Below are 118,778 nucleotides of genomic sequence, written 5' to 3'. Positions count from 1 at the left end.
ATATGTTACAAGAAATATTCTTTAAGATGGCACGCTGTTGGGGCTGGGGATTTAGCTCAGTGGCATAAGCACCTGCCTTTCAAGCAGGCAGTTGTGAGTTCTATCGCTGGTACCGATAAAAACGAAAAAAGACAAAAAAAAAAAGATGGCAAGGTGTTAAATTCATATTTTAGCTCAGGTGTGAATGTGTTAGTGTGTAGTACTGATTTTTCCCGTGCATAGTTGTATGGCTCTTCCCATGTACCCTTGTTCACTAATCCTTCGTTAACATGAATCATGTATCTATATGTCTAGTGTTTGCTTTATATACATTTTATATATAAATCAGTGGGGAAGGGACAGATGCTGTCTGGCTGCCCCGCTGTTGTAGTAAATGATGGGACTTTATAGCCAGGGAGGACACTGCAGCAAATTGTCCCAGTCCATTGGGGGGCAAGGAAGAGAAAAGGGGAGTAGGCAGGAGGTCAGTTTCCTTTTGGTCGGACTACACAGCCCCTCTAGCTGGAGAAGTGAGTCAGGTTCTTCTACTATCGCCAGTTCACTGAGGCAGTGTGTCATTTTCAGTGATAAGTAATATTCCAATTCAGGCTGACACAGTCCTGCAGCAAAACATAAACAGTTTTACCATGACGGTTGAAATCCACCTTTACCCAGTTATCATCAATTGTGACCTGTGCATTTCTTAGGAGAGTGTATTTTCCTAAGATGTTTTTCTTTGAAAACAAGAATGCATACGTATGCCCACTGCAACAGAAATCTATCAGTTAAGCATACCAAATATCATAATAAAATTTCTTTTTAAGCAAGGTAATGTCTGCAAAAGTCATGATAAACACTAGGCATCAGGGGCACTTCAAAACAAGAAAGTGAAGCTATGACAGGTGCCCAGCCAAGCTTTTCACCACTCACCACCACGCAGGGTACCAGACCTGGGACCAGAGACAGGAGAGAAACAAGAAAGACTTTGAGGCAAAGAACTCGAACTGCTCATATCCACTGCAAAGCACCAAACAGGACAGCATTTTTAGCTTTTAGAACAACCATTGAAGTAACCACTCCCAGAAAATTGGGCGAACACATATAGTAAAATGAAACTTCGCTCTTTGTTAGTAACTTTATCAAGCAAAACGACTGCTTAATCAGCCTTGTACGTTGGGCGAAGAGGAAGAGGATCTATCAAACCCTCGCACTGCCGGGAGAGTTCCAGTAGCACGGTAATAGGGCCGGGTTTGTGATCGGAGACCGGATCATAGCTTCTCAAGATCAAGGCAGCTCTAGGATTTCGTTGCCAGAACATCAATCTTAGCCAGGAAAACAGCGCGCAGCGCAGTAGCGCAGCGCAAATAACGCCACGCCCCCCTCTTAACCAGAGAACCAGCGACCCAGCTTGTTCCAAGTGCGCAGGCGCGGGCATGGGGGCGTGGCATCGTGGTCTGTGCTGCTGTGATTTGCGGCTGAGGGGGCGCGCGATTCCAATTCAGTCTGGTGTCCCAGGATCTCGCTCTCTCCACTGGACCCAGCCCAGCGGTCCTGCCCTGAGGGAGGACAGTAAGCACGGTGGCGGAGCTGAAGACTGGAGAACCGGTTGAGGAAGGTCAGACGCCGGCATACGTGGTCAGTAGGGGCTGAGGGAGGCAGCGGGACTGGCGGAGCCGAGGGGCGGGTGTGTGGTGCGCGGGGCGGGGCCTCGTGATGGACGGGCAATAGGCCAATGGGCGAAGGGCGGGCCCGGGAGGACGGGCCTTCAGAGAACTAGCGCGCTGTTTGGTATCCTGAGGACCGCTATCGGGCCTCTGGCCTTAAATTGGGGAATCTGTGCCAAGTGCTTTCCCAAGGCATTTAGTGATCGCGACTCTGGAGCATGTGCGCCACAGCCATGGCGCGGAGTTCCACGGAACACGTTTGTAGGAGATCTTGCTCCTGCCCACCGAGCCCCTGAGTAGGTCTGAGGAGGAGACAGATGACCTCCTCAGCAGTGCTGAGCGAATCTGTGGCGGTGGCACTTGATCTCCCCGTTATTTAACCTTGGTTGACCTGTGCTGCTTCTGGGGTAATAAGATCCCTACTTACACTCATGGGGAAAGGAAATGATGATTATTTATGTTCTGCATTGTTGTTAGAAAACTTAGTCTTTTCTTTTGCCTTCCTTATTGTGGAGAGAGTATGGATCAGGTGCTGTAACCTAATCAAAGCGCTGCCATCCTGTTCTGTAAGCATCCTTACCCCCTTCCTTTGTTCCAACTTCTTTTTCCCATAAACTACTCTCTCCCAAGAACAGCAATGTGTTCCTGGAACTAGCTGACCACAAGTTACACAAGTTAATATCCTGTAGAGTTAAGAAATGTGTCTCCAGGCCAAATCAGGAGACAAAAGACCTTCTTCCCCCTCAGTCCCCTCCCTTTGCTTTGCGGTTTTTCCCTTTATAAACCTCCCAGGAACCTAACCTGGTTGCACAGCTCTGCAGTTTCCAATGAGACTGTGTCCCTGGGTACCAGCTTAAATAAAGTGCTTTTTCTTTTTGGATAGCCTCTTGCCTCATTTTTGAGGTATATCATTGGGGTGCAACATCAGGAAATATGATACTTGAGGGTGTGGGGAGCAGCAGAGACCCCTCCTAGGCTCAGCCACCTGCTGCGTGAACTTGATCAAGTCACTGTTCCGAGTCTCTTCTTCACCTATGAAAAAGCTGATGGAAATACAAAGCACACGAGGTTTCTGCCATTAAGGATGGCTCTTGGACTGGATACTGAAGTCAGGACATCTCTCTACCCACACCAGTGAAGAGCAGAAACCTCTGGCTACGCCCCCTTATGTCTAGCTGGCTACTTACTTATTTATCAGAATTTTATTAAACGCCCCTGTTATGCTAAAGCTCCTCCCCTGAGACCTGGAAGCCAAGAAGAGCAAGACAGAAGATTTCTCGTTTTCCATAGTTGATAGAAAAATAGTGAGTGAAATAGGTTCAGTTAGTGCTAAGAGCTACAAAGAAATTAAGTACAAGGTGATACGATAAAGGTGCAACCTAAAGCAGCATGTGTGCATAGTTTGTGTGTGCATAGTTTGTGTGCGCATGCATGTGGTACATGTGTGTGTATTGCAGTGTTTTGGACTCTTGTCAAGTGGCAAAATTGGGGCGTGAGCTGAATTCTGAGTATTGAGTCATCATTTCCACGGCAGGGGAGCTAGTGATTAGTAGGCACAGATTGATTAGATAAGGCACAGTGTCTCACCAAAGATACGTAGATTGACCTGCGAGCCTCCTTTAGAGAGAGGGAGTAGGTGGTGCTCATCAGTCTTTGTCTGGGGATTGAGAACTAAAACCGGAAAAAAACTTTCAACCTTGGCAGAGGTGATTGAAGAGGCTGTGTGCAGACTAAAAGATCTGGATGGTCAGAAAACAGGAGTAGGCCTAGGAAGTCAGATTGGGGCTCCATCTGGCATCTGACTGGATGGCAGAATTATTTACTATCTCCCATCTCCTCCCTCCCCAGTGCTTTAGAGTGAACCCAAGTGTTTATGCAGACAAATGGTCTACCTCTGAGCCACCGGTCCTGCCAGGAATTATTCTATTTATTTTTTTAATTAATGAATTTTATTGGTACATTTTAGATATACATAATGCTGACATTCACGGTATGGAATTTGTGTCTGTATGTGATATAACTTGATTCTTTTTTCCTCTTTCTCTCTCTTCCCTTCAACTGCTCATCTTTTCCTTATTTACAAAAGCTTTGTTTTCATTTTTCCTTCTATTCTCCCTTTTTCTGTTCCCAATCCTCTCCCTAGTTCCCCTTCTCATTTGAATATTTTCTTCCTATTTCACAATATCTAATACACATTTCAATCCAAGTATAAATATACACTTTCAGTTTCTCACAACGTATAAACGGTGCAATATTTGAGCGCATGTGTCTGACTAATTTCACTTAAGGCTATAGTCTCAGCGTTCATCCATTACGTAGAAATTTCTCAAGCTTAACCTTTTTATGGCTGAGTAGCGCTCCTTTATATTAAAAAAAGCCCATGCCTTCTGTATCCACTCATCAGCTGATGGGCATTTGACTTGTTTCCAAGATTTAACTGTTACCAATTGCTACTCTAGACATGAGCATGCATATATTGCTGTGGTGATTCTTTTTAATTCTTTTGGGAAGATACCAAGAAGGGTGAAAACTGGGATAAGTGGAACCTGTAGACCTAGGTTTTGAGGAATTTTCACACTGATTTCCATAGTAGTTATACCAGTCTACATTCCCAATAGGACATAAGGGCAGCTTTTTCCCCACAGGCCTTCCAGCATTTGTTATTTGTTGATTTCTTGACAATAGCTACATTTTCTTGACAGTAAGGAGATGGAATCTCAGTGTTTTTTTAATTTGCATCTTTCAAGTGACTAGTGATCTTGAACCTTTTTTACATGTATTTATTTGCCATTTGTATTTCTTGATCTGAGAAGTGTATATTCATTTCAGATGGGCATTTTTAGATTGGGGCTTTAAATTTGAAGGGTCGGATTTTATTTGAGTTCTTTATATATTCTCTCTATCTTTTTTTTTTTTTTTTTTTTTTGGTCTTTTTCGTTTTTATCGGTACCAAGGATCGAACTCACAATTGCCTGCTTGCAAGGCAGGCGCTTATGCTGCTGAGCTAAATCTCCAGCCCGAGTTCTTTATATATTCTCAACATTAGTTGTTTGTCTGAAGAATAGATGATAAAAATTTTTCCACCTCTGTGTATTGTCTGTTTACTCTGTTGATGATTTCTTTTGCTATGCAAAACTATTTAGTATGACGGGATCCCAGTTGTTGATTGTTTTGTGAATTTTACTGTGAGATTAGAGTTTTGTTCATTAAGTGTTTGCCTACACCTTTGTCTTCAGGAGTTCTACTTATTATCTCTTACAGCAAGTTTAGTGTTTCTTTTAATATTTAGATCTTTGATCCATGTGATTTTAATTTAGTGCATGGTGAGAGAGATATGGATCTAGTTTTAGTCTTTGGCATGTGGAAAAGCCAGCTTTCCCCCCACTATTTATTAAAGAGGCTTTCTTTCAATGATTATGTTTGAACATTTTGTGAAACATTATGGTTTCGTTTGTTCAGAATTGTTTCTGTATCCTCTGTGTTGTTCCATTGATCCTGGGTTCTGCTTTTCTTTTGTTGTTGTTATTTTTTATTTATGTATGTATTTATCTTTGCTTATTTTTCCTTCTCTTCTCAGTATTGTGCTGTTTTTGTCACAATAGCTCTGAAGTATAACTTCAAGCCAGAGATTGTAATGCCACCTGCCTTGCTTTTGTTGTCCAGGATTCTTTTTGCTATTCTATGTCTCTTCTGGTTCCAAATCAATTTTAGAAATGTTTCCTCTAACTTGGTGAGGTATGCTATAGGTATTTTCACCAGGATTGCATTAAGTCCTTATAGCAGTTTTGGGAGTATGTACAGTTCCACTATATTGGTTCTTCTTACCCCTAGAATAAGGAATAGGCTTCCATGTTCTGACATCCTCTTCAATCTCCCTTTTCCAACTACTGCAATTTTGGGTGGTAAGTTCTTTTACTTCTTTCATTTGGTTAATTCCTAATTATTCCTTTTTGGGGTTTTTTGGATGCTATTGCAAAAGATATTGTTTCTCTAATTTCTCTCTCTGATTTCATTATTTGGATATAGGAATGCAATGAATTTTTAACCAAGATGTGGTACAAAATTTGGTTTTTAAATCTAGGTGTATTTTGGTGGACATTTTGGTGTTGTCTATGTAGAGTATCATGTCATGCATAAATAATTATTTATTCCTTTTCCATCTTTATTCCTTTTTAAGTCTTTCCCATCTCTGTTTTCTCTGGCCATTATTTCCAGAATAATATTGAACAGGAGTAGTGATAGTGGACATCCTTGTTTTGTTCTTGATTTTAGAGTGACAGCTTTCAGTTTTTGTCCATTTAGTATGATGCTGGCTGTTGGTTTGTCATAGCTGGCTTTTAACTAATTGAGATAAAGGTGATGTATTCCAATGTTCTATAGGGTTTTTATCATGAATGGGTATGGGAATTTGGACCCTATGGTCTGAGAGTATGCATGGAATAATTTCAGTTCCTTTGCATGTACTTAAGCGTATTCTGTGGGTTAATATGCGTTCTGTTTTGGATACCATAACATCCCATGCATAGCTGAGAAAAATGTGTATTATGATGTTGTAGGATGGAACACTCTATACATATCTACGAATCCATTTGTTCACAGGTTTGGTTCACTTCTGATACTTCTTTGTTGATTTCTTATCTAGTTGATGTGCCTATTTTTGTCTGTGGGGTATTATGATCCCCTGTTACTATGATTATTCATGTCTGTTAATATGTTTTAATATAGTTGGATGCACTGGCATTTGGTACATGCATATTTATGATCTTTCCCTCTTGCAGTTTTCTCTTAGCAAGTATGTAGTGCCTTCTTTGTCTCATTTAATCAGTCTTAGCTTGAAGTTCACTGTCTACAAATAAACTAGTTACTTGTGCCTTTTTCTGGGTTCGTTTTTCATCCTTTGAATTTCAGTCTCTCTTTTTTAATTGGTACTAGGGATGGAACTCATGACCGCCTGCTTGCAAGGCAGGTGCTTATGCCGCTGAGCTAAATCTCCAGCCCCTTAGTCTCTTTTTTTTTGTCTTTTTCGTTTTTATCGGTACCGGGGATCGAACTCAACAACTGCCTGCTTGCAAGGCAGGCACTTATGCTGCTGAGCTAAATCCCCAGCCCCCTTGAATTTCAGTCCCTTGATTGCTTTTTGAGTTTAAATGTGTTTCTTGTATGCAACGTATTGTTGGATCTTTTTGTTCATCCATTTTGCCCCACTCTGCTTCTTTTGAATGGTGAATTGAGGCCATTTACATTGATAGTTATAAGTGATATGTATTGATTTATCCTGTTGTATTTTCCTGTTCTTGGTTCCTTACCATTCCCTTCTGTTTAATTGATTGCCTTTCCTGGTGGTTTCTTATCGTTAGTGCTTTTGGAATTGTACTCTTGTCTCTTTCTAAAATATTTTTCAGAATATTTTGTAGAGCTAGTTTAGTGACCATGAATTTCTTCAGTTCTTTGTTGTGGAAGTATCTTATTTCTTTATCAACTTTGAAAGATAGCTTTGCGGGATATATCAGTCTGGGTTGGAGGTTGTTTTCTTTTGGGTCCTGAAATACTTCACTCCAAGCTTTCCTTGACTTAAGGGTTTGTATTGAAGTCTTCTGTGATTCTGACGCTCTTCCTTTATAGTTGATTTGTTTTTCTCTTAACAGCTTCTAGTATTGTATATTGTGCTGAATTTCTGGAATCTTGACTATTACATGCCTTAGGTTACATTTTGTTTACTTGTTTTTGCTTGTTTGGTTTTCATTTTTGGTACAGGGTCTTGCTTCTAGTGTAGATTGACTTTGAACTCACTATGTAGCCCAGGCTGGCCTTGAAGTCATGGTGATTTTCCTACCTCCTGATCGCTGGGACTCTGGGTGTGTGTTACCATGTCTGACTTGGCTAGATTTTTAAAATCATGGCTAATTGGAATTGTATATGCCTTATTATTTGTGTTTCAAATTGTTTTTTCATGTTTGGGAAGTTTTCTGCCATTACTTTGGTAAATAGGTTTTTTATGTTGTTTGCAGTATCTCCTGAGTTGTCATTGACTCTGTTCAATCTTACTTTATTCTTATTTGAAGCACCTAGCAGTTGGTGGTGGATTGATTTTTCATGGTCCCTTTCTATTTTTAATAAATCTTTCTTTTCATGGTCACAAACCAAAATTCTGTTTTCTCGATCTGATATTCTGTCCTCACATTGTCTCATGCCCCTGTGTATCTTTTAAATGGAATTTTTAATCGCATAGGCATCTATTTGAATCTGTTTCGTGGTTTTCATTTTTTTTCTTATATGAGGAATTTATGGTTTCCATCATTTTCCTGAGCTCCTCTATGTTTTTAATTTATATCTTCTCTAGAATCACTAATCATGCCCTTCATTATGCCCATCATCTCTGAAGTCATCTGAGAAATTATTTCTGATTTGATTTTTTTCTAGAGTCTCATTCATCTGCTTTGTTCCTTTTACTGATACCACTTTAGAGAGTCCAGAAGGGTTGCTTTCGAATTGTTCTGCCTCATCGTCCCTTGGATTTGCCTTTGGGGAACTGCTGAGCAGGAGTTGCATCTGGCTTCTGTGTCTTCTCATTTTCTGTTTTTTATTTCAGTATAATTCATGCATTGATGCTTGTAAATTGCTTGTGGTAAGCATCTTTATTTCTATTCTCAAGAACTCTTAAGAAATGACTGCTTCTTAGAGATGTCTTCAAATTATAGCTGACTTTTGGGTGTTGATTCTGTTGTAAAATTCTACTACTCAAATTATTGGGGATGAGAAGCTGCTGCCTACTTGGCCTACTAGTTGGTGGTTCTTTGGCACTGGCCTGTAGTATTGTTTATGATCCTCAGGTTGTCTCATTCTTGGCATATATGGAAGAACAAATGATTAGACCAGTTTTGTCACGTTGGGTAAAGTAGTACAATGAGTAATAATTGTATCCTATACCCCCTAAAAAAATGACAGCCTTTGGGCCAAGGATATAGCTCTGTGGTACAAGTGCCTGCCTAGAAAATGACAACCTTCATAACTATTGATTTGCCACCTTTATACATATGAACAGAACTTGTAGTTACCTAAGCAAATCTAAAAGAAACCAGAAAATTCTGTACAGTACATAGTCCCTTAAAAGGCAATTTTATTCTCAGGAAAGAAAATTAAAAACGAGTTAAGGGGGAAAAATAGAGCAGGAAAAGAAGAGAAAGGGATTAGAAGCAAGGCTGGAGGACAAAGAAAGATTTAGAAAACTGGTGAAGAGGACAGGAGAGAACGGAAGAAAGACAGGTACAGTGGAAAAGAAACAAAAACCAAGTAGTATAAAAACAGGAACAATCAATCAAGAAAAAGAGCAAAAATAAAAGATAAAAATATAAAAATTTTTAAAAATTAAAAAGCAAAGGAAGGAAAGTAGACATAAGAAATTAGGGTGTGTCTCTGCTGTCACTGGTTGACAGAGGGGCCAGACAGAGCCCAGATCCATGCTGACTGATCCCAGCAAACCAGCAGTAGGATTACGGTGGTGGTGGATAATCCCAGCAGGCCTGGGCCTTTAATTCCCCTGAAGTTCAGACTACTGCATTCTGGCTATGGCCTTGGGCCTGTTTTTCAGCCCACTTCACCCCAAATGACTGCTGCTGGCACTTGCTCCCTGGACCATCTTGAGCATGGCTGCGCTTCACTCTGAGGCTTGTGGCCACTAGATGGCGCCAGGCCTCCAGGTGTTCTGAGTTGTGACTTCTGTTGCCCCTTTCCTGGGAAATACCTGAACTTGAATAACTCTCAGCCCCTGCAGTCCACAGCATGCACTGCTCTGTTCTCTCAGTGTGTTTCTCCATGGAAGCCCTTGGGGTCACCGGTAGTCACTGTGCCTCTGGGGATCCAAACTGCCCCTCGCTTTCCCAGAACAAAGTGGCCTCAGGGAGAAAACAGTGCTTGCCACCTCCCCTGCTCTGCATTGTGCTCCCCTCTTCATTCTCCTCGTAGTATGTAATTCTCACCTCAGATCCTTTCAGGGTCCCAGGAACCCACTTCCTTCCTCCTCCTCCTCTTCTTCACATTGCTGTATTCTGGTGTGCAGATTTCAAATATTGTAGAGGCCGTTTCTCTGCTGCTCACCAGTCTGCCATCCTCCTGGACGTGCAGCAGTTACTTACTTTCTATATATATTGCCATCAAACAGCTGCATTGTATTGTCAGCCTCCAGCACATGATACAGATCTGCCACGAAGTCCTTCTGGATGGAGTAGGGTGGGAGGGGATCCCCAAGGGCTTCCATGGAGAAACACACTGAGAGAACAGAAACTAGAAAATTATTAGAAAGGTATCCAGGATACCTTTCCACTGCTGGTTTGGGGGTGGGGGGTTGGGGGTTGGGGTCTTTCTTGGGCGCCTGCTGCTTAGCCACTGCTGATGAAGGCTCTAGATGAGATGCATGAGTCTGTTGCAGGCTCCTGCAGGTGCACAATAGAATAAAGATGTATTAATAGAATGGGTTTTAGACTTTTAAATACATATACTGAGAAGAGATGCACCTCTCATCTATGTTAGAGAAATTACTTCCTAAGAGTGAGCAGTAGGAAGCAAAATAGAAGAACCGGTCCCCAGAATGGCAATTAGAGGAGAAAGAATTTGCAAGGCTCGCAGGGAAAACTTCAGAAGAGGAGAAAAAAGATGAAATGAAGCCTTGAGCCCTTGCTTGGATGGGGAGGACAAACACTGAGAGGTAGGACTGTGAGTGTCACTTGCCTCTTCTGGACAAGCCTTGTTGGTGACTCTGCTGGTGCCAGGGTTTCATGGGCCTTCCCTCCAGGAGAAGGTGAGGCAGCTTGGGTCTGCAGGGGCCATGTGGCTGAGCCTGTGAGGAGATGCTGCAGAGGACTCACCAGCGCCAGCCTTGATCCCATGGCACCGTCTTTCTGTGGAAAATTATTAGAAAGGTATCCAGGATACCTTTCCACTGCTGGTTTGGAGGTGGGGGGTTGGGGGTTGGGGTCTTTCTTGGGCGCCTGCTGCTTAGCCACTGCTGATGAAGGCTCTGGATGAGATGCATGAGTCTGTTGCAGGCTCCTGCAGGTGCACAGCACATGCAGAGAACACGGTCCCTGCATGCTGTAGTCTACAACCCAGTGTACATCTGTGACCACTGTGGAGCCCATTGTGTACCATCTCACTGCTCCACAGAGAGGTAACACTTCTCTTTGTGTTTTTTCCCTAGAACCATGGCTGATAAAATCCAGGAATCCAGTGGCATTGATTTCCCCTTTCCCCTCCCACCCTACTCCATCCAGAAGGACTTCGTGGCAGATCTGTATCATGTGCTGGAGGCTGGCAAGATCAGGATATTTGAGAGTCCCACTGGCACGGTGAGTGTGTGACATGGGACAATGACTGAGAACATGAAGGCTTCCACTTCTCGCCTCTGCAGAGATTCTTGGGGCTGGAAGTTGGGCAACATGGTCATTCAGATTGCCTCTGAGCTCCTGTGTCTCAGTTGGTAACCTCGGAGGCCCTTAGGCTTTGGGATCCTTGCTCTGCTGACTCAGGTCCAAGTCTCTGTCTCTCTGTCTATTCTTGAGCTGGTTATTTGCTCTTCTGCTTTTTTGTTTTTGTGAGTATGAATCGCTTGACTTTTGTCCAGTAGTAAGAGATTTGGCTGGAAACATGGAAGAGCAGCGTTGATCTTGCCTCACTTACCCTGTTGGCCTTGTGCCTCCCTTTGTGGATTTCCATCCTTGTCCTCTGTTTCCCTCACATATCCCCTCACTCTCCCCAGCCCTTATGTGTTTATCCTCGGTTCTGTGGCTTCTCTTCTCGTGTGTCCATTCCTGTGGAAATCTGCCCCCATGACACAGTTCCCCTTTATGTTCTGGTGCCTTCCAAATCACACCTCCAAGGAAATCCATATCCTCTCATAACCTGAGTGGATTTTCTTTACCCTTCTGCTTCTAATGCACAGCCCAAGATGCCCGGTTAACCTCTGAGTCACTAGGGAAATCTTCTGTGATTCCAGCACCTGGTGGTGGCCTCTTCACTTGGTGCCTGCACTGCCCTGCATGGCACTACAGCTCTGTCACTATCTAGATTTCACCACAGTGTGTGCCGTCCCTTCAAGTGCACGTTACTCTTTCCCCTGGGCACTTTCTAGGTGCCCATGCCCAGTCCAAAACGTGATTCCCCTGCACCCAGAGATGTCAGGAAAATGAATGAATTTCCTTTCCTGGTTGTGAGCATTACAGCGAGGTGTGTGGGTCTGTGCTGCATGAGATGCCATCAGTCATCGGTGCTCTGGGAGTGTTCAGTGAAGTCTGTTCTGTGTAATTTTGGAATTTTGTGCAGAGTTTTGTTTTATTTTCGGTTTGTTTCCTTTTGGTTTTGGTACTGGGGATGAAACCTGGGCCTTCTCCCTGCCAGGCAAGCACCATACTGTGGAGTGACACCCTCAGATCACTGCAATGCATTTATTTATACACTCGGCAGGTTGGTGTCACATGGCACTCTGCCTACACGTTTCACCTGTTTGCTTGGGTTAACTTGGGCTCTCCATGTCCCCAGAGCTGGAGCAGCTTGTTCACATGGCTCACCTTGGGTGATTTTCATTCTCAGGACCAGCTTTACTCCAGCCCCACAGGTGGTACTGACCTCCAGCTTCAGCTGCTCCCCACACTTGCCCACCTGGCCCAGCTGCTGGCTGCTGATATCCCAGGTCACCCAGAGCAGCAGCCCAGGTTCTGTTGATTGTGCTGCCCAGGACATTGCCATCCAGTGTCTCTCAGAAGCTGAGTGAAATGGTTCACTCAGCAGCATGTACTCTGGCACAGGGTCTTTCAAGTTCTAAAGCATGCCCATAGCTTCCACATCTCTGGATGATGATAATTTTATTAGTACTGTACACATCTCCAGCTGCTTACTTATTGTGTACCAGGTATTCTTTGGATCCTGCTACAGCCATTTGCCTTTCTGTCTTAACTAATTTCAGTGCCTACACCTCTGAGAGGAAGGGATGCTCCTCACCCCCTTTTTGCATACATGTGTGGCAGCACGCATTATGAGGTGACCGCAGAGCCCCAGAACTGGGAAGCAGAGGAGCCAGGATGTATCCCCGACAGCCTGGCGGTGGCATCTGAAGCCTCAGCTTGCAGTCTGCACTCCCTCCTCCCTGGGCACAGGGCTCTGTCTCCCACTGCACATTCAGCTTGGATCAGGGTCGGAACCTGTGCCGATGCTCTGAGATGTCAGCATCCTCGTTCCTGGGCAGAAAGGCTGGGCACCTGAACCAACCCAGAGGAGCGGCCTGTGGACTCGGTCTGTGTCAGAGACCCGGAACCTCACCCCACACCTGAGGGGCTCGCACAGCTGGGCCTGCTGTCTTACACTTCTGCAAGGTGGACTGCAAGGTGGCAACAGGGCTGGCTTTTCCTAAGGCTGCAGTGAAAAAGGGTCTGTCCAGGTCCCTGACTGTCCTTCCAAGGACACAGTCTTCACCTCTGTGGCTGCATCTGGCCCCCACCCCAACACACAGGTCCTTGGGAAACACTAGTGCACATCTCTAGTGATCCTGTGCTCCAATAAGGTCACTCTCTGGGACAGGACAAGGACTTCCTCATCCCAGCTTTGGGGGGATTCATTTCAGCCTGCAGCGAGGGCCACAGGGAAAATTCTGATATTTAAATCACATCTCCAGAGCAGTTGACTGACTTTGGGGGGAAAAACGAACAAAACCTTAAGCACTAGGACAGATCGTGTTGCGTCTGCACATTGATTGTTTTAAAGCTGAGGCTAACATGGCTTGGCAACTCTGTGGATTTGCTCTGCTGAAAAGCTCTGAATTCCTTTCTATCCAATTTAGTTTTTATTAGTTCTTATTTGCAGCACATAATGATTCCCCTCCCTTGGGGAGCTGGCACATGGACACAGCACATCTTAATTCCCTTTTCAGCCCGCATTTTCCTTCCCTCCTCTCTCCTCCCTCCATCTCTTGGTCTTCTTCCCATTTGCAAAAGAGCTGTCATACTATTTCCTATTTTCTGTGTTTGATTTGCTCTTTATTTATATTTTGGGTTTTGTATAACAAACCACATGATAGATAAGCTTTTGTGTCTGATTTATTTTACTTAAGCTTATGAGCTAAGTATGTCCATTTTCTACAAATGACTCAAGTTTACCCTTCTTTGTGGCAGAGTAGTACTCCCATGTCTGTAAATACCACATTCTCTTTATCCAGTCATCTGTGGACGGACATAAAGGTTGTTTCCAAGATTTAGCTCCTATGAATATGCTGCTGTGAAGTGCACATGCATCACTGAAATGAGTAGACACTTCTCTGAAGAAGTAAAAGCGGCCAATAAACACATAAAAAATGTTCAGCATTACTGACCATTAGAGGAATACCAAATAGAACAATGCTGAGATTTCATCTTTTTCCAGAAAAATTGGCTGTCAGGAAGAAGTCAAATAGTAGCAAATCCTGGTGAGGCTGGAGGGGAAAGGAATCCCTCTCCACTGGTGGTGGGAATGGAAACTGGTACAGCCACTGAGGAAGTCAGTGTGGAGATCCCTCAAAGCCCTAAAAGTAGAAATTCCATTTGACCCAGCTATTCCCCTTCTGGGTTCTTCCCCAGAGAGTTACGGATGTCGTATTACAGGGACACATACCTTAATTCTTTTGGCAGAGGTGCTAGTGCTAGTCTAGTTTCTTGTCACAGGTTGTTACCATGAAGAATTTGTATGCACCCCACAAAGCCACCGTAAGTTCCTTTCGGAGTGTTGAGCATCATGATTAAAGCAGTTCTTTCCTGCTGCTGGGCCCCATGTCTGTTTCTTTCCTTTTGCTTGTTTGTCCTGGCTGTTGTATTGGCTGCTCCTCCCCTCCCCTCCCCTCCCCCTCCCCCTCCCCCCTCCCTTCCCTTCCCTTCCTTGGTTGACTCAGGGAGCCCTTTCATTTGTAAAGCCAGAGCTTTGAAGCCTTTACGAAAATGACAAAAGTCCTCTACATTTTAGCAACTTCGAAGGCTGGGCTGGCTGGGTGGAAGGGGCCAGTCCAGCCTGGCAAAATTTCAAGACTCTGTTTCAAAATTAAAAGCAGAAAAATGAAGAGGTCCACTTTGCCACTCAGTGGTGTAGCGCTCACCTGAAGGAAGAAGGCGAGTTCACGTAGGGAGCACCACCATCCAAGAGGAGGGAAGCTTGGAGAAACGCTCAGCAACCTGCCCTCTGTTCCCGCAGGGAAAGTTCCTGACTCTCATCTGCAGGGCTCTGAACTGGCTCCGTGACTTTGAACAGAAGAAACAGCAGGAAAAGGTGTGCTGCCTCCTGGCTCCTGGAACCCAGCCCCTGCCTGAGGGCCAGGACTTGCTTCCTGCAGCCCCATCTTCCTGCCCGGCGCCCCCCACTGCCCTGAGGCCTGGAGGAGAGCTGGACTGGGTCACCCAGTTTGTGCAGAGGAAGGAGGACAGGGAGCTGGCAGAGCAAGTGAAGGCGAGTCTGGGTGGGATCCTGGGGTTGGTGCAGTGGCCTCTGTCCTCCCCCACTCACCTTGCACCCTGCACTTGGCATTGGCCCGAGGCAGCAGAAGGAGGGGCTGCTGCGGCCCCCATGCTCTGGAGGCCAGTAGGGGTCCCCACAGGAGTCTCCTCAAGGCTGTGTTCCCCAGGAAGAGCAGAGCAGAAGGAGGAAGCGAGAGGAGCGGCTGCAGCAGACCCGCCACAGTGCACAGTTCAAGCGTACAGCCCAACGCCAGGTGGGTGCCCTCCTGTCCTGCCCCTGCCGCACTGCTGGAGACCCCGTCGGGCTGTCAGGCCTCAGGCTGCTCTCTGCATCCCCACCAACTATGTCCTTCTCATGCAGAGCTGGGCAACTTAGTGGCAAAGAATGGAGTCCAGGACTGGGTTCCTCCCAGAGGGGCAGCAAGGCTGTGTCCATGGTCCATGGGGGGATGTCCTTGGTGACAGCCAGGCTGAGGCTGAGGCCATCAGATCCCCGGGTTCCCTGCCAGGCCTCTCCCTACTCCCCTGCTCCCACACCCCCCTCCTCCTGCAGCTCCATGACCAGGGGCAGTTTGCCCCAGCCCTGTTCACCTCTGGTCCCACTGTAACTCCTCTAGTACTAGGCCTGTCATCTGTCCTGTGACTTTTGAGTATGGGCCCCTGGGTTGTGACTCTAGCTTAGGGACCTGAGCCCCCTCCCCTTCCTTCCCACACTCCTGGGCCACACAGACCTGAGCTGCAGGCAGGCAGGGCTGGAGCTTGCAGGGGTAGGCAGCATCCCCATGGTTGTAGGGTGCCTCGCTGCAGGGTGAAGTCTGCTGGCTCTCAGTCCCGATCCCCCAGCAGCTCAGTAAGTGCCCAGGAGCATAGCTGCCCCTCGCCTTGCTGAGTTGCTGAGGGGAGACTGTGGCGTATCCTGTCCCTTAGGGTGGATGAGGATGAGAACGAGGAGGACCTGGAAGAAGACCATGTCACAAAGGGGGATGTGTGGCCCAGGGCCTTCTATGTGGGGCTGACCCTGGCATGCACCGCTTTTCTCTCTTGCTGTCCTCAATCTGAAGTCCCAGAGGAGAGGGAGCATCTGCCTTGGCCTCTGCCTCACACTTAGGGTGATGCACAGGAGTTCCCTCCCACACTATCCCCAGGAGGTGAGGGTAGGGACACGATCATCCCAAGACCCCGAGCCCTATGCTCCAGCAGGGTCAGAGGCAGGACCTGGGTGTTGTCACCTGACTGGCATTCCTTGGTGCCATCTGATGTGGGTGACACTACCTCCATAAGAACCTACATTTGCAATCACTGTACCTGTTCCCGCAGGCTCCAGGTCTCGATGCTCCGAGAGCACCTGGGGCTGTTCTGTCCCCTCTTTGACCTCCCCTTTGCTCTGGGCAGATTTAATACTGCAGCCGGACACACTCCTAGCTGGCCCAGTTTGTGTAGGAAGTTCAGTAGAGCCCCTTTGGCAAGGATACGAGGCTGGTGACCTTGGGCTCCTGGCAGGTGAGCAGCATCAGGCGTCCTGGCCCTGGTGCCCTCTTGCTCTGCCCCACACCTATGTCTCCCGGTCCAGGGTCCCAGATTGGACAGCCAGTGGGGCCGAGGTGGCTAAGCTATGGGCACAGCCCACACCCTGCCTGCTACTCCTAGGCAGGAGGAGGAGTGGTGGCCTTCAGCTGGTGGTGCTGCCCTACCCGATGCTGTTGCATGCGGCCACTCGACAGGCTGCGGGCATCCAGCTGCAGAGCCAGGTCGTCATCATCGACAAGGCACACAACTTGATCGACACCATCGCAGACATACACAGCACGGAGGTCAGTGGGTCCCAGGTGGGTTGACAAGCATGGGGCTGCGGGCTGTGGCCCTTTCCCTGAGGCCCCAGTCCTTAATTTTTCCTGGGACTGCGCTTGGTAGAGCTGCACAGTCCCACTGTCCGGCTAGGACAGGCCAGAGAGCAGTAGGAGTCTCGGGTCGCTGGGTCTTGTTATTCTTCATGTTGCTTAGGGGGATTTAATTGGGGTGTACTCAGGATCCCTAGGAGTTTCTTTCTGTAATATGTCACATCTGTGTGCTGCCTCTACCCTCCATACTGATCCCCTCCTGGGTGGAGGGGCCAGATCCTGGCTGACTGGGAGCCTGGAGACTCGGGCAAGGCCAGCACCTGAGGTCACACAGTGCAGGGATGGTGAGCTGGGAGGGGACCACTGTCGGTGTCGCTCCCGGCCGACAGGAAGAACACACAACAGAATCTGGCAGTGGTTAAGCTTCCTTTTATTTTCTCTCCGTGCAGTCTGCCCCGGGATCCCTCCCGGCCGAAGCCTCTACCGGTCCGCTGCCCGCGGCTCCTTCCGTGCTTCCTCCTCCAAACGGGAGAGGCAGCAGCTTATAGGTAATTACAGCATCCAATCAAATCAAGGCGGGCACTGCAAGCTGATTGGCTAGCATCAGTTGTTGCTAGGTAGACTGTTCTGCTGAGCGGGCTGTTTATGTAGCCGGAACAACCAGAAAGCAGGAAGTAGGCGCAATCTTGGCTCACTCGATGGGAGGGGTAATTTAGCTCAGGCTTCGCTCTTTCCTACAGGCCACATGACCGCCGCGCATGGTGATCTAGCGCTGCTGCGGCTCCCAACATCTCCCCCTACTTTATTTTGAATGAATGTGTGCATCGCAGCCCGCCCTGGATTGAGTGCAGAGGCTTATGCCCTGTGTTGAGGCCCACCGGGTCCGCCAAGGCCCTGAGACCCTCGTCCTTTTTCCAGGGCCAGGAGTGAACCGGACGGAACCTGGATGCACATAGGCATGCACTCATGCCACTCCGTGTGATCCCCTCGGAGAGACATCTAGATCTGGGCAGATTCTAGTAATCCAGCGGCTTTCGTGCAGTATGGGGTAGGGCCTGGCTTAGGTCGAGTTGTGCTGGGGAGGCACGCTCTTACCTGTCATTGACTCACCTACCCTGCTGTTTGGTGTCATCAGGGAAGGAATGCGGGAGACCCGCCACATCTAGACCCGGTCATAGGCCAGTCGAGCGAGCCATGCGTAAGCCTGGGGGTCATTGTGCCCATCACGGGCTGCTGCCAGGGCCGCATGGGCAACCAGGCGTACTTGACGTCGGGCCGCCGCAAGGCGCCCATTAATAAATGATGTAACCCATCGGAGCAAGAATGGCCCTACAAGCAAAAGCAGCAGCAAGGAGCACAGGGGACCTAACAATGGTAAAACATAGGGGAGCAAGCCATTCCAGGCTCCCCAAAAGGGATTGTCTTGTAGTTCTTTTCTTCTCTTTTCTAGGTCTTCTTGCAGTTTCTTTAATCGGTCTCGAACGATTCCGGACTTGTTGGCATAAAAGCAGCATCTTTCCTGTAAGGCAATACAGATACCTCCCCTTTCTACAGTGAGTAGATCTAGGCCCCTTCTGTTCTGCAGAACGACCTCCGCAAGAGAATCAATTTGGTCTTGTATCTCCTGGAGGGTCCTCTCAACGATAGACATATCTTCTATCAATTGCTTGGATAACTGAGTATATTTGGTTAATGAAACTCCTAGGCCCGCGGTCCCGGCGGCCAGGGCTCCAGTTATCCCCAGACCAGCCAAGAGAGGTAAAATCACTACATCTCTCTTGGCTCTTCTTATAAAGGTGTCCACAGCTGGGATGGGCATGGGTTGGTCTCCAGGGACAATACCTATGTCAGGCAACAAATAAGCTAAGCCACATAGGCCGGTCCAATTACTGGGCAGGTAGGTATAAGCATGACCATTGCCGCAAGCAAATACTTTGCCAAAGGGGGCACATAGCGGCGAGCTATTACTTACATTGGTTATGGACTCACACGAGGCGGCTGCCAGCGCTCCAACAACAATATCATAACTATTATTTTGTGGGTATTTTTGGAAACAGGATGCATTAAACTGTCCCATAAATTGGACCCGAAATGGAGGCCCATGTGAGCAGTTATAGGGTGCGCTATAATCGTAAGGTTCACTTTCATTGTGTCTAAACGGCATGGCCAGTGGCCATGATTCTCCCATCATCATACACAGCCAACAATCAGAAGCCAGGGTTGGGTCTGTAAAATTGAGTGCTCTATGGGTGGCTTCCAAGACGGATTCAGTAGCGGGATCAAGGTTAATGCCTCGGGATTTAGGGCGTAGGAGTGGATGGTAATTGACTTCAGGGAACGGATTTAATTGCTCAGTGGCATAAGTGCCTGCCGGTATTGGTCTTGGACCCCTCCACCGTCAGAGATGTGAACGGGGGCGGCCATAGACCAACAGACCGTTTTTCCAACTTCTCCGTTACAACCTGACTGCATGAATGGGGAAGCGCCTACAGCAGCGGGAATATGGTCAGGGGCAACAGGGCTTCTGGTTGCAGTTAGTGTTGCCATCCAATAGGTTGTATTGTTGATTTTGCATTGCTCTGTCTTTGTATAGCACGTGGCATGCATGGATTCTTCGAACTTAGTGCAAGGACATGTGGCGAGATTGCCGGGCCCTAAGGGAGTCACCCTAGGCTTGAGTATGCACTGATAGGATGATTGACCAAATCCTCCTGCAGTAGAGATGTATGCAACTGAGTAAGCTGTTTTATCCCCACAATCGATCCCTGCTCTTTTATAGATGCCACCAGATGGTATACTGCTTACCACGCCACCTCTGCAGTCGCACGGATTGCCAAGAAGGCTTGTGCGTAGGTCTGTTCCAGAAGCGGGGCCCCCCAGCCCCGCATGTACCATACTTATCCTGAGGAGGGCTATGATAGCGCCCCCAACGAAAAGGGCAGCTCCTTTTGGGCTCATCTGGTTATCAGGTCTACTGCTGGTCTCCGGCAGGGCAGGATTGGTCTTCAGTCGAAGAGCTTGTCGCACGCGTCAGTCTTTCCGGGACCCACAATGGTTCCCGTCCCGGTCCCTGTAGAAAAACACAAACCGCACCTCGGTTCCAGCTGACTGCTGGATCCGGGCCCACCCATTGTCCCGTCAGGACATCTTTCCATTTTACCCATCCCTTATTGCTAGGAGATGGATTACAATGCTCCATAGCTGGGGAGTGATTGTTATTGTTCAAATTTAAAAAATTGTATGTAAACAGTGCCATGGATAGCCGTGCCTTTGGGGGCAGTCCTTGGCCTACTCCCCCTTTTTGTTTACATAAAATTTCTTTGAGGCTTTTGTGAGCTCTTTCAATAATTCCTTGGCCTTGAGGATTATATGGGATACCATGTTTTAATTGTACTTCCATAGTCGTACAGAACTCATTGAAGGCTTTTCCTGTATAAGCTGGTCCGTTGTCTGTTTTTAATATTTTGGGCTTGCCCCACGCGGCCCAAGCCGCTAGGCAATGATTAATCACATTAGATACCTTTTCACCTGTCTCTGCAATTGCGAATATGATATGAGAACAGGTGTCCGTGGAGACATGGACATACTTAAGAGATCCAAATTCTGTCATGTGTGTGACATCCATTTGCCACATATCGCCAGGGATCAACCCTCTGGGGTTAACCCCCATTGATGTGACAGGCGTGTGTGTGGCGCATGAGCCGCACAGTCGCACGATGTCCCGCGCGTCAGCCCTGAAGATGCGGTACTGGTTGGCTAACGTCCTGGCATTGACATGGAACTTGTCATGAAACTGATGGGCTCGTTCTATTGGAGATAACATATTGAAAATCCATAACGGGCGAGTGGCCGCATCAGCAGCCGCATTGCCCTGTGCCATGGGCCCTGGTAAGTGTGTATGTGCTCTTATGTGGGTGGTGTATATTTTGTTGTGTCTGTTTAGGAGCAATATCTGAATAGACAGGAGCAAGCCAGTCACTTTAGAGGTTGGTTTAATTGGGCCTGCAGTCTCAAGGACCTGCATGGCATTGACCACATATTTCGAATCAGAAACAATATTAATGGCTCCTGGGAACTTTTCGAGGACGGTTTGTACAATCTGTAATTCTACCACTTGTGGTTGGTCTGGCTCAAACTGTATACTAACTGGAGACATGCCTGAGACCACATAGGCTCCTATCCCAGTTTTGGACCCATCAGTGTAAACTGTTGTTGCTGGAGCGATGGGTTCGGAGGCGGTGATTTTTGGGAATACCACCGGATGCTGAGTAACAAACTGTAACACAGGGTCCTTAGGAAACTGATTGTCTATCTCTCCATGAAATATGCATCTTAGAATGGCCCAAGTATCTATACAAGCAATCAGAGTTTTGATTTGATTAGCGGTATAAGGCACCCGAATGGCTTGAGGCACGGAGCCAAAATGCTGGATGGCTCGACTACGCGCCTCCAGGGCCAGAGAAGCAACTGCTTCCGGGTAATGTTCAATAATCTTGGCAGGTGAAACCTTGGGATGTACCCACAGAAGTGGTCCCTTCTGCCAAATCACCGCTGTGGGCTGGGAGCTGGTCCGCAACAGGCAGATGTCAAAAGGCTGTTCCGGGTCAATTCTCCGCAATGTAGCTCTGCCCAAGGCCTCTTCTACCTTTCTCAAAGCAACTCTGGCCTCTGGGGTGAGCTTTCTATGAGAAGTGATATCTGGATCCCCTCTTAGAAGATCAAACAAGGGCTTTAAATCTGAATTAGGGACATGTAAGTAAGGTCTAATCCAATTTATATCCCCCAATAACTTCTGCATGTCATTTAAGGTTGTAATACCATCTGTTCTAATGGTCACCTTTTGTGGTGAGATCAATGTAGGGGAAATCCTGGCACCTAGATAAGTCACCATGTCCCCTCCCTGAATCTTGTCGGGGGCAATATGTAAATTGGCTTTCCTCAGGGCCTCGACCAATTGGCCGAGCATATCATTCAGCATTTTTGTGTCTTTACCACTAATCAAGAGATAAAGTAGTTATTAACTGAACATAGTTCTTCCCTTACAAGAGAAGGCAAAGAAGTTTTTGTTCCTCAAGATACACAAAAATATTGTTTGAGGTGTTCTTCCTTAAACCACAGAAAATGACAAATGGCAGACTTCAAGAATATAAACTTAAGAATAATTTCCATAGAATAGTATAAAATTAAAAGTAACACAAATCCATGAGGCAGCACATAAAACAACTTTTTAAACAACAAATTCAAAATCTGCTACAGCTGATTCAAATAGGCAGAAGACGGACATATGAAGTAAAATGAAATTGTACAAAAACAGATCAATAAAACATTGCACGAAAGCTCAAAAAAGTTCAAGGTGAAATAATCTGAAAATATAGGAACTTTCTCAAGTGGAAGAAAATACTAAGTTATAAAGGGAATTCCCAAGAGGAAATCATGTCTGTTTTCTCATACAAGGCATATTTTACTCTCTGATAATAATGGTGACATTATTGCTATGAGATAATAAAAAATTACTCTTAGAGGGAGATAATTCTTTTCATTCCTCCCTAAAAGTCAGGAAAAAAATCCTTGATATTCACTATAGCAAAAGAAAATCTTTATACAAAAGCTATTATATTTTTATGTTATTTTCTAAAAGCAGTCTATTATGCTTAAGAACACATTATAATCACTATACACTGCTCAAAATGATGCAATACTAGAGTTATCAGTGGCTTTGATTTTTAAAAAGGCAATAGTGTAAATGTGACATGATGACACTAAACAGAAAGAAATGTATTTCAAAAAATATAAAAGCCCAATATAAAGATTCCCCTCATAAACAGACATTTTGCTCTAGAAACTAATTGCACATTAAAGAGTTGTTTTAGCCACATGTGGCACTCCACAGAAATTAAATGTGCTCTCAGGCATTCAAGTGGTTCGAAGGTCGTAACAGCACTTTTAAGTTCTCTAATCTGTTTTATTTCAAAGGGTTCCCACACATTACGTCCCTGGCCTAGGGCCATTTGTACAGGATATATCCCATAGGGGCCGCTATCTATCCCTGGGAACGGGTGGTCTTCATTAGACACACGACCCCCACGCCACAGCTGTCTGTGGAAATAACGTCCCGCCGGCGGCGGAGCATCATGCGGCGGCCTGTGCGTTACTTCCTGTACTGACGGAAGAGGGGGGAGTTCCCATGCGGCGGCCTCGCGGCGAGGGACCGCTTCCGGGAACGAGTTCCAGGGCGGAGCAGAAGGTTCTGTCTCCCTCCCCTGCCAGGGGGCGCTCAGAAGCTCTCTTCTTTTTCGTAAGCCTAGCTGAGCGGAGCGCAATTCGCTGCGCAACGCAGCGAAAGAGCCTTGCGTCTCCCCATCAAGCGACTTAGCCTCCTGACAGCTGGTCTCTTTGGCCTCCTTGCCATTCAACCTTCCCTCGTCCTCGGAGTCAGACGACTCCGAGGCTAGAGCCCCGTCCTCCTCCTTAGCATCCTTGTTCCCCTTGACGGACCCCTCTCGGGAGCTCCCTGACTGGGCCTGCTCAAATACCCTGCGTACTTCTGTAAGCTCTTGAGAGCTCCCCCCATGACTATCCTCACTCTTTAGGCATGCATATATCATTTCCCACAATGGACGAGCGGAGACCGAAGCTCTGTCTTCCCTTTCTGCTAGGGAAAGGTCTCTGCCTAACTTTTCCCAGGAGGGCAAGCTCAAGTGCCCCGTAGGCAAAAACCAGGGAGCAAAGCTATCAATCTCCTCAAAGAAGTTTTCTAGAGTTTTGCGCCCTACCTTGAGGTCCTTGGACTTTAAAAGTCTCCGAAGGGCCAGCACCAAGGACTGAGCATCTTTACCTGGCGTGTTTCCCATTTTTAATATATTTTATTATGTTTTACCCACCGCGTGAGGCTTAGAGAACCCGCCACTTACGCATGAGCCTGAGAGGAGTCTAAAAACCCTGTAGGTGCGCGCCACCCAGGGCCCAGGCTTATCCTCTACTCACCTGTCCTGCAGCACTGTATCGGAGAACGTCGTCCACTGCCGCGTCCCGGGGTTGATCAGTTCCCCGTACGGGCCACCAGATGTCGGTGTCGCTCCCGGCCGGCAGGAAGAACACACAACAGAATCTGGCAGTGGTTAAGCTTCCTTTTATTTTCTCTCCGTGCAGTCTGCCCCGGGATCCCTCCCGGCCGAAGCCTCTACCGGTCCGCTGCCCGCGGCTCCTTCAGTGCTTCCTCCTCCAAATGGGAGAGGCAGCAGCTTATAGGTAATTACAGCATCCAATCAAATCAAGGTGGGCACTGCAAGCTGATTGGCTAGCATCAGTTGTTGCTAGGTAGACTGTTCTGCTGAGCGGGCTGTTTATGTAGCGGCAACAACCAGAAAGCAGGAAGTAGGCGCAATCTTGGCTCACTCGATGGGAGGGGTAATTTAGCTCAGGCTTCGCTCTTTCCTACAGGCTGCATGACCGCTGCGCATGGTGATCTAGCGCTGCTGCGGCTCCCAACAGACCACTGGCTTCACACCAGCGGAGCAGGGTCCCAGGTACTTTAGGCTGGGGCATTATAGTTACCATGGGAAACACCAGGTCTTTCCCTGTCCAGGGAAAACCAGCAGGGAGCTTCCTTCCCTGAGGGTTTCAGCCTCTCACGTTGTCCAGCCTGGAAGCAGCTGCACACAAAGCAGAGCTTCCTATGCTCTCAGCTCCGTCAGTCCCAGGGCCACAGACCACACGCCATGGGTTCCTGGCTCCCGCTCCCCATGCCCATGACTGCTCCTGTGAGGCCCGAGCTAACGTTTTCTGCGTGTAATGCCAGTTCCTGGCCCAGCTCTCAGCCGCTTGTCCAGAGCCTGGTCTGACCTCAGCCTGTGCTCTGTGCTCCATCCCCAGCTCTGCCAGGCACTCTCCCAGTTGCTGCAGTACATGGAGCGGTACAGGTGGGACGTGGCCTCAGGGTGGGCGGGAAGGTCCTGGTCCTGTTGGCCTGCAGAGGGTGTGCGCGGTCAACTTCCCATCCTGGTCCTGTGTCCACAGTGGGTGCCCCACTGGGCCCTGCCTGCTTGAGACAGGACTTCTGGCTCTTGGGGGCCAGCCTGCCTTCTTCCTGGGGTGGTGATAATTTGTGACCTGGCCAGGTAGCAGGGAGCTGTAGGGAGCCCCCACTCGAGGCCTGCGGGTTTCTCCACAGGAAGCGTCTGAAAGCCAAGAATCTGATGTACATCAAGCAGATCCTGTATTTGCTGGAGCAGTTTGTGACCATGCTGGGAGGTAGGCAGGCACTGCCGCAGTCCCCACCTTTTCCTTGACTGCCAGCAAGGACCCCAAAATCTCCCACAGGTGTTAGCTGTGTCTCGATCATTGATCTTCCAGATTCTCATTCTTTCTGCTGAGTCCAGCAGTCACACCTCACAGCCTAGTGCATTTGCCCACATTCTGTGCTCTTTCATTTTTTTCTTTTTGATACCAGGAATCAAACTCAGGACCTTGCACTTGCCAGGCAGGTGCTGGGCCCTGGTGCCTCTGTGCCCTTCCCCCCACCACACTCCGCCACACTTGATACAATGCGTGGCATTCTGTGAAGGGGTTGTAGTCTGGCAGCATATGCGGTGCCCTGCATGGCCTCAGTTTCATTTGTCCCTGATGGGAGCAGCCTGTCTGTTTGAACCCAGGTTCACAGATGAGTCACTGAGTGCAGACTGGGTGCTTCTCATGTGACTGTGGTATGGACCCCTGGCCTATCTGTGTCTGTGCCCACGAAGGTGGGGAGCTGCTGGGGATCTTCAGAAGGATCTTAACCCAATTGGGCTCCCTGCTTCCTCTACCTTGACCACTGCAGCCCATCACCCCGGCAGCCATCTGCTCCTGTGCTACGCATGGTGGGAGCCATCTGCCCTGCTCAGGAGGAGGCCCGAAAAGAAAGAATCAGGTTCCATGTGCATCGGGCCCGTGAGGCAGCCGGAACCTCTGCCCTCTCAGCCGGTTCTCTGCCTGCCATAAAGGACCAAAAGCAAAGCAGCCGCTGGAGCCTGCTGCGATGGGAAGGCTTAGTCCTGTGAGCAGTGTGGAGATGAGAAGGCAGAAGTAGGGGGTGGGCAGCTCCACTCTGACCTGTTTATGTCTCTCTCTCAGGGAATATCAAGCAGAACCCCAACACACAGAGCCTCTCACAGACAGGTGAGGAGTTGCTCAGCAACCTGGGTGATCTGAGCTTCTCTGTCCCTGTGACACCGGAAGCCAGGCTCCAGTGCAGGCCCCCAATCCCTTCTCCTGTCTGCTCTCAGAGACTGAGCTGAAGACCATCAGCGACTTACTCTTTCAGAGCCAGGTGGACAACATCAACCTGTTCAAGGTAGAGCTGTTGCCTTTCTTTTTTTTTTTTTATTTTTATTTATTTATTTATTTTTTTGAGCTGTTGCCTTTCAATCTGGGCCCATCATGCGTCCTTCTTGGTGCCAGCTGTGGGCGCTGCTGCTTTCAGATCACAGAAGGAATAAAAAGCAGAGACCCTGTCACGAGGCAGTCGGAGGATCTGAAACACAAATGCGGGAAATTATTGGCCCCTTAAAAGCACTGTATACCTAGGAATTAAGTGACCTTCACTCTGGGGCCGGGCTTTCTTGGACCTTAGGGGCACAGTGGAGACTGCAGGTCCCCCCAACTCCTCTTCCATCTCACCCCAGAGCCTCAGCTTCAGTCACAGCCTCTGACATTTGCTTGCCCTCACCCTGCACATCCGGGTCCTGTACATGGTGGACAGCCACTGTCACTGGAATCACCAGCCAGTGCCTCTACAGCTTTAGTCACCCCTGTGTACGGAGCACATATTGTGTCCTGGGCAGTGACAAGTGGAGGCCATACAACAGCACCCTGAGATAGGAGCAGAACAGTCCCCACAGCCAGTGGCCGGGCCGCACAGCGTCCATACCAACTAACCTTTGCTCCCATAATAGCAGGGCTGCACCTGCCTTTTGCCTTTGCTTATAGTGTTTTTTGTTGTTGTTTTTGTTTTTTTAATCTGATTCTGAGCTCCTCAGAGTCTAGCTCAGCTGCCATCACTGGGAAGGAAAGCAGGGGACACACCATCTAGGGAGCAATCAGAGCCATGGGACAGTTCTTTTTTTTTTTTTTTTTTTTTTGTCTTTCTCATTTTTATCGGTACCAGGGATCAAACTCACGACTGCCTGCTTGCAAGGCAGGTGCTTATGCCGATGAGCTAAATCCCCAGCCTCCATGGGACAGTTCTGAGGAGGCCCCTGGGGTGGTGCTGTGCTGGTGGGCAGAGATGGAGGCAGAAAGGAGAGGGGCAGGGTGGGCGTGGAGCTGAGCTCCAAGCTTGTTTTTTCTTTTCTTTTCTTTTCTTTTTTTTTTTTTTTTGTCTTTTTCGTTTTTACCGGTACCAGGGATGGAACTCACGACTGCCTGCTTGCAAGGCAGGTGCTTATGCCGCTGAGCTAAATCCCCAGCCCCCCCAAGCTTGTTTTGTTTTGCTTTGCTTTGCTTTGTTTTGAGACAGAGTCTTGCTGTGCAGCTCAGGCTGGCCTTGAGCTCACTTTGTAGACCAGGCTGGTCTCGAGCTTGCAGCAGTCCTTCTACCTCAGCCTCTGGAGTGCTGGGATTACAGGTGTGCACCACCACACCTGGCAGGCTGCTTTCTAAAGTGCACGTTGCAGCCACCGCCTACTCACGGCCTCTGTCTCACGTTTGCAAGTTTGCAGGTACAGCGATACTTGGAGAAGAGCAAGGTCAGCAGGAAGGCCAGGCCCTGCCCTGGCCCTCACTGCCTGGTGTCCTGCCTCCAGGGTCTCTGGTGGTCTCTGTCCCTGCTCCTCAGGCTGGGGGAGGGGTATGGGCTGCAGCCCTGTGGAGTCCCTGTGTTACACCACCACCCTCTCTCCTCCTCCAGCTCTGTGGCTTCATGGAACCCTATGGTACCATCCTCCCACTGTCCTGGGAGCAGTCCAGACTGGCAGGGCTCCAGCAATTCCTATAGAGCCTGCAGCCAGGGGTGACCAAAAATGAGTCTCAGGGCAGGAAGACGAGCTGGGCTGCAGGCCTGGATAGCACTGGACCTGACCTCACTCGGGTCCCGTCCTCTGTCCTCCCTCCGCCCATGCAGCTCCCACCGCCGCCAGAGGAGGCTGAGGTTAAGGTCATGTGCGCTGCTTCCCCACTGATGCACATGAAGGCTTCCTTGCAGCCTTCACCACTGCCAACCAGGATGGCAGAGTCATCCTGAGCCGCCAAGGTACCGAGCAGCCTGGCTGGGCTGCTTCCTGAGAGAGGGCCGGGCTGCAGCAGGGAGCTGTGCCGGGGGCTCTGGGCACATCCCAGCCTTACCCGGCTTAGCAGTGGTCGGGGCAGGCAGCGGTCCTAAGGGCAAGAAGTCATCTTCCGGCTGTGTAAGCTGGATTGACTTCTCCCTTTGCACTTGGCTATGCTTTGCCTCAGTGTGTGTGCGCGTGTGTGACGGCTGTGCTGTCTGCCTTGGCACTTGTCCTGGAGGGAAAGCAAGGCTGGACTCCCTGTTCCGTGCAGGCCCATGTGTGACCTGCAGGGCACCCGGGAGCCCTGTGCTCAGGCTGGGCCCGCCCCTCTGTCTGTCCCCCTTTCAGGCAGCCTCAGCCAGAACAGCCTCAAATTCTTGCTCCTAAATCCAGCCATGCAGTTTGCCCAGGTGATGGAAGAATGCCGGGCAGTGGTCATTGCAGGGGGCACCATGCAGCCGGTAAGGACCCCAGCCCCCATCTCCTGTGTCCCTGGTGCTGGGATGGTCCAGGGGAAGGAAGCAGCCTCAGTCAGGTGTCCTCCCTGTCCAGCTGGTCCCCAACCCAAAAGTGATGTGCAGGCCCAGCAGTATCCCCTGGGTGGCACTACTGAGACCTCACAAAGCCTTTGTGTGTCTCAGATCCTTGGTGCCGCCCTGAGGTCCCTTCCTGCCCCACCAGGGAGGTGCCCACCTTCTGAGGCTGGTGTAATGTAGGTGTTTTGGGTTTCACCATAGAAAGCAGAGAGGAGCAGTGGGGGAGAAGCAGGTCCTCATTTCACACTCAGAGATGGACCATGGCGTGCGGCACGGCAGTGGCCTTTCTGGGGTTAAGGTTCACAGGTGTGTATGCATCTTAAAAACAACAGAATCACCTGTATGTGCTGTTATGGTTCACTTTTGCACTCAGAATCCAGTAGCACGCATATCTTTCCTGGTCAGCAGGGATACATTTACTCCCCTGTCTCAGTTACTTTTTGCTTATAGCTGAGACACAATTCCCAGAGTTAAAAAGCAGAGAGGTTTCCTTGGCTCCCAGTTTGTAGAGGTTTCAGCCCAAGGCACAGTTTGTAGAGGCTGGGTCCAAGGCAGAGTAGCAAGCCAGAAGAGAAGCCGTTCACAGCAAGCAAAAGACAGCAGAAACAAGCGGAGCAGGGAGAAGACAGCCTCTTTCTGTGCCTTGTGCTGTATCCTGGCTGCTGGGATTAGGATGTTGCTGAGCCAATCAGTGGACTGACTTTATGATCACCCACCCTCAGTTCAAGGATTGCACTGTGGATCATTCACACACTCTAGACCCAACCACCTTTGGAGGAACATCCAGACACAAGTATGGGCTCCCCGCTTGCTGTCTTCCAATCCCATGGATTCGGTGCATTTCTTGGACCACTCTGGCATTTCTCTGCTCTGAACAGTACTTCTGTGGGAAGTGCAGCCAGGTCTCTGCCCAGGAGTTCTGTCCACAGCCACATATCTGGCAGACACATGCTGTCCCGGGCTGCTGGAGTCCTGAGCCCTCCCCAGCCTCTGTGCCTGCTGCAGCCACTGTCATGCTCTATTTATTTTTTATTGCCCAGATTTCTAGATTTTTATTCATTCTTTGCCTTAGAGTTCTCTTTGATGATCACATGGTCTCTGAATCAGCATAGGGAGCCCTTGCCCACCCACTCTTGTCCTGTGGACCAGACCCCGGGCCTGGCTGCCTCATTTTCACACAGAGAAGAGAGATGCATCAGTGGAGGGCAGCACCTGGCACTTGGTGCCAGGGTGACCCAGCTGCTCCCAGTTGTCACAGTGCCTAGGCTGTGTCTCAGGGACACCGAGGAGATGCATTTTGAAAAGCAACAGTGTATATCGATATTTTCGAATCAAAACAAAAACTTAACTTCCTGGATCTTACATTTAGATCCCTTGGGGCAGGCAGAGCACGGGGGAGTAGATGAATGTGTGTTCAGTGAAGATGACAGCCATAAACATAGCTGGTATTTGGTTGCTGAATGAATGTGTAGTTTCTTGGTAGCGTAACGTAACTATTTAATCTCTCAGTATCCTTAAACAGCCTGAGAATCGCATCCCTGCCCCAACAGGAAACCTGCCCAGGGAAGGGGCGCTGCTGTGCCTGCCAGCTCTGCCCTGGCAGGGTGCATTGCTGTCTGAAATCAGATGTTTCTCCCAGTGCTTCTCTGGGTAGTGGAACCAGTCAGCGGGAACTTTTTGGTTTCAGTGTGGTTAGAGCTTGCTTTTTTCCCTTTTGACCTAATTTTTGTTTTTAAAACATGTAACACTCATGCAGTTCAAAAGTTAAAACTCTATTAATAAAAATACAGCTGACGACTCTCACCCTGTCCCCCAGCCTACTCGTCCCGCCCCGTGGGGAATCCTTTTCCTCAGCTGAGGCTGCAGCTTTCTGCTGGTTTTGCTGGGTGGAGCTGCCTAGTATTTGGTTTGAGAGATTTTTTTTTTTTTTTTTTTTTTTTGCTAAAATAAATGCCTGCCTGCTTTGTCCTATGTCCCGTAGAGGTGGTAGCATCTTGGTTTCTGGAGTGTGCAGGTGGCAGCTGGCCAGTGGCACGGTGAGGGCGAGGTCTGTAGGCTGTAGGGGCCCCGGGTGCTGTGCCGGGTAGAGGTGGTGCTGCTCAGGCAGCAGGCAGCTTCCCTCCCTCCCCGGGTCCATCTCACTGTGCAGACGGCACCCTGAGGAAGAAAAGCTGCCTGGCTAAGCTGCATCTGTCAGCTGTGCGAAGCTTAGACTCCTAGGTAACTGCTAGGTCTAGAAAAGTGAAACTGCTTGTCACTTGCTAACAGTGACATTTCCCTCCCTGGGGTCATGACCACTGTGTATCCCCCTCACCCAGGCAATGTCTGCGAGCTCAGTTCCTCATCAGTGGTTCAGCTTTAGGGACAGGTGGGAACTGTATGATCTAAAGACTTTCCTGTGATGATTTCGACCCTAAGCCAGGCTTGAGACCCCCTGTGCCAAATCAGCCAACTTTCTTTTGTGTTCCCTCGGTCCTCTGAGGAGGCTGCCAGCAGGTCATTAATGGTTGTTTTCTTTTGGATAATTCTGCATCAGTCTTTCTGGGCTTATTTCCTATGCAGTGTCCCATTGGCCACCCAGTCCAGACTTCTCCCTCTGTTTTCTCTGCCGATCCTCTCTGCCCTCCATTACCAAGGTCCCTTTACCTAGCCCTCAGGATATCACACACCTCAAACCCTGCCTGCAGGTGTCTGACTTCCGGGAGCAGCTGCTGGCCTGGGCTGGGACGCAATCAGAGCACGTTGTAGAGTTTTGCTGTGGTGAGCAGACCCTATGCCATGACCTCTGCTCACTGGGTTTTGCCACTGGCCAGGCCCTGGGTGGGGACACCACAGGGCAGCTTGTCACCTGCTCCCTTCCTGCTTTCATGCTCTGTGACCTGCGATCTGCATCGCCCAGGGACCCTCAGTGAGGTCTAAAGACCCCTTCCTGTGTAGAGATGGGTGGGGACCACTCTCCCTGGACCCCGCCTGCCTGCGGAGCAGTTTCCAACCCCTCCCTTTCTCACTAGGTCACGTTATCCCACCAGACAACATCCTGCCCCTGGTCCTCTGCAGTGGGCCCACCGGCCAGCAGCTGGAGTTCACCTTCCAGCAGAGAGAGCTGCCTGCAATGGTGGGTGCCATGCTCAGTGCCCCTAGCCCTCATGCTGCACATAGCTCTGGGTCACCTGGCTGGTCCTGGCATTTGGAAAATCAGTATCAGGGCTCCCTTTCCAGCTGGCCTACCAAAGAGTGGAGTCTCTGGATACTTGTCAGGAAGGTGTGAGCTACCCCCGCCCCTGGACCTTTAAGTGAGTTTCCTTCAGCCCTCCAGGTGCCCCTTGAGGACCAGAGGGTGAGGGGCTGCTCACTGCTCTGGTTCCCTTGGTAATGTCAGCACCACCTCAGGTGGGCACAGGGCTAGGGACACATCTCCACTGCTGCCCGGAGACAGGAACCTCTTTTGTCCTCAATGCTGGCGGTCAGGATGCTGGGATCCTGGGGGACTCGGTGGCTGTCATCTCTTAGGTGTTGGCACTGGGACCTGGGTCACAAAGACAGGTGTGTTTGGCAAGAGGCTGGCACATGTGCCTTCCCGTGCCACTCAGAGGCTAGGTGGCTGTCATGCTCCTGGGCCCGCTCATGCTCTGGGTTGAGCTCCGACCTTGGCCTGGAGCCCAGCTGTGGTGTCCTGGGTGCTGCTCCTCAGGGCCTCTCTGCCTCCTAGATGGTGGAGACAGGACGCATTCTCTGCAACCTGTGCAACGTGGTCCCTGGGCGGCTGGTCTACTTCTTCCCTTCCTATGAGTACCAGCGCCAGGTCCTTGCCCACTGGGACAAGAGTGGTCTGCTGGCCCGCCTGACTGTCAGGAAAAAGGTGAGAGACCCGTTACCCAGCAGTGTTTCCAGGGTGGCAGAACCTGGGGATCCCTGAACCCAATGGTGCTGCTTGTCCTGGTCCCTCGCCTGTACCCCTTCCAGGGTCTCTGCATCCTGGCCCAAGGGATCCCCAAAGCTGAGTGCTTTGAAGGTGGCCTGTCCCTAGAGTGCAGACCAAACCCTTGAGTCAGTGTGAGCTCCTACATTCCTCAGCCTTTCCCTGGGAGTCTGTCTCTCCCTGCAGCTCTTCCAGGAGCCAAAGAGAGCCAGCCAAGTGGAGCAGGTCCTGGCTGAGTATTCCAAATGCATTAAGGTGAGGGGGGCAGGCCAGGCACGGGGGCCACGCAGGCCTGGTGTCTTTCTGGCCCCAGCCCAGTGCTCTGCATGGGGTCTTTCCACAGAGGTGTGGACAGGCAGGAGGCCCAGTGACTGGGGCCCTGCGCCTCTCTGTGGTGGGAGGGAAGATGAGTGAAGGGATCAACTTCACAGACGGCCTGGGCCAGTAGGTGCACCCCTCTTCCCTCCTGGGTCCCTGCACCTGCCTCGATCTCACACTTCAGGGTCTGTACGCAGGCAGGATGCTCAGGATGTTGAGGGGGTGGCAGGGAGTGGCGGGCTGACTATGGAACAGGAAGCCAGGCTGAGGCCTTGGAGACCTCATTCATTGGTCCAGGCTGGATCCAACGGGCAGAGGGTAGGCCAAGACACACCTCCATGTCCCCCAGGTGTATGGTAATGGTGGGCATGCTCTACCCCAACATCCGGTCTCCCAAGCTGCAGGAGAAGATGGCCTACTTGGATCAGCACCTTGTGAGTCTGCCGGGTTCCAGAGGGTCGGAGGGCTGGGGATGGAGAGTGGGGTGACCCCTCGGGCTGGGATGCCAGGCTCTGCACTGTGATCCCTGTGTGAATGCTGCCTGTCTACATCAGCGGTGCATGGATGCGCCCTTGCCTTCTTGGCGTCTGCAGCAGTTCCGTCACACCTTCTGGGTCAGGAGGGTCATCAGGCAGGTGACAGACACTTATGTCTCCTTTACCATTGCAGCCCAGGAGCCCAGGGCAGGTGCCCGTGGAGAAGGCACTGCTGGAGAACCTGTGCATGAAGGCTGTCAACCAGTCCATCAGTGAGCTGCGGCTGCCCTGGCCCTGGGACGAACAGCCAGGGCTAGATGGGTATTGGGGAGGGGTGACAAGAGGAGAGACCTTCCTTATAGGAGGGGACCTGGGATGTGTGCTGTAGGGAGGGCAGATGTCACTCAGAGCCCTGCCTCTGGCCCCAGGCAAGGCTATCCGACACCAGAGGGACTTCACCAACATCATGCTCCTGGACCAGCGCTACACGGGGCCCCCAGTGCTGGAAAAGCTGCCAACCTGGATCCGAGACCGTGTGGAGGTCAAAGCCACCTTTGGTGCTGCGTTCCCTGCACTGCGGAAGGTCAGGCCGGCCCTCTCCTTCCTCGGCTCCCAGTACCCCAGTCTGAGAGTTGGCTGCTCTTTCCCTGTGCCTGCAGTTTCACTGGAGAAGGCGGGGCCCTCCTGATGGCAGCCTCATCCCTGCCTGCCCTGGTCCCTGCTGTGTGCAGCCTTTGGTGTCCCCACCAGCCCTCACCCTGAGCCAGAAGCTGCCAGGATCAGGGTTGCACAGTGAAGCCAGCAGGAGTGGATGGAACAGTGGGCCCTGCCACACTGGGGCCCGGCCCAGGGCAGCTCACTCTCTGCCTGGGACAAGAGCAGTCCCCACTGCCCTAAGCACCCACTTTCCTATGTTGAGGTCCACCCTGCCCAGACATGCCATGGAAAGGTGCCTTCCCCTCCCCCGCAATCATTCCTGCTCTTGGCTTCCCTCCTTTCACCCCAATCCAGAGAAAGGGGCCTTGGTCCTGAGCCTCTGAACCCACTGGGAGGGGGCAGGCCAGGCTCCAGGAGACTTCTGCATCCCGCCCAGCCGCCCTTCCCAATACATCACGCACTCCTGGCTTGTGCAGCTTCTCCTGCCCCGCTTTATTGGTTCCTGGCACGTTTCCTCCTCTTAGAGAGGACAACGCTGTGCCATGGGGAAGCCACAGGGCCCTGGACCCACCATACTGGGATGCTTGCAAGAACGGGCGAAGTTGGGCTGCAGGAGATCAAGGGGTCCGAGCCCTAGGACTCCCAGTCCCAGGGGCTGCTGTGGGGGCGGCAGCAGCGGGATGGAGTACCACATGCTGGCAAAGGCTCCTTTGCGCCTTCATTGGCCCTTGGCCTGGGGCCTTTCCCAGTGATGCCTAGGAGGGAAGGTCTCGTGAGGGAGGGAGGCCAGGCCAGGCCAGGGCTCAGGTGCACCCCGCTCCTGGATAAGGGGACAGGCAAAGCACCCCAGGCACTTGCCTACCTTTGCGCCTCAGGACCAGTTTGTTAAAGAGATCTGACATCAGGTCCCTGCCCTGTTCCGTGGCTCTCACTGTGGGGGAAGCATGGGTACAGAAGTGCAGGACAGAGGAGGGGACCCCTTCAGGGCCACAGGCTCTGGGCTCACTCCCCTGTCCATGACAGTAGTAGTCCCCGCGAGGCTTAGAGACTTAGGCCTGGGCTCGCCTGAGTCCCATAAGAGCACTGAGACTCCTTGGAAGCCCAGGAGGTGGGAGGACCCTCTGGTGCGGCCTGAGCTGGCAGGTTCAAGCACACAGCCCCAAGCCGAAGCTCAGGACAAGGGTGTCGGGGCCAGCCAGGCCTCCAAGAGCACCCCGCCTGCAGAGGGACAGCCTTGGGGCCCTGACAGGCCTCCACCGGGTGTCCTGGCTGCAGGGGGAGTGGGGCCTCTCCTTGCTCCTGCTCCTTCTGCTGCTTCTTCTCCAACTTGCGCTCCTTGACGCTGCGCAGCTTGGCCTTGCCGATGCCCCCAGCTTGGCGGATGGACTCCAGCAAGGTGGCCCGGCCACTGGAGGGGTCCACCACCTCCTTGGGAGCCACCTGGACAGGTGCTGACAGGGCGGAGGTGTGAGGAGTGGCCTTCCAGGCCCATGCCGAGTTAGTGCCTGGTGTCAGACACCTGCGTCCCCCCATTTCCCACCCTGATTGGGTGCTGCCCTGCAGCAGTAGACCTGGGACTCACTGATGCACCCACAGAACCTCCAGGGACCTGTGGGCCAGCGGAGACTTCTGTGCCCCTTCTGGAAGCTGCACAGGGGCTCGGAGGTGCAATATTTTTTTTTCTTTTTTCTTTTTCGTTTTTATCGGTACCAGGGATCAAACTCACGACTGCCTGCTTGCAAGGCAGGTGCTTATGCCGCTGAGCTATATCCCCAGCCCCAGGAGGTGCAATATTAAAACCCAAGTTCTCAAGTCTCCCCTTGCAGTCGACCTTGTTTCCACTGATTCAGCTGGGAGTGAGGCCATGGCCCCAACTTTGGGCTCCCCTCCCCCTCCCCTGGGATCCAAGTCCCCGAGCTCTGCAGTCCTGAGAGCAGGGTGGGCCCAAAAGGCTAGGCCATGTGAGGAGGAAACTGTACTATGAACCTCAGACGTGCAGCTGCTTCCCCTTGGGATGCCCAGCACTGGCCCCTACCTGAAGCAGGGGCGCTGCTGCTACCCCTGCAGTCTGCAGGGGTAGGCCTGGAGGTGCTCTAGCCAGCACTGCAGGAGCTGGTGGAGGTGGAAGTGGGGGGGGGGGTTGCTATGAGCACCCGGCCCTCTAGGTCTGGAACACAGGCTCAAGGCTGAACACCCAGGAAGCAGGCTGAGTCAAGGGAGCTCCCAGCCCGGTCTACTGCCTAGAACCCAGCTCACAGGCCTTGAAAGGTGTGTCCACCTCTGTCTAGAAGGCAGGCAGCTCTGGGATGGCAGAGGGGGCAATGGCTGGGCCCAGGTCGGCACTGTACATGAGGTCATTGGCAACACCAGGCAGGTCAGGCAGGTAGGATGGCATGTCGATCACGGGCACCTGGCCCAGGTCTGGCACGTAGAAGTAGTTCTCAGGGACCTGTGGGGGAGCGCATGCACTGTGGCTACAACATAAGTACATGGTCTGCAGGGTCACTGTGGGCCCCACAGAGCCCTCTATACCCCGGGACAACTCAGACCTCCCAGGACCCTGGCCTCTAGCACCCCCCACCTGCCGCTTGAGCTGCTCTCTCTTGCTGATGCAGAGGGGCATCTAACAGCTTCTCCTTCTCCAGCATCACATGGGTCTTAGTGACCGCCTCCAACAGTGGGTCCAGGAAAACGTACTTGTACCTGCAGGGTGAGTGGGTTTAGTCAGGCTTCCTGCTTTAGGGTACAGCCCACTCTTTGGTGCCTAGGACTCCCCAGCTCTCACACCCACCTTGCACCCAACTTAGTGCACTTCTCTGCCCCCAACCCCCTCAGGTCCCCCCCCCCCACGTGCCCTTACAGGTTCTCCCTGGTGTTGAACAGCAGCAGGGAGCTGATGGAGCTGATGTTGCTGGGGAGCCCACCGAGCCCTTCCTCCGTCTCATCCTTGGGCTCTGGCTTTGTGTTCACACAGAGGGAAGAACTTCAGCTTTTCCTAGGGATGACAGGGATGTGGGGGGCTCAGCACCCCGTTCTGTCCCAGCCTGAACCCTTGGGTATCAGTAGCCCATGTGGACCCGGTGCCTGCACCCTGGCCTGGCTGTGGCCTCAGACCTGCAGGGCCTGCTTGTCCAGTGGCCGGTGCTTGTTCTGGATGCAGTGGCTCGGCCATGGCTGGAGGCCCGGGTCCTATGCGCCTGAGAAGACAGAGCTATAGTCCTGCAGGCGCTCGGGGCCCCGGGAACTTGGCGCTGGGCAGGGACCGAGGGCTGGGGAGTTGAGGGGCATGGCGGGGGTGGGGGTGGGGGGCAGGGCCGATGGGCGTGTGGTCCCCACCTTGATAGCCTTCTTGCTCAGCTTGAGCTTCTCAATCTTGGCCTGGCTCGTGGAGATACGCTCCCCAAGCACCCGCAGCTGCCTGTGGCTCAGCTCCACACGCTGGGAGATCCTGCCATGCAAAGGTCGCAGCAGGGGCTGCACCAAGCCATTCCAGCCCGGCAGCCTGCAGAGGAGCAGGCGCCCTCTATGGGCTCTGGGTCCGGCTCCCTCAGCCCCCAGGGCTCCCTGTCGCTGTTCCAGGGACCCCCTGTGACAGTCCTATAGGAGAGGTCCTCACTTCACAGGGCTGTTTCTTGGGGCCCACCGTGATCATCTGTGGCTATGGCGGAGCCATCCGCACCCGCCCCATGGGCCCGCGTAGGGTGGGTGGGAACCTGGGCTCTGTCGGAGGAGGAAACCCGTGGGGAGCAGGGCTGCACCCACTGCCAGCACCTGACCGACTTGGCGAGAGTGGGGCGCGGGTCTGGGGGGCCCTGCGCCTCTCGCTTTACACCCTACAGCACGGGACCCTGCCGTCCCCCCAGGCCAGACTCACACGGACGGACTCGGGACCCAGCCTCTGCAGACACCCGTGTGACGGTCCTGGCAGCCTCCTCGGACAGCCGCCTGGGGGCTCCCTCTGCTGGTTGCAGGCGGAACTGCAAGAATAGCCTTTCCTTCCCTTGGGAAAGAGCAGAGCCAGGACTGGGGTGATGGGAGTCACAGGACTGGGGTTATGGAATCCCTGGGCTATGCTAGGCAGTTGGAAATGACCTCGGGCACTTGTGAGGGAAGCTTGCAGACCCGGAGCTGCTCCCACACAGGAGCCATCTGGGGCCCCAGGTCTGGGAGTCATTAAAGGGGCTGGGCTTGGAGAGGAATCCCAGGACAGGGTGGCCCTCCCTCCGCTGGGAAGGGCAGCACCCACCTGCTGAAGATGTCTCCTGAGACCTCATTCAGGTACTGCAGGGCATCGGTGACCTGCTGGATGGCGTCCTCCCAGCGCAGGTCTGGCTGGATGAGAGGGATGGTGTAGGTCTGGCCAGCTGAGGGGCCCGGGGTCCTCACTGATGTCATGGTGCTGTGGGTGGGGCCGGAGTGTCAGGACCATGGGAGGGGTGTTCGTATGACAGTGGGCAGCAGCCAGGGACCCTCGGTACAACAGAGTCCAGGACGGTGAGAAGAGGGCCTGAGGAAGGAGGGTGCAGTAATGGAGGACCAGGAGGAAACACGATGAACCAACTGCAAGGCATGATGTGCTGCCCCTTGGAACCTCTGTTCGTTCCGTCTCCCATTCTGCAGATTGGAGTACGCCTTCACTCTTTTTGGGGGGGAGGGTGGTACTGGGAAACAAACTCAGGACCTTGTGCTTGCCAGGCAGGCCTGCCTCTGCTCTTTAAGAAGTCTTAAGTTCCAAGGATAAAACATACACAACACATTGTGCCAACATCTTCCCCAAACTGCAGCCACTCCTGGAGCCCCTGCAGTCTCCTGAGCGCTCCCTTCTCCCTGAAACGACTCCACACTCTGTGGCCGGTGCTTTCCTGAGATGATCTGTCTGCTCTTCCACTTCCCCAGCAGCCAGCTCCCCTCCACACTTACTCTTCCAGGAAGGCCAGGCCCAGGTTCCCAGACTGAGACCACCGTGACTCCGAAGGGCCTGGAGGTTACTCTACCCTCCCTCCTGCCTTCCTATGGAGCAACCCAAAGGGCCACCGGATCCCCCAACCTGGGAAAGGCCCTTGTGCCTTCTCAGAGACCACCATAGCCTTTCAAGAACCCCTGCCCTGTACTAATTCTGATGTATCTGTCACCCTCTTAGTTCAGTCCTTTGCTTCTCCCATCAAGGAGAGGGGGAAAAGAGAAAGTGCTTTCTGTGCTTGTCCTGGGATGAACCCTCACACATCTGGGTGTGTGAGGGAGAAATCCAGGCCCAGGTCTCAACAAGGACCTTCGGGAGTGAATGCGGCCACCCTGAGGCTTCCTCCTGCTGTCTGCAGACAGCTAGTGCTGAGCTGTTAAGGGGAGACCAGGACCACCACAACAAAGATGCAAAAGGCACTGCGAGGCAGGGACACAGCCTCAGAGACAGCAAAACCCTCAGGATAAGCACCCAGTCCAGCCTCCTATAAAGTGCTAAGGAAGAAACTGCTGCCAAGTCAGGAGCCCAGAAAAGCCTCTTAGCAGACTGCACTGCTGTCCAGTGCTAGGGAGCAGGAACAGGACAAGGAATGAGGCCAGGAAGCTTCAGGACAGCTGCCACCCATGACGCTGCCCAGTCTGGGGGCCACCAGCTCTGCTGCAGACAGGAAGCACTGGAAGTGTGGCTTGCTGGACATGAGGGGCACTCAGTAGGAAGAGCACCCCAAATCCCAAGGCTTAGAGAAAAACTAATGGAAAATAGGTTTCTGTGGGTTCCATGCTACAATGACCACATTTAAACCTGCTGGGTGAAACAACATATATTACTGATTTCATCAGTTTCTTCTTACTTTTAAAAGCAGGTGAGAGGGATGAGGATTTAGCTCAGTGGCACAGCGCTGCCTGGCAAGTACAAGGTCCTAGGTTCAATACCTGGTACCAAAAAAAAAAAAAAAGTTTATGTGAGTTAAAAGCACCAAGTGACTGGATTCTGACCTAAGGACCAAATTAATCATAATGGTCTCCTATTATCATCCCCTCTGCTAATATCTGATAGCCCTTAAATAATTATCATGAAGATAATCATTTGAACCATCTTTCAGTATATTTTCATATGCTACAACATCATCGCCACTATTAACAATGCTCATAAGTAGTAATTATTACTTCAGTTACCTAATACCTATACACCTTAGAGCCATTCCACTCCTTCTCGAAGAATTATTTCATTCTTAGTGAATTTCTTTTTATCCCCAGTTTTTGATGAGGAAATAAAGGTGGACCAACCAAGTAGCACTGTGTCAGTCATCAAAATGCTACTTGGAGGGGCTGGGAATTTAGCTCAGTGGCATAAGTACCTGCCTTGCAAGCAGGCACCGTGAGTTCGATCCCTGGTACCAATAAAAATGAAAAAGACAAAAATAAAAATAACAAAATGCTACTTGGGGTCAAGCCAGACTTAAGTTGTACTGTGTGAATTCAGAACTTTGTGACTTATCAGTACTTTTTTGGTTTTTGTTTTAATGCATTAAAATGCAAATCTTAGGAAGTCAAAAGCTTCAGTCCCATGTGTGAGGCACTGTCTGGACTCCGCTGTAGGGTGGTATTTGTCTAAGGGGTGGTGCTGGGGCCCTGCACCAGGCCCATCAGGTCCCCCACACTTTCTGGACCGGGACCTGGCTCTGTCATCTCCTCACTGCACTGACAGTGAGAAAGCCCAGTACAGAGAACAGTCACCTTCTGAGAGGCCCACAGCCTCCTTGAAAACGATTCACAATCCCCTCGGAGGGCACAATCGGTACCCTAGAAAGCTGGGGATGCAGTTGAAAATAAAAGCTGGCATTTCACCCAAAGCAGCCCACCTTGGGGAGTTTTGTTACTGTAAGTCCTGGCTCCACAACTGCTGCCTGCAATCACTCTAGGCCTCTGCCACCTCCTGCTGGCTCAGCTTCACTTGTACTGCTTTGCCCGCCCGACCCCCCGCCTCCCCCCCCCTCCCCCCGGCAACCCACTGAGCTCCATCTTCAGCTCACTTTTTATGTTTTATTTTGAGACAGGGTCTCCCTAGGTCTCTCAGTTGCCCAGGTGGGCTGCAACTTGCGACCCTCTAACCTCGACCTCCCAGAGTGGCAGAGTCACACGCGTGCATCACCCTGCCTGACTTGCGGATCCTTTCCAAATCCGGAATGAAGATCTTCCGCGAACGCTGGTGCTGCTGCTGCTGCCTGGACTTGGGGCCAGTGGTCTCAGAGCGACAGCAAGATAGCGCGACCCACGCGCAGTCATAGCCCACCTCCCTCAACCTCAGCCCCGCCCCCTGTCTACACAGCCATCCACCCCACCCCCACCCCCGCCCCAGGCCCAGCCGGGCTCTCGCTCCAGCCTGGCTCCGCAGCCCCAAGGCCTGGAAGCCCGCTGCCGCCTGCCTTCCTTCCATCGACACCGCTGGGTCCTAGCACCGCCCCCACCCCGCAGCGCTGAGCCGCCAGCCTCGCCCCTTGGGCCCTGCGCCCCTCCTGCGATCAGAGGCTTTCAGCCTCCTAGAGTTGAGACTCGATTTACCCTGTGGGGAAAGACGCTTCCTTGCCGGCGCCCTCGCTCAGGGCATAGCATTCAAGGAGGTCCTGGATCTGATTCCCCGGCCCAAATAAATGAGGAATGTGGAAGCCAGGCTCAGAGACGCGGTGCACAAACCGGGCTGCTGGCGGACACCGGGGCGCAGTCCCATCCGGGGCGCAGCGGGAGCTGCCGGGCTCGCTGGCCGACTCCAGAGAAGCTGCGGTGAGTGCGAGGCCTGAGCTTCTCGCCGTGGAAGGAGGTGCGCCGAGTCCCAGACAGCGCTCCCTGCCCGGACCTGGACATCACCCGCACCCCGGAGGCAGAGGCATCGGACACGCGGGGTCACCAGTGTTTCCTACGCACTGCCTAGGCGAGGGCTTTGTACTTTTTTCTTATTATTTCCAAAAGGCAATCTCCTAAACTCCTCCTTCTGTCCTCAGATTTAATCTTTGGTGTGGGGAGTGAAAGCACTCAGGTTAGGACCAATGTGACTGCATGGATGCCTGGAATTCTCAGTCAGGCTCACAGAGGCACTGGGCTGTGAAGCAGGGCAGGGAGAGGCGTTGGTTTTGAATGCGCCGGGTTTTAACATTAATTCAGGAAGATCCAGCGCTTCCTGAGAAGGGCGGGGTGACTGCAGACCCTGTGAACGCTGTGGGCCACTGACCTGTTCCTAGAGCACGACGGCCAGGCCCTGGTGCACACCACACACGTAGAGCTCAAAGTATTTCTAAGATACTATAAAAGGACTCTATTTATATTTTTAGAAAGAACTGTCAAAATTCAACAGCAAACAATCCAGTAAGAAAATAAGAGAAAGAGATGCATAAACATTTACTGAAGAGGATGACAAATCCTCATTTACAGATGGCAAATAATCACACAGAAAGGGACTCAATCAATGACAGTACTATGACTGTGAAGTTGGGCTATAATTTGGCAAAATGTTGTCATTGAGGAAATGAGAGAAATGTAGAGAAAATGAATTTTTATTGTTTATTAAAACTACATGTGAATATATATTTATTTCAAAGAAAGTTTAATAAAATGTATGTAAATAAATTTGGATAGAGTAACACTAAGGGTTTTGGCCTGCTTAACCTTGGGACCACTCCAAAAGTTTTTTTCTTTTTCAGATTTGGAACAAAATATGATTGTTAGAAAATTTTTACATGCTTGTACAGGGGCTGGCTGTCTTATATCATTTACAGCTAGAACAGGTAAGATTCCTATCACACCAAGAGTTTGTAACCTTGCACCCACAACTTGAAGGCTAGATAAATTTTTGAGAAAAATTATGCCATATGGAGTAATTACCTTCTCATCCAGGTAGTGCTATAAATAACAGCTTGCTGATTACTCTGCTCATAGAATTTCCGCTACTGGAACAACTCAAGAACAAATTGTATGAGCCTCAGCTTTTGGCCTGGTCCACTCATGGCCTCCTAGAATTTGAGGAAAATTCATGAATGTAAAATTAGAGAAGACATTACATAGCTCTGTCCCCAAACTTCATTCAAAGTTACCTGCATATGCATTCATTCCAGGAATGATCACTGCTCTGCAGTGCATTCAGGAACCCTTCCCAAGGAAGTTCCTCCAGCACAGCATGGGATCTCCTTCTCAAGGGGACAGCTTTTTATCGGTACCGGGGATCAAACTCACTACTGCCTGCTTGCAAGGCAGGCGCTTATGCCGCTGAGCTAAATCTCCAGCCCTCCTGCCTGCATTTCTTGCAGATGGGTTAGTGTGATGGGCTAATAGTGTATACTGTGCTGATGCAGATACTTTATCTCTGCACTTCACATGGTCACAGTGGGGATTGTGACAGCTCAGCACATCCTTTCTCATTCATGGGCCATGCAAATTCTTTGTCACCAAATCGTCCAAAGTCCTATCTGAAGAAATGTCTGATTTCCGTTTAATGAAATATTTCTCTTGCATGACTACATAACTCTACCCAAATCTTTTGGGTGAACACCTAAGCTGAATTCATGCCACCACTTATGATAAAGAGATTAGTATGTTAGAGACACAGGACATGGCTTAAGCCTTGCTGATACTCATTGAGCAAATGGAATGAGACAAATAAGAGGAAACAAGGACTCTGGCAAAGTGTGTGTCATAGAACTGACATTTGAGAAGGTGACTCACATAGAAGACTGGGAATCAGAGTCCACAAATCAAAGAGGATGCTAACTCCTACATGCTCCCTGGAAAGATGCAAAGATAGGAAAAACCATCTGCTTCTCAGCCCTTGCTTTGTCTCCAGGATGGTACCTATTTGGAGGGTGTGGGGGCCTGGTCTATGGGGAGGGTCAAGTAAAATGAGCTGGAGGAAACCACAAAATAGAGAACAGCTTTTGTGGCACCTTGCTGGGTGTGAGCCTTGTGCTGTTCTTCTGGACCCTAGGGGGAGCCCTCCCAGTCTTACGCAGGGGAGACTGTTTGCTTCAAGATCAGGCACAATGCATGCACTTTAGTGAGGCAACATGAAACCATCTGAGTTTCATTAGCAGTGACACTGAGGGAGATGTGGGGATGAGAATAAATGAAGAATTCACCCTGCTCTAAGAAAACAGGAAGAAGTTAAATGTGATCCAATCTTATACTCCACAACTCCCCTGGGTTGAAGTGATGACCCTGAATATGGAGGACATTTGAACGTGGACCTACACTGAGCAAGGCTCTCTTTCTTCTCTCCAGCAATGACCGGACAGCACAGCCTGAGGACTCATCTTCAGCTCTCTGGAGAGTGAGGACGTTTTGCACCCAGGACAGCTGCAGAAGACTCTGTTGCCCTTCTTGAAAGGGCGACCCCAGACTCTGTGGGTGAAGAGGCCAAGGTGTTAGCATAGGCTTGGGGCACAGGACTAGGCTGACCAGTATACTGGGGTCTCCAGGTCACCAGTTTTTTCAATTCTGTTCCGAATTAAACTTACAACATCAGTAAATGGATGAGTGGAATGGAGCTATCAACAATCAGCAGAAGCTGCATTGCCTTTATTTAGCAGAGCATAGAAGAACACATGCTTTAAAAACTAGAAACAGACTTATGCTTTAGGTTAAGAGAATTTTGATAAGGGAACATTTTGATGTGTAGAGTTATTCTTGGAATCTTCCCTATTTGAAGTTTTCAAAGTGTGTTAAAATGCATTATGATGTTGGGAAATTTGTTTCCTCAGAGAAGCAATAACTACTCACAGGAAGTTCTTATCTTCCGGGTGGCCCTGATTCTCATTGGATTGACAGTGCTGTGACTTGGGATGGTGATAGCCCCTTTTATTTCCATTACAGTGAGGTTTCCCCCTGTGATTGGTATTGATTGCTAGCTATGGGTACCTTTCCATTTATCAATAATGAGTCCCCTATCTCAAATGTCAGGTGCAAATTCTTTGTCACCAAATCGTGCAAAGTCCTATCTGTTATCAAATACCTTTATCCCTCTCTCTGGGATACCTGTGTGGAGGAAGCAGCTGAAGCTTGAGACCGACCATTTGTGTGGGGCAGTAAGAGGTCAATGTGTGCCCCTGAAAAACAAGCTGCCCCAGCTCAGAGTACACCAAAGTGCAAGGCTATCCAAACAATGCACTTCTAGGCAAGGATGTGCCATGTGACTTTATCTTATAAATGTATCATTAAATGCCACTATGGTGGTTGAGCAGTTCCTTTCCTCCCATTAGGAGAGAGGGCTCCACTTGACCTCTGCTTTCATCTCTTTTCTTTATTTTCCCACCCTCTAGCCATCCTTAGTCTGGGAACATCTGGATCTGCACCCAGAGCTGACACCTACTCAGTCCTCTTCTAGCCCTGAGTGTGGACTGACTATTTAGTTGACAAGACAGGGAAGGGACTTGCAAATTGTATAAGGACTAGAGGCAAAAGCCAGCTCTAAGTGGATACTTTCTTTGATCAGTTCTTCATCTCTGGAGCACGGTCTATTTATTGGGGCTGGAACGATAACCACCAATGGTAAGTGTCTCACTGTGGATACTTCAAGGACTGTAGTGAAAGAGGGCTTGTATGGTCACTTGGGTAAAATATAGGAACCTTCTCTGGTAACTCAGGGCAAGACTTTAGTGCTATGTTGACAATTAAGAAGGAATACCTGTCTTTTTAAGTGCTCTGTGATATTCCATGTGAAATGTGATCCTGCCTGGGAGGGTCAAACGTATTTTCTACCACCTCCTGTGTTCTCCCTCATCTTCAGAGCAGGGAGTCTTCCCTTGGAAATTTCCAGATTCAGCTCAGCTGAGATGAATGTATTTTTTTGTTCATTCAAAGACAGGAAAAGAGTGAGTTTTTTAAATATTTTTTTTCTGATCTGTTTTTCAGACTCTAGGAAGACTGGGAACAAAGGCATTCAATTCATTTTTACTGTATCAGGATTTGGAGTTTGTGAACTACTTTTTGGCAGCATATTAATGACTCCATATAAGTCTACATCATGTACTGATCACTGCTCTGGATGCATTATTTGTACTGTGAGTATTTCTTCTTCCAGTATAGCAATTTGCAAATCATTTTAGTATCTCTGGTGGTGATTGTGAATTTGCACCTAGAACTTGATTAGGAGCCCTTGGTCCGTGCATGCTGAAGGATCTTTAGAGATTACAGGTCAGGGTACTTTGTACCTTACTATGAGCACAGAGCCGAGGGTTAAATTTTCCAAACCGCTTCCATGCTGACTGCCCGGTTGTGATTTTTTTTTTTTAAGTAGGAAATTCTGCAAGAATTTATGCTCTCCCAGCAGCACTCACTTCATGATGTTAATGTCACACTGAAGGGGAACAGGCAAAGCAGTAGATTCAGGAACTTCATGGTCTGCAAGGATCCTCAGCATACAGCAGGGCTGACTGAAAAGGGAACATTCTTCCTGGTGCTAAATGGTCTAGGGTATGAGGGAGGCTCATAGCGATAATGCCAGGCCTTGTTGTGTTAGAGACACCAGGTGACTGAAAGACAAGGGAGATTTGCATTTCTGGTTGCTCCTGTCTCCTAGAAAAGGCTGATCACTGTGACATATGTGGTAAGAACCAATCAAAGACAGCCAAGTACCCTGCTCTGTGCTCCCTCTTTGAAATCCCATAAAAACTTCCCTCCCTGAGCCTTGCTCAACATTTTAGCGCACAAAAAGCCTATAATCATTTCACCTAACCTGCCTTCTCCCCTTCATGTGAAATCTGACCGTGCGTCACAGTCTGGTGGCTATGCCCATCTCTCCTGATTCTCTTCTCACTTTCACAAAGTATCCACAATCAATTATATGTACTTTTGCTCACATCTTAGCATCAGCTTTTTGGAGGATATGAATCTGAGCAAACACAGAGCTCCAAGGCAGAAGCAGGGGTATCAGGGAGAGAGGGAAAATACTACAACCCAGAGGACAGGTAACAGTAGCATGGGGCAGACTGGGGACAATAGAGGTGGAGACAAATCATATTTTGCCTTTCTTTTTCTTTTTCTTTTTCTTTTTTTTTTTTTTTTTTTTTTGTCTTTTTCCTTTTTACCGGTACTGGGGATTGAAGTCACGACTGCCTGCTTGCAAGGCAGGCGCTTATGCCGCTCAGCTAAATCCCCAGCCCCATATTTTGCCTTTCTGTCAAAGGTAGAATGTCAAGAAACAAGATACAGACCCACAGAAAGAAAGAATCCAGGCACTTGGCAGCTCAGTGCAAAGGCCCCATGTTCAATCCTCAACATCATGATAAAGAAAGAGAAAGGTTACTAGACTGGCTGCTAGGATATGTGCTAAGAGAGGAAATGGTCATCCAAGATGACTCCATGGTTTTAGGGCTAAGAACTGGAAAGGTGGAGTCTCCTTCACCTGAGGTGCCAGAGCCTGTGAGGAGAACATGTTCTAGGACTGACACTAAAGGCTTAATTCAGGATCTAGAAGGCTGGCGATAATATTAGCTATGCAAAAGGAAATGTCACAGTACTATTGCTTTCCTGAGCTCGATTTTGCAATAGGCTGTTGGTTGAAGACACAACTTTCGGACTTGCTGTGTAGCTGGCATTTGATGCCACAGAACTGAAGGTGATAACTAAGAGGTAAGAGATCATCATAGGGAAAAATCTAGGATCCAAGTCCTAGCACATTCTAGATTTGGCAGGTGAGAAGAATCCGTCAAGTGACAAAGGTCAGACAAATGCAGATTTATCCTAAGTGATGAAGTTCACGTTTTAACCAAGGGTGGCCCCTTTTCAGAGTAAATATGGTTTGCCTCAAAGTCTGTTTTGTGTGACTATTTTAATTTTTGCAATAGGGTCTTGATAGGCAGTTCGGCTCTTGAATCTGCTATGGATTCCAGGCTGCCCTCACCACCCGGGTGTGGTGACATTGAGGCTAGAGAATCCGTGTTTGAGGCCACCTGGGTACAAAATGAGCTAAAGGCTAGTCTGAACTAGATAGCAAAACCCAGTCTCAAGAAGACAAAAAAAAAAAAAAAAAAAAAAAGAAAGAAAGAAAGAAAGAAAAAGTAGTGGAAATGTGTTCTAGCATTGTTAGTTGATTTTGTGTACTAATCGTACTATTTTTAATTTTGCGAGCAGCAAGGAGTTTTTTACTATTACTTTGCTTTCATTTTACACTAAATTCAATTGGGGCTGCTAATATAGTCTACACCAACGGTGTGGGTCTTTAGAGCTGAACAAAAATCAGAGAAAACTGTTTTCATATGTTTATGTAACGAAATGTTTTTGCGTGATTCACTTAAAAATAAGGTTGTGTGCAAAGGGTGGGTACTTACGTTACAACTCATCAAAAGCTCTGACAATAGGCTGTGTAGATCTGCCTACAAGAATAGGTGATTCCTTTTTGTAGATAAGATATGAAACAACGACTTCTTATCATATTTTGGGAAGACATAACAAAAAGCAGGCATTTAAAGCAGACTGTTAGATTTTATAGCTATAGAGAATGCTTTGGGAAATGTTAACTTTGCAGGTTTGACCAATTTGAACTAATTTTGTCATCAGGATCCTCAGTGGAAAACCTTTGAAAAGTACCTCATCTCTGCTTTCCAGATCTTCACTTTGCATAGGTTTCTGTTTTGTCCTTTACTTAAAGAATGCCTCTGTACTACATTGCGTCTGCAAGCCGTCTTTGAGATATTATATAGATGTTTTCTCGTGCAATAGATAACACGGAATAAGGGCAGGGAGGATTGTTCCGTGCCTTTCCTGCTCTTTCCTCGGGAAAAAAATATTCAGATTTTTTTTTTCTTTTTGTCTTTTTCGGTACCAGGGATCGAACTCACGACTGCCTGCTTGCAAGGCAGGCGCTTATGCCGCTGAGCTAAATCCCCAGCCCCAAATATTCAGATCTTTACAAATACGCAAGTCCCAGTTTCATTTTTATAAAGGACAGCAAAGCTAGGGATTTAGCTCCGCAGCTTAAGCGCCTGCATGGCAAGTGCAAGGTTGTGAATTCGATCTCCGGTACCATAAAGGAAAGCAAGTGGCTGCCGGTAACTAACAACTCCCAGCGGGGGTTTACAGAAAAATAAAACCGCGCAACCGGAAGGGGGATCCGAACAGCAGGTGGCGCACCGGGTGCACCAGAAGTGCGCGGTATCACCACTAGTAACGTGCGCCGGAAGTAGCTGCCACCCGGTTCCACTATGGCTGCTTCCTCTGCGAGCCGTAACCAAGTGTGGGTCGGCACCGAGACCGGAATCCTAAAAGGTGAGTTCAGGGCTGGACGTCTGAAGTTTGGGCCGCGCTCTCCTGACCCCAGGGCCGCTGACACTTTGTCCCGCAGGGGTAGACCTCCAGCGGAAGCAGGCGACCAACTTCACGGCGACAGGGCAGCCGCAGCGCGAGGCGGCAGTGAGCGCCCTGTGCTGGGGCGCAGGCGGCGAGACCCAGGTAGGTGCCCAAGGGCATCCTTGTCCCCGCCGCCAGTCCCTGCCGTCCTGTCTCCGACATTGCACCTTCTTTGCCTGCAGATTCTGGTAGGCTGCACGGACCTGACGGTGAAGCGGTTCTGCACCGAGAAAGGCGCGTTCCAGGGCCAGAGGTGCTGCGCGGGCGGGGAGGGCGCATTCCGGGGCCTCGCCCAGGCCGATGGGTAAGGCAGACCCCGCAGCAAACCCTTTGATGAAACAGGCTGGGATGAGGCACAAGGACCTGAGCTCTTACGTTTGCAGGTTGCCTACTGAGTTCCAACACTGCAAAATACAAGGGCTGCAAGTGAAGCTTCTGCTTTACTAAAACTTGCAGGATAGGGCTGGGGATTTAGCTCAGTGGCATAAGCGCCTGTCTTGCAAGCAGGGAGTCGTGAGTTCGATCCCCGGTACCGATAAAAAGGAAAAATACAAAAAAAAAAAAAAAAAAAAGTTAAAAAAAAAATAAAACTTGCAGGATCTTAGGGATTGATTGATTGATTTTTCTGCTGAGAATTTATCTCGCCCTTTCCAGCCAGGCCCAGTGCTGCTGAGCTATATCCCTGGCGCGCTCTTTTCTTCACACCATTATAATGTGTTGAATAACTGTGACAAACTCAACAGTTTAGAACTTGCTTCCAAACAGCGACTAACAGCCACCACCAGGGTAAGAAAGCTTCCAGAGTAACAGATAGGAAGGTCTGGTAGTTAGGTTACAAGGGTAGCATTTTTTCAAATATACTGTTAATGCTATGTGCTGGTTTGGAGAGGTGAGCTTTGGAAAGAGTCTGTAGGGGACAGGAGTTTTGAACTGGGTTTCTAAGTATGAGAAGAATTGGGACAGATGAAGTAAAAGACAGGGACATTTTAGAAAGTAGGCACTGTCCAGGCAAAGGACAACAATGGGTAAAGGCAATTGGTACAGAGGCTAGGCTACAGGGTACATAATTAGGATAAATAATATTTAGAGGCTGAAGCCAAGGAAGCATTCTAATGTGGTGGTCTTTTATTCAGTTGAGGTTAAATGCGAAGGGCTTTGATATAGGTTAGGGGATTTGCACTTTATTTTTTCTTTTGAGACAGAGTCTTGCTCTATAATTTACGCTGGCCTTAAACTTACTGTGTAGCCCAGAGTAGCCTTGAGCTCATGGCAGTCTTATTGCTTCAGCCTCCCAGGTGCTAGGATTACATACATAAACTGCTGTGCCCAACTGAGCGGTTTGTACCTCTGTAGATGGTAGGGATTTAGTGGTCTTGAGCAGGAAGTGCTGTGTATAAACCTGTAAGCCTGTAGGAATATGGACAATTGGGGAAAACGATGGTGATGGTGGTGAGGTTGTTGCCACAGCCCCAACAAGCAGTCTAGAGAGCCTGAACACAGGTAGTAAAGTGGACAGAAATGGCTGCACAGGTCTTAGACATACTGTGGACTTTTCAGGATGGGTATTTATGTGGAGACTTTTGACATCAGTGCCTAAAACGCAGAACAGGGAACTTAGGAGTAGAAGCTGGGGACTGGAGATGGAGCTCAGAGTAGAGCTGCCTGTCTAGCATAAGTCAGACCTGGAGTTCAATCCCTGGCACTGAGAAGAAAAACAAAAAAAAAATGACTGAGTGTGGTGGTGCATACCTGTAATCCCAGCACTCAGCAAGCAGTGAAGCCAGCCTGGGGTGTGCGGCAAGACTGTCCTAAAATTACCACTATGGGGAAAAAAAAAAAAAAAGAATAGAAACAAGATTCACTCTGGCCAAACAATCAGTCCAGCCAATCAGTCCAGCTCATCTCATTTTAGTTTTCTCAGAGGTAATGATGTACTCCTTAACAATAGGAATCAACTCAAAATTCAGGAAGACAGTGGCCAGATGCTCTAATTTAGCTGTGAAATAAGAAAAGTACTCTGCTTTGGAGTATCACAAACTTTATTTGTAGCTCTGGATCTCACATTTATAATTAATCTGAATTTCTCAGTATCCATTTCCTCACTTACAAAACCGGTAACCCCTCCCACTGTTGAGTAAACTTAGCTAACTGGTAAATAGCAAGCTACCTCACTCCAGATAGCCAGAAATTTCCTTGTAAACGGATCTTAGAAGGGAACCTACCAACCCTGAAGTCCCTGACCCCAGGAACCAACTCAGAAAAGGCCAGTAAGGCCTTACTAAGAACTTTGAGGTTTCAGCTGGGGCTTTTATTTTTAGTTTGTCTTTTTGAGACATGGTCTCACTATGCAGTTCAGGCTGGCCTTGGGCTCACTTTGTAGCCTAGGCTGGTCTTACACTTGCAACAATCCTGCCTCAGCCTCCCGAGTGCTGGGATTACAGTTGTGCACCACAAGACCCAGCTGGGCTGGGGCTTTTTAAATCTTAACAGCACCCTTCTCTGCCTGCAGCAAGCTCATCACGTGTGTGGATTCTGGGGTTCTTAGAGTTTGGCATGGCGATGAGAAGGAGACGCTCTCAGACCCAGTGAGGTTCCCTTACCCTGTGGGCAGGGAGGGCTGAAGCCAGGGCAGGGGCAGGCTTTGGGAAAGGGAAGACAAAGACTCTAAAACTGACTCATCTCTGCTTCTTTTCAGCTCTTGGAACTGAGGGTGGGTCCTGGGGTATGCAGGATGCGCCAAGACCCAGCACGCCCTCATGTGGTTGCCACTGGGGGGAAGGAGAATGTCCTGAAGGTGTGGGATCTGCAGGGGTCAGAGGAGCCCCTGTTCAGGGCCAAGAATGTGAGTGGTAGTATGGAGAGAAGCTATGATCAAAACCACCAACGGCAAGCAACCAGACCAGGGTGGTGAGGGGCTAAATGAAATACCCCAGCCAGCCTCCAGTGCCCTTCTCCACAGGTGCGGAATGACTGGCTCGACCTTCGGGTACCAATCTGGGACCAGGACATACACTTCATTCCTGGGTCACAGAAGCTGGTCACATGCACAGGGTACCATCAGGTAAGGCACCATCTCACCCTGGCCTAGGCTTAAAGTGGTGACATAGCCGCCTTCTTATACCCTTCCTTCCCTCCTGAGCTCTCAGAGGGACCTGCCCTCTGCCTACCTCCTAGCACTGAGCCTGTAACTTTCCTTTTCTTATTTATTTATTTATTCTTTTTTGAGACAGGGTCTCACTATGCAGTTCAGGCTGGCCTTGAGCTCACTTTGTAGCTCAGGCTAGTCTCAAACTCACAAGGATCCTCCTGCCTCAGCCTCCCAAGTGCCACCGTACCTGGGTTTTTTTCCCTAATACTGGAGATCAAACCTTGTACTTGCTAGGCAGGCGCTTATGCCATGCAGCCTAACCCCTGGCTCTTTTGCCTGGTTTTTTGAGACAAGTTTTCACTACCCTTGAGATAGCAGTGATCTTCCTGCCTCAGCCTCCCAAGTGCTGGTTTTCCCAAAAAAGGTTTTTCCTTTCTTGATGGGATTTCCTGTACTATGGTTTTGTTCCTTCCACCTGGACGAGTCCACTGCATAGAGGTGTCATATATAGACTGTTCCAATCCTTATGCAACAATCCTGCTTTGCTCTTGCCAGGGTTAACCCTCCCATGTGGCCTCTGCCACTCTGCTCTGCATGAAGGGCCCAACTAGGGACTCCTGGCTTACCCCAGGTAAAGTCTTGAGGCCCAGGCAGGATTGGGCCATTGTCTATCCTCCCCTTGGCACTTGCTGTGCCTCCACTCCAAACACATCAGAGGGCTACTTCTGCCCTCCCTTATTCAGGCTGAACCTCTGCTTAAAAGTCAGGACTCTCTGATCATTGGACCGACCTTTGCACCTTCCCCCTCTTCCTAGATGGGAGCACAGGGGACCATTCCCCTCACATTCCTGAACAGTTCTGCCCCCCATCCCCAGCACTCAGAGATGAGGTGTGTATTTCATGGGAGTTGTGAACAAGCAGGAAGAAAAGATGATAACATGGAGGTGCTGGGGCAATGTTCGGAAGCAGCATATTTTCTTATACCCTGGTCTTCCTCTAGGTCCGTGTCTATGATCCAGCATCGCCCCAGCGCCGACCTGTCCTAGAAGCCACTTACGGAGAGTATCCACTGACAGCCATGACCCTCACTCCTGGGGGCAAGTGGGTGCCTAGAGGACAGGGTGGGTGGGATCACAGAATCCCAAAGGTTCTGCCTACTCCACCTGCCTCCTTTTCCTCTGCAGCTCTGTTATTGTAGGAAACACACATGGGCAGCTGGCAGAAATTGACTTTCGGCAAGGTGAGCTGACCAGGAAAAGGGAAGGGACAGGGAGGAAGTGAGGTCTCTATCTGAAGCTGTTAGGGGAGTCACTATGCCCTCACCCAGTGCCAGAAGGCAAGAGTTAAATCCTTGGTTGAACCAAAAAGCATCTGATCTTGGAGTAGCTACTTCACTCCCTGTGCTATTTTCTCACCTGTAAAATAGAAAAAGTATCAGTAACCCCTCAGGGGGTTTTTGTGAGGACTCAGAGTTGAAATGTAAAGTGGTCTGAACAATAAACACTGTAACAAGGGGCTGGGGATTTAGCTCAGCGGCATAAGCACCTGCCTTGCAAACAGGCGGTAGTGAGTTCGATCCCCAGTACTGATAAAAATGAAAAAGACAAAAAAATAAACACTGTAACAAATGCTATCAGCTGGCCTCACCCTTCTCTAGGGCGCCTACTGGGCTGTCTGAAGGGGCTGGCAGGCAGTGTCCGAGGGCTGCAGTGCCACCCTTCAAAGCCACTGCTGGCCTCCTGTGGCTTGGACAGAGTCTTAAGGATACATAGGATCCGGAACCCACGTGGCTTGGAGCATAAGGTGAGCCCTCCTTCCAGCCTAGTGCCCTGGAGCCCAGGCCAGTGCTCCTGCACTGCATGTGTGTTTCTGCCTCAATGTGGACTGCTCATCTTTTGCAGGTTTATCTCAAGTCTCGACTGAACTGTCTTCTCCTGTCAGGCAGGGAAGACTGGGAGGTGAGCCACACTGTCACCGGGAAGATGGGAGCCACAGCACAGATGTCAAGATTCCTGGGCAGAGGGGAAAAGGAAGCGCCTGGGCACAGTGCTGGGGCGCTCCATAGACCTGCCCTATTCCTTAATTTCTCCACTGGATACTGACAGGGTCATTTCAAGAGTGACATAGCTGGTGGCATGGTGGCAGTGGTTTTGGCACCAAGAGTTTATTTACTGGTTAGGGCTTGCATTTTTCTGATCCGAGCTTTCTGCCCACACCAGGATAAGCTGGAAGAACCCCAGGAGCCTAGTGAAGAACCCTCCAAAGACCCGGAGGTGGATGAGCTTTGGGCGTCCTTGGAGGCAGCTGCCAAGCGGAAACTCCCACGGGCAGACCCGACCCTGTGGGCCGCAGGGACCCAGAAGAGGAAGAAGTGTCCCCGGGCAGTCAGCTCTTGAGTAATCATGGCTTGTGAATAAACAGCTCCTAACCCAATGTAGTGTCGACTGGGGTGGGGCGGGGTGGGGACCCCGACGTCACAGAGGCTACACAAGCACCTGGCGTGGGGCTAGCAAGTGCCAGGGGCCATGGGCTGCTGCCAGGATAAGGACGCAGCGGGAACCCCGGTGCCCAGAGCAAGACCACTCCAAAGGGACAGCCTTGAGGCCGGCTGCAGCAGACTCGAGAGCGAAGTGGATGTTCCCGGTCGCCGGTCTGAGGATAGCTTCCTGATCACCGTGCTGTGGCGGCGGCTCTCCATGTTCAGCCGGCGGAGCTCCGCGCGGTCGTCTGTGAGACATTCGGAAGTGATTCAGAGGCAGGGGGACCTGATCCAGAGGCAGGAAGATCCCATCCCTGAGGACAATCATGAGGACAGCCAGGAACAGTCGGAGAAGGGATGACTCAGTTCCCTAGGAATAAAACGTCTGTTCCAGCTCTGTCTGGGCGCTCCGACCTCTGCTACCTATTTCCCGTTGGTGCGCGGGCACTTTAAGGCTTCTTCCCTTAGGCAGGGCCCACCCTCGTCTCTGTACTCTCTGGGGGCGGGTCCCTGGTGGCAGTTCAGCCAATGGCAATATGGCAGCGTAGTGAGTGTGGGGTCCCGTTCTACTGGGCGTGGCGCAGCTCGTCGCTGGGGCGGGACTACGCGTGGGTGACGTGGCGGTACCCAGTCTGCTGTCTGGTGTGCACGGCTCCGGCACCAAGGAGGAGGCGGTGACTGCCCAAGAGGTCCCGCCAGCGGCGGCTACGTGGAGGTAGGGTCCGCTCTGAGCGGGGGCCGGCCGCTCTGTAAGTCCCGGGGCAGCGGCGACTGAGGCTCGGAGACAGGTAGGGTACGGGAGCCTAGGGCTGGCGGACGAACTCTGCCGGCTCGGCTCCGGTGAGCGAATGCCGCACCGTCCAACCAGGAAAGCCGCAGTGTGGAAGAACGTCGAACGTGGCCAACCAGCGGCTTCAGACTTACGGAAGGCGGGACTTTCCCGGGGCGGGACTTCCTGTTTCGTATAAACACCTTGAGGTCCCCCTCGGCCCGGCTAAGTGCGTCCCCCGGGAGCAGCGGTCGCGTCTCCTAGTGGGCCGCTGCTCGGCGGGTTGGAGCAGATCGAGGCGGGCCCTTTCCGCCGCCGAGCGCTGAGCGCGGGACCCGGGCCGGGCGGGAAGCGCAGGAAGGTGGCGCCGCGATGACGCTCTCCCCTCCGCCAAGGTCCGAGCTGATGTGGCCCAATGATCCCGCGGAAACGCCACGGGGCTAAGAATACGGATCAGGGCGTTTACCTGGGGCTCTCGAAGACACAAGTCCTGTCCTCTACCACTGCGGGCATAGGCCGCGGCGACGTCGTCCCCGCGCTCGGGCCCGCGGCGCCGGCCCCGCCCCCGCCCGGCATCATGTCCTGTCGGGACCGGACCCAGGAGTTCTTGTCCGCCTGCAGGTCGCTACAGAGCCAACAGGTGAGGCTGCACGGGGGCGGGGCCGGTATGGGTTAGCAGGAGACCTTAGGGTCTTACGCACTCAAACCTGAGGCGAGGACCTAGGCTGTTTAAGGTCCCGAAGAGTGGTATTCCCACTCCAAAGGGAGGCTGCCCTGAGGTGTTTGGTTTGGATCTGAAAGTACTTCCCGAAGGAGCCTGTAATCGGAAACACGCACCTGAGTCCGAGTTGCAGCTAGTTCTCCCACAGACTTGCTCTGCAACCGTGAGGAAGCTAATTTAGCTGTGCTTCAGTTTTTCTGCTCTGAAATACAGAAAATAATGGAGAGGAAGGAAGTGTTCTAAATCAGCAATTTTTATCAAAATCACTTTAGAGTTCTCTTGAATATTAAATTGCTTTGCTTCACTCTAGACTCTCTGAATCCAAGTGAGACTTGAATAATTATTTTAAAAGATCGTTACTGTTTGGCCAGGGATGTAGCTCAGCGGCACAGTGCCTGCCTGGTACTGGCAAGGCCCTGAGTTCAATTCCTGGTACCAAAAAAAAAGTTGCTGTTTAGCTGCTTTTAACAATTGTGTTTCTGTGTGCTGTGCAAGAACTTTCCAGTTTCCCTTAATTCCGATTCCAGGAATAGGACAGCAATATTCGTTGCCCTCCATTTAGTGCTTAATAGTGTATCAGAGTTGTCTGAAGTACAGGAGCTCACTGCTCCACAGAGGACACATCTTCCTCCTGAGCTGGCTGTCTCTGTTCTGACCCTCCTAACCTACAGTGCACTGATCTTTTTTTTTTTTTTTTTTTTTTGTCTTTTTTGTGACAGGCTCTCTATGTAGTTCAAGCAGGCCTTGAGCTCACTTTGTAGCCCAGGCTGGTCTCTAACTTGCAATGATCCTCTCACCTCAGCCTCCCTGAGGTGGGGGATTACAGTGCTGGTATTACAGGCCTGGCTTAGTGCACTGATCTTGAAAACAATAGGTGGTGGGTGAATTGTTTTCATTTTATAAAAGGAAAAAAATTTCAAAGTAATTTACTTGCCCTAATCTCACACCTCCTAAATGATGGAATGAGTACCTGGATTTGAATATACTTGTCTCGGATTTCAATGCTACTAACTGACCTAGATCAACAGATTGTGGTTGCTAGCAGTATTAGAGTTTAGTGCATGTGTGAGGAACAGTGAAAACTGGAAGTGGGTGGAAGAAACTGAAGCTGGCTATCTTGACTTGACTTTTCAGAATGGAATCCAGACAAATAAGCCAGTTCTGTGTGCTGCCCGACAGCGCAGTGAATTTACTCTTATGGCCAAGTAAGTGGAGAGCAGCTTCTGTGTGGTGATGGCCTAACTCAGAAGTGGGCTTCCTGTGGTGGCTTCGTTGTAAGGACTGTAATGGTTTCAACTGGAGCTAATGGGAGAATAGTCTGTCTCCTACCTTCCACAGTATTGTTACTAATGATCTTTTGCAGGCGCATTGGGAAAGACCTCAGCAACACATTTGCCAAGCTGGAGAAGCTGACAATCTGTAAGTATTCTTGGAGTCTTTCAGAAGTGTGGCAGTAAGGCAAAAACGGTCAAGGAGCCACAACCCTGTGTTTCTTCAGAGAGGGTAGAGGCTGGCAAACCCAGGTCTTTTGCGTGTTAGGGCAGCACTCTGCCAGTGAACCATGGTTACTGGAAGCCCTGTGAACTTTGTTACAGTGTCACCTCTTGTCTCTGCAGTGGCAAAGCGCAAGTCCCTTTTTGATGATAAAGCGGTAGAAATCGAGGAGCTAACATACATCATCAAACAGGTAAGCTCCTGGCTATTTAGTCACACTTCATTCTCGTCAGATATCCAACACCTGCCATGGAGGTCCAGAGCTAACCCTAAACGCCCTGCTCCTCCACTGGTGACACAAACCTGAGACAGGATTCTTGCCTTTGAGTTTATTATCTAGAAAACCTGTCCAGCTTTATAAGCCCATTCTTGTGGGTGTAAGAGTAGTGTAGAAAAGCTCAGCAGCATAAGCTCCTGCCTTGCAAGCAGGCAGTTGTGAGTTCGATCCCTGGTACCGATAAAAAGGAAAAAGGCAAAAAAAAAAAAAAAAAAAAAAAAAAAGTAAATTAAAAAACAGTATGAGAGTGCTGAGGGAGTACAAGTAGCTGAAACCAGAGCTGTGCAGAGGCAACGGAAGGCTGTCACCTGCTCAGGAACACCTACCCCAGTTACGGTTAATACTGCATCACCCAAAATCAACCTCCTTACTGTGCTATGTTTGCTTTTTTATAGCATTTATACTTCCAAACATCCTGTATTTAGCAGGCTTTGTTGTTTGTCTGTGTTCCTTTCTACTATCTCATTCTCCGCTCCAAAAAAAAAAAAAAAAAAAAAAGCCAGGCATGGTGGCAAATACCTTAAAATCCCAGTCTTCTGGATGGCTGAGGCAGGGGATCTTAAGTTTGAATCCAGCTTGGACAACTTGGGTGGCTTAGTAAGACTATCTGAAAATTAGAAAGGGTTGCCTCATTGGGAATATCCTGAGTTCAATCCTTTGTATGAAAAAAAAATTGCTTTTTGTTTCTTTGTGGCACACAGTGATTAGATTTATCATGAAGAGTTGGTACATGTAAATAAATAACACATCCTGATTCTTTATATTCTCTTCCCATTCCTCTCTTTTCCAATCTCTTGGTCCCTTCTGGCCAAGAACCCCAGCTGCCTGTTTGAGGGGATGTGGTGAAGCCCGAAGAAACAAGCAACAATTTAGTAATCCTTAAAAGGGGAGCTAGGAGGTCAGTTCCTCAGTATGGGGAAAGCCAATGACATACTGAGTTTTAGTTACTGTTTTATTTGTCACACACAGTAATCAGTAGAACTATCAGATAACTTAGAGTGTAGTGGTAATCTTAAATTGATAAGAATCTTATGTTGACGAGAATCAGTCTGAATAACTTGGCAGTAGTGTGGTCCTACGTGGATGTAATCTTGCCCTTGAATGTCACAGCATCATGGGACCATTAAGACCTCTATGCCCTGGCCTCAAATTTATAATTTGTAGTCCCCAATACTTTCTCATTTGCAAAGGGTGTTTCTGTTTTAGTTTTGGTTTTGGTTCTGGGGATCAAACTCATGACCTTGCGCTTCCCAGGCAGGTGCTTAAGCCACTGAGCTAAATCCCCAGCCCAGCCATTTGCAAAGGTTTTTAACAGAAAAATGAGATACTTAGCATCAGCGAAGGAGATTGTTTCTCCTGGTTACTTAAAAATGAACCCATGGGCCTTTACTAGTACCTGGCTGCAGTCACTGATTGCTAGTGGAATGGGTTGGAAAGGCAGATTGGTGACCGGCTATGAAGAGCAGCAGTGTGGTTCCCTGTGCTCTGGACATACATAGAGAGTGGCTTGGAGCACTGAGGGTGGAGCCAGGGAGGAGGCTGCTGCGCTCACTTGGCCTTTGTAGAGGTGATAAGACAGAGGCCAGAGGCAGCCACAGTAAAGGTGCTGTGCTAGTGGAGACACAGCTTCAAACCCATCATGGTTACTACTTACATCATGGTTACTACAATTATGACTACTTGTTAGAGTTGGCCCCTGGACACAATAGCCATAGGTGCAGGTAGGTATGCTCCTCAGTTGTGACCTTGGGGAGCATCTACTGCCTAAGCTGCAGGATCCCTCTCAGGGCTTAGTTAAAATAGTGCCTGCCTCACAGGGTCCTCCTTACAAGGTCCATTTTTCAATCAGTGACATTGCTGAGTGACTTTTTCAGGGATACGACTACTTTATTTATTTATTTGTTTATTTTTGTCTTTTTGAGACGGGTCTCGCTATGCAATTCAGGCTGGCTTAGCCTTACTTTGTAACCTAGGCTGGTCTCTTGCAAAAATACTCCTTTCTCAGTCTCCCAAGTGCTAGGATTACAGGCATGTGCCACCATACCCAACAAGGATAGGACTACTTTAGACGTGGTCATCCAGGCTGCCTGGTTGAAGAAATGACAGCCAAGGCACAAATGGTAGGTCATCCACAGGTCCAGTAGAGCACAGTACCAAAGAAGTATAATTTGGGACATCCTAGTAGCAAGAGAGAGGGTTCAGGGGTGTGGCTTTACTGCAGGTGATGGCCATGGAGGGGCCTGTGTAACTGCAGCACTGCGGGTTGGGAGGGTCAGAATGGAGAGAGCTGGCTCAGGAGACAGCTGTATCCTCCATGGGGCAGTAAACTCCTGGGAGATATTTAAGCAGGAGGATGACACTGCCTGACTTTTGGATTAGAGACACTCTGGCTCCTGTATAGGGAATGGATGTTTAGGGTACTCACTGAAAAGATTCTTGGAGATTTCCCCCTCTCCAGGACCTCATCGAACTATATCTCAGCCCTTTTCTACATTTTATTTTTATTTTGAGGAAGGGGGCTCCATACATGGCTGAATTGCCCAGGTACTGAGATCCTCTTGCCTTAGCCCCCCAGAGAGCCTTCACCATTTCCAGTTTAACCTGTTTTTTGGCACCAGGGTGCTAGGATGAGCTTTCATTGCCACCACCTGATTTCCTCCTTGTGTCTCTTACCTCCTGGTGGGCAGAGGACACATAGTCTGGTGTAGACAACATGGCTGTGTGACCAACTCACTGCTGCATGTGACTTTGGGCAAGTCACAGCTCTTAGTCTTCTGCTATAGTATTAGGAATTCTCTCATTTTGTATGTCTGGAAGATGGGTGACTTTCACTCTTCCCTTTTTCTAAGTATTGTCCAGCGCTTTGCTGGGCATTGTGCTCCGGCCTCCGAAGGGTTTTGTGGTCTCACATTGTGGAGCAGGGCATTGAAGAGGGGAGTAAACTAGCCAGTGCTTTTTTTTTTTTTTTTTGTCTTTTTCAGACAGAGTCTCTCTATGCAATTCAGGCTGGCCTTGAGCTTACTTTGTAGCCTAGGCTGGTCTCAAACTCACAACGATCCTCCTGCCTCAGCCTCTCAAGGGCTGGAATTACAGGGGTGAGCCACCACACCTGGCTCAGTGCTGAAAAATGGATGAGGGTCTGCTGGGCAGAGGCTTGGAAAGCACTGGGAGCCATAATGATTTCTGCTAATAGTTTCTACTCTGCCCTCCCCGCCGAGGTAGCCTGGGTTGAGCACTGGCTGAGGACCCGGTTAATGCTGGGCTTTCTGTGGCTTCTTTTACCAGGATATCAATAGCCTCAACAAGCAAATTGCTCAGCTTCAGGATTTTGTGAGAGCCAAGGGCAGCCAGAGCGGCCGGCATCTGCAGACACATTCCAACACCATTGTGGTCTCACTGCAGGTGGGACCCCTGGGGACAGGGACTGGAGTGGGAGCAGGGGAGTTCCATCTCCAGTTGACTCTTCTCATTTTCTTCTAGTCAAAACTGGCTTCCATGTCCAATGACTTCAAATCGGTGTTAGAAGTGAGGACAGAGGTGAGAGGAATATGTAATGAAAAGGAACATGGGTAAGGCCCAGGGGAAATGGGGACAGGACAAGTCCTCTGGGGTCAGGGGGTAGCAAGAGAGGCCTCGCTTCTAGCTCGCCCAATTTCCAGAGGCCTCAGGACTTTTGCCTTCTTCCCCACCACAGAACCTGAAGCAGCAGAGGAGCCGGAGGGAGCAGTTCTCCCGGGCCCCCGTGTCCGCCCTGCCCCTCGCCCCCAACCACCTGGGTGAGTCCTGGGTAGGGGAGCCCTGGCACAGAAGTCATATGAAGGGGGAAGAAGACCAAGGTCATTCCGTGTTGTCACTCAGATTCAGCCTGGTTCCGGGTTCTCGTGACCCATGTCTCACCTCCCACATTCTCACATCATGTGAACTCAGTCTTTTTTTTTTTTTTTTGTCTTTTTTTCAGTACCAGGGATCGAACTCACGACTGCCTGCTTGCAAGGCAGACGCTTATGCCGCTGAGCTAAATCCCCAGCCCCTAACTCAGTCTTACAAGACTGAATATCTGACTTTTGTATATACTTAGTCCCATTTTCTCACTTATTTTTCACAACCACCCTTTGAAAAAGCAAATACTGTTATCCCCATTTTACAGGTGAGGAAACTGAGGCTCAGAGAGGTTAGATGACCTGTCCAGGGTCACAAGGCTAGTAAGTGCCAGAACTGGGACTTGTGTCAGAGTGTGTGGGCTTTGGACCTGTGTTTACTGCTCAGATGAGCCACGTTCCCTCTCTTCCCCAGGTGGTGGCCCTGTGGTTCTGGGGGCTGAGTCCCATGCCTCCCGGGATGTGGCAATAGACATGGTGGATACAAGCACCAACCAGCAGCTGCAGCTCATTGATGAGCAGGTACCCACTCTGGACTGGGGTGAGTGGACCCTCAATCCTCTGGGTCCCAACAGAGTGGATAGTGTATAAGTGGAGCCGCAACCTCAAAGGGCCCGAAGACCTAGCCTCCTGGAGGAGTCCCCAGTACTTACTGCTCTCTCCCTTCTGAAGGATTCCTATATTCAGAGCCGGGCGGACACCATGCAGAACATTGAGTCCACGATTGTTGAACTGGGCTCCATCTTTCAGCAGCTGGCGCACATGGTGAAGGAACAGGAGGAGACCATTCAGAGGTGAGCGCTCCACCAGGAGTCTTCTCCTTCTGCATCTTGAAGCCCCAGGGTCAGTGTGGTACCTTAGAAGAATAAGAGTGACTCCTGCCACCAGCCAGGCTCAGGACACCTCTCTACTCACTATGAGAGTGTTTCCAGGTCAGCACAGCCTAGGTGCTGGTGGTGCCTTGGGGGTTGGAATGGTGCAGGCTTCCGCTCTTGGGCCTACTTCGTGGTGGTGTGGGGTTGAAGAGGATAGATAGCTGTGCAAAGAGCTGATCAGCAAGCAGATTCAGGGATGTGGCAGTCACAGCACTATGGAGACTTAAAATAGGACCGTGTGTTGAGAAAGTGGCCGAGAGCAGTCCTAGCTCCTGGGGAGGCAGAGGCAGGAGGATTGCTTGAGCTCAGGAGTTTGAAGCCAACTTGACCAACACAGCCAGGAAGTGACAGAGTAGGCACATCAGGTAAGTTGGCAGGAAAGGCTGCACTGAAGAAGACATGACATTGGAGCAGAGAGAGTGTTCCAGAGGATAGAGACAGGTGGTCCTGGCCCCTAAGATGCAACAGTCTTGCTGTATTCAAGAGTCCAGGCCGGCGTGACCAGAAAGCTACAGGTCCTGGAGGGAGGGAGGCAAGGCCCACCAGTGTCTCAGTGGGGACACATATAGCAGTGGCCAGCAGAGACAAGATCCTTGTGCCTGTGAACCTTACGTGCTAGGAAAGAAAGATGAGAAATAGCCACCAGGTTTGGAGGGACAAGTTTTACTTCTGTTTACTTGCTTTCCCTGCCAGTGATTATAAATGTAAGGGATGATAAGGTCAGCCCCACTGGGTGGCCTCTGTCCTGGGAGATCAGATAAGCCTGTCCAGGGCCTCAGGGGAAGAGGGGTCAGTGCAACAGACAGCAGACCACAGGAGGGATGCACCTGCTGTGTGGCCTGTGGTGGGAACCTGGGAAGGGAGGTCATGAGAGGTAGAGTCAGAGGGGAAAGGAAGGCCTGTATTATAGGAATGAGGAGTTCTGGACGTGGTACCTGGGACCTTTGCACTGAACCTCACCCCCAGCCAGATCTACTGACAGACTCTGTCGAGAGTGGTTTTGTTTAGTCAGTGTTAGAGATTGAGGTCAGGACTCCGTCTGTCTTATGCTGCCAGTGTGCTGTAGCTGGCTCTCTGTGTCTTTGTTCTAAGTAGAGATAACTGTTTTCAGTCATTTGTTGGCAGTTGCTAGTGAAAGAGCCTGTCCCTTATTTCTCTTCTCTGAATCATCACAGGGTTAGTGTTATTCTCGGCCTCTTTGCTTGAGCAAGCGTCTCAGTTTCCCATTTGTTTTACATCTACTAACTGGCAGCTTGTTACGATTGATGCACTTTAGAGATTCTAGACTCTGTCTCTCTACTGAAGGCTTTAGATGTTCACACTGAGCTACATCCTCAGCCCTTCTTTGATTTTTTTTTAACTTTTTTTTTTTTTTTTTAATCAGTACCGGAGATCGAACTTACAACCATGTGTTTGCAAAGTAGGCGCTTATGCCACTGAGCTAAATCCCCAGCCCCCCCTTTGATTTTTTATTTTGAGACCTGATCTTGCTAAGATTCTCGAGCTAGCCTTGAACTTGGCAAGCCTCCTGCCTCATCCTCCCAGGAGGCTGGGGTTTTAGGTATGCAGAACCACATCCAGGTAACAATTCCAACTTTTTGGTTTAACATGCAATTAACTGGGCTAAACTAAGGCAGTCATTTTATACCTTTTGTCTGAGGTTTCTAGTTGCTGTGGAGTGATTGATCTGTTGGCATTTACTCAGCCATTCGTGGGAGCAGAACCCCCAGGAAGGAAGTAGTCAGAGATTCTACATGGCCTTTCCCTCCCAGTCCTCCCTGTCAGTTCTACGTCACAGCCTTTGGGCTCAGGGACATTCTGGCTTTCTGTTGTTTGATTTGCTACATCTGTACTTCTGTTCACTTTATAAACATCCTTTTTTTCTTCTTTACTTGGCTATTTTTTTCCCCTGTTTTCCTAAGTTCCTCCCCTCTTATGCCAATTTTCCTGCTTAATTAATTTCAAGTTTCTAATTGCCCTGCTGTTTTCAGTATCTTCCAGTATCCTATTCCTAACTTTTCAACACAAGTTCCTTTCTGTTTCCTGGGGGTGGTTTTTTTGTTTGTTTGTTTTGTTTTGTTTTTTTGCTTTTATTTGATTTTGGCCTAGTTTAGTTTTTTCTTTTGAGACAGTCTCACTAATCATTTCAGAATATCCTTGAACTCACTATGTAGTCTTGGTGTGATCTTCCTGCCTCAGCCTCTAAAGTGCTGCAGTTACAGGCATATGTTTGCGCGCATGTGTGTGTGTGTGTGTGTGTGTGTGTGTGTATTACTGAGGATTGAGTCTAGGGTCTATCTTCTTTCTTTCTTTCTTTCTTTCTTTCTTTTTTTTTTGTTGTTGTTGTTTTTGGTTTGTTTTTGGTACCAAGGATCATGACTTTATGACCTCTTTATGCCAGGTAGGTGCTTAAGCCACTGAGCCTACTCCAGGGCCTTTCTTTCACTGATGCATTCAGCTATATTTTCAAGCTTTCCTTTATTTTGAGATGGTTTTGCTAATTTGCCAGGGCAGAGCTTGAATTTGTGATCCCCCTGCCTCAGCCTCCCAAAGTGCTGGGATAACAGGCTTGAAGCAACAGATACAGCTCTTTGTTTGAGACAGTGTTGCTGTGAGCCAGATTAGCCTCCAGTTGAGGATCCTTCTACCTTAGCCTTCCAAACCACCCGTGTGCTGCGATTGTAGGCACACACCTGCTCTCTTCTATTTTTTTCTTCCCTTTTATTTTTTTCCTACCTTTTTTTGTTGTTGTTTTTGAAACAGGGTCTCACTGTGAAGTTCAGGCTGGCTTTTAGCTCACTTTGTATCCCAGGTTGGTCTCTTTAAGTCTCAACAATCCTGCCTCAGACTTCTGAGTGCTGGGATTATAGGTGTGCACCACCATGCCTGGCCCTTCCTTCTTTTCTTTCTTTTTCCAAAAGTGGGGTTAAAGTCAGCCATTCACCCCAAGCTACAACCCCAGCCCATTTTGTTTTTCATTTTGAAACAGAATCTTACTGAGTTGCTCAAACTGGGCTGGAACTTGCTTCCTGCCTCAGCCTCCCAGGTAACTGGAATTATAAGCATACATCAGTGTTTGGGGCTCTCCTTTTATTACTTGTATGTCAGATTACATTTTTTTCAGTTTGTCATTTTGTGTGTGTGTTATACTGGGGATTGAATTCAGGGTCTTTGTACTGAGCCATACTCCCAGGCTTTTTGTTTTTGTAAAAACAGCAACAAATTTAGTTTGACGGGCTGCAGTGAGATTCACAAAGATGGTACATGTAGGCTTAGGTATACTTTTATGGTGGATATTTTTCTTTTTTAAAATGTGAGCCACCAGCAGGTATGGTGGCAGACACCTATAATCCCAGCACTCAGGAGGCTGAGCCAGGAGGATTGCTAAGAGTTCCACGCCACCCATCCCCCCAGCATTCTGGGAAGTTGAGGCAGGAGGATCAAAAGTTCTATCCTAGGTCAGCATGGTGTAGCCCACATTTGTAATACTACTGCCTGGAAGAATGAGGTAGGATGACTGCTTCAAGTTCCAGGCCATCCTGGGATCACAGTGAGTTCAAGGCCACAGAGTGAGGCCTGATTTGTTTTGTTTTTAAGGTCCTTATGTGTGGGGATTTGTGTGTCTGAGTGTGTGTGTGTGTGTGTGTGTGTGTGTGCACGCGCGCATGTGCATGTTTGGCCTTTTTGAGATAAGGTTTCAGCATGAAGTTCAGGCTATCCTTGGACTCACTTTGCAGTCCAGGATGGCGTGGAACTCTTAGCAATCCTCCTGGCTCAGCCTCCTGAGTGCTGGGATTATAGGTGTCTGCCACCATACCTGCTGGTGGCTCACATTTTAAAAAAAAGAAAAATACCCACCATAAAAGTATACCTAAGCCTACATGTACACCGAGCCTAACTAAGTCTCTTTTTTGTTAAAGCAAATCATAACTGTCAGTAAGAGCTTTATTTGGTATGACCAACAACTGCTTCCGTGCTATCTTAGTTATTTTCTTGTTGCAGAGATAAAGTATCTGACAGCTAAGGTTTTTGTGTGGTTTTTTCCCCACCTAAAGTTAGGGGAGGAAGGATTTACCTAGCTCTCGGTTTGTAGAGGTTTCAGTTCATAGTTAACTGGCTCCAAGGCAGGGTGGCATTGTAGAGGAGAAAGTTCATGGCAAGCACAAGGCAAGGCAGTGAAGTAGTGAGGAAGCAAGTAACAGTAGAAAGCAGTGGCCCTCTTTCTGTCTTTTGTGTTTTATCCAGGGTACCCACCCTTAGGGCTGGTAGCACTCATATTCTGTCCTAGCATCTGACTGTGAGTCAGTCCCAGTATCACACACCCTAGAGCCAGCCATCTTGGAAGAGCCTCACCAAGACTGATGGGCTTTGGGGTGACATCCAGATAGAAGCCATAATGCATGGTGAGAGGTGTAGCAACAGCTTGAAGCTTGGAAACGTTGTAACACCAGCCTCTCCCTGAGGAGAAAATACCTGTCCAGTTCCTGTGCTGAATGCTAAGGTGCACTCACAGCTGTCACAGCTGCTGCTCCAGGACCTCCAAGCACTGGCCCAAATGGGTTCACTTTGCAGTGGGATCGCTGGGCTGCTTGGCCACTCAAGATGTCTTCCCTAGGGTGGCTTTCCCAAGGGCTATTACAGTTTGCTCCATTATGTATTACTTCATGACCTTGGAAATTTGTGATTAAGTGACTTCATTACTTTATGCCAGCATCAGAGCATATGTAGTTCGACATGGGGCTGATGTCATTATCCATCATGTATTCTTTTTGTTTACTGTTGTTGTTTCTTTGATGCTTTGTTTGTTTGGTTTGGTGTGAACTCTAGTTTAGAGTGACCTTGAATGCACTGTGTAGCCCAGGCTGACTTGGAACTCATGGTGATCTTCCTACCTCAGCCTCGTGTGTGCTGGGATACAGGTGTGTACCACTAAGCCCTTCTCCATCCAAAAATCCTTACAGGATATTTGACAGCCTATCACTGACTGAAACAGCCCTCTGTGTTTATATTATCTAGCTTCTTTTTGTGTAACAAAATACCTGAGAATAATTTATAAGGAAGAAAGATTTATTTTGGCCTATTTTCAGAGGTTTCTGTCCTTGGTCAGCTGGCTTCATTGTTTCTGAGCAGATACGAATCTCAGTATGAAGGCCCAGGTTCAGTTCCCAGTCACCACAAACACACAGCAGGGCAGAGAGCACCAAAGTTCAAGGGGCCCGGGACAGGCAGCTCTTCACATGGCTCCAATAACCAGCGAGCGTCCTGTGTCTTCCAACAAGGCCTCACCTCCCAGTAATGTTGGCATATTATGGCTTCCACAGGGACTAACACCCGACATAGTTGGCCTCATGGCACAGTCATGCTGCAGACCCCACCAGGCCTTGTGCATTGGGGTTCCAGGACCCAGCACAGCAGTTGTGCCAGCCATGTAGGCTTCTAAGATTGTGTGCATAGGTGGCTTGGATGTGTTCTTTTCCTTAGTAACCTTTGAAGATTATCCTTTCCTTTTTCTGTTGTTGTTGTGTTTTTTTGTTTTTTGTTATTTTCAGTGCTGGAAATTGAACCCAAGACTTTTATAAGCTAGGCAAATGGCCTACAACTGAACTATATTCTCAGCCTTTTTGTTTTTGTGTTTGTTTTGTCTTTTTCATTTTTATCGGTACCGGGGATTGAACTCACGACCACCTGTGAGTGCTTGCAAGGCAGGTGCTTATGCCGCTGAGCTAAATCCCCAGCCCCTGTTTGTTTGTTTTTATCTGGTCTTTTTCCAGGCATGGTTTCTCTATATGGTTCAGGCTGGCCTTGAACTTATTTTTGTGTTGTTTTGGTTTTTTGGTACCAAGGATCAAACTCAAAGCCTTGCGCTTGCCAGGCAGGTGCTTACACCACTGAGCTAAATCCTTGGCCCCTTGAACTCACTTTGTATCCCAGGTACCCTTGAACTCACAGCAATCCTCCTGCCTCAGCCTCCCGACTGTCCCAACCTGAGACTTTATCTGGTTCCTGTGGCACATAGCCTGAGAGAGGGCTTTTCTTTCAACCATCTTTTATTTATTTACTGGGAATCAAACTCATAATCTTATGCTTGCCAGACAGGTGGTGTGACACTGCCTGGAGGGCTTTTATGTCTGACCTCCTGTCTGTAGCATGACATTTTTCCTTCACTTTCTTCAGAGTTTTCTAATAGTCTATGACCCTTTTCCACTGTATTACCAATATAATACATGTTCAATCAACAAAACTTAGTAAATATTGCTAAGCAAAATTATAGTAACCCTTGGAAGGTTTGTATCAGTTGAGGACTTCACATCAATACTTTGAAGGCTGACAACAGCCTGGGAAGACACAGGGCAGATGAAGAAAATGAGATTTGACATTAAATGATTTATAGTCATAAATTAGTAAATGGCAGAGTTTAAAACTACAGTGAAGATATATTCCTCTGCAAGAGCCATTTCTGTACCCAATCACGGATCCCGAGATGGAGGCCTGTGTGCACCGACACTTCTTACTGCCATGAATTGTGGCCATCTGGGCCAGTACTGACTTCAGCTGCATTGTTTAATCCAGTGTCCTCTGTTGCCCCTCCCCCATCCCCAGGATCGACGAGAATGTGCTGGGAGCTCAGCTGGACGTTGAGGCTGCTCACTCCGAGATCCTCAAGTACTTCCAGTCTGTCACTTCCAATCGATGGCTCATGGTCAAAATCTTCCTCATCCTCATCATCTTCTTCATTATCTTCGTGGTCTTCCTGGCCTGACCCCTGTCTACTCAGAGGCAGTGCATAGGGCAGAGGCCCTCTGGTGACAGCAAGTGGCAGAGCCGCCGCCAATCCTGTGTTGGGTGCTGTGGAGAAAGCCCTGTCTCCCTGGAACTGTTCAGGGTGGCTGCTGGCCCTGACCCCACCCCACACTTCCTGCCATCCTGTCCTCCCTTGACATCCTCAGGCCCATGAAACACACATGGGTCTGGACTCTGCTGTGCAGTGACAGGAAGGGATTGGGAGCTAGCTGAGGACTGTTGGAGGCCATGTCTCCCCTAGGAGATTTTTATAAACCCTCCACACCTCTCCAAGAAGAAATTTGGGCAGCTGGGGGACATGACGCTCCTCCCTGCCTTCTGAGTGAGGCAAGGAAGTGAAATGGCCCAGGGACCAACTTCCCCATCTGGGTTAGGGCTCTCCTCTCCTTACTGTGTATGGCAGGGGCCCTGAGCCCTCGCTGTTCACAACGCTCTATACTCACCAGCTGCTGTGACTCCGTCTGCTGTGCTGCGGCCGGTTTCTTCCCAATTACATCGAGACATCAGCCTCAAGAGCTGTGCTGTTGTTCCTGTGGGAGTCTGGGGCCCTGGGGACCCTGTTGCTGTGAGGGTGGGAGGGACCCAGTGGGCAGCACTTCAGGCACAGAAGCCACCTTCACAGAGAAGCTGGGCCCTGGTTTGGCCCATCTATTGTCCTGACACCTCCCAGACCAGCTCAAGCAGTTGGGCCTGCTTTACCGGCTGCTCATGTATCAGCTCCAGCTGTGGCTCTTGACCCCTGCAAGGCTCTCACTAATGCAACCCCTTCATGGGAGAATGGAGGGGATCTTGCTCAGGGTACCTATGGTAGGGTACTGTGTGGCCCTGTCCTGGATTGGGACCTGTGACAGCACCCTGAGGTCACTGAGCCTCCAGATCATAGCTAGCAAAAAGTTGCTTGAGCTACAGAGGCCTACGGCATGCCAAGGGTGCTTGAATATGGGTAGGGCGTAGCCCTTCCCAATAGCTCCACACGAATGGGTGACAGCCTGGAGTTAGCAAGCTAGGCTCTAGAGAGCAGCAGTTTAGTGTGGAGGGTGTTGTCGAACTAAAACCCATTTAGTTCACAAATAATTAATTGGTGAATTTAAACTTTGGAGCTTTACACAGACCCAGAAGCTAAATGGGGTAAAGTGGGTAAAGCCTCTGAATTAAGGTTTTATTTCCTCTGGAGCTCACAGTCCAGTGCTGCCCCTCTGGGGGACAGAATCCAGGGCTGCTGCTCTGCGGCACATCTCAAATGGATTTTTAATTTTTTTTTTTTTTTGGTACAAGAATTGAACTGAGAAACTTGGGCGTGCCAGGCAGGTGCCTGAGCCATATTCCTATCCCTATTCATTTGTTTAAGGTTTTTCCAAACTAATTCGAATGGCTTTGAACTCACTATGTAGCCAAGCTGGATTTAAGATTGCCATGATCTTCCTGCTTAGTCTTACACCCTTTTTTTTCTTCCTTTTTGAGACAGGGTCTCGCTATGCAGTTCAGGCTGGTTTTTGAGCTCACTTTGTAGCCCAGCCTGATCTCAAATTCGTAATATTCGGAATGCTGGGGTTACAGGTGTACGCCACCTTGCTTTGTCTCCACCTTAATTTTTTTTTTTTTTTTTTTGTCTTTTTCATTTTTATCGGTACTGGGGATCGAACTCACGACCGCCTGCTTGCAAGGCAGGTGCTTATGCCACTGAGCTAAACCCCCAGCCCCTCCACCTTAATTTTTGAGATAACATGTTAAGTAGCCTAATCTGGCCTCAGGATTGTGTCTTCTGCCTCAGCCTAACCGATGGGATTATAGATGTAGTTAGTGCGCCACTACACATTCCAGTTTCCTATTATAACCCATCTCTTAGGCGAGGGCAGCTAAACCTGAGTTTGTGGCTGACAGCTGGGGCGGGCCTCGCCTTGTGCGCACGCGTAGAGAGCGAGCGGGCGGGCGGGGGGGGGCTCGGCGGCCAGACTGCGCACGCGGAAAGGGCGTGCTGGTTCCGCCCACCGCTGGGGACGTCGGCTGCGTGCGCAGCGCCTCGGGTATAAATACGACGACGCTGGGAGTCTCGCTAGCGTCTTACGCGTCTGAGTGGCGGGCTCTTTCGCTGCCGCTGAAGACGAACCTGACTCTGTTCTCCGCGCACCATGGCGGACGAGGGGAAGTCGTACAACGGTCAGTGTGGGCCGCGGACGGAAGAGAGCCAGCAGGGCGCCGCTAGGACCTGGCGGGCCTGTGAGGGGCGGCCCTGGGCCGCGGGCTGGCTACGCAGGCCGCGGGGGCGGGGTCGGTTCTGGGAGCGGACCCAGCGGCTCGGTGTCTCCAATGTGGGTCGGGCGGGTGATTGTCACCCTAAGCTGGGCCCGGGCGCCTTTCACTCGTGTGTTCTTCCTCCTTTGGTCAGTTGTTGAGATTCGTGCCAGGGATATAAGTAGACTTGTCTGGCAGCCTACTGGTAGCCTACTGTGTTTTTAAAACTATAAGTTTTTGCTGGAGTCTGCAACCTTTACCACTGAGCTGCATCCTCCTCCCCGTGGTTTGTTGTTATTTTGAGCGTGATACTAGAGACTAAACCTAGAGCTTCCTGAATGCTAGGCGAGCACTCCGCTAAGCTGCATCCCAGTCTTTTTTATTTTTTGAGACAGGCTCTCATGAAGTTACCCAGGCAGGGCTCGAATTTGATATCTTCATGCCTCAGCCTCCCAGATCACTGGGATTATAGGTTTGTGCCGCCTCCACTGGCTCACGGAGTAAAAATTTTTCCCCGCAGGTACTGGGGATTGAACCCAAGGCCTTCAGACGGAGTTACATCCACAATCCTTTATATTTAGTTTTGTTTTTGTTTTTGTGTTTTTGAAACTGGGCCTTGCTAAATAGCTGAGTTGCCCAGTATGTGCTGAAACTTGGATTTGTCCACTTAAGTTTCAGAATGCTAGGGTTACAGACTTGGAGCCACCATATCAGGCTGCATAGACTTTTCTTAGACACAGCTGTAGTAGACACTCTGAAGGCTGAGGTGAGGGAATGGTGAGTTGAAGGCCAGCTACAGCTGCATAGCAAGATCCTGTCCAAAACAAAACAAAAATTCTACAAGTTGTTTCTGCATAGCAGGAATCAGATCACATTCGTGGAGTGAATTCTTGGACCCTTGGTTAGGTACCATAATATAAACCTGTCACTAGAGTCTGAATCTCATAGTTCTCTTTCAAGTTAAGGGGCATTTCTGTTTAAGAAAACCGAAATCATTACATGAACTGCAGAGTAGCAGTTTGAAAACCAGTAGATTTCTTTAGGACCTCCTTAAATTGGTTATATCTGTAACCAGCCTTTGTACTATAGAGAAAGCAATAGTGAGCAGATTTAAGGTAGCTTTCCAGGTCTGATTTGTGACCAGTTACATTTTGGTTGCTCAGGCTTCTGCATTCCACTTCTCTTTGTGTTTCCTGTCTCTGTCTCTGTTTCATTTTTCAAAAACCCTATGCAGTTTTCTAGGGACTTTTCTCTGATGCTTCCATTCCAGAGAGAGTCTTTCCATGTAGAAAGGCAGAACAGTTGCATGGAAGTGGCCTCTGTAAGTTAGTGTCTCTTTTGGTGATGTAAAGTGCTAAACAGTGGTAGCCACAACAGGATTGCTACATCAGTGATTAATGTACTAATTTGGGTATCTTTTTGACCTCCAGAGCATGATGACCGAGTTAGCTTCCCTCAAAGAAGAAAGAAAGGCCGAGGTCCTTTCCGATGGAAGTATGGTGATGGGAACCGTCGTTCTGGAAGAGGCAGTTCTAGTGTTCGGTCTCCCCGGCTTGAGGAGAATGATGGAGATGTGGCTATGAGTGAAACCCAGGATGGTCCCCGAGTACGATAGTAAGTGATAGTCTGCTTTTAGTGTCTCAGTAAGTCATATTGTTCTCTCTTTCTTGTCTTTTCTCTTCCTGCTGAAAGAATGATACTAGTTTAATGGTTCGAGAGATAGCCTTAGTCATCTTAGCAGTACAGAATGGTTTTTCCTAGTGTTTACCGACATCGAATTCTCTGCTTTCCCACAGCAACCCCTACAGTTCTCGACCTAACCGACGGGGCGATGCATGGCATGATCGAGATCGAATTCATGTTACTGTTCGGAGAGACAGAGCTCCTCCAGAGAGAGGAGGGGCTGGCACCAGCCAGGATGGTACCTCTAAGAACTGGTTTAAAATTACAGTGAGTGTTTTGGGAAAGTAAGGGGAGGGAGAAATGGGGTGGGTGAAGAAAGGTGTTTCCCAGTTTTTCACAAATATCTTGACTAGTCCATGATTGCCATGCTTTCTTATATTTTAGATCTATGAGTTCCAGGATGGGAAGTGAGAATGGGCAGGGTGACATGAGGTGTGATGACTCCCCTGAACAGTCTGTTTGGCTCAAACTGAGTGTGGAGTTGGAGTTTGGGGTCCCCTACCTGGAATTCTCTGGTGGACAGGCAGGGTAAAATTAATGTCTTGGAACTTCTAGAATTTAAAACATCTAGGGATACAGCTCAGAAGCACAGTGCCTGCCTGGCAAGCACAAGAGCCTGAGTTTGATTCCTGATATGACCCTGCCAAAAATATTGTGTTTGTTTTATATTCTTTTGAGACAGGGTCTTGCTATGTAGTTCACCCCGGCCTTGAAACTTAGTCTGTAGCCCAGACTGACCTCAAACTTGCAACAGTCCAAGTGTTGGGATTATAGGTGTATGCCACCACAACTGGCTAAAAAAAAATTTTTTTTTTTTGAGACAGGATTTAATTTTATAGTCCAGGCTGACCTGGAATGAAGCAATCTTCCTGCCTCAGCTTCCCAAGTGCTAGGATTACAGGTGTGCTCCACCATGCCTGGCTAATTTTCTTTTCTAAATTTTGTGGTCTTGGGACCAGTGCAGGGCTATGCACATATGAAGTGTGTGCTATACCATTGGACTGCACCATAGCCCTGCAGGATCTCTTAAAGAGTTGGCAGAGGGTACAGAGGAGTCCCGGATGAGATCGACTTTTCTGCCTTGATATATAGTGCTCTTTTTTTCTTTTCTTGCCAGATCCCTTATGGCAGAAAGTATGAGAAGTCATGGCTCCTGAGCATGATTCAGAGCAAGTGCAGTGTTCCTTTCACTCCTGTGGAGGTAAGAAAGAGATGGCCTGGCTGGAGCCAGTTGTGGGCTCCAAGTCTCACACCGTGTTTTAATTTCATTTTCTGAGCTCAGGTCCTGTACAGAGCTACATCCTCAGCCCTTTTTTTATTTTGAGACAGGGTGGTGTTAAGTCTCCAAATTGCCCAGGCTGGCCTCAGACTTGCAGTCCTTTTTCCTCAGCCTCCCACAGTGCTGGGATTACTGGTGTTCCTGGCTAAATCTAGCTATCATGTTTCCTCCTCTTACAGTTTCATTATGAGAATACGCGGGCCCAGTTTTTTGTGGAGGATGCCAGCACTGCCTCTGCATTAAAGGCTGTGAACTACAAGATTGTGGACCGGGAGAATCGAAGGGTATGTGTAGAGGTGTGGTGTGCCTGGAGAAGGGCCTAGTATGCAAAACAGGGATGGGTTTATGGGCTCAGGTTCCTGGAGTTCACCCTGCTGTCTGTCTTGTCTCTAGATCTCCATCATCATCAACTCCTCTGCCCCACCCCACACTGTACAGAATGAACTAAAGCCAGAACAGGTGGAGCAGCTAAAGGTGAGGCCACCTCGTAGATTAAATATTGTAGCCCAGTCTTCTCACTTCCTGCCCCATACCACCCCATTGACTCCTGAACCTTATTTCTTCCTCTACAGCTGGTCATGAGCAAACGCTATGATGGTTCCCAGCAGGCGCTCGACCTCAAGGGTCTCCGTTCAGACCCAGGTATGGCTCTTGGCAGTGACTCTTAGCCCAGTGTAGGTAGGGGAAGTATGGGGATGGTTTTGTGCTGCTGCTGACCCAGCTGGTCTCTCAGACTTCCCTTTTTGTTTGTTTACTGAAGATTTGGTGGCTCAGAACATTGATGTTGTTCTTAATCGTCGAAGCTGTATGGCTGCGACCCTGCGAATCATTGAGGAGAACATCCCTGAGGTGGGGGCCTGGCTGGGTGGGACAGGTAAGATGGCCTAGGGTTAGATTTGCACTGGGCCACTCACCAGTGATCCTGCTTTCACCTTTCCCTGAAGCTGTTGTCCTTGAACTTGAGCAACAACAGGCTGTACAAACTGGATGACATGTCTAGCATCGTGCAGAAGGCACCCAACCTGAAGATCCTCAACCTTTCTGGAAATGAAGTGAGGATTGGATTGGTAGCTGGGTGGAGGATGTGGAGCTTGTACCTGGGAGGCGAGAGAGAGTATAGAGATGAGGTCCATTGCTCCCCTTACAAGCCCCTTTCCCATTCCTTCCGTTTCTTTGCAGTTGAAATCTGAGCGAGAGTTGGACAAGATCAAAGGGCTGAAACTGGAAGAGTTGTGGCTTGATGGGAATACCTTGTGTGACACCTTCCGGGACCAGTCCACATATATCAGGTCAGTGGTGGCCTCTGTCCCCCCTCCTGGGGACCTTCACCCTCTGGGAGGCTGAGGTAACACATCCTGACCAGTGCCGTCTGCAGGAGACGTGCAGCCCTGACATGGAACCACCTATCCGCTGAGAGGATGTGTGCTTCTCCCTTTTGTCTGTTTTTGTCTCCCAGCTCTGTCCTGAGGTCTGTGCTTGCTTAACTGACCACTATATGCTGATTCTATGGTCTTTCTTCTCTCTCCTGAATGCAGCCTTTTCCAGAATCTCCCTACCCTGTTCTGGGAAGGATACTTCCCTTTTCTGCTCTGATTGGAGGTATCTGATATTTGCCCCACTTGTTGGGTTACCGGGGCCAAAATGGGCCAAAATCGTGGTGTCCTCACTGGGACTCAAGCCAAGTAGTCTGTCTATGCTTTGTGAATGGCCCCTCTTGCCTTTGTGCCAAGAGAGACCTCTTTGTGATTCACTTGCTGAAAGCTGTGGCCTAGACTTGGTAGCCCACTCTGAGGCCTCTGGAGGCTGGAACTGCACCGTCTGTCTTGCTTGCTTGTCCAGTACTGTGAGCTGGATCTTCCCTGGGAAAGAAACCTGGGTTTCCAAGATATGTGACAAGAGCCAGAGCCCTGCCAGCAGGCATGGGCGTCCCCAGGCATGTGCTGGGCGTGGAGGCCATGGGGGCACAGGCTGCCAAGGAGCCGGAACGACTTTACGGGGCGTTGCCCCACACTCACACTGCATGTCACCCTGCTTGGCCCCGGAGGATGGCTGGTTAGCCAGAGACGGGTAAGATTCCTCGGGGAAGGAACAACCTAAGACAGGCACAGTCGCAGAGGGGCCATCAGGAGAAAACTTGGGGGCCAACAGAGGTGGGGCACAGACCCTCACCCCCCCAACTTTGGAGGGGCCTGAACCCTCACCCTCAGAGGGAGATCTCCACCCCCATGGCTGTTTGGCTTCCCACGCCTGGCTCAGCTCAGGACCCAGGTAGCAGACAGACCTGGTCAGTGACCACTGCCCACCCACCTGCCCACCACCCTGCAGCACAATTTGTGTTTTTCCCTTGGACCATGGGGTAGGGAAAGCTGAAGGAAAGGGCTGCGTCAGAGTGTCGCTTTCTGTTCCTCTTTTCTAAGTGTTTCTTGGCCTCTAGTTCTTTTTCTTCTCCTGTTTCCCTCATCTCTGTTTCCCCTGCCCCGGCCTGCTTTTATCTACTCTTCTCTTTTTCCTTCCTTTCTTTCTCTGTTGCCACCTTTCCTAAGACTGCCTTGCCCATCCCCTGCCCCCACATACTGTGCCATCCCTGTGGTGTGTTCTGGTCTTGGCCAAGGCCAGACCTGGCAGGACGGATGGACACCTGGTGAGGCAGCGGAGCCCCTGGGCTCCCACCCCACTCCCTCCCCCTGGGGCTGCACAGGTGAGTAGGTAGAAGGTAAGGGGGGCCAGGTGGGAAAGAAGGGCCTGGGCTTAAGGCCCAGGCCATATGCTGCTGCCTGTTACTCTCAGGTGGGCACAATAAGAGCTGGTCCTCAGGGCCACCTGGTGGTCTGGGTGCCTGAGCAAGTGGGGGTCACCCTTCCCTGTGTGCAGGCCGGGCCCAGTGATGAGCAGGATGGGAGGGGCTGTCCCTAGGTATGGATATGTTTGCTCCTAGAGCAGCCCCGCCAGCATGGTGGCTCGAGGTGTCACTCACTTCTGTTCTGTTCCTGACAGTGCCATTCGTGAACGATTTCCCAAGTTACTACGCCTGGTAAGTGTACAAGATATTTCTTGTTCTTACTCCAAAGGTCTTGCTAAACCTGTTTTATGTGGCCATTAAAGACCTGGATCCCTTTGAGAAGCTGATAAAAGTGATAATTCTTTCCAGAAAAAAATACTTAGACAAGAGTTGCATATATCGGGGGCTGGGGATTTAGCTCAGTGGCATAAGCGCCTGCCTTGCAAGCAGGCAGTCGTGAGTTCGATCCCTGGTACTGATAAAAACGAAAAACAAACAAACAAAAAAAAGAGTTGCATATAACAGTGTTCTTGAACACTGCATTTTTTTTTTTTTCTTTTTCATTTTTATCGGTACCAGGGATCAAACTCAGGACTGCCTGCTTGCAAGGCAAGCACTTATGCTGCTGAGCTAAATCCCCAGCCCCTACACCGCATGTTTTTTAGTAGAGTTCCACAACATAGTGGGTGGCATTGAACTCACTATGTAGCCAGGGATGGCCTTGGTCTGGTCTTGTCAGTTTCTTGCCTCAGACTCTCAAATCCTGGGATTATAGGCATGGGCTACCAAACCTGTCTTTATTCCTTACACTTGCCCCTTACACTTGACTTTAACTCTTCATGATTAGGTCTGCCATCTGCTTGCACATCCAACCTACCTACTTTTTTTCTCTGATTTATACTTAGCTGTCTTTTTTTCCACAGGATGGCCATGAGTTACCCCCACCAATTGCCTTTGATGTGGAAGCCCCCACAGTGTTACCACCATGCAAGGTGAAGAGGACAGTGGGAATGTTGTCATGGGTGGGTGGCTGCTGCTGTGCACTCAACCTAACATCTTGATTTTAGGGAAGCTACTTTGGGACAGAGAATCTGAAGAGTCTGGTCTTACACTTCCTGCAGCAGTGAGTACCCCAGAGTTCTGAGGCAGGGTGGCCACCAGATCTGTCTGTGAGCACTCACTGCAGCACAAAAAGATTTTCCTTTTGTGTTCTCACAGGTACTATGCAATTTATGACTCTGGGGACCGGCAGGGGCTCCTGGATGCCTACCACGATGGGGCCTGCTGCTCGCTGAGCATCCCTTTCATCCCCCAGAATCCTGCACGGTGTGTTCACAGGGCTGTGCCCTACAGAGGCAGGGCGTACTGATACCCATCCCTTGCCTTGCTCTGACCATCCCTTCTCTCTCTCCTCCTCCCCAGGAGCAACTTGGCCGAGTACTTCAAGGACAGCAGAAATGTGAAGAAGCTTAAAGACCCTAGTAAGTGTGTGATAGGAGCAAAACAGAGTGGCTGAAGAGAATGGGGGGGGCAAAATTGCAGAGTTTGGGAGTGGATGGCCATCCCAACCCTGCCTTCTCCATCATCCCCAGCCTTGCGGTTCAGGCTACTGAAGCACACACGTCTCAATGTTGTTGCCTTCCTCAACGAGTTGCCCAAAACGCAGCATGACGTCAATTCCTTCGTAGTAGACATCAGTGCCCAGACAGTAAGCGCTGTGTTTGTCCTGGCAGAAGCCTGGCATTGGGAGGTGGATGGCACATGCATTGGTGAGACAGCTTACATTATATCTGATACTGCTTTTGTCTCTTTCAGAGCACACTACTGTGTTTTTCTGTCAATGGGGTTTTCAAAGAAGGTAAGAATCTTTGAGTCCTGACTTGGCATGATCCTTCCCCTAGTGAGATCTTTCTTGGCACTGTAGCTCCCCCCCCCCCAGCTGCATTCTGATCCTTTTCTCCCCAACCTCTTCTCACCCTCATCTTAGTTCTGTGTGGCTTTGGGTAAGTTTCAATACCCCTGAGCCTTAGAGTCCTTGGTTACAGGATGGGGTTCCTAATGCCCTCTTGGGGAAGGTGGTACACTGGAAAGTGGCTGAGAGCTTGACCTGGGGCCTGCACACAGGTGCTCTAGCCTTAGTGGTTGTTATGTTGCCATTCTCCCTATCTTCTAACCCTTCAGCATGCTCTATTCCCATTTAAAGATAGAATTATTCCCATCTGGCCCACATTAGGGTTCTTTGTATCAGTGGCCATGGATTGAGAACCTGTACGTACCCAGAGCATGACCAAGTCTAAGATCTTCACTGCTCTTCTCATTGTAGTGGATGGAAAGTCTCGTGATTCTTTGCGAGCCTTTACTCGGACATTTATCGCTGTTCCTGCCAGCAATTCAGGGTGAGTCTTATAGCACGCTGGGTTCCAGTCTAGCCCGTGGCCAACAGTGTGATAACTGGAAGGGAGAGTCAGTCCCTGTGTGTTCACAAATGCAGCAGGAGATCAGAGGCTCGCTGAAGAGCTTGGCCCTACTGGACTGTGTGTTTTCATCCTGACTCCATTACTTCCAGCTATAGGCGAGAAAATTTGTACTACAGTATTCACTTCCTAACTCTGTTAGGAAGATAATAAAAAACAAATGTGTGGCAGCTGCCCATGGGATAAGGCGATGTCTAATTCAACGTGGGGAAGAGGACCCCTCCAAAAGGTCACAGCTAAGAGTGGGAGGAGACACCGAGGTAGAAGAAATAATTTTGGGAATGAACTTACTTGTTTAAGACTTTGCTCTTTTTAATTTTTTTCTCCAAGGCTGTGTATTGTAAATGATGAGCTATTTGTGCGGAATGCAAGCCCTGAAGAAATCCAGAGAGCCTTTGCCATGCCTGCACCCACACCTTCCTCCAGCCCAGTACCTACGCTCTCCCCTGAGCAGCAGGAGATGCTGCAGACATTCTCTACGCAGTCTGGCATGAACCTCGAGTGGTCCCAGAAGTGAGTGTGGGGCATTTGTAGGATCACAGGCAAACTGAGCAAGGGCCAGCAGTGAGGAATGCTGGTTTTTAAAGACAGAACATTCTTACGAGTTAAAAAAAAAAAGGTTCTTGTTCCCATGATAGGTGTTTTTTAAGGGTACAGGAGAGAGGTTCTGAGTGCTAAGGCACAGGGTACTTACACAGGTACTGAAAAATTATTTTCAAGAAATGGTTATTTGTTGGGCATGGTGTTGCACATCAGTAATTCCAGCATTTGGGCAGTTGAAGCAAGAGGATAAGAGGATTATTGGGAGTTTTGAGGTTGGCCTGAGTTAGCTACATAGTATGATCTTGTCAAAACACCAAAAAAAAAAGGCTGTTAAACCTCTAAGTAAAAATTGAAATACATTTTGTTACTGGACTCCTTAATTTTAATCTGGCACGATCATTGTAAACATGAACTTTACAATTTTTCTCTAATCTGTAATAACTGAAAAATTTCTCTAATCTGTAATAACTGAAAAATTTCCAAGGCTTTATTTACCAAACTTAATATTGTGTTTTGATAAAGGCTATTTCTCAAATTGAAGCTGATCTTGCAGTGACCCTGGCTTGTCTGACTGGTCCTCCCGAGTGTTTAGACCACAGGCTGCACTACTGTGCTCCCCTCTGCAGTCTCTGCTGCCCCTCAGCTTCCCTTCCCACTGCCCTAAGTACTTGCCTACCAATGTAAAAACTGCCTTGGCCTTCTTGGCTTGTTAACCTTAACTGTTAAAACTAGTTTCATTTCTGGGGACAGTGAGTGTAGCAGTGCACAGCGGTTGGGAAACCTGGGAGTCGCCTTGTAGTGGTCAGGCTAGCTGGCTATGTTTAGTTGCAAAGAGCTGTCTCTTCTTCCAACATCCCAGATGCCTCCAGGATAACAACTGGGACTATACCAGGTCTGCCCAGGCCTTCACTCATCTCAAGGTAAGGTTTGACCCCAGCATTCAGGAAGCAGAGACAGCAGGGTCCCAGGTGGAGGCCAGCCCTGGACACATGCCCTGAGATGGGCTGAGCTCTCCAGACGGGGGCGCTGGAGGCAGGCTGACCACCGCTTCTTCTCCAGGCCAAGGGCGAGATCCCGGAAGTGGCATTCATGAAGTGACTGCGATGTGGCCTTTGTAAATAGCCCTTGGATACTGTCTGGCTGTCACCCCTCGCCGTCGCCCTCGCGGCCCTGCAGCTGTGATGCAGTGGCCGGTGCCACTCCCTGCCTCCTGGACACTTCCCGCTGCCTGGACTCGAGGAGGCCGAGCCGCGGGGCCGAAGGCCATGGCTATTCCACAGACTGACACTAAACTACCCGAAGGACTAGGTGCTTGGTGTACTTAACCCCGGGATCCCCGTACTTTTTAAGATAAAGCGTAATACTGCGTTTAAGTCGCCTGGTTTCCTGTGGCGCGAGGAAAGCGCGCCGAGGGGCGGGCTTCCTCTAGCAGCAGGAAGCCCGCCCCGGAAGTGAAGGAGCTCAGCGGCTGGGAGCCCCGGAAGCGGAAGTAGCCCGTCGCTGTCATGGCGGCGCCCTGGCGGCGCTGGTCCTGGAGCCTGCTGCTCTCGTTACGGCCCTTGCACGCCGGGTCGCCGCAGCGGGATGTGTTGCTCTTCGAGCATGAACGAGGCCGCTTCTTCGCCATCCTCGGGTGGTTCTGTGCCGGCCAGGGTGTCTTCTGGGCCTCGCTGGCCTTAGGGGCTCTGTCCTCACCCCCGGGCCCATCGCGGGCGCGGGACCCTGAGGCCTCCGACCGCGGCTGGGGAGACCTGCGCTCGGCGCTGTGGCGCTATGGGCTGGCCGCATGCTGCGGCGCCATGGGTAAGACGGGCCCCTGAGGCCTCGAGCAGGTTCCTCAGATTCTTTCTCCCCTTTGCTGAGTGATCGATGTCAGGGGAAAGGTGGGGAGCCGGGCTCTGGGACACGTGCCGACAGTGTGAGCACTCAGGCTGGGGCAGGTGGATTTCACATTCGATTTCCACTTGGGCAACCGAGAGAGACCGTCTCAGACAGGTTTAATATTTGGGGTATAGTTCAACGGATGAAAAACATAAGTGGATGAATCAACACAAGATTGTATTTTAAAAGGAACTCAAAAATTATTGTAGTGGTACTTTTTTAGTAGAGGGCACTGGAAAGGCTGATGCTTAGCTCTCCAGTACCTTACTCTTTGCTTGTCCTGTAGGAACCCTGGTACTTGGTGCCGGTCTGGTCTTCTCTCTCCGATCTGTGCGGTCAGTGATGCTTCGAGCTGGAGGGCAGCAGGTGACCCTCACCACTCATGCCCCCTTTGGCTTGGGGGCTAGCTTTACCGTTCCCTTGAACCAGGTGTCTTGCATGGCCCACCGTGGGGAAGTCCCTGCCATGCTGCCTCTGAAGGTCAAAGGTCGGCGTTTCTACTTCCTCTTGGATAAAGCTGGACATTTCCCTAATGCTCAGCTCTTTGACACCACTGTGGGTACCTACCGGAGCTTGTGAAAAAACGAGATCATTCACATCTCCCAGAGGCAGATGGAAAGTGTAACAGCAAATAAAAGGAGTTAAAAGGCAGCTGCCTGCTCCATGCCTATTTAGCCCTCAGTAGTTTTTTCTGTTTACTTTAATATCAAAAACTCAATGCCAAGATGAAAGTAATATATTTGGTACAAAAACAGCAACAATAAAGCTGGATGGGGTAGCTAACATCGTGTTCCCCTCTTGGAGGGAAAAATGAGACTGAGCATAAACAGCTGTATGAGGTTAAAGGATTACAAACACTTGGGCAAGGAGTTATTGACTGCAGAAGGCACTGCGGATGCTCTTCAGAAATGGGACAGGCGTGGTCCAACAAGAGCATCAGTCTCACAGGTGCCCCTCTCCAGAAACTGCTGCGGGTTAGCTTCAGACTTCCACTGCACAACCTGGAGCACCAAAACCACACACCATAATACCAGATTCACCCAGGAAGAGTTCTGTGGGAGACAACAGGAATGTGAGGAATGTGGTCATCTCAGATTCAGTCCTCCCACCCATGCAAGAATCCCTTCCATTCCTTGGCCTGTCCCTAGTGGGACAAGCCACTAGTACCCTGAGTGCCCTTATAGCTACACATTGACTGGGTCTTTATCCCTAGGTCTCACTTCAGCATTGTGTAGGCTGGAATAAAACTGCAGAGAGGTTCCAGGGGGTGTCCATGAAATTTTCTGGGCTTCAGGGCAGCTGTGAGGTCAAACAAACAGTTGTGAGAAAGGAGTGGCACAAATACACCCTAACCACATCTATGTCCAGGAGCCTTTTGAGACATCGGTGGGAGGATACAATGCGTTGTTCTAGGACCTGCTTTGCAAGGGGAGGGTAACACCAGTGGGTGTCCCTCCCTCTGGCATTACCTAATGTTTCTGTCCAAGGAGATGATGGAATTGCAGAGAGAACTGGTGCCAAATCGAAGGATACAGGCAGACAGTAAGACCAAGAATATGGCTATAGCTGAGATAGCCAGTGCAATCCGAAGTCCTATGGGACCTCTGGGAGAGGAAAAACAAACTTGGAGTTGACATGGGCCTCATTTTGACAACCCCTGGTCCTGAGGGTAGAGCAGTCACCTGTGGGAATCCTCAATGCAGCTGCTGTAGACCCAGAAGAGCAGAAGCAGGAGGCAGTAGAGGGCTAGAAAGCCTGACACCCCAGTCACAAAGTAGCATAGTGATGGGGCCGAAGGTCGGGATAAGGCCAGGGACGAGCCATTCAGGGTGGCCACACCATACAAAGGACAGCTGCCCCTGAAGGCGCCCTGCGGAGAGAGTGCTGAGTCTCGGTTTCAGGTTACTATCTTGGGATGCAGGTTCCAGGCAAGTGTTAGGGGATTATCTAGAGTCATACTCCCAAACTAAGGGAGTGTATTTTCAGTTCCTGGTTCTGAGGGAGGGATATTCTGCGGAAGTCAAACCTGAGTGAACAGAGCAAGAATTAGGCGGTGGTTGGCTATAGAATACAAGGCCCTGCAGGGAAACCTGACAAGTTATCATTTCAGTTCAGAAATCCGGGTCACACCCAGACGTCGTGTAATCTTAAATATCTCCAATGTTTTCAGATCTGGTAATACACCCATCTTTATTTGTTTCCTTTTCGAGTCTCGCGCTACCCATCTTTATTGATGAAATTGGCAGGAGGAAGCACTGTTTGCTCGTCCTTCTTTTCTGCATCAGTGTTGTCATTAAACACTCCCGTTAAGTGGTGACGCCTATCTCCACTGCGCTGCGATTTATTTCTTGGCAAAGCCCAAGGAGGTTTCAATTGACTGACTCCGCACAGGGTGCTCCCACCTGTCCCCGTCTTTTACACTGCCGGAAAGAGCCTACCCGCCACCACCACCCTCATGGTGTCCCTCTCCCCATAGCCACACCTGGGTCCAGGTTAGCGCCGCAGCCACCACGGCCCCGCACAGGAAGGCGGCAGCTAGTAGCACAAGCTCTACACGTTGCAAACAAGGTAGCGCCATGGCGCCCAAAAAACCAGAAACCAGCGCAGGGTGGATGGCCCGCCCAGTACACTTCCGGCGCGGCCTGCCTGCGTCACTTCCGGGAAGCCCCGCCTACAGTGCGTCCCCTGCAACCGCAGGTATGTCAGCCTTAGAGTGGCAGGTACAGCGAGTAGTCCGAGAGGGCCCAACGGCGCGCTGAGCGACTGGTGCGGCCGATCATGGGCAGCTTGTGCACGTAACGCGAGGCAGGGCTGGGACCATGCGGCGCCGGGAAGGCGGTCTGGAAGAGGCGCCCACGGCAGCGCCGCCCTGCCTGCCGCCCGGCGATAATAAACCGGAAGTGCGGGGTGCCGCGGGGCGCGAAGCGGCTCTTCTGAAATACCTCGCGGGTGCCAGCGCCGGCGCCCTGAGCCCGGGGTGCTCCTCGGGCCCGGTGCACGCGTGGCAATGAGCGGCTTTCGGCTGTGGCGGGCGCCGGAGCTGCCGGGGGACCACCACGTGGGCTCTCGTCGCCGGGCGGGCTCAGCATGGCGCTGGCCGTGAGCTGGGGCATCTTACGCACGGCGTCCGCGGCGGCCGCCGGCTCCTTCTTGTCACCGGGTGGGCGCGGCGCGCCGGGTGCAGGCTGACCGGTACCAAAACGCGTGGCCAGGCTGTCCCCGAAAAAGGCGTAGAGCTCCCGGTAGATGCCGGCCAGCGTGGTGGGCGGCGTGGGCTCGGCAGGTTGCGGCGGGGGCGCAGGCGCGAAGCCGGGCTCAGCTGGCGGCTCAGGCAGCAGGAGGCCGCCCCAAGGCGGGTCCTCAGGGCGAAGGCTGCCACCCCGCGCTTTCATCTTAAGTAGGCGTTCCACGGCCACCTGTGGGAGAGTGCAAAGCGTCTGTGTGCATGAGGAGGACATACAGGGCTGGCCGAGGCGATGGTGGGACCACTCACCAGGATGGCTCCGTACACCTTGTGCCCATCGGCCTTGACCTGTGCATTTGACACCGAGTAGTCGTCTAGCACAGCCTGCAGGTTGGTCCAGTAGGTGGACAGGTGCGGGTACAGCACACGCTCCACGGCCTGCATGGGAGGGAGCAGTGAGCCTGGTATACTGCTTGCTACTCTCTCTAGGAAAAACCCACTTTTTTTTTTTTTTTTTTAATTGATCTATGTCCTCAGGTCCCTTATTTTGATTGGGTCTCCCGTCACTAAATACTCCAGGCTGGCTCAAACTTGTGATTCTCCTGCCTTGGCCTTTTTTGTTTTGTTTTGTTTTGTTTTTGTTATGAGACAGGATCTTGCTATACAGTTCAGGCTGGCCTTGTGCTCACTTTGTAGCCCAGGCTGCCTCAAACTCACAGCAGTCCTCCTGCCTCAGCCTCCAAGTGCTGATGTCACAGATGTGCACTACCTTGCCCAGCTCTGTCTAGCCTGTTAAGCAGCTGAGATTATTAATGTGCACCACCATATCTGGTCTTTTTTTAAAAGTAGTGCTGGGGATCATTCACAAATGCTAGGCATGTGCCTACTGCTGAGCTACACCCCTAATCCTAGCACCTTTAAAACTGGAAGATGAAAAAACAAGCAATAAAAAAATAAACCTGGAAGATGGACAGGTGTGGTGATGCATACCTATAATACAGCACTAAGGAGACTGAGACAGGAGGATGGCTGTGAGTTTCAGACCAGCTTGAATACATGGTGACACACTTAAGAGGAAAAAACTGGAAAAGTAGATGTCTAATATCATATAAAATTATGTTTCTGATCCTAGCAGTAAAATAACAGCATTACAGTTAATTAAATGTTATAGTCATCTTGCATGTGATATGATTATGTTCTTTATTTTTTGGTACTGGGAGTTGAACTCAGGACCTTAACCTTGCCAAGCAGGCGCTTATGCCGCTGACTTGTATCCCCAGCCTTGATTTTCTTTATCAACAGTAAATACCACACACACAAAAAACCTAAACTATGAAGACTGAACCCCTTAAAAAATAAAACATATATGAAGTGTTTATGCTCAAAAAGACTTCATGATCACTTTTTCCTAAAACTTAGAGTCCAAAATAATTCCAGGGGCTGGGGATTTAGCTCAGCGGCATAAGTGCTTGCCTTGCAAGCAAGCAGTCGTGGATTCGATTCCCGGTACCGATAAAAAGGAAAAAGACAAAAAATAATAATAATAATTGCAATAAGAAATCTCAGCAGCAACAAACAGAACTATAGTAGTTATGCAAGTGGTTGGTTCAGCAGAAAACCTTATCCACACACCTGTCTCGTTAATACAAGTAAGGCACATATGTCATTGACAGTACTGATATGAAAAAGCTATTTGACAAAAATCTAATGGCTTGGGCTGGGGATTTAGCTCAGCGGCATAAGCGCCTGCCTTGCAAGCAGGCAGTCGTGAGTTCGATCCTTGGTACCGATAAAAACGAAAAAGACAAAAAAAATCTAATGGCTAAATGCCATAGGACCTGACAGTGTCTCCTGGTGTGAGAACATGGACTGCCCAAGAGTTTATGAAGGGGGGGGAGCACTGTGTCTATCACATAGGACTTGTGAAGGGATAAAACATACACAGAAAGTCAAGGCACAGTGGATCCCAAAATTCACAGAGGTTCCATTCCTACTGCACCCTCAAGTCACGGAAAACTGCAGATTGCAGATATGGCCAGAAGAATGCCCATGGGAGCTAGATTTAACTCAGCAGCATAAGCACTTGCCTTGTAAGCATGCAGTCATGATTTCGATTCCCAGTACCAAAAAAAGAAAAATGCCTATGTAGTTGGTTGCTTTTAACCCTGAATGTGCTACGACTCCTACAGCTATGTAACTTAAACATTGTGTTAATAAAGCCTTAAAAGGTATAGTGCATTCTGGTAGATGTTAGGGCTGTAAGAACAAATTGGAGGGCTAGGGATTTTAGCTCAATGGCATAAGCACCTGCCTTGCAAGGGGTGCTGTTGTGAGTTCGATCCCCAGTACCAACACAAAAAAGAAAAACAGATCAGAGAACACTACAGGATGTACAGCAACCTATTAATGCTACGGGAATGCTGGTACATCTGCCAGAGACAGGTTATGGGCAGTGGCCAAAGAGCAGCAAAAACTGAGTAAAGCTCTTAGATTGACTACTTGCAAACCTCCCACCAAAAAAAAAACAAACGTCAGGGGGTTCCACAAATAATTATTACTTAGGTTCTATGGAAAAATTCAACAATGACTGGGACCACAAACTAAACTGTGACTTCCCAGAGGCACAAAGTATCACTACAAAGCCTGGCTCACAGCAAGAACTCCATTTTGGGGAGAAGCAATATTATGTTGCATTAATGGTAAAATGTACTACTAAGTGTTTTCGTTTGTTTTTTTAACAGGATATTGGTATGTTACCACTTGGGGATGGCCTCAAACTTACAGCAATCCTCTGTCTCAGCCTGCTGAGAGTTGTGATTACAGGTGTGCACTACCACACCTAGCTTCCCTTAGCATTGTTCAGGAAAGGCCAGGTTCCTCACCTTCCAGCCAAGAGCATGCAGACCCACCACAGCGCCATAGTGAGAGCAAAGAGGCCGCACGGGGTCTGCCAGCACCTTCTGCAGGGATAGTAGGATCTGCTGGTAGAGGCCACTGACGAGGTCCCCATGAGTCCTGTGGGAGCCACATGAAATCAGGGCAGGGAAGGAGGTGACGCTGCCACTCCAACTCGGGACACATGGCATGACACACAGAGTGAGTTACAAGGCTGCTGGGACCTCATGTCCTAGGGACAATGCTTTACCACACCATGTCCCAGCTGTGGTGGCTCTTACCTAGCAGGTGCCCCATCCTCTTGGTGCAACTACGCCCCACCTCCCCACCCCACTACCCTGGCCACAACAGCCCGAGCCCAGCACTACCAGAAGATGTGGCTGAGAAGGAGAGCAGCCCCATCCCGCAGGGTCCAGTGGTCATTGAGGGGGTTGATGGAGGCAGCCAGGGGTTCCAGGACACAGTAGAGGACGCTGCCCACCAAGGATCGGACGTAGGGCCCCAAGCAGAGGTGTGGGTTCCGAATCAGGCTACGGGCCACCTGCAGCAGTCGGTGCAGCTGCTCAAGGTCGTGGCTCACAGATTTCACCTGTGGGCAAAAGGCAGGTGAAGGGGCGAAGGCCTGGTACTCCCCGAGTTCTCGAGCCCTGAAGGCTACTGGGCTGTTGTTCCCAAAGGTACTCACTTACCCCACTGACCACATAAACAAAGTAAGGCAGCAGAGCTGCAATCTTGGAGTTTGTCTGCAGATCCTGGAGAGCAACCTGCAAGGAAGGACCCAGAATATACTGGAATCATGGCCCCAAGGATCAACTCCCACTGTTCTGAAACTCGGGTCAGCATCACATCCCTGTGCTGCCAAGGAAATACTGACCCCCACCAGTCCTGGTGCCAGCCATGTAATCTACAGAAACCCACTCACAACCACACATGGCACGTTCTGTAATGATAGAGTGTAACCTGACTGTCTAACGTATTTTTAAAAAGGAAAGTAAGTGGTAAGCCAGGCACAGTGTTGGGTATAATCCTAGCACTTCGGGAGACTAAGGCAGAAAAGTGGCAAGTTGAACCCTAGCTTGAGCAACTGAAGGACCTAGTGATTACCCTGGTCGCAAAATAAGAAAGGGCTGGGGAGTCTAGAAGAATGCAGATCCCAAGGTCAATCCAAAATACCATCCTGCCATAAAAGCAAGTCCTGAAAACCAGATGTTTACATACAAGTTTACACAGGTAGACTTAAGAGATAATATGCAAAGAAAAATAGGCAAGTGAAATAACAGGTCTTCTGCTCTACATATTTTTATATCCTATGTCCTCCAGTAGGCATACACTGGCATTACTTTCCAAAGCAAACAAAATGCATTGAAGTACAAGCACCTCAGCTGACTCTCTACCAGTGCCTCTGGGCAAAGGGCATAGCTATGAAGGCAGAACCCAAGAGGCCTGGGCCCTATACCCACAACCAGCTACCAGCACTGTGTCTCCAGGGCAGGAGCCACACTGTTGTGTTTTTCCTACAAAACTGGGGCTCAAACCCAGCACTGTGGGGCCAGTGCCACCAACAAGCCACAAGCCCACCAGGCACATGTTCTGTGGGCAGGAAAAGATGGCTGTAGCATTCCTGATTCTGCAAGGTGAAAACAGCAACAGGTAAACACAGGAAGCCACCAGAAATGGAGCTGTTGTTCAGAAGGCCACCTGTCTAGCAGGTGGAGGGCTCTGGCTTGGACTCAGCCCTCTAGGACAAACCACCACCACTACAAAGGGTGAGAGAGGCCAGCAGGAGAAGAGGCAACAGACCTCACCTGGCCCCATTTTCTCTGGTCCTTTCCTGCCCAAGCCTAGGAAAAAAAGGTTGCAGGGTGGATGCCCCCTGGGCCCAGTTTGACAGACACCTTGGATCGGGATCTGGAAGGAGGCTGTAGAGGGTGACACTTTAGCCCTGATTCTGCCTGGCTGGCTTGGAACAACAAGCTGCATTGAGAACAGTTTCTCCGCTCAGCAGCCACTCTGAAGAGGACCAGAACATGGTTACTAAAAGGACTCTCGCTGAAGGTGTGAGGATGGGCATGGCAGTGCACACCTATAACTGCAACACTTGGAGGCTGAGGCAGGGGGACAGGAAATTGCAGGCCTACCTGAACCACACAGCAAGACTTCGTATTGAAAAATCATAATAAAAGCCAGGTGTGGTGGTGCATGCCTGTAATCCCAGCACTAGGAAGGCTGAGGCAGGAGTCATCTGCCGCAAGTGATCCTCAAGTGACAAGTTCAAGGCCAGCCTGAACTACATAGTTCAAGGTCAGCCTAAATCACACAGCAAGATGAGACCCTGTCTCAAATAAACAGATGAATGAACAAATGAAAAAGAGCCCTCACTCACCTTCATTAGCTGAGGGTCATCCCCAAGCACAGCCCGTGTCACTTGCTGATAGTACTTGAGCAGGTCATCAGTCAGTGAAGACACTGCACTGGGAACTGTGGCAAGAGGGGCGAGAAGTGGGGGCCTCTCCCCTCCCCCAACATGGCCCCCCAAGCTCACACCTAATGGGACATAGGAGAGCCACTCAGGGCAGGAGAGCAGAGCCATGGCCATGTACCCACTGCTGTTCAAAAGCCAGCAAGACACCCAGGACCCAGGCACCACCCGAAAGGACCCAGGTCCTGGCTCTAGCATATGCATGATGACAGTTGACTGAACGTTCCCCATCCTGCCCCTCACCTGAGCCTTGGGGTGCCAGATTCCCTTTGCCATCCAGATAGGAGACATGAACTACAAGCAGGCAGAGAGGGATGTCAGCCTGGGCTGTGCTCCTCCAGATGGTGCCCAGCCCCCAAGCCATCTTAGCACCACCACCGGCAGGACCCAGGATCCACCTCTGACAGCCGTCTCAGCGCAGCCCTTGGGGATGTTGGTGGCTAGAGCCAGCTCCACCAGGTTCACCTCTCGGTCCTCGGGGAAGTAGAGCTCACCCTCCCTGGTGGGGCGCAGGGGCAGGGCCTCCTGGGACCCATACCCACACACAGCCTAAGGAAAGCAACGGAGCAGCCTGAACCCAGGTGCACAGCAGGGCCATCACAGCTTCCACCAGGACCATGACTGGGCAAGGAGCTGGCCCTCCTCCCCAAGTGCGGAAATACATTGCTCCCTGGATGCTTAGGAGGCCCAGCTCAGGCTGGAAGGCCCAGGTCAGGTCTACCTCCTCTGAGACACCTCCCTTGACCCCAGGCTGGCAATGCTCTCACAGCTGCAGCCACAGCTCATGTACCTGTGCTCCTGGCCAGTGTGTGGCCTGCTGCTATGTCAACACCTGTCCTACCCTCTCTGGCCCTGCACTGCACTCACTTACCTCCACACTGCTCCAACGGAGGGCCCGGTTGAAGTCCTCTACCGTCAGCTTCCGCCGCTTGGTATGCTTCATGAACTGAGAGCTGTTCTGGGGGATGGGAGCCAGAGTCAGGGATGAGGACTCCTAAGCCAGAGTGCAAGACAGGGAGGACTGGATGCCTGTGGACCTGTTTCAGGCGACATTTGCTCCCTTCCAGGCCCAGTGGCAACATAGGCATCAGCAAGGAGAGGAGTGCAAGGCGGGACCAGGCACTCACCTGAGTGGCCTCTCGAAGGCGATAGCATACATCCTCAGCCAACAGCGCTGCCACCTCATCGCTCAGCTCCAAGCCCGTGCTCTCCGCCATGAGCCTCACTGACTCCCGGGGGATCTCCACGAATCTCCGCTCCTCACGCTCCGACATGGCCCTGGTGGAGCTGGGAGGAGATGGGGTTGGCCCAGCTGCTGGCGGACCCAGGCAGGAGGCTGAGACAGCACCATCTCATCCATTCCTGCTGCTCTTTAACTGCAGCTCCCAAACAGGGAGCCCAGGCTTCCCAGAAAAGGAAACTGAGGCTCAGGGAAGGATCAGCCCTGCCCCCCCTCCCCGTCAGCAAATGGGAAAGCAGAGGAAGTAGCCAGCCTCAGCAGGCCATGAACCTGCAGCATTGGCACCTGCCCTCATTCACAGCTGCCTGGGGATGAGTGCAGATACTATCCGCAGAGGCCAGAGGCTAGGACTCTGCAACCTGTGTGGGGCCCAGTGGCACTTCACTCCCCTAACACCCACAAAGCTGGCTTCAACACGGAACCACTGGGAAGAAAAGCCCTACACAGTAGGAATCACCACCACCAGGAACAATGAACAAAACACCAAGGCAGGACTGGTGTCACATGATGCAGTCCCAGGTACTCAGAAGGCTGAGGCAGAAAGATCACAAGTTCTAAACCAGCATGAGTAAATTACCAAGACCTTATCTCAAAAAAAAAAAAAAAAAAAAAAAAAAAAAAAAAAAATTAAGGGGCTGGGGATTTAGCTCAGCGGCATAAGCGCCTGCCTTGTAAACAGGCAGTTCAGTCCCTGGTACCAATAAAAAGGAAAAAGACAAAAAAAAAAAAAAATTAAAAGCTGTGGAGACAGCAATTGCTCAGAAGGTGTTCAGGTCTGGGTTCAATTCCCAGTACCACAAAAATACAAAGCAACAAACAAAAACACTACCTGTTGTCTTCCTTCTAATTCTTTTTTTTTTGGTGCCGGGGATTGACCTCACGCTTGCCAGGCAGACACTTAAGCCATTGAGCTAAATCCCCAGCCCCTTCCTTCTGATTCTTAGTAAAACCATCATCAACTAAATTTCGATTTAAAAGAATGTTTTTTATGGTACCTGGGACTGAACACAGGAGCTTGGCACTCAGCCAAATCCTCAGTCAATTTCTTTGTTTTAAACTTGAGACAGGCTCTCCCTAAGTAGCCAGGTCTCACAGTGGCAATGCTCCTGTCTTCCAGATGTAACACAGATGGGCCACCATGCCTTACTGAAAAGCTACTTTTTCGTCACAGACTTGGTCAGAAATCCTCAAAAGTCCACTCCCTGGTTTGGCACACGCATTTGGTCCCAATCCCCACATAGAGACCTGATGGGTGTCTCCCATCCCGCAGACTCCCGGGCCCTGTGCCAGCTGCCTGCCCTGTCCCAGCTGCCTGCCGGGCTTCTGCCGGGTCTGGTCCTCCCATCTGGCAGCAAGGCCTGGATGCTGGAAGTGGATCGTTGGTGACAGAACACAACAGAGTGAGACTGGAGATGCTGAGCACTGACTCTGAACCTCGCAACTACGACTGGACTGAAGGCAGGTTTCGCAGCCCAGGCCTGCACGGCCCGCCCACCCCTGCACTCGCTCTGCCTGGACCACTGCTCTGGTCTGCTAAGGTACTGAGCTAGCTGCTCAGCGCACTGCGCTTGGGCCTCGAAACCGCAGGCCCTGGCAATATCATCGCCCCCCTCCCCCGCGCTCCTGGCTCCACGGCCGCCGCCCCGTCCTCCAAAACTGCCTTGCAGGACCTTTGCGCTTTCTCCTTGGCCTCCACCCCCTCGGCTCGTCCCTGCAGGATCTCCCTGCTCGCACCTTAAGATCCCAAGTGAAATGTCTCCTCTCCCACGAAGCATTCCCAGGTCGCCTCCCAAGCAGGTGCACCAGTGTGCAACCCCAGGCCCGTGGAGCTGTGACACCGGACACCCGGCCGCGAGCCCGCGTACACGCAAGCCCGCGAGTCCCGCTTCGCGTCCAGCCCCGGTCCGCGCATCCAGGCGACGCCCGTCGCCAGCACAGAGACCAAGGGGCCGAAGGGCGCACGGCGCAACGCCTTGCGACCCTTCCGCGGTGCATGGAATCCGATCGCACCGAAGGGCAGCTGCCGGGCCTCAGTTTCCCCCTCTGCGCAGCCGGGTACAAGGTCTGCCGCGTAGAGGGCAAGTGGTTCGCCATCGCGCCCCTAAGTGGCCCGGCAGACCCAGGGCAAGGGTGGAAGGTCAAGGGTGGGAGGTCAGGGTCACGACCTGGGGCACGTGGTCAGCTGGGGGGGCAGGCGCAGCGGAACGGGCCAGGCTGATAGGCCCAGGAAGGCTCTAAAGGCCGGCCAGGGCTCCCACCCGGGGCGTGGGCGGAGAAGCCTGCACCTGGGGCGACAGCACCTACCAGAGTACGGATCCGACCTCACCGCGGGGCGCCCACCCAGCCTCGGCCTCCCTACTCCCGGCGCCCAGGTTCCCTCCGGTGCCCGATGTCGCCCCTGGCCCGCTCAGCCAATCGGTAGTCGCGTCGCGGAGCTCCCGCCCCACTCGGAGGCATCCCGCCTTGCGACTGGCCAGTGTGATCATGCTGTAACGCTTAGGACGCCTGGTCACGTGGTATGCGCTTCTTAAAGAAATACTTTTTTTAAGGCCGGGCGTGGTGGCTCACGCCTGTAATCCCAGCACTCTGGAGGCTGAGGTGGGAGGATCCTTACGAGTTCGAGACCAGCCTGGGCTGCAAAGTGAGCTCAAGGCCAGCCTGAACGGCATAGTGAGACCCCGTCTCAAAAAAGACAAAAAAAAAAAAGGAAATACTTTTTAAAACCCCACACTTTTCAAGGTCCATGTTCGGAGTAAACATGTCAGACACATTTTAATTCTTTTCCTTTGTCTCTTTGGGGTTTTGTTTTGTTTTTTGAGACAGGGTGTATGTAGTTCAGGCCAGCCTTGAACTGAGTGGCAATCTTCCTGCCTCAGCAGACAGAATACTGGGATTACAGGCATACGCTACCACTGCCCTGCTTGGGGCTAATTCTTTTCGTGTCCCCTTTACCATCCCTCCTCCGTCCCTCCCTCTCATCTCTACCTCCCTTTCCCACTTGCAAAAGAGTCATCTCCTGGATTCCTATAATCTTTTAATTTTGCAATACTTAAACTTGTGTGTCTGATTTATTACTTTTTTTTTTTTTTTTTTGAGACAATGTTTCACTATGCAATTTAGGCTGGCCCTTAACTCCCTATGTAGCCCTGCCTGGCCTCAAACTTGCGGCGACCCTCCTGCCTCCCAAGTGCTGGGATTACAGGCATGTACACTTAACATTATGGTCTAGAGGGGCTGGGGATTTAGCTCAGCAGCATAAATTGAGAGTTCGATCCCCGGTACCAATTTAAAAAAAAAAAAAATTATGGGGGGCTGGGGATTTAGCTCAGCGGCATAAGCGCCTGCCTTGTAAGCAGGCAGTCGTGGGTTCGATCCCTGGTACCGATAAAAACGAAAAAGACAAAAAAAAAAAAAAAAAAAAAAAATTATGGTCTAGAGGCGGATATATTTTTCCAATGACTCATTTATACTTTTTTATACCAAGTAGTACTTATTGTGGATAAATATCATTTATTTTGGTCTTTTTTTAGAGAGCCCCGTTATGTAGCCTGTCTGCTGCCTTGAAGTTGCAGCAGTCCTTCTGTTTCAGTTTCCCTGGGATTACAGGCCTGCACCATCACTTATGGCCCACATAAAGCAACAGCTCTTGGAGCTTGATCTGGAGCAGGAGTGTTGCACTGAGCCTACATCCAAGCGTGTGTTTTCTGAGCACTTGCAGTCTCACCATTAGTGTGTAGCTATTTTCCTGCTCAACCCACTCAGCCCACAGCCCCAAGATCCCCTGGCTTCTCTTTCTGAAGGGTGAGGTGGAACTCCTGGGAGAGGCACTCTATGATGGCTGAAAGGATGTTTTGTTTTTAGGATTTTGGTTTTTGAGATAAGGTGTAGCTATGCAGTCCAGGCCTGTGTCTCACAATTCTGCTTCAGCTTTCCAAAAGCTGTGGTTACAGGGGAGCACCCACCTGGGGCTTGAGGGGGGTTTCCCAGCACTGAATAGAACACCCTGTACAAGCTCCTTTGACACCTGTCTGGCACCCTCCCGATTGCTGTGCAAGGAGCCAGGCCCCCAAGGTTACACCTGGCACCAGGCTCCACGTAGCATGCACTGCAGTGCTGGGTTAAAGAGCAGGGCAGTGGCTGACCCTGGGCCAGGAGACCTGGGCTGCAGGTGGGGCACAGATGGGGTTCAAATCCTGTCCCTAGCTTGGGACTGAGGTTGAGGTGCCCAGCAGGGGCCACAGGTGAAATTAACACTGACTTGCCTTGCCTGGCTTTCAGTGGCAGGGAAGCCTTCTGTCCTGCCAAGCTGGGCCAGGTGCTAATGGCTAGGTTTTTGTTTTGTCCTTTTGAGACAGGGTCTCACTATGCAATTCAGGCTGGCCTTGAGGTTACTTTGTAACCCATAATGTCTCAAACTCACAACATCCTCCTGTGTCACCCTCCCAAGTGCTCACAGTACAGGTGTGCACCACCAAGCCCAGCTAGTGGCTGGTTTTTGATAAGGTCTTGTGCATCGACCCATACAGCTCTTGAGATTCTTGGGGTAAACCGGCGTTAAGAGGATGAGAAAACAAAAGACAAAAGCTGGGGTCAGGTGAAGCCACTACTCTCCTGATGGGAAAGGAACTGCTCAATTACTGTAGCAAGTTTATTTATACACACTCAAGACAATCAGTTTCAACCCTACTGCCTAGCAACTTGTCTGCCTGGCTGGCCTGGGCCCCTTGCCTTTTTGGAGCTGCAAGGGTTTGTAACCTGGCTCTTTTGGGCTTTGTTTCCAAGGCTGGCCTTACTTTAGCCTCACACATGTGATCAATATCCAGCTTCAACTGCTCCCTAGTCGTCTTGTATACTCCAGGCTGACAGTGAATGCACTGTAGCCCAGGGCAGCCTCCAACTCTAGATTCTGCCTCAGACACCCAGGTGCTGGGAATGCTGGCATGCACTGCCACGCTTGCCTTTTACATTTTGTACTTTTGGAGATTTAATCTTATTTTTAAATTTCATTTTGCAGTGCTGGAGATTGAACTCAGGGTCTTCATACTGAACTATTTCTCCAGCCCTTTCTAAATCGAAACAGGAATTGCTAATTGCCCAAGCTGTACTTGTTCAGTTATGCTGCCTGTTTTCTAGAGTGCTGGGATCACAGATGTGCAGCACCACACCAGGCCTCATTTTATTTTACAGTGGTGGGGAGTGAAGCCAGGGCCCTGCACACGTCAAGCAAGGGCTCTAACACTGAGCTCCATGCCTAGTAGGTTAGTTTTTATTTAATCCCTGCAGGAGCGAGGTACAGTCTGCCTGGGGCTCACATTGCTGCCCAGGACAGAGTAACTGCTGTGGGCCCCCAGATGCACAGATTGACTAAGGCTGACCCTGTAGTCCTTTTGGGTCATAGACAAAAAGGTGTCTGCCTGCTGTGGAGGCAGCAGGACTGATCTGCTGTCAGCTGCCACCACTGTCCATGTTGAGATTCATCATCTACAGCCAGGGCAGCTTGGGCAGCAGGAGTGGACACTGAGATGCACTGGACTGCAGGCTGTCGGGCATGGGCAGCAAGACCTATCTGGTCCTCACTGCCCCAGAGAGCAGCAGAGGCTTAGGAGGCAGTGTGTGGGGAACACAGGCACCTCCACAGTGACCCCAGGACTCGGCAACAGCTAAGGAGGAGGGGAAGGTGTTTTGCACTCCCCATGCAGCCCGCAGCCGTGGGGACCTAGCTCAGCTTCTCCCCCGCACCCAGCAATGCTTCCCTGGGAATCAGGACCTGCACTCGGGTGCACAGCATTTCACTGACAGCTTGGGATAGAACCTCCCTTTGCAGTGAGTGAGCTGTACCTCCAGTTGTTTCATTAATTTTTAACTTTTTTGAGACAGGATCTCCTTAAATTGTCCACATGGAACTCAAAATTGCTAGAATTACAGGCACATACCACTGTGCTGACATTATGATCTCTTTAATAGCTTTTCAAACTAGGCACACCAAGTGTCATTCCAGGGATCTGGAAGGCTGAGGCAGAAGGGTCACAAATTCAAGCCCAGCCCTGGCAATTCAAGAACCCTGTTTCAAAATAAAAAAACAAGGGCTGGGCATATAGCTCAGTGGCACAGCCCTGCTTTTCAGGTATGAGGCTAAGAGTTTGGTACCAAACTAAGTACCAAAAATAAGTAAATAAATAAAAGGCACTGGAATGTAGCTTGATGTGAATGCCTTAGGTTTAATTCCTGTTTTTTGGCTTTTTGGGGTTTTTTTTGTTTTGGTCTTTTTTGAGACAAGGTCTCATTATGCAGCTCAGGCTGGCCTTGAGCTCACTTTGTAGCCCAGGCTGGTCTGGAATTTGCAACGATCCTCCTGCCTCAGCCTCCCAAATGCTGGGATGACAGGAGTGCACCACCACACCCATCTTCATTCCTGGTACTTTGAATAAAAACAAAACAAAAAAAACTAAAGAGTTATGAGGACTTCTGCAGGTCATCTGGACTTTCACCCTGTGACAGAGCAGTGTTAGTGCCACGCCCTACATCCATTCCAGCCCTCACATGCTGTCTCCCAAGCTGATACCCTACCCATCAGCTGTAGTGATTGGTGGCAGCTCTAGATGTTCCTGGGGAGAAGAACTGTGAGAGGCTGAGAAAATGAAGAGACAAAGGCATTAGGCAGAGGAGAGAAGGAACTGCTTTACACCCTCCAAAAAAGAATGTCACTTTCAACCCCACAGCCTAGCAACCTGTTTTCCTGGTTGGCCTGGTCCCTTGCCTTCTTGGTGCTAGAATAGCTTGTGTACATGGCTTGTTTTGAGCTCTATTTTTTTTTTTAAAGCCTACAGCACCCGGTATTCCCACGCGGCTCCCATCCAAGTACTAACCAGGCCCGACCCTGCTTAGCTTTCGAGATCAGACAGGATTGGGCGCATTCAGGGTGGTATGGCGTTCAGGGTGCTATGGCCATAGACTGAGCTGTATTTTCAAGGCTGGCCCCTGCGTTAGCCCCACACATATAATCCATCTCCAGCTTCAATGGCTCCCTACAATCAGCCTTTTCCCCTGTATGATGTTGCTTTGGGTCCAGTCCTACACAACATACCAGTGAGTGCTTCCAGGGAGGCAGGGGGAGAATTCTCTCAGCAAGAGTTCCTGTTCAGGGGAACACCCTGGGAAACACCCTACTGCCTGTGGGAGTGGCCTTTGGTGTAGGAGCCTATCCCTGGCAACACAGTTACAAACCCAGCCCACAAATTTCCTGGAGTCAACCAACTTCCCAGATTAAAGAAATGTGAGACATTTCTGTGTAACAAATCTGGCAGGGTGGTGAACTTCTATAATCCTAGTTACTTTGGAAGTTGAGGAAGGTATATTGCAAATTCCTGCAGAGCCTCAGCAATTCACTGATACCTTGTGTCCAAATTTTCCAAAGGACTAGGGAAGTAGCTAGTAAGGAGATGACTGTCCTGTAATGGGCTCCAGGTTCTGTCCCATACGCTGCAAAAACAAGAGACACTGGCACACAAACCTGAAAGTAGAGCCTGGTTTTTTCCATTCCACTGCAACTGCTGCCCTGACAGACAGGAGACACAGTCACAGGGCCTGCCATGTATGCTGGTTTGAGTGTGGGTGCTGGTGGTCAGACCCACACTCATATCCACCCTCCTCCCTGGCCACCCTAAGGTCTGCATCCCACACTTTTCATGTGTTTCGAGACAGAGTCTCACTGAGTCACCACATTGCCCAGATGGGCTTGTATCAACTGCCTTCTACTAGGTTCCAGGTCTTGTTCCAAACAGTTCATCTCATCAGGGTTCCAGGCCCTCTCTGCATGGACTGGGCAGGCGACAGCTGCCAGTAGAAGGCACCATGCACTGGGCCAGCAGACACTAAGCTGTTTCCACTGCCTTCCAAGTGATCCTGGCCCCAATGCTCACATGCAAGACTGTGTCCCTGTGTCACAGGGTGCTAGGGCAGGAACACCGTGTTGTCTACCTCAAGGGCACAGGTGCCATCCCTCCTTTCCCTCCCTCAGGTATTAGGGATGGCCTGTCCTCACCATAGGGACGTTTTGTCTTAAGACAGCAACTCCAGGGGCTGGAGATTTAGCTCAGCGGGATAAGCACCTGCCTTGCAAGCAGGCGGTCGTGAGTTCGATCCCCGGTACCGATAAAAAGTTAAAAAAAAAAAAAAAAAAAAAAAAAAAAAAAAAAAGACAGCAACTCCAAAAATGGTTTGCCATCAGAACTCTTTAAGTCATTCTGCTGGGGCTGACACCAGCTTAAAGGCCACACATCACAACACATGGTTCGCCTTCGTGAGACAGGGAAGCTGGGGACACTGCTGCATCCAGACTTAGAGGTAGCAAATGGGCAAGTGGGACACAATAAAGCAGAACAAGGAGCAGTGTTCCCAGGAGGAATAATCAGAGCCATATGGGAGCAGCAGTGAGAGGTCTGTCCTGTACACACATAGGCAGCTCCAGCTCAGACCCAGAAGAGCCCTACCACTGAGCTGCAGCCCAGCCCTGCAGATGTTTCAGGTGTTTACCGGCATCCTAACTGATTCCAGGCTTTCCCGTCTTCAATTCAAGGCAAGGCAAGGCAAGGCAGAGGGGACTCTGGCACTTGGAAGGAAGGGGTGGGCCGGGCCCAGGCCCCGTGTTACCCTATGTGAGGTTTCTCCCTATCTGAAGTCTCCCCTCCTGTGTGTCACTCATAACCCTGGGAATGGTTAATGGCACAATGAGGACAAGCCTCACGGAACTAGACTAGGACTCACGAACAGCTAAAGACACTATCACTTACTGGAAGCCAAGACTCAGTCTCAGAGTTCGTCTTTGCTGCAGTCATTAAACCTAGGCAAAAAGTTCTACAAATTCCCCAGTGGCTGAGGGTGGGCCAGGCCTCAGGCCAAGGGAAGAAGGGACTCAGAGCAGCTGGCCTTGCAACCTTTTTAAAAGGAAACTGTTCTTACCACAAACGAAGTCAGCTTGGCATGAAAAACAAGAGCCTTTTATGCTTATAATACATAGACACCCCCAAGCAGCAGTACAGCAGGAAGGCATCTCCTGGGCACAAGGAACCACAGCACATGGATTCACACAGTTCCCAACCTGATTGCCAGCATGCAGGAGACCACACACTCAGCTCACAAGCCCTGTGAACAGATGAAGGAGACACGCAGCAGTCAGATCCAGAGGGTGGGTGGCCCTGGCTACATCTTTGAAAGACTAAAGGCTCGGGTTCTGGGTCCTCCAAACAAACACCTGACTCCCCCAGGAAACAGCAACCAGACGGGTACTCACCCAGGTAATCATCCATCAGGGAGCCAATCGCAAACTGTGGGAGGAAAGGCCAACATGAGGCGTGGCAAGGAAAGCTTGGCACCTACTCTATCCCAAGCCATGGCTTTGGGGCAGGAAAGCTCAAAGCCATGGGAGCTGCAGCTGCTAAGAAACCAACAATTCTGGGGGCTGGGGATTTAGCTCAGCGGCATAAGCGCCTGCCTTGCAAGCAGGCAGTCGTGGATTCGATCCCCAGTACCAATAAAAAAAATAAAAATAAAAATAAAAAGAAAGAAACCCACAAATCTCAACATTGCTGCGAGCAGGTGGTGTGCAGAGGACGGTAAGACTCACAATGTCATTTTTGTCCACACGGGTCCCCACGATCTTCAGGCGGATCTCATCATCCTGCTGAATGACGATGTCCTAGGAAGAGCGCAGGTGGCCTCGGCCTCGTGAGGTTCCCAGAACCTGCTCCCCTTTGTAGGTCAGCCGCTCCTCCCTCCACACCTCCTTCCTGCTCACCTCATCCATTGTCTTGTAGCAGGGTGGGTTAGAGTTGGGATCAAACTCCATCTCAGACGGGATGGACTGCAAGGAAAGTGAGATGGGTCAGCAAGCTCCCCAGATGCTTCTGCAGCTGTTAAGAGGCTGTATCCTCACCCGCCACATGCCACACTTACATGTCGAGAGATGAAGCAAGACATCGGCCCAATTTCTGTGAAGAGCCCAACCTGGAGGAAAACAAGTGCTTGACTGTGCTTTTTCTCTTGTCCACAAAAGCCTTTTAAATGTCTGTGATTACTTGACACCCAATACTATAAGTCCTGTTTGTAACAAGTCTGAACTGTAGCATTTGTATTCCTCTTTCCTTTTTTGTTTTAAATTAAACAAATCCAGTATCACAGCCTGGGGTTTGATGGGCCGTGGACACCTCTCTAACTCTATAAAAGGGGTACGCACACCCATTTTCCAGCCATTACTCAGTTACTTCGGGCTTCCATCCTTGTCATGTTAACACTGACTCATGTGACCCATGGCAAGATGCGGAAACTGAGGCATCGAAAATGATCTGGCTAATGAAAGAGTTCTTCTATAGAGGGTCAGCCCAGATCCCTGAGGGACTCCTCCATCTTTACCACCATGTCCCACCGCAGCAACACATCTAGTGGCTCACCTTGTTGACTTGAGTGACCACAGCATCCACGACCTCACCTTTAAAGGGTCGGAACACAATAGCCTTGTACTTAACTGGGTAAAGGACAAAGCCCCGGCCAGGCTGGATCACACCAGCACCAATGTTGTCAATGGTGGTGACAGCAATGACAAAGCCATACCTGCAGAGAAGAAAAAGACACTGTATGTTTGCGTGTGGGTTTTTGGAAGCAGGATCCCACTATGTAGAACAGGCCGGCTGTGAACTTGCTATGTACCTCATGACTATTCCCACCACTTGGAAGGCTGAGGCAGGAGGATAGTGAGCATCTGTTACTCAACCAGACCCTGTCTCAAAACACACACACACACACACACACACACACCAGACTAAACAATCCCAGGGTAGCACTTGAGGCACAAAATTCTGCACTCCCCTGCGAACTCAGAGGCATCAACTCTGGCCCTCTTGCTTTTCTAAACTGCTTTTCCTAGTTCTTCATTAGGTAACATTGAGTCCCTGAACACAGGAGACGGCAGCTCCACAGACTGACTCGCCCTGGCTCGGGATGTTTGCAGGGTGAATAAGTGATTGGTGCTGGGGCCCAGGCCGCTGCTCACTTCCCCGTGCAGGTCCCCTCCACCTCGGTGAACAGCTTCTGCTTCACCGTGTTAAGTAGGTTGGGCCCGAAGTAGCGCGGATGCAGCAGGATTTCGTGCTCCAAAGATATCTGCGGGGAGAAAACCATGGAACCAGCAGATGCGGGCGAGACTCCCGGCCCCGCCGGCTCTGGCCACCTTCCGCCAGCTCACGTGGTAAAACATCTTCCAGCGCAGCTCAACCCGTAGCGTCCACACTTGCGGTGGCCGTGGCTGCGCCGCTTTCCGGAAGTGCTTGCTCCCGCCCCCATCCGTTTCCGGCCCTTTTGCCAATCTGATTGGCCCCCCGAGTGTGGGCGGATTCACGATGCTCCCGGCGGCCTCCCCCCCACCGCCCCCTCCGGGCGCTACGGTTTCCCTTTTCTGCAGTGCTGGGATTGGAACTAGGGAGGTGCGGGCTGGACCAATTGACCCCAGAGTACACCCAGCACGCAGGAAGTACATTACTCATAAGCAGAATTCATTATCAGGGATGGATGACAAAACAGCAAATATTCAGACTGCTTCCCTAAATAAGCATTGCATTAGCCATTTTTTGGGTGCGACTCTACCCACATATTACATGGGATTGAACCTTGAACTCAGGGCCTTTCCCTGCCCTTTTTATTATTTATTTAATTTTTTTTTTCTTTTTGAGATTGGGTCTCACTAGACAGTGCAGGCTGGCCTTGAGCTGACTTTGTAGCCCAGGCTGGTCTCAAATTTGCAACAACCCTCCTACCTAAGCCTCCAGAGTGCTGAGTGCTGAGTGCTGGGATTACAGGCGTGCATCACCATGCCCAGCTCCCTAGCCCTTTTTAATTCTGAAACAGTTTCATTAATTTGCTAAATGCTAGGATTATAGGTTGCTATTCTTTTGCAGATAGCCTGTTTATCACACACACACACCCCCTTTGGCCAGGCTGAGTGTGAAATTCTTCTAGGGCTGAAACCTTGACTCATAAAATGCCCCTGTAGACACAAAGCATCCTGAGAGGAGACTTAGGAGAAAGGCCCAAGAGCAGCTGGCTCTAGAATGGAGGGCAATTGCGTAGGTTTGGGCCGTGTACTGTTTGTCTCTGCAGCAAGCAAAAAACGCTACCCTGCTCTCCTGCAAGAGCTGAGTGCTCACTTTGCACAGTGCTGTCCCACCTGCAGGGAGACTGGTTCCCAGGGACAAAATGCTGCCTCTCAAATAGCTGCAGCTGCGAGGCCTAAAACTCATGATAATGAATTCTGATTAAAACCTAGCAAAGAAGCCAGGCATGGTGGGCAATGCCTGTAATCCCAGCACGAGGGATACCGTGGCAGGAAGATCACCCTTTGAGTTACAAAGTGAGTTCAAAGCCAGCCTAAACTGCATAGTGAAACCCTGTCTTAAAAAACAAACAAAAAAACATCTAGCAAAGAGAGGTCAATCCCTGGGCTTTCAGACATTTTACATTAATTCCTCCATGAATATGGGATGTCTATTTTTTTGGTGTGTTTTTCAGTGCTTGGTAATTTTTTGTAGAGTCATTGCCTTTTCCCATACTCTAAAGTGACCTGCTCCAAACTTATCTTTCACCATTGTATGTTCTACAGCCAAGATGCAGCCTGGGACAAAAGGACTATACAAGTATGCAGAGGAGGTCTGATCTCTTCTTCAAAGTGTGTAGGCAGTTTATGACAGCAGTTGTCACTTTAGAGGGATGGGATCCTCTTCTAGTCACAAACCTGAGGCCAGCTTTTCTTTCTTTTTTTCACTACTAGGGTTTGAAGCCAGGGCCCTGAATATGCTGGCCAAGAGCTCTACCACTGGGCTACTGTATATCATCAGGTTTTTAAAAATTTTTTAAATTTTAATTTTTATTTATTTTTTTTACCAGTACTGGGGATCGAACTCACAACTGCCTGCTCACAAGGCAGGTTCTTATGCAGCTGAGCTAAATCCCCAGCCCGGGCTTTTTTTTTTTTTTTTTTTTTGAGACACAGTCTAAGTTGCCCAGGATGGCCGCAAACTTCCTCAGTCTACCAAACAAATGGGAATACATGTGGGTGCCACCGTGCCTACATACTTTTTGATTCAACAAATATACTTATTTATTATTTGTAAAAATTGAAAATGATGCTGGAGATTTAGCTCAGCAGTGTAAGCACCTGCCTGGCAAGCTTGAGGCCAAGAGTTCGATCCCTGACACACACACACACACACACACACACACACACACACACACACACACAAAGAAAGAAAATGTTGGGGCAATTGTAGTTCAAATAACTACAATAATCTACAATCTAGTGTATGTGTGATAGTGGGAATTGAACTCAGGGACTCTGCACTGAGCTACAATCCCCCATCTCTTTTAATGTTTAAAAATTTTTGAGCCAGGGCTAGGGTCTAGATTTCCGCAGCTGAGCTAGTACTTGTGATCCTCCTGCCTCAGCCTCCTTAGAGTGCTTGGGGTTACAGTCATGCACTACCACGCCCAGCTTGAGCGTGCTTCATTTTGATCCTGTACAGTGGGGCAGAGGTGCAGTGGTGTGAGCTCCAAGTCAAGCAGAGGCCTGCAGGTACCTAGCATAAGGTGCTGGGCAGACGCTGCTCCTCGGTTGCGTTCGGCTGCAGAGGAGCGCGAAGAATCCGAGTGTGGAGGCGTGGACACAGCACGAAACACGCTGTCTACTACCCTGTCCGGGTCAGACTGCCTCCCTACTGCCCCAAGCCTGGCCAGGGTCTCTCACCCACGTCTCCAGAAGCAGCCAAGATTTTCCCTCTTCCGTGCGGGGCACTGCTAGCCCCGACCTCGTGCCTGTCCCATAGCACGTGCATGGGTAGCGCACACGCTAAGTGTCTGTTGTCACCGTGCGCCAGAACCACGGCTCCAGTGGGCAGCGCGGCACGTGGACTTAAGAGGCGGACCTCCAGCCGACGAAAGCAGGAGGCACCGCAGGACCGGTCTAGCACCCTGGCCTCCTGTGACCTTGCTGGTGGTCAGTAACCAGGGATTTGCAACATCAGACAGAAGGAGAAACTCGGCCAATCCGTTGGGCGCCGAAGGAAAGTGCACGACAGGAGTGCTAACCAATCCGGCCCCGAGCTGACTGAGCGACAGCGACGAGCACCCACTCGGAGATGCAATACGGAAGCGGGCCAATCCGTGACGGGGAAGGCGAGTTCGCGCCAATCCCGGCTGAGAAGGTGGGAAGGGGCAGAGCCCGTCCGAGGGCTGCTCAGTGGTGGGTGAGGGACCAGCTTTCGCTCTAGTTCCCACCCCAGGTTCCCGGAGCCCTTGGAGCGAAGGAAGCAGTGGCCCAGGGGAGTGTCTGAATCGAGACGAGGAGGCATCACCGTGGAGGGTGTAAGCGCGAAAGAGACTTCTACTTAGAGTAGTCGCTGAAAGCTACGGGGCAGCCATCGAGGAAGCCGAGGCTAGTTGGGGGCGGGACTTCCGGGGCAGGGCTATTCTTGGAGGGGCGGGGCCTGCTGCTAAGGTTCGCGTGAAGGGCGGAGCTAATAGTAGCTTGGGTGTGACCCGGGGCGGAGGAGTGCAGGGTAGCTATTTAAAGCTATCGTTTTGGGGCTGGGGTGCCGGCAGTGGTCTTGGGACGCGCTTGAGTTAGGGGCTGATATTGAGGCTCCCAGGAAGTCACTACCTTAACCTGCTGCCTCTTTCCCCAGGAAGCCACTGGTAGGGACCTTTCGGGGGTGCCTTCCCTTCGTGGGGTGCTATGGAGTTTCCAGAACACAGCCAACAGTTGCTGCAGAGCCTTCGGGAGCAGCGGTCCCAGGGCTTCCTCTGTGACTGCACGGTGATGGTGGGTAGCACCCAGTTCCTGGCCCACCGGGCTGTGCTGGCCTCCTGTAGCCCCTTCTTCCAGCTTTTCTACAAGGAGCGGGAACTGGACAAGAGAGATCTGGTGTGTATTCACAACGAGATTGTCACAGCCCCAGCCTTTGGTCTGCTGCTGGACTTCATGTATGCCGGCCAACTAGCCCTACGGGGTGACACTCCCCTGGAGGATGTGCTGGCGGCTGCCAGCTACCTGCACATGAATGATATAGTCAAGGTGTGTAAACAGAGGCTGCAAGCCCGGGCCTTGGCAGAGGCTGATAGCACGAAGAAAGAGGAGGAAGCCGGTTCACAGCCCCCTGGCTTGGAGTTTCTGCCCAGCACTTCCCATGGTTCTCAGCCATCACTGGGGTCCTCTGAAACAACGTCAGGCCAGTGGGGCAAGGAGGAATGGAAGAGCCCAGCTGCTCCCTTACCTGCTGTGTGTCCTCCAGAGGATCCACCTGTATCTGGTGGCGCGGACACCACACAGCCTGGTATGGAGGTAGACTCGACACACCTTCGGACAGCGCCCCCACCAGGAGCAGATGGCTCAGCATCTCTGGCCAGCCCTAGTAGCTCCACAGAGGCTCTTCCTGCAAATTACTTCCCTTCTGGCCTCCCTGCAGCTACCGTGGAGCCCTTGACTCCCCTTGGGGTGGTGGAGCCCCGGGACCCTGGAGGACCACTGCAAAGCTTCTACCCTGCAGCTCCAACCCCAGTTCCAGTTGAAGCAGAGCTGGTCCAGGTGAAAGTAGAAGCCATTGTGATCTCTGATGAGGAGACAGAAGTGACTGAGGAGCAGCCTCAGGGTCATGAGAGTCCCTTCCCACCCATTGGAGCGCTGTTTGGAGGACAGCCTGCCCAGACTGCCCAACCGCAGGTGTTTGAAGAGCCTGGAGGCACAGGCCTGGAGGAGGTGGGGCCAAGTGACCACTTCCTGGCTCCTGATGCTCACTTGCCCTACCACCTACTGCCAGGATCTGGGCAGTACCCTCGAGGACTGGTGGCCTCACCCCTCCCTACACCCCCAACCCTGCAGGAGCCACTATACCCATCATCTGAGTACGAAGTGGCCCCAGGAGGTTTTGGTGTCTTTACCGAGGATGTTCCTACCTGTAAGACCTGTGGGAAGACTTTCTCGTGTTCCTACACACTCAGACGACACGCCACTGTCCACACACGAGAGCGGCCCTATGAGTGTCGCTACTGCCTGCGCAGCTACACCCAGTCAGGGGACCTCTACCGCCACATCCGCAAAGCACACAATGAGGACCTGGCCAAGCGCAGCAGAACTGATCCAGAAGCTGGTTCTGTTCTGGGGGTGCAGCCCCACCCTGGCTCCCCAATGGCAGACAAAGGGAGCAGTGGTGGGGGAGGGGTGCCCAAAGAATTTCTACTTGGTCCTAAAAACTGATATCTGGGTATAGGAACTGTCCCCAGGCCTGCTCTTCTTTGCCTTAGCTGGCAGCATAGAGGTGGGAGGAGTCTCATTGCTCCATTTTTTTGTTGTTTTATTTCATTTTTGCAGCAGGGTCCTACTATACAGTTCAAGCTGGCCTTGAACTCACTAAGTATCCCAGGCTGGCCTTGAATTCTCAGCAGTCCTCTTGCTTCACCCAAAGTGGCTCATCTCATCACAGAATGAAGGTTTTGCCAGGCAGAAAGCTCCTGCCTGTGTCTCTTAGCCAGATAAAGCAGGACTGAGGCAGAGCCTGGGAAACCTCCACAGGTGTAACCACTGCTCCATGGGCTAGAACATAAAGCTCGAATGAAACAACCTCTCCGAGGTGGTGTTGGCTGTTTTCTTTCACAAACCTGCATGTTGTCATCATTTACCCAAACTTTTAACTGACTGCTATCTTGGGATAAGAGGGCAGGTCTGATCACTTATGAGGAAAAGCATGAGATAGGCTGAGGGTGATGTCAGCCTTGTTAGGTATACAATTTAGAGCTTCTTACACAATTAGGGCTTCTTGTAGTTGTGTTTAGGGGGTTTTGTGGTTTTCATATAAATCCTCATGTAACAGGAGGCTGAGGCAGGAGGATCATTGCAAGTTCAACATCAGCCTGGGCAACAAAGTTAGCTCAAGATGACCCAAACTGCATAGTAAGACCCTTTCTCAACCATAAATACTCATTTAACCCTCTGTTTTACAGGGTATGTGCTCTTCCTTTTTTTGAGACAGGGTCTTACTCTGTGGTTCAGACTGGCCTTGAACTCATCGTGTAGCCCAGGTAGGCGTTGGACTGATAGGGATCCTCCTGCCTCAGCCTTCTGAGTGTTGGGATTACAAGTGTGGCACCACGCTCAGCTCCCACCCCCCCCTACACCCCACCCACTTTTTTAGACAAAAACATTAGAATTTATTTTATTTTATTTTATTTTTTTTTTTGGTACTGGGGATCGAACTCACGACCTCATGCTTGCCAGGCTTATGCTATTGAGCTGTATCTCCAGCTCCAAAACATTTGAAACTCAAAAAAATGTGAGTTAATTCTCGCTCACCAAGCTGTTTAAGGTCAAGCCACTGTGTGGACTGGGCTGCAACGCTAGGTGCTGTGTGTGGCATGTCCTTCCTGCCCTTTAAAGAGCTTGGTTTGGTTGCTGTTACCTCCACTTTTCACATGGAAAGGCTTATAGTCAGCTGTGCTGGCAGTGGGCCCTGCCATGAATGCCTGACACCCGCGTCTCACTGTCCCAAGTGTGTGCTGCATCTCTGCAAGGACAGCAAGGCTGTTGGGCCAGAGAGGACTTGGGGCTGTGCCCTGGGAGAGGTGTTGGCTGGTGGTCCTGTGGGTGCCCAGACTGGGATGTACTCCCTCGAGCCTGTGCACCCCGCTGCCAGACAGCAGGGGTTGCTGCAGGCGCACAGCTCTGCAGATGCACTGCTGTGTCGAGAGCAGGCCTGGCTGATGTGAAGAGTGCACACAACCCTTGCACTTCCCCTTTTTGGGTCTTGTGTGAACTTACAGCTCTCCACTGTGACAGACGGGACACTAAAGCCAGTCATGATGGTGCACCCTGGGAGTTCCTGCCACTTGGGAGACTGAGGCAGGAGAACGGAGTGAGCCTAGGAGTTTTGGCCAGCTCGGGCAACAGTTAGAACTTATTTCTAAAAAATTAAAAATAAAATTTAAAAATACATATTTTTCTTTTGCTGTCTGAAGGTCAAACTCAGGGACTTGTGTGTGCTACTCAAGGACTCTTTTATCAGTGAATACAGTTAAGTCTCTGGCTTAGGAACACTTAAGTCATGAACTCACACAGAGAGAACAGACCCAGGTGTCCTGGATGTTAACCGCTGTGCTAGGTGGCAGTGCATGGCTCACTCACTTAGAGACAGAACCATGTGGTGGGAGCAGCAGGAAAGCAGAGCTGGGGTACAGGGGGCGCTAGAAAGCACAGGCCCTGTGCGCTGCACACTAGGCCCAGCTGTCTGAGGACGGCTTCTTGGGGCTCAGGAGTGAATCTGACTGACCACAGTCCCCCAGTGCAGGAATGGCGAACATGTATAGTCAGAGACTTACTGTGCAGATGGCAGAGGGCTTGCAGGGCAGGGATCTGAGTCTGGAAACACTATTTCCTAGGGTCCCTCACCTTCCAAAATGAGACCTTTTGCACCCAGTAGAAATACTTTCTCAGGGCTGGGGATTTAGCTCAGTGGCATAAGCACCTGCCTTGCAAGCAGGCAGTCATGAGTTCGATCCCTGGTACCGATAAAAAGGAAAAAGGCAAAAAAGAAATACTTTCTCTCCTTTCAAAGCCTTCAGATCCTGTATGGGAATCACACAGGCTTGGTACAGGCCCAGCCTCTGGCTCCACAGATTCAAAAACAAACACACAGAAAATCGGAAAGCAAAACCAGCCCCAAATAGAACATGCAGCCACCACAACTTTAATTAATCTTGTTTTTTTTTTTTCTTTTTGGTATGAGGGATTGAAATCAACAACCGCATTTATGTCAGGTAGACACTTACACCACTGAACTAAATCCCAGGCCCTTAATCTTTTTAAAGCATAGAGTTTATCACAAGGCCACATGGCCATAGATTCAGAACCACTGCAAGCCAGTCTTCTGGTGGGGTACAGAGTGGATCCAGTACCAGTCCAACAAGGACAAGTAGGGATTACTTATCCAGGCAAAGATTGGTTAGTGGGTGAAAATTACTAGAAGAAACAGGATGTGGTTTCTGACCAAATGGATTTGGTAAAATTTGCACTGCCACACTTTTGTCACTAACCCTAAACTAAGGGTTTCAGGACAGTTAGAAAAAGAGGCAAACAGTTTTTATTAATTATGTCCTTGGACATCATGGTACTTGGTAGGAAACCTTTTTGTTGATGATTGCACTTTTTTTTTGGTAGCAGGATTGAACTCACAACCTGGCATTTGCCAGGCAGGTGCTTGTGCCACTGAACTAAACCCTCAGCTCCTAATGATTGTACTGTTTAAACATAGGGAAGAATAAGGAGTCCAGCCCAGTGGGAGAAGGGATGTTATTTGAGACAAGATCTTGCTATGTAGTTTATGTTGGCCTTGAGGTCATTATGTAGCCTACCCTGGCCTGGAACTCATGATTATCCTCCTGCCTCAGCCTCCCCAATTCAGGCATGCACCACCTTCTGCAGGGGTGTTATTTTTTTTTTAATTTCTTTTTTTTTGTCTTTTTCTTTTTTAACGGTACTGGGGATCTAACTCACGACTGCCTGCTTGCAAGGCAGGCGCTTATGCCCCTGAGCTAAATCCCCAGCACCCAGGGGTGTTATGTTAAAAGACCAGGGCAGTGGTGGTGAACCTATGGCACGTGTGCCATAGTTTATTGGAAAGGTTCGCCATCATTGGACTGGGGCAGTTTTCCTTTCCCCCTGCAACATTTGTTGTCTGACTGACAGCATGTACACCTGGATGCAGATGGCACTGCTTGTGCTCCACTGCTGGCCTCAACTCCTGATCTCAGAGCATCCTTGGGGGGCAAACAGCCATGGAGCAGCTGGCTGGTGAAGCCTCCTGCTCTGCCATGACCCACGCTCTCCCAGTGCTTGAAGGCACTAAGCACAACAGCCTCCTCCTTGTCTTCTCCTGGTCTCCAGTGGGAGTGCAGTTCTGCCAGCCAAACATGCCAAGGCCAAGATTTGGACTTTTTTCCAGTACTAGGCAATGAACCTGGAGCCCTGGGCAGGCCTGCTGAGTTCTCTATCACTCCTTTGTTCCCCAGCCCAGGATTTCGATTTCCAACCTGCTCTGCCATCGTGCTGTTTCTAGAAGATGTGGTAACCTGTTTTCCCTAATTCCTTCAGAGAAGCAAGCATACCATATATACACATATGTGCAACATTAAAAAAATTTTTTTTGTACTGGGGACCAAACTCACAACCCTGCGCTTGCCAGGCAGGCATGTGTGCTACTGAGCTAAATCCTCAGCTAAAAATTAAAAACTCTGTTTTTTTTTTTCTTTTATGGAGAGGTACCAGGAATCAATCTTAGAACCTCTTGCTTGCCAGGCAGGTACTATGCCATTAAGCTACATCCCAGGCCCGTGTATTTTTTTTTTCTTGACACAACACTTAAGTGTTTGACTCTAGAGATTTTTTTTTTTTTTTGTACCAGGGATCCAACTCATGACCTCATGCTTGCAAGGCAGGCGCTTATAGCGATAAGCTAAATCCCTGGCAACTCTAGAGGTTTTAAGAGAATAGATTAATTAAAAAAATTAACTATTGTTTATTAATGATCTAAATATGAGTAATAGCAAGGACTAGAAATTACCATGAGGAAAAAAATAGAAACCAAATACTTGTGTAGGGAAAAAGACTCAATATGCATGAAATATTATAAAGAACAAGGAATTAATTTAAACACAAGGGATCAACTCTAAATCTTTCATTTCAACATGATGTGTTTCTGGCATGGCCAGAGTCTGAGAAGAGAAAAGAAGACCCTCAACCCAGGCTGCCCTCTCTGGCATGCACTGTGCACAGCAGCTCTTCTCCAGCCCGGGCCAGAAAACCACACACTCAGCTGAAACAGACCGGTGCTTCCTGGAGCAGCTCTCATGGCAATGGTCTCCACGATGACAAGCAGTGAAATCCAGATGAACACAGATACAGAAGGTGAGAGTGGCAGAGTTGGGGCTGAGCGCAGGGCAGCAGGCAGGGGCCTTCTCACTCCTACTTGAGGCTCACGTGCACCTGGCCTCCAGCGAGAGTGCAGTTCTGTCAGCCAAACATGCCCAGGTACAGCTGCTTCTGCTTCCTGTGGTAGCTGTTAAGCTCGGACTGCGTCAACTGCAGGTATCGCCGGACACTGACATCTTGGCAGATGGAGAGAGCAGTTAGCAACTGCAGCTCACAGCACGAAAGGGCTGCAAACACACACCCATTCACCTTCTCCACAGTTGGAAAGCACCACAACAATCACTCTCTCTAACAGATTCCATTAAATGCTACTCTGGATTTGAAAAAAAATCTCTGTACAAGGCTGAGCTGGTCACTAGTATTTTGGGGGCACTGGAAATGGAAGCCAGGGCACTGAGCCCCGTCCCCTGCCCATCTTTTATTCTGAGACAGTGTCTCACTAAATCACTAAGTTGCTCTGGTTGGGTTGAACTTGTGATCCTCCTGTCTCAGTCTCCCAGAGTGCTGGGATTACAAGTGTATACCACCATGCCCAGCCTGGAAAGCAAGTGGTTATTACTATTACAGTCACATAGGTGATGTACTTCATATGTATTCTGGTTATCACAGCCTTATCTGCATTTAAATTAGTGAGGCTCTGTGGTCCTGCATGTGTGCGCGTGTGTTTGCACACATGTTCTCCCAGGGTATTGGGGCCTGAAGTGGTAAGCACTCTACTGAGGAGCTAAATCCCCAGCCCCCACAGCCCAATTCCAGCACTGCCACATTCAAGAATGCTCTGTTTGTACCTCTGAAGCTGTTCTGGACAAATACTTAAGCAACAGTGTTGTTGGAACTGAGTCAGCCAACAAGAGCCTGTGTCCAGCTACAGAGGCCAACTTTGCCTAGGGTCCACCACAGTGAGCTAAGGCTGGGTCCCCAGGAGGTGCGGAAGCAGTGCCATCAGGGGTCCCCCTGGTTACCTGTTTCACACCACTCTTCAAGGCTGAGGGCCAACCACTGGAAAGCATGGCTTCTAAAGCCCTGGCATGCACCATGGTGACTACAGAGAACTAATCAATTAATCTAAAAATAACTTGTCAGATGTGGTGGTATACCCCTGTCATCCCAGCACTCAACAGGCTGAGGCAGAAGAATCACCACGAGCTTAAGGGCAGCATGGACTACACAGTAAGTTCAAGATCAACCTGAACTCCATAGTGAGACCTTCTCTCAAAAACAAAAAAAAATCTAAAAAACACCTGAGGGCAAAGTACATGCTTTATACTGAAGGGCTCTGGATTAGGACACACACACACACACACACACACACACACACACACACACACACGCGGATACTCAAATCCCTGCCAGAATGGGGCTCATATACATAAAGAACAGGAGAGGCACAGAATCTGGCACACCTGTGGTCCCAGCACTCCAAGAAACTGAGACAGGATTGCCAATGTGAGCCTGGCCTGGAAAACTTAAGTGACTTTGGGAGGACCTCCCTGCAAAAAAGACTGAGAATGTAGCTTAGTGTGGATGAAGGCCTTGGGTCCAATCCCCAGCACAACACCCGCCTCCCCACCACCACACACACAGTCAACACACTTGCACTGTGAAGCACAAACACCTCTCAAGCACACATGAGAACAACGCTGCAGTCCAGGGGAAGGAGCGCAAGGGGTTGAAGAAACTGTCCGCTGAATCCTTATTGTTTTTCTGAGACGGGGTCTTGTCATGGAGTTTAGGCTGGCTGTGAACTCACTGTGTCACAGAGGGTGGCCTTGTATTGCTCCTCCTGATATACCCAGCTTGTGTTCTTCTTCATACTTTTAGAATTTTTTTCCCTAAACTTCACAGTTTAGGCTTCCTTGAACTCAATATGTAGCCCAAGCTGGCCTCAAACTCACAGCAATCCTGCCTTAGCCTCCCAAGTGCTTGGGTTATGGGTATGGACCAGCAAACCTGGCTACTTTTAGAATTCTGAACCATGAATGTATAACCTATTTTTAAAAAAATAAATTCTGGGGGCTAGGGATTTAGCTCAGCAGCATAAGCACCTGCCTTGCAAGCAGGTGGTTGTGAGTTTGATCCCCAGTACCGATTAAAAAGTTAAAAAAAAAAATTCTGCTGGATTGGTCCATGCCCTCCATCCCAGCACTTGGGAGGCTGAGGTATGGGGTCATCATGCGTCGAGGCCAGCCTGGGCAACACAGCAAGACCGTGTGTCTAAATCAAACACAAATAAAAACCCAAATGAAAGTCCTTTCCACAGTTGGCTCACCTGAGGGCTGCCTGCGCATGGCTGCCAGGAGGTGGCGATGTGCCTGCTCGTAGTCCTGCAAGTGGAACGAGGCTACCCCTGCGCGATACAAGGCTTTGGCATTATCAGGCTGCCGCCGCAGGACCTTCTGACTGTACTCCCGCACCCTCTCGTAGTTCACGGGCTCCATCTGCAGGAGGCAGGCTGGGGTGGGGAGGGGGACAGCAGGAGGCTCAGTCGCTCAGCTCAGCCGCCTAGGGCCACGCAGCTCACACTTGCTAAGCAGGTGCACCACCAACTTATGTCACCTCCTTCCTGCCTGCCTTCCACACACCATCGGCCCGAGGAGACCTTGTGTGAGGCCAGAATATCCTTTGAGAATCTAGTTAAAATGCCTTCCGCTTTATCTTTGTATGCGCATGTGGGGGTTACTGGGGATGGAAGCCAGCATCTTTGTTTCATTTTCTTTTTCAAAATAGTCTCACTATTCCAAGAGGGACTCAACTCATCAATCCTCGAGTTACATTCATTTTGAGACAGGGTTTGACTAAGTCACTAGAGGAGGTTTGAATCTGCAGTTCTCCTGCCTCAGCCTCCCAAGTAACTGCACTATCACACCCAACAGAAAGCAGCTTTTGAACCCGGATCATGGGACAGGGATCAGTGAAGAAACAAGGCACAGAGCCCCAGAAGAGAGCCCACGATGTCTGGGGTGGGAATGTGCCCTTATGCTCACATATGGAGGTGTTAGGATATGTCAGGCCCTGTGGGCAAAGCTCACAAATGGGTTCCATCCCCAGCACTGCCAGTGAAGACAGAGACAAATAAGATAGACAGACACGGAGACAGAGAGCAGTACTGGATTTTCTCTTACATGTGACACAGAGGCTACTAGAGGACCTTTGGCTGTGATCTCATCTGGCCTCTTTATCTAAGAGTATAATCAACCAGTTCCCTGCAAGGATTCTGTGAGGATGAGATACTGCAGGTAAGTTGCCAGGTATCTCAGAGGCAGCCAATAAACCCAAGCTGTCAACACAGCAGCGTCTAGAGGCCTCTCTCAAGAACCTTGAGGCTCCAGGGGTAGCTGAGGCACAGCCATTGACCCAAGGAGGGTCAGGATGACAGCAAGTGCCACCTCTGAAACATCTTGTTCTCCTGACTTTGGGTCAATTCTGAACACATATTTTGTTCTTTCAAGAGGTACATTACTCTTTGGGGACTTCAGCTCTGAATTAAGACTGCCCAGGGTTTGATTTTAGCTCTCCCTACCAGCAATTTGCTTCCTTACAACTTTCGCAAAACATCATAGAGCCACTGGCACAGGGTGATGTACGTACAGTGTTTAAACAGTGCCTGTGTGTGGCTTTTCAATTGAGTGAATTAAAACTTAAGCTACAATAATTACTATTTCTGTTATTTCAGGGTAAAAGTATAATTGCACACCACTGTAAAAAGGTTGTGCTCAGCACAGTGGCATGTAACAGTAATCCCAGCACTGAAGGGATTCAAACTCGAGGTCTTCCTTCTGTCTGAGAAGCAGGAGGACCTCCAGTTTGAAGTCAGCCAGGGCTATAAGGTGAGAGAACCTGTCTGAAAAAAAAAAAAAAAAAAAAAAAGAATAAAAAACAAAAAAAACACAGAAAAAGCTAACGTTTCGGCACCCTACAACTAATAAATACTATCAGTTTTAAAAATAACTTCTTGGCTGGTCCGAACATAGTGAGTTATCTCAATTGATTGTTCACAGTCAGTACAGATTGAACTCCTTGTTCTACTCTTTCCCCCCTTCTCACTACTGCACTTGACTAGTCTAAAAAAAAAAAAAAAAAAACTTCTTAGGGCTAGGGATATAACTCAGTTGCACAGCACCTGCCTGGTAAGTGTGAGGTTGTAAGTCTGATTCCTGGCACAAAAATAAATAAATAACTTCTTAGAGATTACCACACTTCAGTGGCAGAGCAGTTGTCTAGCATGTGCAAGGCCCACATCCTGGGTTCCACCCACAGCACCACTGGATTTTAAGAAATAATCACTTTAAACAACAATTACGAAATATAAAAACTGCTAGTAAGTTTTTTTTTTTTTTTAAAGAATAGCTTACTCGGCAGAATTAAAGTGCGCGTTCGCAAACGAATGAGGGGTCTTGGGAGAGACATCCCAGTGACCACAGCCTCACCTCGGACTGTTCCTGTCTGCTTCATTGTAAAGTGAGCTCACTCCACCCATCCGGGAAGGCACCTACTTTGTCTTAGGCTAAGCCTGGTGACAGCTTGTCATCCAACGCCACTTGGAGGTGGGGGGGGGGGAGGGTCACTCGCTACCCTAGTCATCTAGAAGCTCCAACGGAAACGGAGACTTCAAGAAAACTATCGAATACCTGATTATCCACCGGCGGACGACTGGACTAGTTTCCCAGTACTGACCTACGCTTCGGAAGCATCGCAGTTTTCTGCAAGCTGTGCAGCACACATTCACCGGATGCGCACCCCGGGGATGTCAGCCCCGCGGCCAGGCAGCGCCACCAGGCCTCCAGGAGGCGGCGTTCACCGCCCCGCCGCAGGGGCTGCAGAAGCCAGTGATCCCCACCGCACACCCCCATTCCCGCCCCGCGGTCTCCACCTGCCAGGTTGTTGTAGCAGGCAGTCTGCGTGTTGCGCAGCGCGTCCTCCTGCGCGGGCGTGAGCACGGGCGTCCGCGGGCCCAAGTCGGGGACGGGGACAGGCGCAGGCGCCGGGCCGGGCTCCAGGCCCCGCAGCTGCAGCAGCGCGCGATGATACCTGCCGGCCGCGGCGCGGAAGCGGCCCTCGCGGTAGCGCTGGTTCCCCTGCTCCTTCAGCAGCAGCGCTTCCTGCAGCCGCTCCTCCATGGGGACTGCAAGGCGGCTCCGGGCGACGCAGGGTTGCGGGAGGGGGACGCTTCGGCGAGGCGGAGGGGCTTCCCTTGTCCTAGCTCTTCTAGGTCCTCTCTTTCCCCTTGATGGCACTGAGGATGGAACCAGGACCTTCACGCTGAGCTACACCCCAGTCTTTTTACTTTTTATTTTGAGACGGGGATCTCGCTAAGTTGCTCAGACGGGAGAGAG

General features: G+C 50.2%; 12 protein-coding genes and 2 pseudogenes across 25 annotated transcripts in view; 7 read left to right on the top strand and 7 right to left on the bottom strand.

Annotated features, from left to right (window-relative positions):
* Nucleotides 1-1,426: 1,426 nt before the first annotated feature.
* On the top strand, nucleotides 1,427-34,124 carry LOC100731730 (ATP-dependent DNA helicase DDX11-like). The gene is given in 21 exon segments (XM_063229098.1): nucleotides 1,427-1,614; nucleotides 10,837-10,984; nucleotides 14,844-15,357; nucleotides 16,751-16,933; nucleotides 23,866-24,189; nucleotides 24,382-24,467; nucleotides 24,814-24,860; nucleotides 25,112-25,191; nucleotides 26,053-26,097; nucleotides 26,205-26,272; nucleotides 28,040-28,100; nucleotides 28,103-28,168; nucleotides 28,536-28,648; nucleotides 31,411-31,483; nucleotides 31,735-31,838; nucleotides 32,433-32,582; nucleotides 32,829-32,897; nucleotides 32,986-33,086; nucleotides 33,310-33,394; nucleotides 33,630-33,708; nucleotides 33,865-34,124. Coding segments are annotated over 20 exon segments (2,652 nt in total). The 5' UTR covers nucleotides 1,427-1,614; nucleotides 10,837-10,840.
* On the bottom strand, nucleotides 17,351-24,116 carry LOC134470996 (syncytin-2-like). The gene is made up of 2 exons (XM_063228274.1): nucleotides 23,926-24,116; nucleotides 17,351-20,011 (listed from the first exon to the last, which is right to left on the bottom strand). The coding sequence occupies exon 2, from the start codon at nucleotides 19,133-19,135 to the stop codon at nucleotides 18,104-18,106; it is 1,032 nt and encodes a 343-aa protein (XP_063084344.1). The 5' UTR covers nucleotides 19,136-20,011; nucleotides 23,926-24,116; the 3' UTR covers nucleotides 17,351-18,103.
* A 437-nt stretch (nucleotides 34,125-34,561) lies between the features above and the next one.
* On the bottom strand, nucleotides 34,562-41,379 carry LOC100732006 (WASH complex subunit 1-like; annotated as a pseudogene).
* A 7,168-nt stretch (nucleotides 41,380-48,547) lies between these two features.
* Nucleotides 48,548-54,902, top strand: Wdr74 (WD repeat domain 74). 5 transcript variants are annotated; one of them, XM_003467843.5, is made up of 11 exons: nucleotides 48,548-49,300; nucleotides 49,377-49,483; nucleotides 49,564-49,685; nucleotides 51,891-51,966; nucleotides 52,077-52,223; nucleotides 52,341-52,442; nucleotides 53,470-53,570; nucleotides 53,654-53,709; nucleotides 54,127-54,272; nucleotides 54,371-54,427; nucleotides 54,689-54,902. In XM_003467843.5, exons 1-11 carry the CDS (start codon nucleotides 49,237-49,239, stop codon nucleotides 54,863-54,865), a joined length of 1,155 nt encoding a protein of 384 aa, XP_003467891.1. In that variant the 5' UTR covers nucleotides 48,548-49,236; the 3' UTR covers nucleotides 54,866-54,902. The 5 variants fall into 5 exon arrangements, with proteins under 5 accessions (XP_003467891.1, XP_063084339.1, XP_063084342.1 ...); XM_063228269.1 differs by having other exon boundaries at nucleotides 48,897-49,300; nucleotides 49,564-49,634; XM_063228272.1 differs by lacking the exons at nucleotides 48,548-49,300; nucleotides 49,377-49,483 and adding an exon at nucleotides 50,036-50,167.
* Nucleotides 54,903-54,994: 92 nt separating this feature from the next.
* On the top strand, nucleotides 54,995-55,361 carry Tex54 (testis expressed 54). The gene has a single exon (XM_063228281.1). It carries the CDS (start codon nucleotides 54,995-54,997, stop codon nucleotides 55,307-55,309), a length of 315 nt encoding a protein of 104 aa, XP_063084351.1. The 3' UTR covers nucleotides 55,310-55,361.
* A 154-nt stretch (nucleotides 55,362-55,515) lies between these two features.
* Nucleotides 55,516-70,276, top strand: Stx5 (syntaxin 5). 2 transcript variants are annotated; one of them, XM_003467910.5, is made up of 11 exons: nucleotides 55,516-55,663; nucleotides 56,113-56,357; nucleotides 57,573-57,643; nucleotides 57,802-57,857; nucleotides 58,055-58,125; nucleotides 61,495-61,611; nucleotides 61,690-61,746; nucleotides 61,904-61,985; nucleotides 62,503-62,609; nucleotides 62,760-62,881; nucleotides 69,563-70,276. In XM_003467910.5, exons 2-11 carry the CDS (start codon nucleotides 56,133-56,135, stop codon nucleotides 69,720-69,722), a joined length of 1,068 nt encoding a protein of 355 aa, XP_003467958.1. In that variant the 5' UTR covers nucleotides 55,516-55,663; nucleotides 56,113-56,132; the 3' UTR covers nucleotides 69,723-70,276. The 2 variants fall into 2 exon arrangements, with proteins under 2 accessions (XP_003467958.1, XP_005002911.1); XM_005002854.3 differs by lacking the exon at nucleotides 55,516-55,663 and having other exon boundaries at nucleotides 55,679-56,357.
* A 1,454-nt stretch (nucleotides 70,277-71,730) lies between these two features.
* Nucleotides 71,731-82,126, top strand: Nxf1 (nuclear RNA export factor 1). Of its 2 annotated transcripts, none has more exons than XM_063228265.1 (21): nucleotides 71,731-71,920; nucleotides 73,426-73,609; nucleotides 73,792-73,945; nucleotides 74,796-74,879; nucleotides 75,137-75,241; nucleotides 75,351-75,431; nucleotides 75,530-75,599; nucleotides 75,718-75,806; nucleotides 75,902-76,009; nucleotides 76,137-76,246; nucleotides 77,898-77,988; nucleotides 78,660-78,728; nucleotides 78,804-78,859; nucleotides 78,955-79,062; nucleotides 79,159-79,217; nucleotides 79,329-79,444; nucleotides 79,552-79,594; nucleotides 80,060-80,132; nucleotides 80,541-80,723; nucleotides 81,613-81,673; nucleotides 81,813-82,126. In XM_063228265.1, the coding sequence occupies exons 1-21, from the start codon at nucleotides 71,893-71,895 to the stop codon at nucleotides 81,849-81,851; spliced, it is 1,911 nt and encodes a 636-aa protein (XP_063084335.1). In that variant the 5' UTR covers nucleotides 71,731-71,892; the 3' UTR covers nucleotides 81,852-82,126. The 2 variants fall into 2 exon arrangements, with proteins under 2 accessions (XP_063084335.1, XP_003467959.1); XM_003467911.5 differs by having other exon boundaries at nucleotides 71,732-71,920; nucleotides 77,952-77,988.
* Tmem223 (transmembrane protein 223) lies at nucleotides 82,107-83,304 on the top strand. Its single transcript, XM_003467844.4, has 2 exons — nucleotides 82,107-82,556; nucleotides 82,921-83,304. Exons 1-2 carry the CDS (start codon nucleotides 82,259-82,261, stop codon nucleotides 83,211-83,213), a joined length of 591 nt encoding a protein of 196 aa, XP_003467892.1. The 5' UTR covers nucleotides 82,107-82,258; the 3' UTR covers nucleotides 83,214-83,304.
* A 48-nt stretch (nucleotides 83,305-83,352) lies between these two features.
* Tmem179b (transmembrane protein 179B) lies at nucleotides 83,353-85,249 on the bottom strand. Of its 2 annotated transcripts, XM_003467845.5 has the most exons (5): nucleotides 85,117-85,249; nucleotides 84,317-84,504; nucleotides 84,104-84,238; nucleotides 83,855-83,933; nucleotides 83,353-83,686 (listed from the first exon to the last, which is right to left on the bottom strand). In XM_003467845.5, exons 1-5 carry the CDS (start codon nucleotides 85,210-85,212, stop codon nucleotides 83,537-83,539), a joined length of 648 nt encoding a protein of 215 aa, XP_003467893.1. In that variant the 5' UTR covers nucleotides 85,213-85,249; the 3' UTR covers nucleotides 83,353-83,536. The 2 variants fall into 2 exon arrangements, with proteins under 2 accessions (XP_003467893.1, XP_063084348.1); XM_063228278.1 differs by lacking the exon at nucleotides 84,317-84,504 and having other exon boundaries at nucleotides 84,104-84,257; nucleotides 85,080-85,212.
* Nucleotides 84,798-94,909, bottom strand: Taf6l (TATA-box binding protein associated factor 6 like). 4 transcript variants are annotated; one of them, XM_003467846.5, is made up of 11 exons: nucleotides 94,737-94,909; nucleotides 92,320-92,479; nucleotides 92,064-92,150; nucleotides 91,591-91,741; nucleotides 91,436-91,486; nucleotides 91,097-91,191; nucleotides 89,403-89,477; nucleotides 89,082-89,302; nucleotides 88,701-88,833; nucleotides 86,128-86,256; nucleotides 84,798-86,050 (listed from the first exon to the last, which is right to left on the bottom strand). In XM_003467846.5, exons 2-11 carry the CDS (start codon nucleotides 92,464-92,466, stop codon nucleotides 85,343-85,345), a joined length of 1,797 nt encoding a protein of 598 aa, XP_003467894.3. In that variant the 5' UTR covers nucleotides 92,467-92,479; nucleotides 94,737-94,909; the 3' UTR covers nucleotides 84,798-85,342. The 4 variants fall into 4 exon arrangements, with proteins under 4 accessions (XP_003467894.3, XP_023420067.1, XP_005002913.1 ...); XM_023564299.2 differs by having other exon boundaries at nucleotides 92,064-92,145; nucleotides 94,737-94,885; XM_005002856.4 differs by lacking the exon at nucleotides 94,737-94,909 and adding an exon at nucleotides 94,167-94,728.
* A 4,342-nt stretch (nucleotides 94,910-99,251) lies between these two features.
* LOC111756241 (5S ribosomal RNA) lies at nucleotides 99,252-99,368 on the bottom strand (annotated as a pseudogene).
* A 2,038-nt stretch (nucleotides 99,369-101,406) lies between these two features.
* Nucleotides 101,407-103,812, bottom strand: Polr2g (RNA polymerase II subunit G). 2 transcript variants are annotated; one of them, XM_005002859.4, is made up of 8 exons: nucleotides 103,669-103,812; nucleotides 103,477-103,586; nucleotides 102,878-103,037; nucleotides 102,384-102,434; nucleotides 102,226-102,291; nucleotides 102,055-102,126; nucleotides 101,722-101,755; nucleotides 101,407-101,573 (listed from the first exon to the last, which is right to left on the bottom strand). In XM_005002859.4, the coding sequence occupies exons 1-8, from the start codon at nucleotides 103,678-103,680 to the stop codon at nucleotides 101,560-101,562; spliced, it is 519 nt and encodes a 172-aa protein (XP_005002916.1). In that variant the 5' UTR covers nucleotides 103,681-103,812; the 3' UTR covers nucleotides 101,407-101,559. The 2 variants fall into 2 exon arrangements, with proteins under 2 accessions (XP_005002916.1, XP_023420068.1); XM_023564300.2 differs by having other exon boundaries at nucleotides 102,953-103,037.
* A 2,243-nt stretch (nucleotides 103,813-106,055) lies between these two features.
* Nucleotides 106,056-109,090, top strand: Zbtb3 (zinc finger and BTB domain containing 3). Its single transcript, XM_005002860.4, has 2 exons — nucleotides 106,056-106,835; nucleotides 107,156-109,090. The coding sequence occupies exon 2, from the start codon at nucleotides 107,206-107,208 to the stop codon at nucleotides 108,721-108,723; it is 1,518 nt and encodes a 505-aa protein (XP_005002917.1). The 5' UTR covers nucleotides 106,056-106,835; nucleotides 107,156-107,205; the 3' UTR covers nucleotides 108,724-109,090.
* A 2,099-nt stretch (nucleotides 109,091-111,189) lies between these two features.
* Ttc9c (tetratricopeptide repeat domain 9C) overlaps nucleotides 111,190-118,778 on the bottom strand; it is an 8,284-nt gene continuing 695 nt past the window's right edge. The window contains exons 1-3 of one of the 3 annotated variants that reach the window (XM_003467912.5): nucleotides 118,316-118,778; nucleotides 115,715-115,897; nucleotides 111,190-113,621 (exon numbers count right to left, since the gene is read on the bottom strand). The exon at nucleotides 118,316-118,778 is cut by the window's right edge and continues 695 nt beyond it. In XM_003467912.5, coding sequence (XP_003467960.2) covers nucleotides 113,527-113,621; nucleotides 115,715-115,897; nucleotides 118,316-118,562 — 525 coding nt within the window. In that variant the 5' untranslated portion in view covers nucleotides 118,563-118,778 and the 3' untranslated portion in view covers nucleotides 111,190-113,526. Of the gene's footprint in view, nucleotides 113,622-115,714; nucleotides 115,898-118,073; nucleotides 118,274-118,315 lie in introns of those variants that run through there. The other 2 variants (XM_023564301.2, XM_023564302.2) reach the window with 2 other exon arrangements.

Source organism: Cavia porcellus, unplaced genomic scaffold (assembly GCF_034190915.1).
Source record: "Cavia porcellus strain 051 isolate PalLab524CR breed Dunkin Hartley unplaced genomic scaffold, mCavPor4.1 scaffold_17, whole genome shotgun sequence".
Lineage (NCBI taxonomy): Eukaryota > Metazoa > Chordata > Mammalia > Rodentia > Caviidae > Cavia > Cavia porcellus.
Note: the sequence above shows the minus strand (reverse complement) of the source record. Positions and strands in the feature narration are given on the sequence as shown.

Coding starts and splice junctions, on each gene's coding strand:
- Tex54 (XM_063228281.1), top strand. CDS start 54,995: ATGGGCTGCTGCCAGGATAAGGACGCAGCGGGAACCCCGGTGCCCAGA.
- Nxf1 (XM_063228265.1), top strand. CDS start 71,893: ATGGCGGACGAGGGGAAGTCGTACAACG. Junction 76,010..76,136: donor TCAACCTTTCTGGAAATGAA/GTGAGGATTGGA, acceptor GTTTCTTTGCAG/TTGAAATCTGAGCGAGAGTT. Junction 79,063..79,158: donor ATCCCCCAGAATCCTGCACG/GTGTGTTCACAG, acceptor CCTCCTCCCCAG/GAGCAACTTGGCCGAGTACT.
- Wdr74 (XM_003467843.5), top strand. CDS start 49,237: ATGGCTGCTTCCTCTGCGAGCCGTAACCAAGTGTGGGTCGGCACCGAG. Junction 52,224..52,340: donor CCCTGTTCAGGGCCAAGAAT/GTGAGTGGTAGT, acceptor CCTTCTCCACAG/GTGCGGAATGACTGGCTCGA. Junction 54,428..54,688: donor CAGGCAGGGAAGACTGGGAG/GTGAGCCACACT, acceptor TGCCCACACCAG/GATAAGCTGGAAGAACCCCA.
- Polr2g (XM_005002859.4), bottom strand. Junction 103,038..103,476: donor GAGGGGACCTGCACGGGGAA/GTGAGCAGCGGC, acceptor TCTTCTCTGCAG/GTATGGCTTTGTCATTGCTG. Junction 101,756..102,054: donor GTGTGGACAAAAATGACATT/GTGAGTCTTACC, acceptor TTCCTCCCACAG/TTTGCGATTGGCTCCCTGAT.
- Tmem223 (XM_003467844.4), top strand. CDS start 82,259: ATGGCGGCGCCCTGGCGGCGCTGGTCCTGGAGCCTGCTGCTCTCGTTA. Junction 82,557..82,920: donor CGCATGCTGCGGCGCCATGG/GTAAGACGGGCC, acceptor CTTGTCCTGTAG/GAACCCTGGTACTTGGTGCC.
- Taf6l (XM_005002856.4), bottom strand. CDS start 94,207: ATGCTTCGTGGGAGAGGAGACATTTCACTTGGGATCTTAAG. Junction 91,742..92,063: donor TCCGTTGGAGCAGTGTGGAG/GTAAGTGAGTGC, acceptor TGCTTTCCTTAG/GCTGTGTGTGGGTATGGGTC. Junction 89,478..91,096: donor ATGACCCTCAGCTAATGAAG/GTGAGTGAGGGC, acceptor CCTTCCTTGCAG/GTTGCTCTCCAGGATCTGCA.
- Zbtb3 (XM_005002860.4), top strand. CDS start 107,206: ATGGAGTTTCCAGAACACAGCCAACAGTTGCTGCAGAGCCTTCGGGAG.
- LOC134470996 (XM_063228274.1), bottom strand. CDS start 19,135: ATGATGATGGGAGAATCATGGCCACTGGCCATGCCGTTTAGACACAAT.
- Stx5 (XM_003467910.5), top strand. CDS start 56,133: ATGATCCCGCGGAAACGCCACGGGGCTAAGAATACGGATCAGGGCGTT. Junction 61,747..61,903: donor TGTTAGAAGTGAGGACAGAG/GTGAGAGGAATA, acceptor TCCCCACCACAG/AACCTGAAGCAGCAGAGGAG. Junction 62,610..62,759: donor TGCAGCTCATTGATGAGCAG/GTACCCACTCTG, acceptor TCCCTTCTGAAG/GATTCCTATATTCAGAGCCG.
- Tmem179b (XM_003467845.5), bottom strand. CDS start 85,212: ATGGCGCTACCTTGTTTGCAACGTGTAGAGCTTGTGCTACTAGCTGCC. Junction 84,239..84,316: donor TGCATTGAGGATTCCCACAG/GTGACTGCTCTA, acceptor TTCCTCTCCCAG/AGGTCCCATAGGACTTCGGA. Junction 83,687..83,854: donor CCAGCCTACACAATGCTGAA/GTGAGACCTAGG, acceptor TGTCTCCCACAG/AACTCTTCCTGGGTGAATCT.